The sequence below is a fragment of the Poeciliopsis prolifica genome, unplaced genomic scaffold (genome assembly GCF_027474105.1).
Source record: "Poeciliopsis prolifica strain line A6 unplaced genomic scaffold, Auburn_PproV2 SCAFFOLD015, whole genome shotgun sequence".
Taxonomy (NCBI): Eukaryota; Metazoa; Chordata; class Actinopteri; order Cyprinodontiformes; family Poeciliidae; genus Poeciliopsis; species Poeciliopsis prolifica.
This window is the reverse complement of record NW_026562390.1, coordinates 6,256,350-6,398,490: the sequence shown is the minus strand read 5'-3', so window position 1 is coordinate 6,398,490 and position 142,141 is coordinate 6,256,350. Positions and strand designations below refer to the sequence as shown.

Sequence of the window (142,141 nt, the reverse complement as noted above, 5' to 3'; positions counted from 1 at the left end):
TCTGCAAACATTTTTCCAAACTGGGGAACTATTACATAAGAAAGTTTCCAGATTTGTTGCTCTTGATGTGATAGTACTGTCAAATATATAAAATAAAGTTTCTCTGCATCCCAAAACCAAAGTCTAAAAATGCATGAAAGTTCTGGATCCTGTTTATTTAATAGGATGCCCAATCAGTTAAATGAACATAATTTCCTTGTGTCCCTTTTTGCTCATATTATAGCATCTACTGATCTGTCGGTACTGCAGCATCTCTGAAGTCCAATGTTTGAGTGGTTCACTGCCCCTTGTGATAAATCAAACTACAGCAGAGATAAACAGAGTGACAGAACTTTGCTCCTTTACTTGTTTGCGTTTTTTTTTTTGGAAGCTGGGCTGTGGGAGTGATTATAACCCGAGTCCTTTACAGTTCATTGTCCAGTCCCGTTCTCAGCAGTAGAGCAGGGGTGTCATTGTGCTGCACACCTACAGGACAAGGTTCGACAAAAGTGGACACGAAGTTTGGACAAGATGCAAAAAGTTGTGGCTTTGGTTTCTTTGCTGTTGTTGGGATGGCTGGGGATCCTCCAAGGACTCCCTGTTCTCCCAGATCCTCTTTACAGCACACAAGAGAACTTTGATCTCAGCAAGGTGAGAGGAGAACGTTTTAAGTTTCGCAAGATTATTTGAATCATCGAGCATAACTGCAAGAAATAAAATTGTTTAATACCGCAGCTAAAAGCAGGGCAGTACATGTAGAGCTCACTTCTTGTTTTCGTGTTTCTTGCCTTGCAAGTCCTTCATAACACTTAAGGAGTATTTCATATATGTATATGAAAGCATTAAAATAAAAAATGTCATAACTTTTTTAAGAACAAAATATGCATATGGGAAGAGGCTGAATGGCTGAAACAATGTTTTATAGTTTGGTTGCATTTTAAAAATCTTTCAAAAATATCTTAAGTATGTGATTTTATACTTTCTGTATGCAATGTTTTTTTTATTGTTTTTTTTTTTAATGACAATCCTGTGAACTCTTCATGACAGTTTTTGGGAACATGGCACGATATTGCAAAGGCAAGTACATCTCCCTACATGCAGCGCTACAGCGGAGAACGGGCCATTGGCAAACTGGTCCTGCTGAAAGGCAGTACGGATGAAAAGCTCAAAATGACCCGAACTGCTCTCAGGTTGGATTATAAAAACTGTCATATTTCACACTTAAAAGACAGAAGAGTCCTAAAATATCCCCTATTTTATCCATCAGCAAATGCTTATCATTTGTTCACTTTTCAATGTTTTCTATGAATTACCTACTGATTTGTATTTAAAGTCACAGGAAGTCAGAAAAACAGACATTGCAAAACATTAGAATTTTATCTGCTTGTTGATCAAGGCCAAAATCAATGTTTGCCAAGGCTTTCAAAAGTTCAAACTGGGTCAGTCAAGTACAATCGATGTATAAAAAAAAACAAAAACAAAAGAAACAATCTTGGCTCAAGTCGAATATTTCTACATCCAACTTTTTGGATGTCGATATATACCAAAATATATTCTGGTTTCTCCAGAAATATTCTTGGAAATTTCTGGTGAAACACAAATTAAAGTTATGATGGAAGTGACAGCAGAATGTATGAATTTACCACCGCTTTACATTTTAAATGAGCCGCTCAGTCAGGGGTGTCAAACTCATTTCATTTTGGGCCAAATCAAAATCATGAATGTCCTAAAAATGTTGTGGAAGAAGCTATTGATTAAATATATGAACAAATTGCAAAAATATTCATTAATGGCCGACCCTGCATTTGATGAGCACTTCTTGAAATAAAATAATTTCTCATTGACGCTATTTAGTTGTACACAGATACAAACTCCTTTGATTTAGTGATTAAAAAAAGGGAAACTTTTTTTCCCTGGACAAACCATCATGTCAATCCTCTCTTAACTTTCAAGAATAAAGTCGCAATAAAAACGGTAAAAGCAATGATTAAAAAAAAAACAGACATTTTGATAATCACAGATTAGTCTTAAAATCTCGCAAGTTAATAAAACAAAATATTTAAAGCAAAATTTACCAATTGGGCTCACTCAGATGTTTCTGTGTTGGGACATTAGCAAGCATTACAAATGATACTATACTGGAATTTGATTATTAATAGTGGATTTGATTTGATTTGATCACTTGAATTAAAGTGTATTTTGTGCAGACGGGGAACATGTCTAGAGAGAACTGGGGATTATGAGTTGACCTCCACACCAGGACGATTTTTCTACCATGTTGCAAGTATGTTGTCTCACTTTTACTCTCTGTTAATTTGGTGATTGTCCTCTGATGATCACCTGTGGAAATAACTCTTCTTGGACATTTTCTCTGTCTCTGCAGAGTGGGGAGCAGATGTGGATGCTTATGTTGTTCACACCAACTACAACGAGTACGCCATTATGATTATGAGCAAGCAGAAATCAACAGGAGACAAGAGCATCTCACTCAAGCTTTACAGTGAGTTTTCACCTCCTGTTGAGTCATCTTTGGAAAACAGATGACAGAAATTATGGACACATCCTTAAAAAACAGGAGTTCATACAACTTTTGACGGGAAGCTTTTCTGTGCCTGTTCGGTGAACTCCACCCACACTGAGTGGACACTCAGCAGAAGTGGTGGGAAATCATAAATACTCTTTGCATGACTCATTTGTCTTGATTTTAATCAGCGTCTGGGCTACAGCAGTGCATGTGGTGATTTTGGTTAAAAAAAAAATAATAATAAAATAAAATAAAAAACACTTGTCATGTGTTCTCTGTAGGTCGGACAAAGTCTGTGAGACCAACGATCCTGGAGGACTTTAAAACTCTGGCCAGAGAGCAAGGAATGGGTGACGACGCCATTTACATTGGAAAGGACAAAGGTAGACAAACGCATTTGCATGCAAACATATGCTAAATCAAAAAAACAATATTTTATGCGTCATACAGAACTTGTCCTAACAGAGACTGTTTTAAAGTCTGTACACATTGTCTATTAGTGATTCAGTCATATGTGAAAAAGGTTTCAATTTTCTCTGTGTGCAGGCGACTGTGTTCCTGGAGAGAAGGTGGCCGAGCCGACAAGTCAGCCTGAGCCTCAGCCTGAGCCTAAGGTAGAACCAATCATCCACAACCATTGGGCAACATGGAGTTAAAGTTTTACCACAATATTTTGTGGCACTATTGTAAGAATGATAAAAGTGACAATAAGAACTATTAATTTCATTTTTTAGGTGACTGCGTAACAGAAACAACAGCCCAACATGCACACATGCTCCTCTTGAAAAATTTGTAATAAGCTTCTTTAGGATATTCTGGGATATAAATCCCTTCAATGTGTGCATTTAATTATATTATCAAACTTGTTAAACAGTGGTGAAAAATTGTAAAGATAATCTCTACAATACAGGCAGTTTTTTGATTTTTTTAACATTACTTGAATTAGTCAGGATGACGTCAAATCAAAATCTTTGTATGATAAGAAATGTATCACTATAAATTATAGGATAAATGCCCACCCCTAAAAATGATATGGCTGAAACCAGAAGTTTACATCCACTGTGTTAAAAAAAAAAACACTCCATCACTTTAAACTGAACAGCATTAATTTTTTATGCAAACTAGGAAAACCAAAATATTTTCTATTCGCTAAATATAGAAATAATGTGCTTTTTTATTATTTGTTTGTATTCAGTAGCTTTAAGATACTAGTAAAGTGCATGTAATACAAAATTTTAACCACCAGGCTAGGGAAAAATATGACTGAAAAGGTCTTCACAATACCTGACACATTGTTTTCTAGGGGGAAAAAATATATATATTCTCTGTGCTCTTAGCAATTGCTTACTTTTTGAAATCTAAAAACATGCAGTTGCATGGTAAACAGATAACATGATGATTTTGACATAGAAACATACATAATCAGTTTGCTTTGCAACGTTTCTGTTTTTGCTGACTGAGTTTTGTCTCTGCGTGTCGCAGCGGGTGAGGAGAAATATCGTCTCTTCTTTGACTTTTGACAACACAGAGGGCTCTGGTATCGAAGAACCACTGTTCAACGGAACCGGTGAGAGATGAGCTACATTAAAACATCACTTTAGTACCTTTATAATATCTAAAGAAGTCACATGCCCTCTATATGTCTTTACAGTGGCATGCAGCGCCGCTCCAGACACCGGACCGTGTTTTGGGTTGTTGAATCGCTACTTCTACAACTCTTCCTCAATGAGTTGCGAGCTCTTCCAGTACGGCGGCTGTGTAGGCAATCAGAACAACTTTGTGACAGAGAGAGAGTGTCTGCAGAGATGCCGCACAGAGGGTGAGAAGACATAACATTCTGCTTGGAACATATTGGTTTTTGACAAATAAGGAGGATTTAATTGAGGTTCAACTTACTTGATTCTCCAGCTGTGTGCCGTCTCCCCATGGCTCCTCAGCCCTGCAAGGGTCAACCACCTATCTGGGTCTTTGACCTGTCCACTGGACTGTGCGTGCACTACAAACAGGACTTCTGTCAGCCCAATGCTAACAAGTTCTACACTAAGGCAGAGTGTGAAGAGTACTGCGGAGTGATGAAAGACGGTGAGGCAGTTTGGAGATCATCCCAGATTCATTCATGAACAATAGAACAGAAACCCTATGAAAGTGTAAAAGCCTTAATCGGAACATTTAATGTATTTCTCTGTTTGCAGACGACCTGCTGATGTCAAACTGAGCAAACTAAGGAAGCGCTGCTGCTCTCCAGATCTCTTCACAGAGACGAATCATGAATCAGAATCAAACAAGGTGCACAACAAAAGTGCATCTCAGCAAATCAGCTCTAATGTCAAATCATGTCAAGCTGTCAATAAAGAGTCAATACTTTGCATTTGTTTCTCCGTGCAGCATTCAAAGTATCAGAAGGTTCAAGTTTACATTAGATCAGTGCTGTACAGATACAAATGGAACAGGACTTATATAGCAGGAATTTCAAGAATAAAAATCTGATGCCTTCCAAAAGAAAGATCATGGTTAAAATTGGTCAATATCTGCAAATATTCTTAGTTTTCTTATTTTAGTTTGTTAAGTGAGGTGGGAAAACTGGGACACATGACGCTGCCAGTGATCTCTCATTTTTGGCTAACAACTGGTCTCTAAATTCTCCTTAGGTGTGAATGTGTGCTTTCATGGTTGGTTGTCTTTCTGTTGTCCTGTGTTGGGACTGGTGACCTGTCCAGTGTGTACTGCTTCTACCCCAATGGCTGCTGGAGAAACTCACCAACTCCCCATTAATCTTACACTGACATGAGGATTGTAGGCTAATAGATGAATGAATGTAATTACACAAAATTTTGGCAGGACATCAAACTAACTGCATTTTGTCAAATCCTCTCAGTTTATCTATATTTATAAATCAACATGTTTAAACTATCTGCAAAAATGGCTCGTCTTGCATGTTCAAGCTTCCTCCTCCTTTCGACGTCTGTTTTAATGTACAAAGCAGTCAAAATGTGTGCTTTGCACTGTAGTTTATAATACAATGAGTTTCGGTTCTGTTCTGTAAAAATGCAGAAGTATATTATCGCTGTTTAAAATGGGAAAGTGCAAAAATATACGTGTGAAAAATTAATTTTCAGTTTTAAAAAAGTGAAATTTGAATGTTTGTGTTTATCTATTCTGCCAATCAACACTGAGAAAATAAGATGCTCTCAATCAAAATCAAGGGGCTTTTAAAGCCAACTTCCTATTCAAGGTCAAAACCAGGAGGTGGCGATATTCTTCACACTAAACACGAACTCTCCCGAGTTTCTCAGTAGCTCTCTCTGATTCCTGTTCCCATGCAGCGACTTTAGTCAGCAAATGATGAGTCATTCAAGAGCTGAAAAAGTCACCACTGCAAGCTTTCTCTCCGGTGAAGGAGCCAGGCTTCCTGTTCTCGGTTCCCAGAGTTCCCGGCTGCTGGCAGTAGAATGCTGGGAATATCCGGAAAGGAAGGGGAAGTGACATCACAGAGCTGACCTTCCGTACCAGGCCAGTTCACCTGGTGCACGCTGCACGAGAGGTGCCAAACAACCAAACACACAGAGATAGCAAGAGGAATTTACTTTGTCTTGCTCTCAAAGACTCACACGGTGCATATTCAACAGTGTTCCTGTCACATTTTGACACTTTGAGTTTGTTTTCCAAGAGAGCGGTGAAAGAGAGACTCTGCGGTTCCCATGAAGAGAGAGGAAGCGATAACCTCGATTAGTTCTGCAGAAAACTTTCCGACAGTCTCAACTCACCACAAATCTCACAATAAAATTCCCACCATAGCTTCAGCTGCTTCTCACTACAGCAAATACTTCAACTTTTCATCTGTTCAGCAATTATTTTTAATTTTACTGCTGTACAGACAGCAGAAATAACTTTTTATTGCTCTGAATTTCTTCAGCTCACTGTGGATTTACTGCCTCACTTATACTTTAGAACATGACCTTCTGCTGAAGATAACATCCAAACTCCCAAAATAATAATAATAAAAAAAAATTCAAAAAAGATTAAGTAGGAGGATTTTGTCTATACACACATTACTGTCTGGTCTTTATGTTTCATCAGCTGCCTGTAAGAGGCTGAGGAATGTATCGACCCTCCATCCTGATTGGATATTATATTTCTTTAACTACTTTTTCAAGATGTTCAAAGAAAATGTATCTTAATGTTTTGATTATTTTAGATTTAGCCACTTCATTGTGGTCAAATTATCATAATCTTTTATATTTTGTTTTCCAATGTTTTAAGATTCCTTGTTACTTTTTGATTTTAATATGTAATTGTTTTTCAGCTCTGAGTGGGAGCCTCTATACTGGTGCTCCAGGAGCCTCTATACTGGTGCTCCAGTCCGGTCCTCGGGAGCCACCGTCCTACAACTTTTAGAGGCATCCTTCCTCCGACAGACCAGGATCTGCTCTGAACAAACCTGCTAACGAGCCAATCATTTGATTCGGGAGTGTTGGAGCACTGAAGCGTCTGAAAGTTGCAGGACGGTATAGCTCTCGAGAAGCTTCCACATAGAGCAGGGGACTTGAGCACTCCTGTTTGATAGCTTAGTTATTTTATTTTGAAAGTCTGTCTTTTCTGCTTTATTGTTTCCCTGTTATTTTTTCATCTTTTCGGTCTGAGTCTTGATCATTTCTCATTTTAAGCTGTGCCTCCGGTTTGTTCACATTTCAAATTGTTGCTTCCTTGTTCCCTGTGTATTCTTCAAGCATTTCTCTGATTTCCTCAGTTTGACTTTAGTTCTTTGCCTTTCTTCTCACAGCTGCACTCTGTTTCTTCTTGTTCAGTGATCAACACTCAGTAAGTTAACTGTCAGAAACTACTGTTAACTGCATCATTCCTTCTGGGGCTCCTGTAGTGCTTTTTGTTGGTTAATTTCCCCCCCATCTCTACCTCCTCACTTCATTTGGGTCCTGTGCTACACCATTCTGTGAAACAAGTCGCATAAAAGGCACTTTTTTTACTGTGGTTCTCACAAACTATGCTGTTTTCTGTTTCTCTATTAGTACATTTTATTTTCACTGCATAGGAATAATAATTCTTGTTCAGCACTGGCTTTACTCATCTTATTTTATTTTTAATCAAAACACATTTTGTCCACATGCAAACATCTTTCTTAAAATTTTGACCAAACAAAGTGAAACATAAATAATTAGGTAAATATTTCACATAAGGCTGACATGTTCCCTGCAGATATTATCAGCATTTGAAGAAAGCCTCGGCTGTTACACGAACTACAGCAGAAACTCAAACCACACATGCGAGACGAATAGGTCAGTTTTCCGCTCCAAACTACAATCTGCTGTGCAAAGCTATTTAAAGACTGTTTCATTTGTATACTTTGGCTTCTAAGACTCTCTTTTTCAATTACATTTTTAATTCAGTGCATTTACATAGCACGAGCAAATTTTGTTTGTAGTTTAGTTGGTTTTTAATATGTTTGGGACCATTTAGGGCAACATGCTGAATAAAATTAGAAATGTAGACGTGGAGGACAAGTAGCCTGTGAAAGACGAATAGTATTTCAAAACACTGACTGAGTAATGGGGTGAAAAAGCATTAGTGAATCCCTCAGAGAGGGCCTGATGCTTTGGGAACAAAATGCAAAAACCATACTAAAGAGAGTGCAATGTCAATCATGACAGAAAGAATAAGCCACAAATGTCCAAAATGTGCTTTGTATGTCATTGTATTTATAATGAGATTACAAAGGTGAGCTTTGTTTACTTATTAGAGGACTTCTAAACGTTTCACTTGATTTTATCCAGGAGTATCAATTTAAAGGACGTCCAGGTTCATGTAAATGCGTTCGAAATGCTCACCAAATTTTGGAAAATGTTGAAGTACTTCCTTTCATTTCACAATTATGCCTGACTTCATGTTGAATGGGGTTTTCAGGAGTCTGTTTCACTGATTTCTTGTAGACTTTACCATTCAAACAGCTGTGAAAAGATGCTGAACTCTTATTTGGATGACTCATACGTGGTTCTAGTAACGCAGCGCTCACCTCTGTATTCAGTGACCCTTGACCAACTGACCTGAAGAATATTCTGCCCTCCACCGTCTGTCTCTCTGCACAGTGTGACACTCCAGCCCACTCTGCTCTGAATGACCTCTCCATGACATACACACACAGAGTGTAGCTGACCACTCAGCGCACTCCCAGGCGAGATACACGCACACAATCGTAGGAGCCGGGACATTCCTTTCCCCAGGTGGCAGAAAAGAAGCAGCCAGATCAATGTCCTAATGAGCTGCAAACCACCAGCAGACAATTATTAACCCCTGATGGTGTGTGAGGTCCACCTCTGCCAGGACAGACTATTGAATGACCTGTGTGTGTGTGTGTGTGTGTGCGTGTGTGTGTGTGTGTGTGTGTGTGTGTGTGTGTGGGTGTGTGTGGGGGTGTGCGGGTGTGTGTGTGTGTGTGTGTGTGTGTGTGTGTGGGTGTGTGTGGGTGTGTGCGTGGGTGTGTGTGTGTGTGTGGTGTGTGTGTGTGTGTGTGTGTGTGTGTGTGTGTGTGTGTGTGTGTGTGTGTGGGTGTGTGTGTGTGTGTGTGTGTGTGTGTGTGTGTGTGTGTGTGTGTGTGTGTGTGTGTGTGTGGTGAGAGACGTCTTTCTGTCATGTGGACCTGGTCAGCCACCATACAAGAGGCGTCCTGTAGTGAGAAAATGGGACGTTAATTTTCAGCAAAAATATGCTCTAAATAACTATTTATAGATTTTTAAGCAGCAAAATGTATTTTGATGCATATTTTGTACATTTACAGATCAATGTGGTAATATGGAAAGATTGAAACAATGACGTTTGGATGATGTCATATCTACGCCCCCCGTTTTCTGCACTTCACCATTATGACAGCTCTCTTAAGTTTAGTTCCCTTATCCTCCAACTCCACATCTCTCTTTCGCCCCTAGGCCTCCACTTTGAATCCAGCACGTCCATACGCGCGTTTGTGTATGTGTGCGTGTGTTTGTGTGTGTGTGTGGGGGGGGGGTGCGCGCGCGTGTTGGGGTGTGTGTGTGCGAGTGTTTGTGTGTATGTGTGTGTGGCTGACTGGTGGTGGGAGGACAATAGGCAGTAAGGGGACTAGCTGAATGGGACTATTGAGCCTGCTCAGCCAAACAGAAAATCATCTCCCATCTCACTTCAAACCCCACAGTTTCACTCTGTACAAGCGGGCCTTTATTCTCCATAATTACTCACTGATACACATGTACACTCACACACCGGCACACACACACACACACACACACACACACACACACACACACACACACACACACACACACACACACACACACACACACACACACACACACACACACACACACATTTACAGATATACAAATGCATGTTGTTTGTTTGCTCATGTACCTTGATGCATGTTGTATGATAAACACCAATGTGTGTTAACTTAGACAGTTTGGAGTTCTGTCCAAATGTATTCTTTCTGGATGGAAATCAAATAAAACAAAACAAAATGATTATATTTAAGAAGGATAGCTATGAATTTGAATAAATTAATCATTTTAATCATGTGTTTAATAAGGCTTCATTAATACATGTAGACAAATATGTCTGACAGTTTGACAATGTTTTAGCCTGCATGTTAAGACCTCGCCTTAGCTACAATTGCATGGAGCCTAAAAGTAGGATGGGAAAAGATTCAGTCTAATCGCTATAATCTCCAACCCCATATAAGCCTTATTTTCTCTGCTGTAATAAATAAATATTGCTGCAACATCTGTGTCACACTGTGTGTTAACAACCTAATTCACTGTAAGCCCCTTAACTAGAGGAATTATCAGAAACCACCTGTCAGACAGAGGCAGCAGGCCTCGACAGAGAAAGTGCTGCTGAATGCTGAACGGTGCAGATAAAGAGGGGGCATTTAAACCCACATGAGATTCTCACCATAAGCATAAATATCACTGCTTCACTGTACTTACACTTAAACAGTAGTGCTGCAAAAACACATTTGATGGAAAGTAAATATTATTCCTATTGTTGTTCAATAAAGTGATTATTTCAGATACATGAATGTCATCTATACACATGACGATTTTGACACTATGATGTCAACATAGATAGTGAACAGCACACGTCTGATTTCCTCTTCGAATTAGTATTACTTCACAGACAGACTCTCCTGTAAGCAAGAAAATGTGTCGGAGAGTCTGGCAGTCTAAAGAAACAGGTGTGGGAGGGGGAGAGCAGAACGAATCTACTAGTCACAGCTGGAAAAAACACCGGTTCTTCTGGGACTTTTTCTGGCTAATGAAAGGGGTTTTTTTTATGTCTGGTTAAACCACTCACTGTCTGTCTGTCTGTCTGTCTGTCTGTGTCTGTCTGTCTGTCTGTCTGTCTGTCTGTCTGTCTAGCTATGTAGCTAGCTAACCAGTCTACTGGCAAGGCTGGCTAAGAGCTACCTGAAAGCTCTTGATTTTAGTTCTTGTTACTGTTCATCTGTGCGATGATCAACAGTATTAGATTTATTTAATAGATTAGGAACCAAGAACGCAAATTGTTTTTGTTCAGCAAGAGTAATTGGAAAAGTATGCAAATTTTTCCTGGATACAAGATTCTAGCTGCTAGAATCAAATTATGTTAACTGCTGTACTGTTTTCCTCTAATGCACCAATTTCACGACTTCAGATATATTTTAGACTGTTGTTTTTTTCAACAAATTTGAGTCGTCATGTCTATAGAATACACCTCTAATTAACATAAGTTCTAACTATAAAAACCACATCAAAGGAAAGGTGATTCTTGGCATAGATAAAATCCATTTCTGTGATGTAAGTTGTACACAATATAAACATCTAAATTCTCTTAAAAATGATGTCAATGTTTTTAAAAGTGGATGAGTTAGAAACCCAGGCTTTTTTTTTCCAAGTTCATGTTTATATGCACAGACTTTATCAAATTTTTAGGGCATGATATGTTCATACCTGATTGTTAGGAATGACCAAATTGAACAGATGTTGCTGTTATGCCAAATTTTCTACTGCCTCTGTCTGTCAAATACATTTTTATCAAGAGATGATGTCATATAAACCATCCAGCATTCACTTGGCTCAGGGATCGACACACATTTTGCACCAAAAGACATTCATCTCTGGGAAACAAAACCCATTTTTTTCCAAACTAAAAGAATGCTAATGTTATGACAGAAAATTAATATTGTGTTTGTACTTATATGTAATTGGATGTAATTTGATGTTACTCAGGGAAATAATGCGTCTTGAGGTGGGTGTAAACTCCATCCATTTTTATCTCAAATGTTGGATCAACATATCACAAGTTTGCAAAACTCCATCATCATCAGGACAAAAGCAGAAACAAAAAACTCACATAACTGATTTCTTGTTATTCTGGAATTGAGCAAATGGCAACAATTTTGCTCATTAAAACTCGCCTAACCAGGAAGATAGTAGGGTTTAAAGTGAAATTGTGATAAAAACAAATGATGTATTTTGCAACAACAGCCACGTTTCCATTAACCATAAATAACAAATCATGTTGATCATCTACTCCAAAACTAGGATAGATGAACAGAGTGAAAGATCTCAGCTTATGCATCTGCACAGGCAGCTGGTTTCAAAAATTATGGTCAAACTAAGAATTCATACAAATATATGACTTCTTATATTTAACGTTCTCAACATTTCAAGTAAATACTAATTGCAAGGCATCGTGAGATGTGCTGAAGCCGCATGCATGCGTGTGATGGACAGGGAAATGCTCGGTTTAGAGGGGGTGGGTGGGATGAGGCTCCATATGGGCACCGCCCTCCCCCAACCCTCCCCAACCCCGAAAACAGGCAGATGTCAAATGGGACGTGCCTGCCTGATGGGGCACAGGGTCACACTGCACAGGGGCAAATAACAGAACAGGAGGGGCAGACAGAAAGAGGAGAAAATGCCTTCCTGCCAACAAATCCGCTCGACCCCCCCCAAATACTCCCTCCCCCTGAATGCATCAAAAAAGATATACACACATGCTGCCAGAGACAAAGCTGGTGGTGCAAAACATGCCAACACACAGGCTCTCTGCATAGCATTACATTTATTATTCCTGCAAATAATAATAATAAAAAAAGAACACATTGATCTACTCTACTGCTGAGATAAACATGCAAAATGATTAAACAAAAAGAAAACAAACATATAAATTCAAGAAGCTAAAATAGGAATACATTTTAAATACAAAATATATTTCAGCTCTTCTGTTGATAATGGAGGAACTGAAAAAAATATTGTCAAAGAGTATAAACATAACTTCTCTCAAGCGATACATTGAAAAATAAAGAATAAAAAACATTTAAGCGATATTTAATTGTCACTTTTTATCATTTTATAAGTAAGTAACCACATGTTTGTTTCTAACGCTGTCATTCTTACTGATGTAAACGTGAGGGATGCAAAACAGGCTATGCTCATATTATAGCTGGTTTTTCAAGCTATAATATAATATATTTAATAGACAGTTGATGTAGCTCTAAATAATTAATCAGAATCAGTCAATATTCTTCAACATTCTGATATCAAGAAATGCTTACATATTTATCAATTACTGTCACGTTTTAATTTTTTCATATTTCATATTTAATACTTAAATATGCATTGCATTCACAGGAGGTTGTGAAAAAGCTAAAACAACGAATTGTACACAATTGTAACAGGACAGAAAAATGATGGTTACATAACAGCTTAAACTGCAAAATAAATACACTTAGGTTAATAATATTAATGTGCTAATGTGAAAAAATAAAATTTGAATCAAAATAGATAAAATTTGTCTTTGTAGGCAACATCTCTCACTCTTAAATTATCTTTGGAGAATTTCTAATTGTGAGTCATCTTAGAGAATAATTTACTATATTTTTGTTTAGTAAATTGTACAAATTTACAATATTATATCACGTTTGTCTGTTTGCTCGTCTAATTGATGTAATCAACATAAATGTCCTCGTTTAGAGCTGCATCGGTCAAGTTTGATCATTTTGATAAGTATAAACATTAGTTTTTCTATTATTCATTTCGGATTTAAGATTGTTTCAGATTTTTCATATATTACTTCCTGCATTTATTACACTTTTTTCAACTGAGTTAAAAAATATATTTTCCAGTCACACCTGAAAAAGTCCAACTGTGGCTGGAAACGCCAAACTGCAGCCCACCCGAAATGAGCACCGAGCCCAATTAACACCTCCATAAAACAGTTTCACTGAGGGAGGACGAAGTTCATCACAGAGCTGTTGTGCTTGTTTTAGTTAACTGTGGTGAATGAAAGGGAAAGTGGTCGTACTTGATTATAAATTGCACAGTGATTGCTGAGTGTGCAAGGCGGCAAACATGCCTCCAACGCGTCTGGGTCTCTTTGAAGGGAGATGCAGCAGAGACAGGTGTCTGTTCTGTTGTGTGTTGGGTGTGGAGGTATGGGCTTCAGTCATAAACAAAGCATGCAAATGGACACACACACACACACACACGCACACACACGCACACAAACACAGAGGCAGATCTCTGAGCTCTGAATGGTTATGCCCGCAGGGCAGGAGTAAGGTTACTTTACATACTGCACTTACAGCTCCCTTTACCACTGGGGTATAAAATGGATTTGAATGAGAAAGAGGAGAACAGAGAGGGAGGAGGGTGAGAAGAACAGAGGGGAGGAATAGGGTGGGGTGAGGACTCCCTTTTGTGTAACAGGAGGTCTGTTGCTGCCCTGGCATGGCTATGGAGATGGAGGAGCGGCGGTCACTCTCCCTGCTCTTCCCTCCCTCTGTCCTTTGACTATAGGCTGGCTGCTCCATCTCTCCTCCTCATCCTTTCCTCCCTATTAGCATAGCAGCTGCCTGATACGGGGCGTAGGGTGGAGAATGGCCAGGTTGCTGTGTGCATATGTGTGTGAGAGTGTTTTTCCGCAGAGGGGAGGGATGTTCAGGGAGGGAAGGGACAGGGGAGGGGGCTGGGGGGGTGAAAAAGAGGGGCGGGGGTGGTCCAGTCAATGGCGGTCCGTCTGGCTGGTGAATAGCAGCTAAAGCAGGCCCCTGGAAGATAGACAAAAGAGCCAGGAGGGGAGGGGACGGGGTCGGGGTGTGTGTGAGGGAGATGGAGGGGTGGAAGAATAAGGCAGTGAATGGAGCGCCTTGTCACTGGAGCAATGGAAAGAAGCACAGAATGAACTGGAAGAATGAAAGAAGAGTTCAAAAGGGAGCGGAGGGCAAGGAAAAGACCAGCCCGACCACCTGTCTCTCTGCCTCTCTCTCTCTATCCATCCCTTTTACTCCCCTTCTTACTCACAGGCAAACTTCAGGGAGGGGGTGGGACGGTGGCACGCTGGTTGTGGTTAGCGACAGACATGTTTTTGTTTTCAGGGAGAAAGTGCGGTATCAGCAGAATTTAAAGCTCACTGTCAATCTGCCTGCATCAGTCTGTGCAGGTTTAAATGCGTTTGGACTGGAGGCCTTTAACTTCACCGTCTGAGTCATGAACAAATAAACTCAAATGAGTAAAAGACTGGGTAGCGTAAGCCTGCTTCTGACAATGCATGCATAAAAAGTGAAAATAGCACCATGGAATATGAGGTTGCATAAAACGCACCCCTAAAACTAAGCAAAATCACTTCGCTCTGTAAACTTTATGAGAGAATAAATAAACTTAAGTCCATAGTGAATCACTCTGCTTGCTGGCAGTTTCCGTGAATGCAACAATTCTCACAAGCTAATCCTTTAATTTTGGACTTTATAAGGGTTAGTGAGTGCTTTGGTTAGCCAATGTGACTGTGACTGGTTGCACCCTGACTAAAACAAACAAGAAACAAAAATCACTGGGCAAAACGTGGAGATAATTCTGTTTGGTGTAATGTCAAATAAATTAAATGTCATAAGATCAGATATGGTTTTGTGCTTCCTAGAACTTTGTAAAATTACCGCTATTTCAAATGACAAACCGTCTCTAAAAAGAAAGAACAAAAAGAAGGAATCTGTGGCTTTTATCATTGGCTAAACTGAAACAAAAAAGAAAAATAAACTCTGCCATCAAATAAATACGTCTTTTATGATCACCTGGGTGAGTATATGTGCTTCACACTATGAGTGGATCTCCTCCAAGTAACAAGTTTGTTATTGTTGGTGCCCTTTGGTCAGCAATGCGTCTCTTTTAGCCCGTGTTCACTCTCCATGGTAGCCAACTGTTGCGCTCCCAGGGTTGGTTCAGAGGCACGTTACAGCGTCAGAATGATGGGGGTCGGGATTGTTTTATTTTTGCAGCAGAGCCACCTGTTAATTACGTGGCAAGATGTAAGTTGCCAACACAATTGAGCACGTCCGGCCGGATTTAGAATAATCCTTAGACATTGCCGAGTTGAGACGAGAAGCTTAGCTGTAAACTTGACAGGATGCTATAAAACTGATTAATACGTCATAATTTCAAAGGAGTTAAAAATATCCATTGTTTTTCCTTTGTTTTTACTAATTAAAATCTGCTCAAGTGGTGTTCTTTTTTTTTTCAGATCCCTTTACGCTGATATCCACTTAATAAAATCTAGTCCAGCCATTTGCTTTTAGAAGTCAGTCATGTCTCTTTGTCTGGGAGCTGGCGTAGAGTTACTTAAGGCCAGTTTTTGTCTGGAACAGAGACACTCTGCCTGAGGCTAATGCAAATCACCCAAATCTTAGCTGAACTCATTCAGAATTATCTAAATTATCTGTTTAACTTGTCACCAGATGTTTTAGATTTACTGGACAGGTGGCCTAGTTGAGGGTCTGCAAGTTTCATTCTAAACTAAGCCAGCCTTTCTCATCCAACATCAGTGTTTGACCTCACGAATACTGAAAAAGTCTACAGAGCTGTTGGAGAAAATTTAGCTGCAAAGCCTGGGCCATTTAAAACCCTGGGATGGGATGTCATTAAAATTCACATTTGTGTGAAGGATTCAGTATTTATAGAAATATAGTGTGGCTAAAACAAGGACAACATGGATTCAAAAGTCCGTATTTTAACTTTTAATCTCTCTCCTGCAGCTGCACGGATGATGAATGATCAACACATTTATGGTCCTGCAGGCCCCTCAATCTGTGGGACAGGTTTTCTGGTCGGTTAGAAGGCAGGTGGATAACGGGAACAGGAAACTCAAACTTTATTTAAAATCATGTCAACAGTGTGAGCAGTCTCACCCTTGGATGTGCATGAAAACTAACAGAGAGTGACGGAGGGAACTCAACCAAGAAGGTGACTCAGGAAATGAAAGTGATGTCACCTGTGCAGGTGAGTCATCAGTGTGCAGGAGACTTAATCCTTTAAGTTGCAAAATTTTAGCTAGCAGCGGGTTTGGAGCCTTTTAAAGTTGTTAAAATATATATTTTGAAATATAAAATTGTAGCAATAACCACACGAGTTAATACAGCACTGCCTTAATGTAAACACATTCATGCTTAAATTGAGTCTGTGTTCCTCTTTTTGTGGTTTTCATTGCTCCACATTCTTCCTCTTCTGTGTGCCTATCACACGTCCCTCAAAGAAGTCGTCCGTTGCGCACCGTGGCTCAATCAGACTGCAATCAAGTGAAAACCAGTGGACTTAGGAGGAAGTTATAAACTTGATCGCACAATCAAGGCTCACACCGCTGGTCACATGTCGAGCAGGGTGCCGTTATGAAATGGGGAATTTGTTGCAAAACCAGTTTAACTTGCATTTTACACGTATCACACAATATGTTCAGTTAATCTCATGTGTTGCAGGCCTTTCAAATAAGGGGGTGTGAGCAAGGTTATGAATATTTTATGAGCCTCTGAACAATGGCCTTTTTGAATGGAGCTGGAAGATAATCGGACAGATGCACTTGATTGCAGCTGCCGCAACACAAATCCACTGCAAACATTTCACTGTGCTGCTACTGTTGAAGACACCAAGCATCTGCATTTGCCAGATTGGATCGGTTACTCTTGTGAAATTGATTTTGTCGCTGCTCTCTTATTTATTTTATTTTATTTATTTTTTTCTGGAACAGATGCATTTCCCTGAACAAATTACAAGCTTTTTTTTTTTTTTTCTCTTCCCCCATCCACCTTCCTCTCCAAAAAAACATGCTCTGTGTTGCCTGGCTCAGTGACACAGGCCTCGCCACGCAAAGCCAAGACTAAGATGTGTGAGGAAAGCCAAGGCACATGAAGAACCTATTAGGGGGCCTAGCAGCCAGCAGCAACTCTGGGAGGCCAGCCAACTGAGTGTGTGAACAATGGGAACCCAGCTCAACAAAAACATCCTGCAGAAGTGAGGGAGGGAGGGAGAGACAGGCCAGATAACCCGACTTGGCTGCAACGGTATCAAAACACAGAAGGGCTGGTTTTTGAAGGAGCTAACTTGCCCTTCTGTTTGCATCTGACAGAGAAAATGCATCAGGTCAGTGCAGTTCATGAGCTGGAAACCTTTGAGTTGAGGTTAAGAGCAGTTCAGCTGCAGCTCAGACGAGAGGGTTCAACAGCTGCTTCAACCGATACCACACGGTTTTTACGTGTCAGAGAAACCAGAAGAAAGAAAAACTGTACTCCTTTCTTGATTGAAAACTCCCTAAAAACCACAACCATCCTTTCCATCTCAGTTGCAACGTGTTTTTTCTTCTTTCTTTTTTTTTTTTTTTTATACCAACGCGGCCAACACCCAGAAAGTGTCGCAAGAGAAACACCTCAATCATGTGAAATCTTTTGCTGCTTTTCCCACGACCTATTTATGTAGCAACACAATATCGCATGCAGCACAGGATGTCAAACCTGACTCAAATAAACGTTTAATTTCAAAATATGCAACTGACGAGGCTCGTGAACAAAAATAGCTTTGGTAATTACCTAACAGAAACCTAAAATTCCCAGCACGTACATTAGAAACTAAGACCGAAATCTTAACAAAACATGACGGCTGATGTTTCCTAATCCTTACACTCACAAACTGTACAACCGTGTCGTCACTTTATCTTAGCCAGAATCCAGCTGTTCTGCGAAGGGTTCAGAGAATTAATGGAGAATATTGCAGAATAAACAATGTCATGAAAGCCAACGGACACGCCACAGATCCGAGACAAAGCTGTGCAGACGTTTAAAGCAGGGTTAGGTGCAAAACAACAAGCTGTGAACATCTCACTAAGTTCAATTTATTATGCAATGATAGAAAAAAAAAATATGTCACATGTCTAAACTAAACATGAATGTCCACTTAACTGACAGACAGGAGAGCGTTCATGAGAGTACCAGCCAAGAGGCCTGCGTTGACTCTAAAGAAGGGGGGAAAAGATTCATAGTTCAGGTGGGGAAAATCAGTTGAAAGGACAACCATCAGTCACCCATGTCACGTTTTCAAAAACAAAGCAACAAGAAGTTCACTCTGCAAGGTCAGGGCAAACATGTGGAGAAATGTGCTCTATTCAGATGAGACCAAAAATAAACTCTCTACTCAACATGTGAAACACTCCACATCACTCTGAACATTGAAGATGGGGATGCTTTTTTTTTTTTTACCAGAGAACAGTGTAAGAAAAAAACCTGCTAGAGACTACAAAAAATAAAAAATAAAAAAAGGTCAGGGGTGTAGAATCACCTTCCTGCAGGACAGTGGCATCATCCATACAGCCAGAGATACAACGGACATGAAAGTTGCTATCCAGTCAAACTGAGTTTGAGTTATTTACTATTTCAAGTCATGTTTACTTTTTCTTCTGCTTTCTAAATTATGCATTAATCTCTGTAAGACTAAAGCATAAATTGTCAATGAAACACGTTGACATTTGTGGCTAACAATTGCAGCCAACAAATGAGTCTTTTCTTTTTTATGTTTGAACTGAAAGTTATTGCAAGATTTTAACAAGACTACATGTTGCAAGCAGAACCAAAACAAAATGGGTTGAAAACAGTGATCTGTTTTACGCTCACTAAAGTGAGTTTTGTGTTATTTTACCACAAAAGTTTAGACTTTTGTGAACACAAAAATAATCTGAAAGCATTGAAGACCAAAATAAAGGTCAGAACAGCTGAATAAGTGCAAAAGTTGTACGAGGGAAGAGTTTTTTGGAAAGTGTGTGTACGCATCGTGCGCAAATGTGTGCGTGTGTGTGTGTGGGTCTTCATGGGTAACATAAAACCATCTCTCCCACAACACACACAGGGGAGGGGACCCTACTTTAAAACTGAGCCTACCCACAATGCACCAGGCTCCTTTATCCCGGCAGTGAAAGGATGAGGCCATGATGAATGACAAAAGGGGAAAACTGGGATCTGAGCTGTGCCCGACTTGGAAGTCTGGGAGGTGGTGGGAGGGGAGGTGCATCTTCCAAAACCAAATCCTTCCATGAACAAAATCCAGCAGGACGAAAAGGAAGAAACTCATCCATACACAAGATCCTTTTTTTTTTCTTTTTTTTTTTCTTTTTTTAGTTTAATGATTTCTTTACTGGCTTGTACACAAACGTACAAAAATAATACAGCACTCATCTCAATGTGACGTCACGTCACCATCATCACAGTGTTACAAATGTTCAAAAAGAAAAGTATACAAAAAAATAATAAAACAGACAAGATGGAACATCTGCATCACTCATTAAAGATTCATCTGTTTCCTTTTGCTTGAAATGAAGCAAGACCAGAAACACATGCTGACTGACCCAAAAAAAAAAAAATATCTGCACTTACTCACTTTCTTTCTTTTTTTTTCTTCTCCATTTTTTCTAGAAAAAAAATATCATCTCACTCATGTACACCATTCCGACAGCTGGCTCTGCGCGTCATAAATGTTATGACTCGGTGAGCCGTATAACCACACAAGCGTGCAATTTTTAACCACGTTACAATGATCTTACCATCAAATGTATTATTCCCCCTTTTAAAACGACACAACAGGAAGACAGCACTTCAGAAAAGAAAGTGCCCCAAGATATCATCATCATCATCAGCATTGATATATATATCCATATGTATATATACATACACCCAATCACAGAAATACACACATCTTTGTTGAAAAACATGTTTTTTTTTTCCACAAAGTAAAACATACATTAGAACATTATCACCTGGAGCGTATACAATAGTATTTTGTTGTGTTTGTTTGTTGTTTTTTTTCTATTCAGAAAAAAATTAAATGTTGACACATAAAAGCCAACTTTTCAACAACAGTCATCAGTGCAATATTTTTTTTTCTTAACAAAAAAAAAAAAAAAAAAGAAAGATCAAGTTTAAACACAAGCGATGCATATTTTATTTGTTGCCTGATGTGAATCTATACCTTGTCGTAGTGGAGCTTTATGAAAGGATTCCGGATGATTATTCCAGGGAAGCTTCTGAGTCTGGCTGATGGCTGTTTGAAAGCCAGTCACACGGGCCCCCATGAGAAGCAAACACAAACACATGTCAGGCTCACGTGGAAATAAAAGACACTTAAAAAAAAAAAAGCTTCTCATGAGTTAGACCAATGTTGCTGTGAAGCTGTAGGCTTTAAAAAATAATCATCAATTAGAAAATACACAAAACAAGCAGCATTGTTAAAAAAAACAGTTAGGGTGACATGACTTTCAAAATATAGCAGGCAAGCTTACAAAATCCAATTTTTCTTTTTCATTTATTGTGTGACATCCTGCAATAGTCATGTGTATTTATTTATTTTTTTCATAAAGTCTTCATCATCCATCAGTAAGAAGAATCCTGCTCAGTAGTAGAAAATATTCCAAAGCCTTCTGAAGTTACCCCGTTTGAACACTAGGGGTGCGCAAGGCTCTGTATTTTTGTGCAATAAAACTCCCTGCATTTATAAGTCATGCTATACAATGAAAAAAAATAAAAAATAAAACAGGCTGATGAGGAAACAGAGAGAGGAAGAAAGAGTAAAGTGGAGTTCAGAGGCAGAGGGGGGAGGGGGCCTCATGCTTTAGTCAGCACTGGTTTGGTTGTAGTGTAACATAAACTGTCCTGACTGAGGAATGCTTTGCATCTTCTGCACCAAAGTCCATCGTCTCTGTTAAGGTTACATAGCAGACAGATACTGGCATGACTGGCACGGCAAGCTGGGAGGAGGCGGGACAGCTTGAGAATACTTTATAGACGAGGTAGCTGGGAAAAGGGCAACCAAACAAAAAAAAGAAAAGTCAGTTTAATTGAAAAGTCCTCTTGAGGGTCAACAGGCTAAAGCTGTGTGGGTCATCTAAGGAGGAGGAGGGGGGAAGTGAAGGGAGGTTGCAGGTTTGCACTCAAAAAAAAAAATATTTAAAGAAGAGTCTGAAGCAGCTTGAGTCACCCACTGAACTCTGACTCTACAGGTGTTTTTCTTTTAAAAAGTAGAACCACAACATATTCAAAAATGCATCTTTTCAATGTACCTTCATAAATATAAAAGAAAAAAAACAATAAAATCAGCCTGCTTTCACAGTGATGACTAGGATGTTAACAGAATACTGAAAGGAGATTATAAAGTGAAATCCAAATTTTCCTTTTTTTTTTTTTTTTTTTTCTTTAATGACATACAAAGCAAAAGCAGCGGTTCTTAATACGATGACCACCAGGGCAGAGTGGTCGCACTGGCCTGAAAGTTTGGGACACCAGCAATGGCAAAATGTGTGTTTGCAGAGCCCATTCAGCTTCTGTCAAAAAGGTAAAGCTATTGTGTACAGTACTTCACAACAACGATGGAGTCACTCACAGGGTTCCGACGCTGTATGGAAAAATGAAATAAACTCTGGAAAAACGTGTCTGTCTCCAGACTTTATTCACTGTCCCGTTGTCGAAATGCTGCATCCAGGCGTGCTTGGAATCTGTGATTTTTGCAGGTTTCCTTTTCCAAAGCTTGACCTCAATCAAATAAAACGTCTAAAGTAAGTAGAGAGTGAACTTTGCAAAATGAGAACTCTGTTGATGCGAGTCCAGAAAACATGTGGAGTCGTGACAAGAAAAATGAGCAGGAACCCTGAATACATAAGAAAAAAAATATATTGAGCTGTGTGATCCTCATTTTGAGTTTATAATATGAATTAATTTAGGAAAAAAGAGAGACCAACAGAGGGCTTCTCCTCCTGTTCATGTGTCTTCCCTTTCAGATATTCCAGCATGCAGCCGAGCAGCATCAAGTGCCGTGTTTCACATAAAAATAACTTACAAAAAAAAGTGGGTATTTTTACAGGACAATGAGGAGCAACAGGTCAAATCTGCACTCCCACAAAGAAACGATTCACTTTGAATGAAAAAACTGGGCCATCTGCACTCCACTATCCACACACACGCACACACACGCACACACACACACACACACACACACACACACACACACACACACAGCAACACAGATAAGGTGTGACAGTTTCTTCTACAATGACACGATGTTGTATGAACATTCAAGACAAAAGCTTTAAGTACCAACAAGCTCACCGGAGTGAGGTGCTTTTTTGTGAGAGATTCATAATGAAGCGCTGCGTGATTGTGTGTGAGACAGAACCGGCCCAAGGAATAAGTGAAAAAGAGCACTGCTTAGGGCCCCAAAACAATCAGAAGGGGGCCCATGTTTTGGAAAGAATATAAAGGTAAAAAATTACGGGTTTATATAGTGAAATTAGTTTAGTTTTATAATTGATTAGATTGTTTCAGGAAAGATCATTAAAAAGATAAGAAATTCTTTAAAAAAAAAAAAAAGAACAGCAAATGTACTAACAGTAAATAACTACAGTGCAGTTAAATGTTTTGTGCTTAAATTATCATTTTTGCACACTGTAACTGGATTTGAATAAGTCTAATTTATTTATTTAATTTATTGGTCTGGGAAAAAGTTGCAAATATTAAACCATAAAGTGCTGAAAAACACAGCTAGCTTAAATATCACAAGAAGGTCGAACTTCTGGGATGCTTGGGTTTAGATGGTCTGCATCGGTTTTGCTTTAGGTCTAGAAACAGTCAAATTTTTCCCATCTTCAAAGAAACCTGTGATTTAACTCTTCCAATGGTCGCTGGTGATTAATTGAAAAAGTATGCCCCCCCCCCCCCCCCCCCCAAAAAAAAGATCTAATTCTGCTAAAGGCCCCTTACAACCTCGGGACGGCTCTGGTCTGAGTGAACCATGCGGTGCGCACAGATGGCCCTGTTTGGTTTACAGAAAGGGGAGATTTTTGCGCAATTTGATTTCCTTTCCATATATTTTGGCACAAATATGTAAATAATGGTAGCTATGTTTTGAAAAGAGCATGCTTTCTCCTTGCCTTGCAGTTCTAAGAGTGAATTTGTTGCTGATGTGTTTTGCTCTTTTCCTTCTTCTTCTTCTCCTGTCTCTCTTTAATGTTCTACTTTTACCTGACAGCAGAGACAGATCACCGGGCCCCAGAGGAATACTTGGCCTTGGTGATGAGGTATAGCACAATGTCCTGGTGGCCCCCGAAGGCGGCAATGTGTAAAGCGCTCCACCCTTCCCTGTTCGCCAGTCGGATGTCTGCGCCGAACTTCACCAGCAGCTTCACCAGCTCCAGGTTGCCGTCGATGACGGACTGGTGGAGCGCTGTCTGTCCCTCCGGCCCGAAGGAGTTGACGTTGAACTCGCAGTTTGTCATGTTCTGCAGCAGCGAGTGCAGCTCCTTTGTGTTCCCCTTCTTCACTGCCTCCTGGAAGACCCTCTGCGGCGCGGAGCAAGTCGACACATCCGCCTGGCTCATGGTGGCAACTCGCTGAAGTCTGAGGAGGGGGGGGGGGGGGGATGAGAAATAATCCTGCCTCGGCTTCTAAAACTCTGTCGAGCGTCTCTGGTCTGGTAACAGTGCCACAGTTATGCTGGATTACACCCAGTTTTAAGGCACTTTAAACGGTGGAAGGTCACTGGATATATCCCAAAAAGGACAAGAGGGAAAACGGCACACCTGGTGTGCAAAAACGTTAATATTCGAGAAATCCTAAATCCCCTAAAACATAAAAGTGTCAAGGAGCGCTCCAGGGGTCTCTGGATGTAATTTTCATTCTCTAGTAGCAGCAGCAGCAGCAGCAGCAGCAGCAGCAGGGAGCCTGGACAGGGAGATGAAGAAGAGACACCTCCGATTTCACTGGGGAGACTGGAAGTATGACCACAATCACCAAAGGGCAGCCTCCTCGTTGTTGGGTCCCGCCGGCTTTCCTCCAGCAGTCCAACCAGCTTCCTGGCTATATGTGGCTGCTCATGTGGCCATGCAGACGTCTGGGAGAGACAAAAATCATTTTCAAAAAAAAAAGAAAAAAAAAAAAAAAAAAAAAGAAAAATCAGAAAAGATGTCCGCATGTATCCAAATTCCTTACACACATTCCGCCACATCCAAGAACGAGACAGCGCGACAGAGGAGAGGAGAGCTCTGTGCGCACACGTTTACGCACGGATTTCCCCAGGCTTGCGTCCCGCAGCCAAACTGCAATCCGCTGACTTACCTGCGTCAGATGGACGGGTCCGTGTTGTGGCGACAGACAAACCACGTTTGCGGGGCCCCGGGATGCGTGTGTTCCTCCTCCTCGCGGTCCTTATGAGTCTCTGCCCTGCGCCGTGCTCCGGGGGAATAGTTTTACGCGTCCTTTATTTGCATGACAATGCCTTCCCGAAGAATCAACTGTGGAGGAATGGGCGGAGAAGCGCGGAGGTTATAGGCTGCCGGCTGGGTTAGAGGGAGGGATCTGAGCCTTGCCTGTGTGTCTGTGGGGTGGGCGGCTTGGTTTTCAGAGAGAGAGAGAGAGAGAGAGAGAGAGAGAGAGAGAGAGAGAGAGAGAGAGGGCTGCTTGTGGTGGGGGGGTTTGCAGGTCCAAATAATGTTGCCACAGAATGTTTCTGTTTTGAGCTTTATATCTGATATCCTGCTTGCCACGCAGTGCTGCCAATTGAAAGGAGTGTCGCAATAAGAACCGATGAGGTATTATGGTCAACGTGCAGGGCCGGATAAAAATTATTTGGGGCCCTGAGACTGGACACCACAGTTCAACTTATTTCTCATTTTAATCATCCGTACTTGAATGTCTCATGGTATAATAAACTTAAGTAAAAGTACTATGGTTTCTTGGTGTTATACAAACATTTACTGGAAAAATATAGAACATGATGTGTTCTTAAAAACAAACAGAAAAGCAATGATTTTTCGCTATCACTAAAGCAATTGATTATGATTGTAAATCAGTCCAACACGTGACAACTATTTATTGTTTGATAATAATACACATGTATGAACCAAGAAATGTAGGACACCTGCTAAATTTAGAAGTTCAGCGGATCCCAACCTTTTTGTGGTTTAGTATTTTGCGAATTCCCCTAGTCCTATTTTTTTCTTTCTTTCTTTCTTTTATGAAACAAAACTCAAAAATTAGCTGGAGAAAAATTGCCCACTTGCAGGTCCAAATAATTATTTTCTCAATTACTTGAAAGAAAATGCAGTGCAATGTGCATTTTAAAATCGACAGGTGGCGTTCTTTTAGTTCTCAGATCATAGCTATCTGCATCTTATGTTATCAAAAACATTTCGACAGCCACCAAATTGTTAGCGAGGGGAAAAGCGCTGCTGCAGACAGAAACCTAAAAGCCAGTGTCACTGAGCCGGGCGATTGAAAAACCCCAACACAACCACGTCTCATCCCATTTAATGGATCACTTTGGGTCACATTTTATTAAAGCAGTTTTCAAAGTGAAACTTGGTTCCTGTGTCTATCCTGATTATTTCCTGTCCCTGATAATGCCATCACCCTGTTGAGAATGGTGCGCTCAAATTCAACACAATAAGGCTTGAGACAAAGTATAAGCTAGAGTTCTTGTGAACTTTGCTTTATTCCTGCAGTTTCATCAATATGACCAGATTTGTAGTGTACAGCACCTGTACGCACCCAAACTGTGGCTCTCTTGACGACTGTATTATATCATTTCCATTTTCAGATGGTTTATAGTGCTCAGGAAGGTGTCAGTCATTTTATTTCATAACCAAAACCTGCATTAGACTTCTGTACTGTTTGCTGTATTCATTGATCATCATGACTCTGGTTCAATGTTACAAGCCTCTATTATTCAGCAGTAGACATGTGAACGAACGTTTTATTTAGGGACATGAGAGTTAAGAACAAAACTGGCAAAAAAAATAATAAAAAATGTATCATTTTCTTTTTCCTTCAAAATAAAGCATCAGTTGTTGTTTTTTTGAAAGTGTAATGCGAGGAATAAGGGGATGACCGGTGCACATTTCGGCACATGCTTGGTTCCAGGGGGTCCAAACGGCAAAGACGTTTGGATTTATCAGCCTGTCTGGGCAGGAACCAAAAGGTATAAATAGCAGTCAAATGAGCCACAAACGGGCCCGGGCTCCCCGCGTAAAAACACCTCCGATGAGGAGATTATAGGTGGCTGTTTAAATCATAAACGGCGGATATAGTCCAGTTGTTTTTAAAGCGACTAGACTGTGGGACTTCAAATAACAAAAGCCCTGCGCTACTTCCTTTTTGCAAGTGAAAAGAGGTGACGCTGTGCGCAGATTGACACGCCGCTCAGCTGCCCCCGCCACCGTGGGAACCGGGCGCCTGTGTGTGTCTGCGTGTGTGTGTGTGAGAAAAGACAGAGAGAGAGAGAGAGAGAGAGAGAGAGAGAGAGAGAGAGAGAGAGAGAGAGAGAGAGAGAGAGAGAGAGAGAGAGAGAGAGAGAGAGGTGAGGGGGGAAGAGAGGAAAGGATGGGGGGGGAGTGCAGTGGTGACAGACGCAAACACGGTGAGAAGGAGAGAATACGTGCTATAGTCGCCGAGAAGCAAGCAGTGAGAGAAACCGCCGAGAAGGAACATCTCTGCCTCGATCAGAAAAGCTCCGTTTGGCGGCTCCGGAATTTATCTCATCTGTGTAACACTTTCTGAGCGAGCAGCTCGCTGCTCTAATGGTTTCACACTGTCCTAACCTTCCCACACCCCGAACGGCTCATTTCGGCGCACATTTTGACCTGTGATGCGCGCGTTTGAGTCGTGCGGCTGCAGCGGCGGAGATCCCACGGACGAAGAAGCCGCGCGTGCAGATTTCCAATGCGGGGCGGCGGCATTGACTGACTGCAAACATGAGCTAAATGACAGGCGCCTGTTGAAATCAGAGGAAGCCGAAAACTCTGCGCCTTCAACAATTCAAACTTTACCACACTTTAGATAACAAGTCAACTTGCACCGCGGTCATTTATTTGTGCATCATCTGATAACCCAATGTTTTTGTGAACATGCTGCCTGTGAAGGCAGTGAACAGGAGCCATTGTTAACCTGTGGCCACGGTCCTGTGGATCCATTTCTCAGCCACCTTCTCCACGCAGATTTTGCTGAAGCCGGATGTGTCCCAAGTGAATCTCTGCCGATGTGCTTCATGTTTGCAGCTGACTTGGTTGACCAAGGATCGGCAACATTAACAACACCCTATGAATGTTTTTGCTATGTCTCACAAACTAAAATAAGCTTCAATTCAGCAACACATCTGGGACCCATATGTTTCCTACTTTTAATCCAAAGGGTTTGCTTTCTTTGTTTTTTCCACATCAACCAAGTAAATATAACACGGGAGTTTATGTAACCTGTGGAAAATCCCATATGGACCCCATAAGTATCATGCTTGCTGATGAAGATAAGTTCACACTCAGCATCGCCTCTACAGTCTCTAAGGGCCCCTCTCTTTGTCTTGAGTTTTCTTGAATCAAATCTATAATTAACAAAAGGAGAATACGCTGCAGTTTCTGATTTTGGAAAACATAATCATAACAATTTCTGCGATGCATTTTTTTTAAAAGTTAGGGCAGTCTTGTGATTGGTCCCCAAACTGACTCAGCAGCAGCATGACCATCACAAACATAGAACAGATGGCTCTCAACACCTCCCACCCCCACTTTTTGGATCACATGAATGGACAGAAACGCCAGAGAAAGAAGTGTGGCGAGCTCTCCAGGGTTCCTGGATGAAAATATCAAATGAATCCCTTTAAAATGACATGTGTGCAAAGGGACTTTGAAAAGTTTGTGCCAGTTCCAACATAAAAACACAGTTCACAGATTGGGAACTCATTAAAACCTTTGAATTTCTCAGCGCAAAGAAAAAAAAAAAGTGTAAGACCTTTGTGCAGTTTGTGTTTTGTGTCCTTTATTCCCTCGGTCTTTGCAGAACACTTTCTAGAAAACCAGGAAAATCTGTCGGCCATCACAGCTTTAGTTGGAGTCAGTTTAAATACTTGGAAAGCATGCGCACAAACTGAAGGAGCCAAAAGTTTCTCTTTTGGTTGAATTTATCCCCCAAATACAGCTTCACTGTTTTTCCAAACTTCACACCTTCTGTTAATATCACACATACTTTGACGGAAAATAAAACTTTTTTTTAATATCAAATGCGCGCGTTACGCGTGCGTAAATGCGCACAGTAATAATAAGAGTGACCAAAACTCACGGAGGATATACTGAATATACCGCTGTCTCTATAGCTGAGTATGGCTATAGATATAGATGCATTTTTTTTGTTGGCAAAATGCATGTTTGTTTATAGTCATAAGTTCAATATTGTGAATGGGGCGTCGGATAAATCGAGGCAACTCGGTGCTCTGATTCGAGATCTGACGCTTGGGGCCGAAGGGACCGGGGCCAGACAAGACAGGGGGAGACTCCCCGTCCCCTGTTCTCCCGGAATGTTAAAAAAAAAAAAAAAAAAAAAAAAGAAAGAAAGAAAAAAAGAAGAAAAAGAAAAACCCACAGAAATGTTGGCTTCTCATTCACAGAGAAGAATTAAACCATGAAGGAAATGATCCTTTATTTCTTTATTATAACCAGTTTCTTTCACATACACAGAAAAAAAAGAATGCAAGTGTGTGTGTGTGTGTGTGTGTGTGTGTGTGTGTGTGTGTGTGTGTGTGTGTGTGTGTGTGTGTGTGTGTGTGTGAATGTGAGGAAGAGAGAGTGAGAAGGAGGTGACGTTTAACCAGGAGGGAGGGTCCTCTGAATCCAATTCATTCCGGACACCACGTGTCCTCAGAGCGTGGGAAAGAGGCGAGCTTTTCTTCCCAGCGAAGAAAAAGCGTGGATCAAATAACACGGCGCTGCAGCGCAGAGCTCTGTGCAGACAGGAGCTGTGACCACCCGGACAAGGACAGTCCGGGAGCCGCATCATGTCTGCTTTATCCATACCAATAAAATATTTCAGGGGAGCTTAATGCAACTGCAGCAATTACAAAGTCTTATTTATGAAAGCTTATGGCTGTAAGCCGAGATGCGAATGTGTGTGTGCATGTGTGTGTGTGTATGGTTCAGGCTGTGCGACAGAGCAGAATGAGTTTGCATGAGCTATATCTTTATTGTAAAGCAATGATTTGCAGATTTCGGATCTTTTTACACAGCGCTGCGCGCATTGGTTTCTCATCAACCTTTTCCCAGACCATTAAAGATAATTTCTAATGACTTAATTGGGAGCAATAATCTAAATTCCAAAGTGGATATGCTATTAAAAAGTTTTTATGTTTGCTTGAAAGTTTGTTAGGAAACTCATTACTAAACTATAAAGTTGAGAATTTGTCAACACCGTCAGTGGACTTTTTCTTTATTTGAACTTTGACTACGTTTCTATAATTTGGACTAATTTTTAATGTTTCCAACTACATTTTTCACATCAGAGTCTCCCGGATTTTTCTGTGACATCTTCAGATACAGTTACATTTTTAAATCACTGTAGCTGAAGTCTCTTCAGCAGGTGAACATAATGTACATTAACAAATAAAAATAAATGGCAAGTTTAATGTAGCTGAAATTTTCTTTAAAAAAAAAACTAATTTGACTAAATAAGATGGGAAAATTGTTATGCTGAACATAATAACAATCGCATTTATAACTTATGCAGAGAATTTCTTGCAGTGTAGCACAAAAGGAAGTGACCACACAGCAATGGTATACATTTATAATAAAAATGTTTAAATGATTCGTTAATTAGTTTATGGCAAGATTGGCTAAATGTTTTAGTTTAATCACACTTATTAAAAGACATATCAATATGATTGACAAACACCTGAACATACAGGTGATGCTAACTTAAGTATCAATATAAGCATCTCAAACCCCAGATGTTGTTCTGCAGCTGTTGCCGCTTAAATTGAGAAACCGAACACTAATTTTCCTCAGTGACTATGAGCCGTCTGAAAACCACTGCGGCCGTTTTGATGCCTGTGATCAATAGAAGAAAGCCCACATCTGGCTATCGTTAGAGATTCCTACATTTTATGGGTGTATGCCTTTTGTTGTCGCTTTAACAGAACGCACACCACATACATTTACGGAAAATACCAGAAAATCTATAGTAGCACGAACCTCACACTCCTTGGGCCGTTTTGGATAAAGGCTCATGACAAATTTAAAGTGAGATTAAGAAAGAGAGCAGAAAATATGAGTGGATTCGTCTGGTATGGGGAGGTTTCTTCCAGGAGATCTGAACCACCTATTGCCAGAAACTCCCCCATGTTGGTGTTACGTCTGAAACACACAATCAAACTTTAAAAGATCTCATCAGACTGTCCATTCTCAGTCCAACAGTCCATGCGACTTGTTTTTAAGAACACGGAAAATGTGAAAAAAAAAAAAAAACATCCAGTTACAAGACTTACTGAACGTGTTGCATTCCAACAGCAGTATTTATCACGCACAATTTGTAAAAAAAAAAACATTTAATCTAAGCAGCATTCTTCAGTGAGGAAGAAAAAATTATCTAATACCAATAAATCACTGGTACAGCTAGACTTCGGTTTGTCTCGATGTGCCAATATTTAGCTTCTATTCGCCGCAGCTTAAGAACTAACTCCTTAAAAACCTGATATGAACGGAAACAAGACATTTTTAAAATGATAAGTTTCTGGGAACTTTGGTTTAGTAATCCACCACTCCCTCTTCACCTGGTATAAGCATGACATAACACAAATGCCATTCAAATTGGAAAAAGCAAGACAATTTACAAATTAATTAAATTGAAAAAACAAAAATCATTTGACACAAAATAAACTTTGAGTCTGGACAAGAACTAATTTCTCTTCTGTCTTTTTTATGTTTTTTTTTAACCACCACACACAGTGAGCAGTATGGTCATGTAACGGCCACAAACCTCAATGTACATGTTAATCAGGTTTTGTTGGTTTTTCTACCAACAAAACCTGAAGGTGGAGTTTTAAAAACTCTTGTGGGACTTCAACAAGAACTGTTTTGGTCACCCAAGACTAAGATTTGAATCTTCAGCAACAAATACTTGGGTTGCATCTTGTGTGAAACAAAAGTTATTTATTAATAACTTGCAGAGCACTTTGAAGTATGGAGGAGGATCTGTGATACTGTGTCCTAGCTTTTTAACATGTCATAAAGGACTCCTTAAAAACATCTTCAAATAAAAATTCAGCCTCTGCCAGTGTTGGAAACATAAAATTAGCTTTCTTTCATTGTCATGTCAGTTTCCTAACCTGACATGACACCTATAGAAAATCCCATAGGTGAGCGAAAGAGAAGCGTTTATAAGGATTGTGCATAATCTTGTCCAAAAGAGGAAACATCAAGCAATATTCATCCTCGTATTTTCTAACCTTCTCCAACAGGAGGGAGTCCAGTACTTGTGACACACACATGATTCATGTAGTTATATACGTAGTTCTGAACTTGGGATGATTACCTGAATAAAAACCATTACAGCCTTGATTTTTCAACATTTTAATTTAATTTAAATCTTTAGGTCCCAATAGACAAGGATGCTTTCTATACCTTTTCTTGTCAAAAATCAACAACGTGACTTAAATCTATCAGCTAAAACTCCTGGGCTTGGAACTGCTGGCATTCCTTCATCAGACACAGACTGCATGAAAGATAAATACACAGACCTGAGCAGACAACTGAATTATCGACAAATAGTATAAATAAAAACTTAGTAGAAAATATAAAAATGAGAATCAATTGAATGGCCCAGCAATGGAGATGTGATCCTTTTCTGTTACGTGTAAGACTTCCTGGAACAAAGAGAGGACACGGCCGTAGTGAGAGCCTTCCCAGAACACCTTGCCACATCTGGTGCAGACATAGAACAGGGGTATCCTCTGCAGCAAGGCGGGGGGCACAGTGTGGAGCTGAATGGGCGACCCCCCGGGAAAGGTCATGGTGTCGCGGTCCAGTCCTGAAAGGGAGGCCCAGCGACACTGAGCGGCGTACCTGGGGGGCTCAGGGGTCACGCTGGGGGTCAGGATGTCATCGGGCCTCCACTCTTCCTGTTGACAGGATTTCTCAAGCATGTGGTCAGTGGTGTTGTGATCCTGCAGAAATCCTGAAAAAGAAAGGCAGAATTAACAATTACATTTTTAATTCCATACAGATAATCCTAATATAAACACTGATAAATTTCCATTTGCATATCGTATACCTTTTTCTTTGAGCATCGTTTCCATGTCGGCTCTGGGAATGGACACATATTCATCGCTGTTACAAGCCTAGATAAAAAGCAGAGCAACAGATATGAAATATGAGCAAAAGAATCTGCTTCAAAACCACAAGGACACATATATGTTTATTTGTTTGTATAATATTCATAAAAATAAAAACTGGGGCCTAATTCTAATCTTTAAGCTAAAAAAGATAAATGAATAAATAAATAAATAAATAAAAAGCAAAAATTTTGTCTCAAATTAAAAATTAATTTGTACTTGAGTTTTTCCCATGAAAAATTCAGTATTAGGGTAAGACCTACCATAACACTGTTAATTGGTCAAGTTTATTTACATTAAATAAGCTTTATTTTTTCAATTAAATAAAATATCCAAACTGCTTTTGAGATCAAATCAAGCACATGAAATGACAATATTTTTAAATAACATAAGAAATTGAGAATACATCAGCACAATAGACAAAATATTTTAGAGGTTTTCCTTAGTTTGTTCTTCCAGCACCAGGGATAACTTGGTGTAAAAGAATACAGTATTTCACATATGCCTGTTGTTTATCTTTCCAAATTAGATGTATTTTGATTGTTTCGTGGGATACAAAGAGGTCTTAAAATAGTTAATTCCTGTAGCTGTTCAACATTTTATGAAGCTCTCAACAAACCCAGTCCATCTTCTTTATCAGAAGTGTTATTAATTAAACTGTCCTGAATCTGAAGATCATACGGTAGCAGACTTTTAATCTGCTCACCTGATGAGTTTTGAGTGTGTTGTAGGTTTTAGAAATAAACTGAAAACAGATTTTTCTTTTCACATTTAGAATAGTACTTTAGATAAATTCACTTTCTACTTGAGCTTTAATTTGGCTCATATTTCACTTTTAACAATCCATGATTTTGTTTTAGAAATATTGTTATATTTGTGCTTAGTTTATTTAATTTTTATCCCCCTTTATGAGTTTATCAGCCAAGTTTTAAGACTACAACTACATTTCCCTCACACACATTTTATCACAAACTATATAAATTTGCTTTTATTTTTTTCTTAAATTACATTCATCTTTATTTTTAGTTGAATTATTTTATTCACTATTTTCTATGTCATATCAAACAATGCATAACATTATACAATAATGGCCATTACTGCAATCTGAAATGTATTTATTTAGGATTTCCTCAGATGATACAGAAAGTGTATTTAGTATTTGATCAGGACATTTAAATGTTCATTGGTAACAAGTAGATAAAAATGATTATGTAAATCTAACATTTGAATTAATATTTTGTCATTTTTTATTTTATTTGATGGGCCGCTTTATGGTGATAGTTAGTTTTCAATGACTGCAAAACAATTGTTGACATTGCGTTTCAAATAAAGTTTGATTGATCAATAATGTAAAAAAAATAAATATGAAGAAATACAATTACATCCATAATTATTGAATTCTCAATAATACTACATTCAAAAACCAAATCATCATCACAGCTTTATCAATTTCAACCATATTTTGGTAAAATAAAATAAATTAAAAAAAAAAAGCCTGTCAATCAATTGGAGACAGTAAAATGATATGTGAGCCAACAACTAGAAAAAGTATCACCAGCCAGTGATCCATCTTCATTGGATGGAACCTGAAAGCATTGATGTAAACACAGCCTGATGTAAAAGATAAATTTTCTGCAGATTCAGCAGTAGCAGGAAGGCTATGCTCAGCGATGTTTCTTAGCTTCAAAGCAAAGTGTCAGGCATGTTTAACTATGTGGAAGCGAGGCTGCATGGCCTGCTCACTAGTGTTGACCCTTTCACGTCGATAGCAATCAGATGTTTTCCCAGGCTGTTTGTCTGGTGTGAAAGGGTATAAGTGTTACTCAAAGATCCAGTCGGAGTGTTAGTGTGTCAGTAAAGACACCATTTATGCCGGAGTGATTTTCACACGTTCCTGCTGGTCTGTCCTTCTCAAGGTAAAGGTCTCACTTGGTGGGACATTAGTGATCTCCTGCTTGCCAGCCCCTAACATGAACACACACTTGTCTGTGAGCCGTTCTGACAGCACGTCGCTAAAGGCCTTGTCAAAAAACCTGAACTCCACCCTGGAAACAGCATTCCTGTCAGGAGTGGGCAGTAAATCAAATCTGGCTCATACGAGAGATCCTTAACAGGCTCGCTTAATCCTTGTCACTCTTTACCTGGAAAAAAATAAATAAAAATCAGGAGCGAACCCGGAGACTACGCCCACTCCGCACAAAAGCAGGTCGTCTCCTCTGTGTGCACATGCGGAGCGGTGTTTGCCTCTGTGGTGACTGAGGTCAGGACATGAGAAAGCTGTAAGAGACAGTGGAGGTGTGGGAACAGCAGAGGTGTCTGCTTTGTGTTTACTTCTCTCTTGGTGCATCCTATTTACTCTGCCTCACATCACACACAAACCAGTAAAAATGCAACCAGAAGAGCTGAGAAGGGGCTCAAAAGTTGCATCACATGCGCAAACATATGGGCATGCATGATGGCGGCGACCAGCACGACAGAGCGAGCTATTTGTTCAGCTCAAAGTTTCCCAGCTTGGAGCATGCCAGAACCTGCTCTGAACTCTGTAGGCTGAACCACAGACTGGCAGACAAACACATCATCTCACACACGCAACCTCCATATTCTGTAACTTCTAAACCAAGAAAATTGCTATCCTGGAGTGATTTAATACACAATTAAGTTCAGTATGAAGAGAAATCACTTTAATTTGAACTAATCATGTTATGTTAGTCATTTTAAAAGACCTTGCAAATAAAGGTACATGCTGGAGCTTTAACAGGAAAGAATAAGTTATCATTAACATTACATAAAATAAATTAAGAATAAACTAAGCTGAAATGTATTGACTCTTTAACTTGCTTTTCCAGCCCACTCACCTAACTTCAAAGTTGTTTTATAAAATCCAGGTCAATCCTTTTCAAATATAGATTCTCTCATGATGAAGAAGCTTGTAGCCGATAACATGAAGAAGATTTTACATGCAATAAGACAGTTTTATCAGTAGAAACGGACAGAAGTAATAAATAAGCAAATGCACACATTTAAGCCATAATAGAATATAATTTAGGAGTCTGGAAAATCTGCCCATATGTGAGGCTTTTAAAGGCCCACACTTGGGAACATTAAACATGAGACCCAATACAAAACCCTGTTGCACTACTTGCACAGTTTTGGTCTGGTCCAAACATGCAGCTGCCATGAGATGGCAGATTAAAACACAAATTGTTTTCTTCTATGTAGCTTCAGTAAAACCTGAGCTGACAGATTTGTCAAATCTATTTACAAAAAAAGTCAAACTTAGAATGTTTTCACATACTTCAGATTATGTCTGAAACCAACATATGGCTTTAGTTTGTCCGTCCTGACACAATTAATAGAAGTGATGGCTCCATGTTCTCCAAGTGCATGTGTCCTCTGAATCGCTCTTTATTTCATAGAAACTGTGAAACTAAGTTATTCTACTTATAGCTTTAATTTAGTATTATTAGTAACATAAGGAGTATTCAATGTCTTCCCATTTCTGCTTTAAAATATATTACACCTTTTTTTGCTTCTTCAGCAAGTCACAGTATAGTCATACTGTGACTAATGTGTGATGCTGATTTTAAATAGAAGTTGATAGAAAAAAAGAGGGAAAAAAGGGGACTGATGAAAGGAGACAGAAAAAGTATGGGGTGGGTGATTATTTTCCCCCTGACGTGCTCAAACAGACAGACACACACGCTCTCTGCACTGTAGGCAGCTCCCATGGGAAAATCCTCCACCAATCTCCAAAGGCGGTGCTCCATTAGTCACATGGTTTAACCAACCAATCAGGAGCCGGAAAACCAATTCAAACTGTGGTTAGTCAGGTAAGGGGCAGCGTGGGAACCGGTGGGAAGAAGAGGGGAGCGAAAAAAAATGCACCTCTATTTCCTTTGAAATCTCCCTCAATTTCTGTTTGTATGCAAATTTTAAATACAAAGAGGTTTAAAAAATGCATACGCCACACAACATAAAAGTTCATGTTGCAGTATAAAACATAACCTTTTTTTCTAGAAACTACAACTGTGCTGCCAGGAAAGCAAAGGACAAAAACCTAAAAAAAAAAATAAAAGGTTGTTCCCATGATCTCATGTCTGGGAAACTGTGCCATCACTGATTTATTCTGCTGAGGAGACAGAAAATTCTGCTGATGAAGTAAAATCATTGAGATTTACAAGCCCTACTGAGACAGGCACCACTTCATTGTCCAGCAAGGAGCAAAGCCTCTGGATGTCTTTGTTGCTTCTTCATATTGGGCAGAATAGCACTTCAAATTTAAAATAGCATACTAGTGTTGCAGAGTCAGCAGCGACAAAAGCTTTTGGTCTTTCTATTGAGGTGCCTGCTTTTGGTTACAGAAGGGATGGGCTACTTCTGGTACCAAGCTATACAGACTGGAATCATTTCATTGAAGTTGAAACATGGAGATGCAAATTAGAAACACATGATGTATAGGATTAATTTTTTTGGTGTTGTCTGCATCACTGGGAAATAAAGAACAGATTGATCTGCCACCAGCTGATACAGAAATTGAGGAATTCAGTGTATGAATTCATGACAGAATAACTTATCATTGCTAGTGACAATTCAGTTTTTATGTATATTTTGTTTCTACTTGCATTTTTTTATAATAACATATTTAAAAACATAGATTGTCAGTTTTTAAAAGGATGATATCAGGAAAAATGTTGTGTTGTGTTTACTGTTCTGCAAAGTGCAACTGATACAGTTTTTGAATGTTAAACTGAAATAAATACTGCGCAAAAAATTACATGTTATGAGCAGCCATAAAAATGGTTTGCATAAGAATGTCTACTAATGAGATGGTGTTTGTATTGTTTTTACAAACAATACAAGACAAATGCCCATAGTTACCTGGTATTTATAGTGTTCTGGTTGATGACCCGTTTTAGTTTTTACAGCTCCTATTGGATGTTCTCAAAGGTTTTTTTTTAGGATCTAGAAGTAACTCAGAGATGGAAGCTCTGCAAACTTGCAAGCCTTTTTGATGAATTCAGAAACCCGAACCCAGATCAGGTTTCTGATCCCGTAAAGAAATGTTTGTAGAATTATAACTATCCATAATTCATACAAATGGCAATAGAAGAAATAAAACCTTAAAAAGTAAAATAAGAAAAGTATTTCTCTTTGGTGAGAGATTAGATCATGAAATATACCCCATAAAGATCTTTTCTAAATAAATTCCTCCTGAAGGTATAGTTTTCTTACAGCCACAAGTCAATTTTAATTAGAACAGGAAACAGAGAGAGCTAGAGAAATGACCCCTTGAACGCACTTTCTCACAGCATCCTAGTGGAATATGGTCTGTATCTCTGACAATCTGAGGTAATTACTAACTCTGTTAACTAATCACTACAAACTGACAGCAACCTAAACTGGACCACAGTGGAGCCTGTCTGGGCTTGACATCACACACACCTTCATCTGACACACCTCACTCACACACTTACAAACACTCAGATACCTATCAGAAACTCGGAATATGCAAAAAAAAAAAAAAAAAAAAAATCTGCATGCAGCTCTCACAGGAAAGCTGCACACCCTTCCCTGTCTGACTCATGAACACAGTCATCTCACCTGTGTGAAGCAGTCATTTCTTTCCGGCTTCTCCCAGGGAAACAAGTCACCAAAAAGAGCTTAAGGGACTATCCATGCAGTTTATTACAACAATTATCTAGCTATTCTCAAGCGTAAAAAAGACACTTCAAATTTAACAACCATAATTTTATTTCAGCGAAGACATAGTTCTTAAATGAAGTTGCTTTCTTTTTTTAAATTATTGATTAAACTACACGTATGTCCTTTATGTGTGTATGCGCAGTACACCATTTTCTCAAAAACTATATATTTTATAAATCAATACACAAAAATACTCCAACATTTATCTTTATTAAAAATAAAATTCCGTATTTCTCAGCAATGGCAACAAGAAGCTTACATGTAAAACATGGCAGTCTACTATATAATACCATGAACAGACATCAACTGCATTTCTAAAACTAAAATAAAAGTGTATTTTCTTCCATCTTTTTAAAACTGAAGCCTATGAAATATTGTAACCTCAAATAGCAAATCATGACTTATTTTAAAAGTTCTTCCTGTGTTATATTCATTGAACAAAGATCTGTTTTTTTCAGTATTTGGGATACTTTATAAAGCTATTTTGGAAAAGTTTTTCTGTTAACACAGTAAAACTTTGGACATTTCTTTTTTCTTTTTGGTGATATACACACAGCAACAACAAAAAACAGTTATGAGAGGGAAGTGTACTTGGCAAGCATGAACACTATTGTTATTTCTTCAAATGTTTTTTTTTTTTTTTTTAGCTGGGGTATGTGTGAGAATTTTCATATTACTGTAAACAAAATAAATTGCATCTTTAATCTGGAAGAAATTTTGTTTTGAAAATCAGGCCAGATTTTCTGGTGACCCATAAGTAGGATATTTTACAGACAAATAAGGTGTATGACAAAATATCATAGGTTGTGTAGCACAAAGCAACGAGACAGGTGGAACAAGCTAACTGTTAAAAGTATGAGATATTTTTTACCAACAATCATTTTAAATAGTTTCATTACAAAAGATAAACCATCTCGTTATGTACATATTAAATGTGTGCTACTAATTGAACCAAAACCCATAAATATCAGTTGGACAGTCTGAAGTGAAAAAAAAAATATTGAATAACAATAAATTTAAAATGATTCAGAAAAAATAAAGAAATGAGAAAAAATGCTGTACTTCTAAACGCACAAAAACCTTGACATACACACTCATTTTGCTGCCAAAAAAGACAGCAAAACAAAAAGTACATCTCTAATGGCCTTCTTTAACGACAGGTAAAGAAATGTTCAACATTTTTCACATTTCTTACATGTTTTTTCACTTCTTAAACTATCTTCTCATCTCACCTCCTCTTTCTCTTTGCTTTATTACTCAACCATACTTCCTGCTCTCTTTTGGCCTCAACTTTTTTGTTTGTTCTTTTCTCCCGGTACATAATTCCCGTGCTTACCGATTCAGTAATGAAGAGGATCAGAGTCAAACCTTGGCAAATAGCAGTCTAGCTGTGACACAAATAGAAGCAATGCTCTCCCCTGGCTGGACGTGTTTGGTTTATTCTATTTTTTACATACTCAACCTTCAACCTTAACTTCTATTGCTCCCTGAATTTCCAGTTCAACCTTCGTCTCCTCTCTTCTGTCTTTCTTTCTCTCTTTCCATAAGCTCCGTCGACCCACTCTGTTTTTTTCTGTCTTTTATCTGGCTGTCCCCTCACCTCTAACCTCTTTTTTCCCTTACAAAAGTGCTAATTTTTTTCAGTCCTCATGAGACACCAGCTAGAAGAGGCTCTTCTAAGACAAACACCTCACAAAACCAGAGATGAAGTGACACTGCTGAAAATTAAACTCACTCAAAACTTATTCTAAAAACACAAAAACAACTAATTAAAAAAAAAACAACAACAAAAAATGTGATTAAATTATTAAGCAGACCTTATTTAGATATTGCTTGTTATTCCTTTAATACAAAATAAATATGTGAATGTGTAAAATACTAAAAAAAAGGCAGTTTGGGAACATAAAATATCTAGGCGCAATATGTCTTGCCACAGTATTGGCTGGTGTTTGTACGGCTACTGCTGTACAAACGCCGTTATTTATTACAAATAAAGGCAGTTATGATTGGTGGCATCTCAAGAATTTGCAATTTCAGCTGTTTTTGTGATCGCTATCTTCTGTGAATCCTGGCTATATTAGACGTGCAATATATAGAATTATGAATGCAATATCAGTGTCTACAATATCACAACTGCAACAGACTACTTGGATGCAATTTTCCTGGGGATATCATATCTTAAGTGCCATGCCTGACTTTCAATGCCCTGCATGTTCACACCTGATGTTTTTGGAATCAAGATCAACAGCTCGAAACGAGTGGCGACATTGTGATAAAGAAAAAGTAAAGAAAAAAAAAAGAACTGTAGTCATCATCGCAGTACTATCAGCAATATCACAATGACATGTACAATAATACTACACAGCACAGCTAAGAAAATAGGAACCAGGTGTTTACATATACTGCATGGAATGACAGAATTATTTTCTCACTCATTGATGTCAAATCAGAGGGTTAAGATATAAAATAAAATATATTTTCTGGTACATCTGTGTACCAGACCAAAAGGGTGGACCGAGAATTTGTTAGTATTTATTGGCATCTGTTCAGCAAGTTGACATCATGTAAATTACAACAATTTTTGTAGTCATGCTGTGGCTCCTTTTCTGATTAGGTGTTTTCTCAGTGGTAGTAAAAAGCACAATTAAAATAGACTATCCATTCAACCTTCAGTTAACATTAGCTTTATCAAAATGGCTTTCCTGCTTGCCTGAACAACATAAGTCTTACTCATGTACCTACACAACCAACAGCCTAAATAAACTATTTTTTCCCAAGCTTTCACTGCAGCCAATCAACCAACCATTACAACATCCACGACTTTCTTGGACAAGCGCTAACACTTCTCAAACTGTCACAACACCCACACACTCAAACTGAAATTCCACCCATCGAACGAATCAGCTCAAGCCAACTCTGCGGGCGCATGCCTCGTCATGGGAGAGCCACCGGCAGATTCTGTCGCTCAACGTTTATCACTGCTGCATACTTCACCCTTCCAGGTCTCCTCCTTCCCCCTCCTTTCACTTCTTTTTTTCAAATCTCTTGCTGATGTGAAGGCATGCAGGGAATGTTATTGTAATTCAGAGTGATTCATTCAGGACTGTAAATATTGACAGGGGTGGCTGCTGCTGCTGGTCTGTTCTCTCCGGAAGAGCGACGAGAGAACAGAGATGAAGCAACTCTCCCACATGGCTTTCTGACAGGAAAAGTGTCAATGTTAGAGAGCGATACCACCAAGTCAGTTTGTAAAGTCGCTCCACCGGTCCGCTGATTAAGTAGTTAGTATCAGCATAAGTTTGTACTTTCAAATAAGAGTTTGAGAAGTGCCAAGTAAAGGAGCCGAAAGTGCAGTATTACTGAAACTAACCATAATGGAGATCAACATACAATGTAAAATAATTTGAATTTTAATGAAATCATAGGGAATAAATAATTATAACCAGAATGATTTCTGAAGTGATTTCACAGAGTTATACACAGTGTCTAATGACCTGTTTTTTTTTTTTTTTTACTGTGTTGCAATCCAAAGCAAAGATGCATAGTCAAATGGGAATGGCTTTCCATGATAAAATGGCAGGCTTTGCATCTACAAAAGCAGCATCCTGCTTAAGAGAAATCATCATAAAAAGACCTCAAGATATCTATTATTAGCCAATTAGTCATGGTAATAGTAGTAGTTGCAGAAGCAGTTTAAGCTGCAAGAAACAAGAGGCAATTGTTAACATGACTGGTTGCTATACTGAACAGCCAGTTCAGCCAATAGTGTGAAATACAACTTTCAGTTTCTGAATTGATGCTCTCATTTATCTGGATGCAACGGTAAAATAGGGACCATAAATGGGATTTGGAATCATCAGATCACTTGGGATGCATGTTAATGCAAAACACTAAGTATGTTCATGATGGCCAACTTTTAATGAGACTGTCAAACACAAATGTTGATGCCGCATGACAACATAGTTGGACAAATGGAGAGCTATAATTTCTTCACAGTCACATCCAACAGCCTTATTAGGACATGTACAACTCAGAAGACCGGCTATTGTAAAGTTAGACAACAGCATCAAAAGAGGAAAAAGGGCATGGGGTTAAGTGGTAATAATGATACTGGATAAGTCACCAGCATGTGTGTGGCTGTATGAATTCAAACTCACATCAAAGTGTCTCTGGGAGCCTTGTTCATGTCAACAGGAGATGCAGGAGAGGCTCATGGCATTAGAAAAGCAGGGAGGTGGGGGGTTCAAAAGGAAGTGGTACAAAATAGAGAACAAAGGCGCAAGAGAGACTAGACTGAGGGGTTAAGGAGGAGTAGGCTGGGGATGAGAGGTTGGGGTGTATGGGTACAGGGACAGGGGTGGAGGGGACTCACGCTGAAGGGGTTCATCTGTGGTGTGAGTGCAGTGAAGTATAACCAAGAGAGAGGACGAAGGAGAGAATGTCGCTCAACCCTTCTTTCACTTCCTCTCCTCCGTCCTCGGCTCTTCTTCCATCTCTGCACCCTTTCTGCGACTTGCCCCGGCAAATTCCCTAGGGCCAGGGGCAGTCCCCTTTCAGTCTCCAGTGACACAGTAATTAGAAGTGTGGGAACTGAATCCGTCCCTCGTTCGTAGCCCCGGACTCCCTCCCACCCTCTCACCCTCACTCGTTTTCACTCTCCTTTTGCTGGCCCTCGCCCACCCCTTAACCAGCTTGCGGTTTCTCTCCCTCCCCTCCACTTCCTCTGCCACCTCAATTTTTGCACCACACCTAAGTTTTGTATCTCAGGAAGTGGCATCAAACATTACAACGTTTCACATGGGCATTTTCACATCAATCATGTCTGCATGTTGTCAATCTAAAATAAAGAATTGGATCGTGACTGAATTCAATTAAAAATCAAACTAAACCCCATATTGGCTAAATCCTCATGGGCCACCTGTGACGTTGATGGGAGCTGAACATCACACACTCTCACACACACTCCATCCCTTGCCCCCCTCAACTCCCATTCAGCGTCTCTCCCACCACCCCTACAGTCACATAGGCCCCCTATCTCTACGAACAGAGCAACGCTGTCTCTCCCGCTCTGTCAAGCCCCACCACCATCACCCCGACCCCCTCCCCAACCCCAATCGCTATCTCTGTGGCGATAACCATGGGAACAGCAGCACTGTGGGAACAGGCCACCAGTTGACCAAAATAGACAGCAGGAAAATGGAGGGAAAGAAATAAAGAAAGAAAAGGGCTTCCTGCGTCCAAGGAGGCCTGTGAGAGAGACCGCTTGTGTGGGAGGGGATCTATGGGATCACTGGGACAGGCAGGTACTCAGGCGCTTTGCTCACCTCTACTTTCCATCGGCAACAAAGAGGGATGCCGGGTGGCTTGAACTGTGACATTGAGTAATTAATAGTGATGCAGTCCTGATTCTTGCTGGTGGGACATGCTTGCAGCTTGTCTTCTCACTCACATACAAACACTTAAAAAAAGTCCCACAGTTACTAGATAGCACTGTCCCATGCGAAAAAGGGCTACACCCTTACCACAGACACCCACACCCAAACACCGTAGTAATATTACACCATCACACACCCACAGCCATAAACCTCGAAAAGATGTGCACATGAAAGGATCCGGTCTCGTGAAATCTATGATGACTGGATTGGTCAACAAACAAAGATGCTGTGCAGATCATCCTGAACACAACAAACTGCTTTCTAATATTGAGTAAACATCTAAAAACTTGGATTCCAACCAGCGCTATGTCATCTACCACAAGATCTCCTTCATTATGTTTTTCTTGTTGCTGGTTGGTCAGGACTGAGCATATAAACTATTAATAGAAGCAATCACAAAATACTTTATTTGGTTGTGTTTTTAGGAATAGGATTTTCCTTTTAAATGAGAATGTCCCATTTGTATTCAGGAATCTTTATTCTGATATTTAATAATCAGTGAGTGTCTTTTTGATTTACTCTCAGAATAAATCCTCTTTTTTCTGAAGGTATTAGAGATTTTCTAGTGAACAAATTGAGGATTTTGTCCAACATACACAATGCAAGTCGAGTTTAGATTTATGGCCCAAAATCATGCAAAATTAAAAAATGGGAGAAGATACACTGTTTTCTCAAATTATGCTAAAAAAAAAAAAAAAATGTAGAATATTAGTTAAAGTGATATTTCGGGCTCACTTTGGCCTCGAGTCTATGATCAAAGTGAATTTATTCGAGTCAGAAGGGGCCAGTCTATGGGCTCGGGTAGGGACTGGTCGGACTTTTTAGCCCTGACTGAAACTCTATAGTGAACCTCACCTTACCTTAAACACTGGTGGTGGCAGTATCATGCACTAGGAAAGCCTTTCTTCAACTACAAGACTGAGGATCTAACTGTAGCTAAACTTAAGAAAATCCTCACAGAACACAGCAAAGTAATCCTTAACATTCAGCCAGAGCTAGAATGGAATGGAATTTCTCTTTCTGTTCATAGATCTTCTCCATCTAATCTGACTGAACATGGAACATTTCACCAAAACAATGGGAAAATATGTAATTCTTTGGATGAGTAAAGCATGTAGAGACTTCAAGAGGCTTGCAGCCATTATTTGAAATGTGCTTATAAAAAGTGCTCATATTTTTTCCACTTGGCCTGTCTCATAAATGTCAATAAAATACCCTTAAGTTTTTGGTTGTCATATGACAACATGCAAAATAATTTTACGGGTGTAGGAATACTTTCAAAAGATTCTGTGCATTTTATTGTTACAAATACTTTTCTTTATCAAATACATGCCACCAAGAATATCCAGGAGGCCAGTGAAGTCTCACTGAAGGAACATGTGAAGATGTAACGGATCAATCAAGTGACCTTCCGCTTGACTCCTCTACCTCCTGGGCCACAGCAGCCCAATTCATCAAGATTGCTTGTACAGCGCTTGGTATTTACTTTTATTTGGTCCACAGATAATCCCTGCAGTCTCCAGAGAGTACGCACACACAAATGGATGCATGCAAACCCCCTCAGACTGCAGGGCTTCAGTTAAAACACTGGGATGAAGTTCCGATGAGAAAGATTAGAATATTGCTTCCAAGAGATGGAGGAGGAAATAGAGAAAAGACGCAAGCAGTGCATCATCTGCCTCTTTTTTTCCAGAAACCTGGTCAGTCAAATTTTCCACTCCATTTATATTCTAGATTTCAGTTGGCTTGACATGCAAATGAAGTCATGGACATATCCCTGTAGTGTTTTTTATGTTTCCACTTGAATCTCTGAGTTCAGCTGTGCTCACTGTGAATCAGTTTTCTCAGTTTTTTTCTGGTTGCATATATTCTGTCTTGATTTCTATCAAGACATCTAATCAGTGATCCGCCACCCTACACGGTTTCCTTTTTTTTTTTTAAAGGTCTTTCCCAGGGCCAAGCACCATGACCTCTTCAACCTTGTACCCCTTTGCTCCCAGGGGTAAGGGAAGGAGGGGTTGTGCCTCTGACCATTCCCATCCCACAAGGACTTTCACTTTAATCTGACTTGAGAGCAAGAAAGGAGAAACGGAGTACAAAAAAAGATAATGTGTGCTGTGTTGCAGAAGCATGCAAAACAAACCTTACTACTGGACTGCATCACACCTCACAAAGTGAGCTTGAAAGGGAACCAAAGCAAGACATAGCCTAACATGTTAGGTATAAACTAGGTGCACATTCCAAAAACCTCAGCTCTACACACAGAAACACATCACACTTGCAAAACTGTACACAATGTGCACGGATCTACATTCAGTACTGTAAGCACACCCAGACATGCAGATAACCATCACAGTTCTGCTCATGAGAAACAAGTAAGAGCAAAACATTGCAGAAGCATCAGCTCTGAACAACACCCAGTCACACAGAATGCTGTGGTTCAGCTCACAGACCACAAACTCTGAGGGGGGTTACCATATATTATCTCTATCTACATGAAGTTAATATTTGTTAACTCATTCTCACAAACATCAAGCTCGCACTTTAATACAGCCTGCATGTACTGTATGTTGAGTACACTTATGTTTACTGTGTCAAAGATATGTAGGTCAGTAATTTGTGTTCATGTGGGAGCAGGTTTAACATGACAGCCTATAATTCAGAAGGTGTGAATCAGGTCCTGATTTAATTAAATGCATTATCATAGATGTGTTTGCTGTCATAACTTTCACTGGTACCCTCTTACCAGTCCAAAACTGGAAACACAACACAGATGCAACCACAGGCCTTAAACATCCTAACTCCTTCGTGACAATAAGCACAGACAATAGACCACACACATTCATCATGCAGGGAGACAGCAATCATGAGCCCAACTGTAACTGAAATTATGAAGTTTGTAACCTAACATTAGGAAAACACAGCAGGAGTAGGGGAGGATGGGATAATTTACCCCCAACAGTTTCTTAACACCAAGGGGGGATGTTTTTACTATAAGCAAAGTCAAGGACATAGTGTCTCTCCTTGTGTTGTGTCAATTATAAACCACAACTCTTTCATTTTGCAGACTGAAAATTATTGCAAGACATGGTTATGCATCTCAAATTCTTTAACGTTCGGTAAATTTGGGGCAAATAAATGTCAAGGCAAGGCTTTAAAATTGTACAAATCAGAACACATCCTCCAAAGTACTCTATCAAGTCATGTGTCTTTCAGAAACATTAAAATGTCAAACTTTCAAATTAAACGTGAATGCTTCTCTATAAGTTGTTACTTTACATTGAGCATGCATATTTTACTACTCTGACTATACAGAAAGCAACTTCATTCTTGAGATTTACAACTCTACTGGCTACTGAGAAGCTCAAAAGTTTCTGAACAGTGAACGCACTATATCAGTTACATTTAGCATGGTTCAGGAAAATACAATAAGAACATTTGGGGAGGATTTGCAGAAAGGCTGAATTTCCATTTTCGACTGGGCTGAAAAATAATACAAGCAGACTAATTGAAATAATTAGTCGTCTGCCTGATCTACAACATATAGAATGAATGAACTGTGCAACAATATTTCTATGAATATGAAAAAGCAAAGATAAAATTGAAGGTAATTTAAGAAGCATTGCAGCAAATTTGGGTGTATTTAAGACTGTTTAAGGCTTAAAATTAAGAGGGACAAATTTAAGATTGTAAGATCCTGCAGAACATCTCCAGTTAGTCATTTTAATGTGAGCTGCTTAAGTGAATCTAGAAGAAGCACAAAAGGTGTAACATGGAAGGAATATTTTCTATGGAAGTATAGTCAGTGTTTATCGACAAAAGATGAGCAGTCATCTCCTTCGCTGCTTGTACTTTTTCAGGTTTGTTTTTTTTTTTATCCAGACTTTCAGTAGTCAGTTGTCAAAACTAGTATTTGTTGCTCTAAGCTTTATAAATAAGAGAGTACAGAAATCAGATATCTGATTTGTGCAGCTCTACTTCTTTTATTCTATTTCCTGTCTCCTATTCACATTCTCTTTTCCCATAGAATTATGCTTTTATACATGTAAATCGTGCTTAGGTTTGGGTATAATAAACAACATAGGATCAGCTCAACAGTGCTCAATCGCACTGTTGAAAAAATGAAAAAGTAAAAATTTTCTTAAAGGTAAATGCAAAAGTGCGACTTTGTCAAGCAATCATTTAATTACCTACCTCCCCCAAATCCCACATCTGTAGAACATTTCAATAAAAATATCTGAGTAAAAAACTTTATTACATTTGAGCAAGAACAGCTGCCTAAAGCACATGAATGCATGCTAAGGAGTTACTTTATCAACTAAAGTGGGCTCGTGTACCAGAGTTGTGATAATAACAGCCCTAAACCTCCCAGCTATTTCTCTCTGGCAGGTATTAGCCCAGCTGACATGAATTCTTCATCATCCTCAGGCGAGTGCAGCATGGAGCAGAATGAGCTTGGAAGTCTCGCTTATGGTGTGGTGGGTGCAGAGTGTGGGAGAATGATCTATGATTCATGAAGCTGAAAAGACCAAAGATCACATTTCACTATCGCAAGGGAAACCATTAAACCATGACCACAGACACAATAAGAACCATACCAGCAGTTTCTGGGAGAGAAAAGCATGATGGTGTGGATTTGTTCTCACAGCATTTCTAAAGAGTTACCTTTTTTTCATTTCAATTTAAATCAACAGAGAAGCACAAAACACATGCGTTCAATCTGAAGTCACTGACCTACTTTTTTCACCTTCAGAAAAAGCGACACGAGTAGTTTTTATGATGCAAAAATAATACTATAGGATTGTGTCTCTGTGTGGTATTGTAGTCATTAGCTGACCCAAGGTTTGTTATTATACTGCAAAGAATTCAACCTCCCTTTGGGGATTGTTTGGAAGCATAGGGCAATCACTCACAGCAGAACAGTCTGGCTGCGCAGCTACCGTGCTCGGCAAAACATGAGAAACTTCCTCTTTCTCTGGTATGTTTGAGAGGAAGGCATCAGTAAGTGGTTCCCTCTCCCTGAGCGGCAGGGGAAAGTAGACCCTCTCGAGTGCCTCTTGGCTTCCCCACCTCCCCCATGAGCCAATATCCCAGTCAGACAGAGGGAGACACACACACACACGCACGCACGCACGCGCACACACACACACACACACACACACCACACACTCACACACACACATACATACATGCGCGCGCACACTTGCTCTCAGACACACAGTGTGGTTTCTCCTCTGGAGGGGAACATAAACAGGGCTCTCTGTCTGCAAGTGGAGATCTAGTTCTCATGACATCACCACCCAGCAGGAATGCTGCGCTCTGCCACGTCAAAGCCCTTGCCGCACACACACACTCAAACACATGTTAAGTGATTTATACACGTCCACATTTTTCCACATAACGGAGTGTACAATGCAGGCTCAAATAAATTTATTTTTACCACTTTAAAAAATTTCTTGCCATTTTAATTTCTCTCTGCCCAGATTTTGTTCCGCTGCATCTCCCTTTGCAAACATTATAACTCTGTCTTGCTCATTCTCTTCTCACCCTTTTATATCAGTGCAGCCTCTGCAGTTCACAGTGTCAGACCACACACACAAACCTCCCAAACACTGATAATGTATGACAGAGAACTAGAATAAGAATAAGAGCTCAAACTGAGAGAATAAAGCTTTATCTGCTATGAGAAACTTTTTGTATACTGTACTTCTATGTTTGGGTGGTGGCGGTGGTGTTGGTGGAGGCGGCGGTAGTGGTGCTGTGTATGGGAAATTACGCACTACTTCATTGTATTGGTGTTTGGAGGAAAAGCCCTATTGAAGCTCTCTACTTCCTTTTCACCTCTCTTCCTCTGCCAAACTCTCATCCCTTCGACATCCCTCCATCACTTCCTGCTTTATGCCCCACTTTCCTTGCAGCTTTGCCCCTTTGCATCCCACCTTTTTCTTCCCCACTTCACCATCTTTTTCCCGGTTTCTCCCCCTATCGTTTTGTTTGTCCTCTCTTGATTCTCTGAGGCGATTGGGGAAAGCAGGGACAGGAAGCAGCTTGGTTCTCAGACAATGGAACACATCAAAATCAAAAAGCAGCACCAACCTCACCAACTTTTCACACACACACATACACACAAAACACAGCAAGACAAACAGGACATTCCAGCTGCCGGCTGCACCGGATTCCTGGCTTTGGCTAATCTGAAACGGAGAGTGAGACAGGGAGTGGAGCGGAGCAGAACAGTGAGGCTGGGTGAGAACCGGGAGCAAGGGAGAGCAGCAAAGATGGAAAGTGAGAAGGCCAAATAAAGGAAGAGGAGAAGAAATTGATACAGTTGGGTGAAAAAAGCGTTGAATTTACACTGAGATCTTAAAAAGGAAAGGCGCTTCAAGAAAGTTCACCTTAAAATCTGTCTTTTTTCATCATTCAATTCAAATGATTTCAAAATAATTAATCCCAAAGGGAGTCTAAATGCTGTAGTAACTCATATCATTCAAGTATTTTCAAAAAGTCTTTGTGGATGGAGATGCCTACTGTGGCCATGCTATTCCACTTGTTTCTATCTCCCTTCAGTCCTCCATCTGGGATTTGTCCTATTGAGATCAATTAACTAGGTATTAATTGTGCCAATCAGTGAACAAGAGGAGTTGTGAACACTCGTCAACTTTCTGTGCTGTTTTAAGAATTGCAGTCTGCCAATATAATGGGTAGTTTGGCAATGGCAGCAGAGGAAGCCAATGGGTCAATGTTGGGCACACTTCCAAATAGCTAACAGGCAAGTGATGCAGTGGGCAGAAATCATTTCTGATAAGAGTTCAGTCTTGCAAGGAATCTGAAGAAGCCTCTGTTGCAATAGTGACATGACAGTCGTACATGTTATGACTTGCTGACAGCTCTATACTGTGACAACATTTCACAGAAATGTGTCCTGGATGTCACCATCAGTTGTAGAAAAGCACTAGTAATGCTCATCCTTTGCTTTAGCAGCTTCTTTTAAAATCTTTGTCTGGTCGTGTGGACATAAAGCCAGGCAGAAAGAGGCTGGAGTCATAGATATGATCCTTACTTATTGTGATTGTTTGATGACTACTCTGACAATCATGCAATGCCAATATTAGTATTATATGACTATCACTGAAAGTTGTGGGTTCAAATGTAGCCCCCCCATGAGCCACTGGAAAAGACAAAGTCTTTATTCACACATAAATATATAAAACTTGAGGTTAAGTTATATCTTAACTTTCTACTTTCTTTAAATATAATTTATGCAGTTCAATATGTCTAACATGTCTAAAGTTCAGAGAAATTCTAATGTATGTAACATAAATAGCTTGTAATACAGCTTGTTCCTAAACATTTGTTTCAAACAAAACACAGTTCTCCCAGTTGCTCATTTTGTGAAATAAAAAGAACAGAACCTCACAACCAATGTGAAAACAAGACAAGATAAAGTTAACTTACTAGTTAACAGTTCCAAACTGTTAACTACATTTATATATGGCTGTGCATATTTCTAGAAACATTCTTGGCCAAAGCTCTCATTTCTTATTCCAGCACCTATTTACATACATTTAATATTCTAGAAAGCAGGCATCCACCTGTTTCCCATAGTGAAAAAAGTGATGCTCGAGCACCTATAGTCTCAGACAGGCACGGAGACAGACATAGATTTCTATCATTCGCGCACTCATGCACACACAGGTGTCATTGCATAGCTATGCTAACCTGGGGCCAACTTGACTGTGGGAAAAAGAGGCAGATCTGCTTTGTTAAATGCTTGCTGAGTGATTGCTCATCTTCTATCCAAGAGCTTGCACTAATGTCTGTTATTTTCAAACGCCTGCAGACTTTCTTTTGAGAGATTTTTAGTTGAACTAAGAGAGTGAAATTCTTCTAAAGTTTAAGGCAATTATAAAGATTACAATTAATGTATGCTCATCTAATAAATGAATAAATGATAAATCAGTTAATGGACAGGTTATAAGATAAATCTGTATAAATACTTGATAACAAAAACAGCAAATGATTCAATCACATCAACACGTGCCAAAAGATAAAGATAAAACCGAGTGACTGAAAGCATAAGCAAGAAGATAAAAGTGACTTCGAATGTTCGTTGGTGACACACAGACAGCTTTGAGTATTTCAGAAACTGTAAATCTACTAGGATTTTCACATACAGTCATATCACTGATTTAAAGGATGACCCAAAAAGGAGAAAATATATACTAGGCAGCAGCTGCATTTACATGAGGGCTTAGTTGTCAGAGAAGGATGGGCAGAATGGTTTGACCTGATAAAAAGTTAACAGGAGCTAACAGGAGGTGCAATTCTAGATTCTTTTAGAACTTTTAATGAGGTTTCAATCTACATCACTGATAAGTATGCTGGGCTAGCTTCTGAAATTTCAGGTTTCAAATATTACTGCACAGGTAAAATTATTATTTCTACTTTTGACTTCAGAAAGACCAAAATAAATTACAAACAAATGCTGAACTGAACAGTTTACAAATCATCTGAGGCTAAAAGCACTATTCATGTAGATGTCTATAAGAAAGGGCACTTTCAGTGGAAAATGGAAAAACATTACTCCTTACCAGCATCCTCACATCATTGCTGTTGAGACTATTAACATAGTGCTGCTGTGCTTGGTGCTCCAACAGCAGTGTTGCAGACAAGAGAGGTCAGCAAAGTTTAGTGAGGGAAGCTAGAAATGTCACTGAATTGTCTCAACATTCTCTATACATTTGTGTGGGACTCAGGAGTGGTATTTCCACCAAGACATGAAAAAAACTAAATAAGAACACTGAAGTTGGACTTCTGACTTATAGATGGAGTCAGTCGACTTACCCTAAGTTCAGTCTTCAAAATGACTACATTTAACACCACCGTGAATACTTTTAAGTTCTCACAGTAGTTCTCACAAAACAAATAGCAAATCCCACCACATTTCACTTTCAACCCGAACACTCACAGCTCAAGTGTGACTTAATTTAATAACTCTGACTTTCAAGAAAACTCGAACGCAGCATGTGTCCACGATCTGGTTCAGATTAAGAAAAAAAAAAGCTCTGGACATTATCAAAAAATTCTCACACCTTCTCCTCAGGCTGTTCGCACTGTGTTCAGGCAAACATTACAGGAACATCAAAAGAAGAACCAGCAGACTGCTACACAGCTTAGTGCCTCAAGCTGTGAAAATCCTACACTGTACTTTATGACCCTTTTCCACTAGCACCTCATCTCCTGGATGGCTTTTCATTATATCTGAGTAACAGCTGTAGTGGAGTCATCGTTTAGTTAGTCGGTCACAGAGTTTGAAAGTAGCACTAAGTGATCAATAATAACACAACGATGGAGGACAAGCAAGCAATACCAAATGCACTTAGTTGCTGTTGTGCTTTATCATAAGTTGCTATGATAAAGTAACTTATGAATCGCTGGTTGCTCTTGTGATACAACCAGCGACTCTCCTGACAAATCACTGATATCTCGTTTTCACCCAGACTCTTTAAGCTTTGAACCCCAGCAAGGTAGGTCGAAAAATTTGTTCTGGTTGAAAGCTTAGAATTACTTTGCTAGTTTTCCACTAGTAATCTTTACTACTGCAAATGCATTTTTATAGCAATCTTGCCTCATTTTGTTAAATGTGCCTAGAAAATACATAATATTGCCCCTTTAAGAAGAATATTCAGATGAATTATTGATGCCAATCCATCATGGAAATATGCCAGATTTAGGCTTACAAGCTAAAGAAAAAAATAATACCCCAGACACATAAATTAAAAAAAATGTTGGCAAAAGCTTCCCCTTTCAGTGAAGTTCTTTTGTGATGTGTGATGAATAATCTGTCTCCATGAGTCAACTTCTCATTAAACTGTAGAGGTCATATCCACAACAAACATGATTCCCAGCAAAACCACAGCAAAGTTGTATTAAATTTGTGGTAATGCCTCTTTCAATTCTGAAACGCGTCCATCAAAAGTGACAAAACAGTCACAATGGCTTTTGCTGACTTGCCACCCACAAAAAGCAAAGCATGCTTTAGACAAAGCTCTTTCAATTAATTACTGTATGCGTGCATGTGCGTGCATGTGTTGTGTGTGTGTGTGCGTGCGTGTGTGTGTGTGTGTGTGTGTGTGTGTGTACCGAACACAATGAGTGAAAGATTGACGTGCTTCCTCGAGGAGCAAAGTCAGTGTGTGGGTTCACTCTGAACACTTTGTGAAACTATGTGTGTGTAACAGGAGATGTGAAACCCTCACTACACACAGTGGGAAATATTTGGGATGGTTTCCCTCGGAATGTCTTGGCCTGCGTATGGAATGCCTCCCGTCCCCCCATCAACTCTCCACCGCGACCCCCTTTCTCACTGTCTCTTCCTCTCATCTATGAAGGAAAGGAGGGGGTGGAGGATACACAGATACGATCCTCAGTTTTGTCACTGCAGTGCACATGTATAGAACAAAACAAGAAACTTGTTCAGATTTGAGAAAAGTCTTTAAAGTTTATATAGGCAAAATCAAGAGTGCTGATGTGAACCAGAGCCATGTCAATCTAATAACAGTAATTCTGATTTAAAGGTGTGAGGTTGTTTATGACAGTCTTTGACATATCCAGCAGTCCTGACACTGATTAACAGCTTGTGAAGGTTAACATTAACTGTGTCTCAGCCTCTCACATTCCTCCGGTTTCTCAGCTTGCGGCTCTCCAAGAAGATCAAAGGATGGACGAGTCCTTTCTACTGCCCTGCTCTATTCCACCCCTCCTTATCCTTCACTCTCTCTTCCTCCTGCTATCCTTCATTCAATGAACTCTCATCTCCTTTCCCCACAAAGTAATCCATTCCAGCCTTTCTTCCCTTTACATCTTTTTCCTCCAAACTTTCTCAAGTGGTTAAATTTGTTCCCATCTTTTTTACCTCCCTGCCATCTCCTCTCTATTCTCACCCCCAAACTCCCCACTCTCTCTCTCGCCCCTCCCTCTCACAGTTTGGCGGTTCCTGTTGCTCTTGTTTTCACTTCCCCAGTAGTGCAGTGTGTGGGAACCAGCGCTTTCACTGCAACAGCGTCTTCAGCTGAGCCTGAACAGAAGTGCGACCAAGCCTTTTGAAGGTTCTGAGGTGCCTGTGTGTACAGCATGATGTTATCTGTGCATGTTTGTCAGATCTGAGTTGCGCAGATGCATCACTGTGCTGTGTGTCTGTTGGATTTAACTCACAGAAGATCTCAACGTGTCTATAAAAGGCTTGTGGTCACATTTCATAGAGCTGCACAACCCAACAGAAGTGTGTGTGCGTGTGAACATGCAGGGAACGTTTAGGTGCAGCAGGCATTAGTGGTGGGAAAACAAAGTAACTGCAACAATAGGCTGTGCAATGTTAAAATTGTCTCAATAATTTGCACATGACCATGATCGGCAAATATTAAACATTCGCAGCCCTTAATATGAGACATATCTTGTTCAAGTCAACAGGAAAACAAGAAAATGTGATGAGGACCAGATCTAAAAAACAAATAACTTAGTTGCATACTTATGTAAACACTTAATTTTTGTAGAATGACGCTTTTATTTATATTCAGCATTCAGTATTTTTAGGAATCTCTAACAATCCCAACTTGTTGATTCTAACACGTTTCACACCCTGTAGAGTTGAGAAGCACACCCTATATTTTATCTTCAGCTTTCAAGCAGATACCTAAATGTTTTGTCCATAAATCCATCCACCTTTTCAATCCACCACCATGTTTCACTGTATGCTATTCATTTGGGGGCATACACCGTGGTTTTTGCACCAAACAAACCTTTTAAAATTGTGGCTCAAAAGTTCAAATTTAGTTTTATCAAGGATTTTCTGATAAAACCAAATTGAAAATATTACACATACCTGCATATTTAGCTACTTTGTCAACTCCACTACAGACAACAAAGGTTAAAATTAGATTTATTTCAGTATTGGCTTGGCTTTCTGTTTGCTTTCAAATCCCTCAGGGAAAAATAGTTGTGTGTTTAGCTATTTTTAAGTGATAGCTTTCTGTTGCAGGTTGAGAATGCAATTACTGAAGGAAAAAATAGTGATTTTCCTACACTAATTGATTGTAATCGATCATAAAAAGTCATAACTAAGTACTATTTAACTAAAAGGTACTTTGGATGCCTAAAGTGATACCTGATCTGCTCTCATCAGGGCTGTAAATTCTTTTCAGAAGCCAAGGTATCTCTTCTATTGTTGGCTAGCGTCCAAGAACAAAGTTTTTCTTTCCTCCACTTTACAAGTGAAAATACACACTTGCATGGATATTGCCAGTTATTTTAAACTAAGATTCTTAATCTTCATTTAAGACATGTTGGTTACCAACAGAAAAAAAAAATCTACTGATCACAGGAATAATTTTGTTTTGGTTTAAGTTCATATAAACACACACCAGTAGCTGATGAAAGGTACAGAAAAACAGAAAAACAAGCAGGAATGGTGAGGCTTGTCCAGGCTTCAAAAGGACCTGTCAGTGTGTGACTGCAATAAAGTGGATAAAATTAAAGTAGACCCCAAACCAGTTACTTCAAAATACATCTTGCTACAAACCAAAACAAACTGCACGACTGTAGCTGCAACTTTAATAAAGTTTCATCATTGCGTTGAGATACTTTTTTAGAAATTAGAAATAAGTGTCTCTAAATAAATAAATGCCATATGTTTCAGGTAATAACTAAAATTACTTTCCAAATGTAAATGTTTCAAAAGACCTCTTATTTTAGATTATATCCAAAGTGAGATTGTTCATAGTAAATGTAACACAAAACATTCCAACACAAGTAGGTGTTTTACTAGAAAAATAAATTAAATGCAATATTTTTATTGTTGAAGTAAGAAGACAAACAGCATTACTTTAATACTTTTGGAGTCCAGGGAGTTCTAAAACAGCCATCAAAAACACATTTCTTAATGCCTCTAAAATTATAAAGTCATTAAGTCATTGGTTAATCCTGTATCTCTTCTCTTTTACTTTCATTTTTCACGTGACATTCTTCACTGGTGTATATGAATGAAAAGAAGACAAATGGTGACAAAGGAGGGAAACTGACCTGTCCAACGCTAATCAGAAAGCTTTACAATCAGACAACAAAGGGGTTAAGTTTGCCTGGGTGGGCCACAGCACAGCCTAAGGGTGAGCCTCTCTAGATCTGTGTAACACATAAGGACAAATAGCAGGATACTAAATTGTGTTAGCATTGTCACATTAAGGAGAAAAAGTAAAATCAAAATTGAACTTTACGGTAGGAGAATAGTATAAGACAAACTATGAAAGAATAAATTCCTTAACAGAGATTCCAGACATGCTAATGAAGAAAGTTATGTCAGAGGTAAGGATGAAATGTTTTCTTTCTCTGGCTTTGTTTGTATCTTTACTAGAGTAATAAAGCATTTAATTAATTTAGAGACACAATTTCCCTCTCTTTATGTCATTTCAGCAGTGAACCATGTTCTTCCTTATTATAAATAGTTGTTTAGCTGAGTTTGGACAGCAGGAAGCATCAAGGTGGTCCACATTTGTAACATTTCAAGCCTGACAGAGACACAGTTTGTGGCGTATCTTGATACATTTGTCTCCTCCTCCAGGAGCAGGCCAGAACACCCAGGTTTAGGAACCCTCTCGCAAAGATTCCCATTGAAACCACAAGAACAAACACACACACAAACACAGTCACCGGCAGACACATGGCTTCCCTAAACAGCCACCCACAAAGACATCTGCAGGTCAGGTAGCATAAATCACTAATTCACTGATAACAATATCTGAATTATTCTCCAGTCTCAACAAACATGGCAAACATGTAGGTAGTTACAAAGAATTAGTATTCAATGATGTGCATCAACAGCAACATTATAAATTACATTTCTTTATTTAATAGGAACTTAACTGTAAAAAAAATCTGTGCGAAAAAATAAACTATTAAAAACACTGCCTCTGTGTTAATAGTTTAAAATCACTGACTGCGACAGGTTGAGGATTCTGTAGAGTACTCTGGGTTTGAACTGTTAATGTCTGTAGAATTAAACAACAAAAAGCAGATTTTGTTTTGTTTTTTTTACAAGAAATTACTTGTGAAAAAGTTATTTGTGTTTCTCAAAAATCTTCTGAATTATACATGCTTATCTTTGCTTACTTTTTTTTCCATTTTTCTCAAATGCTGTCCTTTAAACTATATTGAGCAAATAATTGACTACTGCTTAGAATATTTTTTTTCCACTGTTAAGCACCAGTACAATTCAAAGCTCTGGTGACCACAAGCCGACCGATGTAATCCAGACGTCTGTCCTCCCTACCACATCCTCCAGTCACCGCTGTGGGTCTCAAAGCATTCCCAGACCAGATGGGAAATGCAATCCCTTTCTGTGTCTCCTGAGTCTGCTTCAGGGGCCTCCCTCCATCTGGACATGCCTGGAATACCTCCACAAGGAGGTTACCAGGAGGTATACTAATTAGATATACCAAGATGTTAATTTATAGCTTTCCACACGAAAGTTGTTCCTATAGTTGATCATTTAAAATAAGCTAACTTTGGCCTCTAAATCTCACTGTACTGCCCAATTTACTGCCAACAACACACTAATCACTTTCTTATTCCATCTTTTCCGCATCTTACTCAACCTTTCGTCAACTTAACAGCTTTGCAGCAGCTTGTTTCAGGCCCAGTAGTGTATGCAAAGTAAAACATTGCATAGCAATGCGTTTCTGCATAGTTTTAGGTTTTTATCTCCAGAAGAGTCCGACATGTTCCCCATTCACAAATGACAGTTTCTCCTCTGATAGCGTTCCCATCATTGCAAGTTAATGTGTTCTGCTTTTGTCTTGCATTTGAAACAAGAATGATCTCCACAAGTTTTATTTTCAATTGCGAACTCAGTGATTGCTGAACAAGTTTTAAAACCACAGAAGTACTTCCTTATTATTAATTTTAGAAATGTTTTTCCTTTTTCTCATAGTGTTTTGATTCAACAACAACAAAAATTTTATAAACACAATTACAACTTAATGTAGAATTAAATAAATGTATTGTATATATGTAGTAGTGTAGTATCTTTATACTACGACAAAGAAATTTAGTTTTTCCCTGTGTCATCCTTATGACCTGTAGAACCGCATAAAGCATCAAAAATATCTTGACCCAGCAAAATCAATATGTGGAATATCAAAAACAAAAAGGACTGTTTACATTCACGCTCCTGGATGGAGTCTCAATGCAGTACCTGCCCACATTGACAAAAGTCATTATGCAGATTATGCAAAACCTTACATTGGGAAGCCAGTGGTTGGCAGGGATATAAAAGACAGATATGAAGAAAATGTGTATATTATCACAACTAATATGATTGTCATCATGCTTACCATTTGGTTCATTTTCTAATGATTGAAGCCCTAATGACATGCTACTTACTGTTCATTGCAGAGGTATTCTGCTATGTTCAGATGAGACCAAATGTCAACGTTTATGTATAAGTAAGGTTTTGTGTCTGGGTAGAGGTAAACTAAACATTGTTTAATTTAACCATTAAACAATGTTTGCACTACACTAGACAATAGGAGAACAAAATTACAAGGAAACATACCTGACAGCGGCTGAATATGTCACTTGGAGTAGGCTGGACATTGAAGTGTCTTAGGACTCGAATAGCCTGGTCTCTGGCCTTCTCTGAACAGTCTAAGGACAGACAACGACCTTCACCCACCTGGGAACGTAACTGGAAGACAGTTGAAGCATGTTAACAAAACAATAGGGATAATAATCACGAATACATCCATGTAAACCCATTTGGCTTTTACATTGCACTCGATTTTGCATGTACTTACAGTTTGGAACGGCTGACCACATGTGAGGATGACACGGCCTTCATCTTGTGCCAACTGAAAGCGCACAAAAAACCTCCCCGTTAATTTACTGCACAATTAACGGGTTTTTATTAGTCTGAAGTAACTGTAAGTGCTGAATGCTGGACATTTACCGGGGTTCAGACACAATTTCATGTTAAAATTCCGCAATTTTTAATGCTCCTTTAAAAATATTTCAAATTTATAAATAGATGAACACACAACCAAGTGAAAGAATGGATGGATGGATGGATAATTTTATGGGAAAGAGTACAAGCCGTACATGAGCTGTCGCTACATTTAGCCGCTGAATCACACAACCGTGGAGACCTCTAAAATCATAATAAAATGGAGTAGCTGATGATGTCACCAACATTTTATTAACAATAGGTGGAAACATTCCAACTCCTCAAGTACCCAAAAATGACATTCAGACTTTATGTGGTTAAGTATGACATCACACATTCAAACAACTTGTATTTGCAGCACAAAAGATTTATAAATGTTTCACTGAAGAATCTGGATTTTGGCTAAAAAGTAAGTTTCAGTGGCTGTTTATGTAAACTGGATGTTGATCATATTACAACATTTGGACAAGGTCATAGATTTTGGTCTGTCCAAAACCTGGATTATATTTAAGAAAAAAAATATTTTTGTGGTAAAGGCTTTACTTCACAACTTTATTGTTTAAATTTTTTGTGGTACTTTGGTAATTTTTTAAATATTTTTGTAAGAAAAGAAAACAGACTTCCTCTTAATAGCTTTCTAACCAACCTTTGCTGCCACTCTGTGATCATCAGTGTTTTCCAGCATGACCACGTCAACTCCCAAACACCGCAGATATCTTCCCAGTCCTTGCAGCATGTTGTCACACACCACCCGCAACTGCTGGGGGGTTAGGGGCGGAGTGTCTTCTGAGGGCTGCTCGCCACACAGGAGGCCTTTCAGTGTGTCAGAATAAGGGGGACTGACCCTCTGAGCCCCCTGACATTCCTAAATGGACACAGAGAATAATGTGATATTTAACCGATCCCTGTAGGGGGATTTTCTTTTCACTTGCACCTCAGTTCAGAGAGGTCAAAGCACAGGGTGAGTTATACAACTGCACCCCTGGAGCTGATAGGAACTCGTGAAGGGCCTTTGTCAAACACTCATTGTCTCTCCCTGCAGGCTGAATGCTCAAACCCAGGGCCTTCAGCTGGAGGTTGCCTTTATTCATTCACACAAGTCACACAAAAGGTCACAGGTTATCACAGAATTAAGAATTGTCAAATTAGCACAGTTGCTCTTCTTTAAATAGATCTGGTTATGGTTTCTGATTATAGTCTGAATGTGAGATAACTGCACTATACCAACTCTAAGGAGGATATAAATGGCCTAAAGCCATTTCCACAACTCAAAATACAAAAAACAGTAATAAAATTTCTCACTTTGTCACACTGGCAGCATTTAGAGCAGCACAACATCAGGATAACATGAAATTCTGACACTATTCTTAAAATGTTGCCATGATGAAAACATCTATTATTAACCTATTTTCATCGATATTACTTGATTTATTAATCTATCATATTGTTAATCTGTAAGAAATTTTTATTGGATTGTGTTTTGTCATCTTTTTAAAACTACTGTTAGTTTTAAATTAGCAGGGAGTCTCATATTGATTTTAAAGTGCTTAAGTAGCCCTTTAGTATGCATTTAAAAATACTACTTTAATTTTACATAAAAATCTATGCCTTCCCTTCCCTCCAATGACATTCAAGTATGAATCTGAACATCTTTATAAAGATTTTAAACAGTTCCTATTAGGCACATTGCCGTATTTTGATTTGGGGGTTGCATTTTAGGCATCACTTGTGCACTGTAGGACTACAAATGAATTGCACAATGGACAAAATAAAGCTAACTTAATCTGTTATTTATCCTGGAGATGCCTTACATGTTCTATTCTCAAAACGTGTTTCACATAAGAAGATCATTGGTGGTGCACCGCCTCCTACATTCACTTTTTATGTAAATAATCACTGGTTTCTGTGTAAGTAATCATCATATGCAAACATGAAGATGGGCTAAAGGCTCATAAGAAAGCACTAAATGAGATCCCAAGAGAGTATCTACTGCAGAAAAGATGTGCTAACTGCACTTAACCTTTTTGCACTGAGACCATCAAAAATTCTTAATTATTCCTGGAATTTATCCCAATGATGGAACGTCTCAGACAGGTTTAGAGCCTTAATTCAGTCTTTTTGGGCTGAATTAATCAGGGTTCTGATTTCAGAACAATGATCAACTTAAAAATTAAATATGGCATGTAAGACTCAGCAGAAAGTGTCACTAAGTAGACATCCTAAAGACAGCCTAAAGATAATCATAGGGTTTAAGTCTGCTCTTCGTTCTTTACTCTCTGCTTCCCTATAGGGAGATGGGATAGCAAGAATAATGTCTGGAATGTTTGCCACATCCAGTCTTTGCAGAGTTTATATGCATACTTTGCTGTTGCTTAGGGCCCCCTGCTGGCCTGGGGGCTTCAGAAAAACCTGAATTCACCTACAACTGGTTTATAAATCCACTATTTGTGCACCTACTACAGAAAACCTTCAAAGTTTGAAATTCATGTCATAAGTGAAAGCTAAATTTATAATTGATGATGCTTGTGTTTGAGTTATCAAACATTTCATGCAAATTATTGCATGAAATTTTTCATGCAATAAAATATGATTAAGGAAGATATTATCTGCATGGAGAATATGTAGCTTTGCTAAAAAAAATTTAACTCCTGTCCACCATGTGAGACTGTTTTATTTCAATTAAATCTTAAACTTATAACAACACAACATTGTGCATTTCTTCAGAGTTTTTTAAAAAAAATAATTCATTAAGCTTCACATTCTGGCAATTCCTTTTGCAAACTGACATACCCATAAAACACTTTAATTCGATATCCACCTAAATAATAAAATAGGAATGAAGGCCTTTATGGCATGAATCAAAGAGTATCCTGACTCTGAGTTTAGGTTGGGTCCAACGAACTAATCTGGAAACTAAATATAGAGAAAAAAAATCTGACCATCTGTGATAATCCAAGCAGAAGGAATGTTTACATTTGTACCTGTTTTAAAGTAATGTCAATTAAAGTGCCATCATAAAATGCGGCCCTATACATTTAGAAATAGAACTGTATTGATGAATTGCTCTTATACCTATTCAGTAAGATGCTCTTGTGAAAATCATTCACATTATAGACTAGAAAGAAACATATTTTCCCAATAATGTGTAGCAGTTCCAGAATTCCTCGCCGAGGCATTACCTCTTTCCTAGAATCCTGTGCTGCCTTCTTGCCCCTTTTCTCCTTCTGCTTGTCTTTATTCGTCTCTGATTGGCCTGAAGTGATACTGCGCAGGTCAGCAGGCAGCCCAAAGCTCGCTGGGTTCCTGGACAGAGCCGAGTACACATCCAGCAAGCAGTAGGCATCTGCCACTAGAGAAGAGTTTGGAAAAAAAGAGAGAAGGACCAAGGGGGGGTGAATTATCACTTTGCATTTTGTCAGAGGATAACAAAATAATCTCTGATGTTCTATGGAGAGGAGAGCAGCGACCATCTGGCTCTCTGTTATTGTCTGTGTGTGCATGCATAATGCCATACCTGCATATCTAATTTGGCTGATGCGCAGTGGACGCTTCTCCCAGTTAGACATCTGCTCTGTCTTGTCCAGAGGCTTTCCCAGGACCTGCTGCACCAGCAAACTGAGGCCTTTCTCTGAACTGTCCTCACCAACCAGGACCTCTCTCGGGGCATTTTGAAATCGATTCACCTTTCCACGCTGAATCTGAAGAGGTAAAACACAAAACATACCAGTCTTCAGTCAGAAGACTGAATATTACCTACAGATGAAGAAGTTTTGCTTAATCTTTTCAGGTATTGGATCTAGAGATCCAAAAAGAAATTTAACCGTAATGTTCATCAGTGTAGATGATGTTACTGAGCTAAGAAAAATCTAAATGAACTACTAACTGTTTATTTGTTTTGAATTATAAAGCTCTGAAGCCAATTTAACTTCTGTTATAAAAGCTAAAATTTAAATCTCTGAAAAGTCCTGCGTCAGCCCGAGACATGAAGCATGAAATTTAAGCACCTCAACTGGTTCCTTTTCACTGTCAACTTGACTTTCTTGACTTTTTGGCAAAAAGAACAAGCTGGATTTGAAATGACTGCAGCTTTTTGGAAATCTCAGTATTAAGGTAGTAATATTACTTGCAAATATTATTAAAATACCTAATATAAGGTGCTAAACAGATTGAAATTTCAATTCTGTCACTGTTTTGTTGTCTAAAAATAGCGCATATTCTCTTGTGCACCCAGTGTAAAGTCGTCTCTACTCCTAATGAAAACAAATGACGACAACTCAAAAAAGAAACGCGAGAAGAAGAAAAAAGAAACAGTCAATTCTAGTTTTAGAAGAGAAATGAAAGGGCACAATTTTTAAAAACAGGCAATAGGATATTAACCATAAATCACAGACTGTTTTATCTCTAATATTCAACGCAATAGATTTTTGGAAACCTACTAGAAATTATTTTGAAGTTAAAATGTAGAATCTGTTTAAAAGAAGAGCTTCTACTTTAAAGGTTTGATATAACTGGACATTAGCAGCCTTAGTGCTAGAAATGCTAATGCCATTAGATTACATCAGTCCAATAGAAAATTTAAACTTGTAATAACAAAGACATATACTGTTTGGTCAACTGATTGATTTAGTTGAGTTTGTAGAAATGATGTGACTGATGGGTTAAAGGCACCTCTTGGTGTACTTTAAGAAGATCGAGCATTCCCTCCATCTTCAGGGGCTCCTCTGATAACTCAGGCCAGGTGGCAGAGAGACACTTGAGATCCCCAGTCATACCATAACCTGTACAGTGATTCAGAGATGTTCTTTGTATTTAAACTCAGTCCCTGAATAAAACTGATTACCATTTTATTTGGCTGTTACTTACCCAGCTTGAGAATATTTCGTTCATGAAACAAGGCCCTGATGAAACCAACTAGATCGGGGTGGCGACAGAATCCTTTTGCACAAAGGTCTAATAAGAAAACTTGGTCAAGAACAGCGAGTTGTATCAGAGCAACTTTCTGAGCAGTGACACAGCCGAACGTAGGCTGCCACTCCATGTCAACTCCTACTACACCAGTCTCCTGGAATGGACACACAAAAAGAATGTGTCAATATAAAAAAACATATAGAATTAAAAAAAAAAAACTGCTAGATCTCTGTACCTTGAGAACAATGCTTTGACATCTTTGTAGAGTTTCCAGCGTATCTACAAAGTAGACTTTGTCTCTGGTGAGAGGCACCTGGTAAAACTTCTGACAGTGAGACTGAGGTGGGATCCACTCCTCTTGTGAGAGATCGTTCAAACATATCTGTCTGAGCACAAAGAGAAAACATGTGCAACAAAAATATAGCAAAGGAATATGAAAAATAGGAAAAAGAAAGAAAACACAATATCCATAGAAAGTATGAAATAAAAAAAACTGGAAGTTCTATTTAATATTTTATAAAACTAAAAACTAATTTATTGCTAGTGACCTACAATAAAACTAAGATAGGTCACTTAGTTTTATTGTAGGACGTATCTTTACATATTTCTGGTTAACTCACTGTCGATCAGGTGGCAGACTCTGCTGCATTTCCCATACCCCCTGAGAAAGTCGATTTTTAGGGATATTGTATCTCAGAGACCACTGTGAGGCTTTCTGAAGACTGCTGTACTTCACCAAGAGCTCCACCAAATGGACTTGAAGCTCAAGGTCATCTGCCACCACATACTGTACACATATGAAACAAACTTAAGCACTGAACCGCTTTAAAAACGTAGTGGTGCAAGATAAAAGAATCTAATAAGCATAATCAGATTAAAACTTACTTGCACATGATCTGTCCAATTCTCCTCTGTCATGGATTTCTACCCAAAAAAACCCACAAAAGAAACCTAAGGTTTACTATTGTCATTGTATTTCATAATCTGTGCAGAAATTGACAGTGAACCTCAATGTTAAGAGTGACTTTAAAGCCTTTAAAAGTCTGCTGGCTGCAAGACTCTGCTGCATCACTTACGTCCCCAAATGTCTTATACACAAGATAACGCAGAGAATCCAGTCTCCTCTTGTGAAAAGCATTTGGACAGAGGCCTATGTTGACAAGAAGACGTAGGAGTGTGAATATGTGGAAAAGGAACAAAACACATTAAAACATAGTGACACGTTAGTCACCCACTTTGGTCAATTTTGAATTTTTCCATGAGCCGTACAACATGTCTGGTGAGCATTTTGGGTTGAATCTGTGCCATGTAGTGTGTGGACAGAGAGAGCCAAGGAAACTTCCTGTGGAAGGACAAATACATAAACTTATATGGTGAATGTAATTTTATTACAATTGTGCGCAAAACTTTTTTATATTCTGCTAAGATCGAAAAACACAATTTTACAGCTATGGAGTTTCCATTAAATAAGAAATTTAATTAACATTAAATGTAGGTAATTTTGTTCATGTGACATCATTTAAAGTCAGATCTTAAAACTTACATGAGCTATATTAATATTTCAGCCATGGCACTAATACTCATCAACAGTTGGAGTGACAAGCCCCTTATACTAGGGATTGGTTATGAATGTGTTTATGAAAAATTGTACTCAGCAATTTTAAAATTTATTGCATTCAATGCTTTGAAGATCAACTTTTAATGAACCGTGGATACACCACAGTTACAAGTTGCTTTTATACATATTCACCTGTTGTGTTATGCCTAGCCAATCACCAGTATTTGTTTCTGAAAGACCTATTATCTTATGCCACTTTCAAATGATTCTTTCATCTTATGATCTACAAAGGTTCCTTTCAACTTGGATTCAACTGAACTGTCCAGGCACGCAATGGGAGGGTCAAAGTTGATCCATCAATATCACACACCTGATCTATGGTGTGGGATAGATCACACACCACAAATTCTCAACAAGTACAAAGTAAGGGGATATGCTCAAGTTTTTGTTCTGCCTTGAATTTTCTTGAAACTTTGATAAAAATAAAAGCATAAATAGTTTTTCAGTTACATTCATTTTGAAGGGATTGTCAGGAGTGTGGCTAGTGATTTTATTCGAAACAATTTTTAACTTAGCATGTTTACCCACACCGAATAAATGTACTAAAATTAAAAGTTGTATTTTCTAAAACATTCATAGTGAGATTATGTTTATATGAAGACATTTTAGACATGTTTACCAAAGGTACCAGTAAATATGAAAAGCACAGTTCATTGTCAGTTCCTACAAATTCACATAGCATACTTTCTTATGTCCTCCACATTGAAGTCCGGGTGACACCAAGAGTCTAGTAACATAACAAGCTGCTTTTCAAGCTGTCTGTGTCCTTTGACAAAGGCCTCTGCCAAAGGCAGCTTGTCTTGTAAAATCAGAGGGATAAGCATCTGCAAAATAATAATGGATAGAGAACAGATAGAAATGAACAATTACAAAAAAGTTCATCTGAGAATCTAACTTTGAACTTGTTTTCTTTATCTTTTATTGTGCAGGGATAGACAAAACATTAATTATACATTTAAAAAAAATCTTAGTCTTACCTCCTCTGTATTTAGTTCAGTCTGCAATCCAAGCTTTATGCTGAGAGCTACTGCCTGTCAGAAGAAAACAGACAAAACTAAACAAGTGCCAAAATTAAGTTGCCTCTTTAAATTGTATGGACTAAGAGAATTTTTGTTATATCAAAAGTCAAATCACTCACTCACCTCTTTATAACAGTTCAAATCTTGGAGCTTGTAAATTTGCATACATTGTATGGAAGGAGCCAAAGTCTTAAGCTGGTAGATGCTGATTAAAGTCTCTACAAAGTTGGGCTGGGTGTCTGTTAGCAGAGCAAGAGCCCGTCGCTGGAGCTCCACTGCTTTGTCCTCAGCCAGAGAGCTCAGGCTCACCTGGAAAGGTAAACATGAATGAAAGATGGAAAGAACTGATACAACTTACATTGACACGGAGGGATTTTTTTTGGAGGTTGTAACACTATCTAAACTGTGGTTTCCCAAAGTGCAACCCGCAGGCCATTCATGGCCCTTTGAATGTTATTGTCCAGACCCAGACTGTAATTATACAAATTGTAATTATATAAAACAGAACTATACAAATTTGGTTTTGCTACTTTATACCTTCTTCAATCTTGAAACAAAACAGAATGCAAAACACATGTATTTGTCTTTTAATAACCACTCCTTTTGGTTTCATTTGCATTTTGTAGTAAATAGCATTTACTCGTGCAGATTTGGGTGCAACCATTTCCTGAAGATGGCAAAATGATACATTTCTGGAAAAAAACAGTGATCATTACCTTATTCTTATTGCTGAGAACTAAAATAACTGAACTGAAAAAAATTAGAAAATTGCATGCTTTTCTTATGTGATATCAGATATCTTTTGTACAAAAATCTGACTAGTGTGTTTCATTTGAATGTAACATGTCTAGTCTTTTGTTAAGCGGTTAAATAAAAAAAAAAACAACAATAAAATTATATATATTGTTTTTTAATTCAAAATAAAATAAATTTCAGCTTGACAATTTTGGAACATGTAGGAAAAGGTTTTGATGCAACTGGTCTACATTGTCACGGCAAAAGTTAACAGACTGTGGAAATACAAACAGTATTTGAACAGCTCAAAACCATATTTGCTTACACATATTAAGTGTAAGTCACATTGGAGCAACAATCTTATCTAGAGCCAAGGGGCTGAACACCTGGCTCAACTACCTGAGGATGTTCCTTCATCCACGTCTGGAATTCCATGAGAATGTGATAGCCCAGGGTGTGGCTCCGACCCTTCTGTTTCCCCGGACAGCTCTCCAGGATTGTTAGTAAGGCCTCCAGAGGCTCAGACAGCTTTGAAAATCCTTGGGTAGCCGCCAAATGTAGCTGTGGGTGGAAAGAAGAGGACGGAAAGTTAAAACTATGTTTATGATAGGAATGCCACAGCTTGTAGATTCAACAACTTAAGTCTTTCACATCACTCTTACTGTTTGCTACTTATATATATATATATATATATATATATATATATATATATATATATATATATATATATATATATATATATAACGAATATATATATATATATATAACTGAATATATATATATATATATAAAATTTAGGGCAAAGTATGCTCAGTGCTTCGATAAGAGCACAAACAGATGGATAAATAGAAGGACGTCTAAAACAGTCTTTCAATAAAATTATTTTCCTTGCTCGTTTTTCAGGTTTCAGACCTGAAAAATACCTAGGTGAAGTTCCGGGCCTTTATCCTCTATAGATTTTGATTCTAATAAGACAATGTTTTGCAACACAGATTCATGAATTTTATTTCAGAATATGAGAAACACACAGAAATATTGCTCTTTGTGCCAAGCAGACGCAGACATTTGGGACATATAAGGGATCCTGGCGTAAGAATCCAAAGCTTGGCATTAGGAAATTCCAACAAGAGAAAACGATATCTGTGTGAGAATACCTTGAACTGTGTCTTAATTTCCAAAACAGATGTCATCCACTCAATAACCTCCTCTCAAGTTCATTCAGAGCAACACAAATTCCTTCCTTCTGCTTTCCTCATTAAAACCCACACGCACACACACACACATACACTTCAGTTAATGATACTGGGGACTCTCAGTAGTTTGCTCCTTCCCGTGCTTCATGCAAACACACATGACCTGTTAAACCCACATACATTCATTCATGCATGAAAGTGACAATGTGAAGGTGACTCTTACCATCTGCAGATTATTTTGGTTCCATAGCTCAAAGAACTGGTCACTGAGCACTGAAGGGATAAAACACACAAAGGTGAGGGGTTCTGTTTTCATTAAAGCTTTATTTCAACACTAATGTTTGTCTAATTTACAAAAAAGTGCACATTTGCAAATAAAATCTGCAATAGCTAAACTTATTTACAGCACCAAACACTTTACCTTGCAAATAAAGGTCAATAATTATGCAATAAGTTTCTTCCTCATTTATTATTATAACACGATTATTGGCCAATTAATAATTTTTATAATTTTGAATAACATGTTTTTCCATGTTTTCTTTTGGTCAGGGATAATCATTTTAGTTTGACATTTTTGAAGCCTGCAATGACCTGGCTGATACAGATGTTTTTTAGGCTCTTTGACAATTTGAAGTTATTCCTCCTTCCATCTCAGATAGATAACATACGAAACAAACCCCAATATGTCATATTTAAGTATAGAAGAGAAGAAAAATAATCTAGCACTAAAGTAAAAAACGTAATTATCATTTTCATTATTCATCACTAAATACAGCCACTGTTGATTGTCCTGGACTATAGAAGTTGTATTAATTTCTCACAAATAAAATGAACTAATACAGGCTATAAATTGAAGAAATTAAATGCAACATTTGTTCAATTATCTGTGGACATAACTTTTAATCAATGCACAATTTTAGCAGTTGCTCTACAACATTAATACCTCAAGTAACTGTTCAATTAAGGCTTGGAAAAGCTTATAAACAAGGATTTGTTTGACCTTTACTGTTATTTCCAAGTCATGTAGATTTATGTTCTAATTTCTTGGTGGTTTTCTTCAAATATTTCCCTTTTTCCACCAAGATGTTAATCAAACTTTATCGGTAGTGCGAGATGAAAAGAAAATGTTTCTTCATTGCTGCTAAAGAAGATATAGCTAAGTACAAATGATGTCAGATATAATTTCTTGAACAAGCATAGCAGAGCAGCTATAATTGTGGATTAACAGCTGAGGCTGGCTGCTTGGGCAGCAGAGGAACCCACCATTAGCTCTGCATTCCAGTTGAATCTGCTGCTTGAATGGCTGGCAGAAGACACTGAGCACATTTTAGGCCAAATTACTTCCAATGGAGGAGTTTGGGATCAGAATTAGAAGTGTGGATGCCTGTATATTTCACTGATCCTTCCCAGAAGCTTCGTTCTTGGTTGTTCTGTGTGTTCTCGTTCTGTGTGGCCTCCAGCCTACCTGCTCCCCTTTACGATCTCCCCCCTTCCTTCCCAGGGCTAGTTTTCCTGTTCTTCTCTCCCTCCCTGCACCAGCCTTTCTTGATTTTGTCTCGGATTTCCCCAGGAAAAAGGCTATGCGCTGGTCATGCTGTAAAAAATACTGCCTTCCTGAAACACAGCCTGGGAAAGCAAGCCCATAGTCTTCTCTATGTTGGCCTCTAATCCATCGTAGCCAGACAAACTCTGTGCTTAAGGAGAAATATTGTATAAAATAAAACACACACTCTTGTTGAACATTCTGCAAGTAAATTATTTTTTTGTCCAATAACTAAATATTTTTTTACCAGCACAAATTAATCCTTTGGTATGGATACACTACCACTACACTTTCCAAAGACAAACTAGCAGAGCTCAGGGCTCTCAGTCAATATAAAAAATACTGAAATTCACTTTGGATTTATTGCAGATATTTCTAGACAAGTTACATAATGTTCAGTCGACAAGGATGGATAAGATGGGCAGATGGACAAACAGGAGGACAAATGGACTGACAGACGGACGGAGGGATGGATGGACGGACGGACGGATGGACGGACAAAGGGCTGAAACTATTAATCAGATTAATCATAATAATTGACTGTTAAAATATTTGTCAAATAATTTAGTAATTGATTAATTGCTAACTAGCATATACAAACTCAAAGAAAAGGTAATTTGCACAAACAATATATTCAGAGCAGTAATTAAGCCAAAACTGAACAAGAAATGTGTACATTTTGCATTTAATGCATATAAATGGAAAATCTGATTCCCAGTTACTAGGTATTTGTATAAGAAACAGATTTTTAGAGTAGCATGACTTGACACACCACATAATTTCACACAATGGAAAGCTTCAAAGCAAAGTAGTTATGCATCAAGTTCACAAAGATGGGCATCTTGAAACATCACAATCACAGTTCCATCAAATGTCGTTCAATTTATAGCGGCTGAATGGCTGCAAGGCTCCCTTTGCCCTGCTGTGTGGTTCCCTGCTGTTCTACACCCCACTCCAGCCCATTCATCCCTCTGACAAACATGCATAGACTATAATGTGCACAGGGACTCACACAAACACAAACAGCACAACCCACTTCAGCCTCACTGTTTGCATGAGAAGAGGAATGTTGAGCACGTAGCTTCTTTACGGTCTTGGCTGAAGTGCGAATGACAGAGCTGGAGGCACCCTCATTCATTACAACATAATAACCCTATCACCACATTGAATTACACCGACAACCATCGAGTGCATGAACTCATTCACCTCTGGGAAGATGAAGTCTTTTTTTTTGTTGTTTAGTTCACTGTAATCAGACTCAGCATTAATTTATTCCAACTATTGTGAAACATCTGCAGAAATATCTACCAAGGTAAAATCAACAGGCAGCTCTGGCTGAATGTTGTCAACCAGCTGCCAAAGTTTTAGAAACACCAAGATCAAGTATCTAATTGAGGCATTTGATGTTACTACAGCCACTAGAAGGGCTTCAGTGTGACTTGGAAGTCTTGCAAATGGCTCAAATCCACTGGACAAATGCCACAACATTCTTCAACAAGTACTTCTCTTCTTTTGTGTATTGTCAAAGGTGCTAGAACACAAGCTAGCAAATGAATAGAATGGCAGCATTTGGAAATTAGCATGCCCATTAAAGTACTGTTGATATGTCAGTTGTCCACTTAAAGCTGACCTACTAGAAGCTCAAGTGGATTTAAATCTCTTATAAATCTACAATGACATGTCCATTTTGAAAGAGGGTTGTCATTTGATTGAATTGTATCAATTAGGGCTAAGCTAGATTTGTATGGAACAGTTAAGATTTTTTTGTACTGCATTGAGCAACCATTATTATTTTTTTATACATCAGGATTATCGCATGTTAGCATTACTAACACTGCTGAGTCATTCCAATGTTATATGGTATATTTTTTGTAAGAGGGGGTATACTCCCCCATACTCTCTGAAATAAATAGTACTCTATAGCCCATATATCAAACATAAAATTCATTTATCTAAAACTGAAATGTACATGAAAGTACTAATTTCCCTTGATTTGGATTTCAGAACCTGGTGGGGTTTATTTAGTATCTGGCGGTTCCTGGTGGTGTAATTTTAAATGAAATTATGTTGGATTTTAAAGGTACAGAAGAAATGCACAATCAACTAACCATCAACTAACCAAAATGCTACAATATTCCCTTAGAGAATACTTTTCACAGTCCACTGTTGTCCGGTAACCCGAAACGATGTTCCTGCTCAAAAACTAGAATGTGGGACTTGAACCTTTTAAGTGTCATTACTAACCAATGCTGGTTTTATTTAGTGTGAATTGTTTTAGGCAGTAACCTTGTGAAACTTTAAAAGGCACAGAGAAATAACTACTGTACTGTTTCAGTGAAAGATATTAGTGCCACTCCTCCACAACTTATCGCAGTTTAAAAACTATTTAATCTCAATCAACTTTTCTTAAAAAAAATAATAATAATCCATTGTTCATTTCAAGTATCGCCTTTGCTTTTGTTTCTGGTTGTAGCCACTCTAAAAAATGTGTAAAACACGTATGGACTTACAAAACTACCATGTGCAATGAAACTGAGTTACTAACCCTTTTCTTCTAGAGAAGTAAGACTCATTTCTGTATCCAGGTTGATGTTCTGCTGTTACTCTGTAGAATGAAAGCACAGAGATCAGATTGTGAGGTATCCACCATAACTATTTCAAATTGTCACAGTATATACATATTACATCAAAATATGTTTACTGGTGAGTATTCACGTAAAATTCAAAGATACCAAGTTAAAGAGGGACAATGTGGGTTAGTAAACACAGATATGTATCATCGCAATATTCAACAATAACATTAAAACTGCATGTTTTCCTAATATGGCACAAACGCAAATACATTAGTGATTTTTGTAGGGCTAAATGCCTGGAAAGGACCCAGAATTGACCAGTACAAGTGTCAGTTATTACATCAACAGACTTCAAGACTACTACACTTATATTAGTTATAAAACTATTAAGAAATTTCAAACAGTGACAAAAACTTCTTTTATTTAGTACAATACTTTTCCTTGGACAACACACTTTAGGGAAACTAAGTTTGAATATTTCTGTGGCAGCCCTTCTCGTTTTCTCCCATTAATATATCCTTATAACTGTTTCTTTTATATAATCTCAGGCTACACGCAAGAGTGAGTCTGAACCTGGAGTGTTTATCCATCAATGCCAAAATATCTTGAGGGACTTGTCATATGCTCAGCATTTTTCTGTGTGCTCGTGTGTATGTGAGTGTGTATAAATCAAGCCCCAACAAAGGCATCAAAATGCGTGTTGCAATTTTAAGCAGCTGCATGGAAAAATAAAACTGTGGGAACAGAAGCCTGAGAAAGGGCAATATGCCAGCTGGCTCTAAAGCTTGATTTCAGGTTGGGGATGTTTTTAAAGCCTGAAGTCTGGTTGTTTCTCTCTGACTGTCTGCAGGCTTTGGATGGCCTTTGGCAGCGCAGTCTTTGCTGCACAGTGCGGGGAATTGCAGATGGGGAATGAAGACGAGGCGTTTTTTTGCCTGTAGCGCCACCTCGTGGTGGGGAAATCATCCTACTATTTTCTGTAAGCAAGGATTAACTTGTCTGTCATAGGTATGTCAGACACTGTGATTCTTCGTATTGGTTTCTAGCCTCTCCGGAAATAAAGGCATAAACCTTTCCGAAGTCCGTTGTTTTTCGATTCGTTAACACGCCTGTGTCACTATAAGCTAGCTCAAAAGCCCGATAGCTGGGTTGACATGTTTTCAGTTCAACATTCAGTTGTTTTAAACGTGTCAACCGGCTCAAAATTGTTTCATTCCTACTGTTAAGTAATTTCAATATTAAGCTAAATAGACTCACCTCTAGCTAGTTTGCTCAGTTAGTTAGAAATCGTCACGCAGACTGACAAAGTGTGAGCTTTTCTGTTTCTCTCGCTCACTCGCGTCTCTAAGGTTCTAAGTTCACCCTGAGTTTGGTTTCGCAGGCAGCTTTTTCTCTTACACAATTATTCACATTTTGGAGATTTTTCAAGTCCAACAGACCTTGAATATTATTAACTTTAAATACAATTTCAAATAATAGTATGATCCAAATCCATGCATGTTTTGATAATTCAAAACGAGAGTTTTACCGAAACATTTTCACACACATGCCTGTGAGTCTAAATAAGGGTCGAAATTCTTTGCTACCCAGGTTTATACTGACTCTACCTCCCACTTCTGGTGGAACATTGTAAATGCAGCCAAGCGGAAATCAATTCTTGGTAACATTGTATTCATCCTTAACAAAAATAAACTTGTTCTCTGACAAAAATAATTGTAATACGAATGAATAAGTAAAATCTAATTGTTTTTAGTTATTTTGTAAAATAGAAAATTGGTAGATTTGGACAATAGATTCTGGACAAGTGGTCCAAGTTGTGTCCCTTATTCTCATTTCTGATTCATTTAATCTTACGATTGACAGTCATAATGCTTTAATTTCAACATTAATTTACAACTTTGCTTCACTCACTAGGACGTATTTTTTATGTGGTAGCAGTTTACCTCTAATGTTTTAATTAAAGCGAACACTTCTGGGCCACTAGATGAATATGCTTCTTTTGTTCCAAGATATATTTATAGTAAATTATTTGTTTTCCTTTATACTCACCATTGTTTGTCCCATGTAAATTCTGCAGCGTGGGCAGATACATGGGAAGGACCAGCCAAGTATCTCCTGCTTCAATGGCTGGATGATAACGCTGATTGCATCAAGTTTTCGATTGCATAGCAGTATTAGGGTATTCTTTATGTAACATATGGTTTGTTTCATCATTTTGTAAAGGTATGAAAAAAAGGACCAAGCACAAAGTGTGAATACTAACCTGAAACAATGTAGAGGTTTTTTCTTTTTTCACAATTTTGCTTATTGCACATAATGAAAGAGAGAACCACTAAATTTCACAAAGCGACATTTTAAATTGCTCTTGACCTAAAGGAAAGTTTGCTAGAACTAAATAGAATCCTGGAGAAACGTCTGCCTATGTCACGTGGTACACAGTCACGTGACATAGTCTTACGTACCCAATACGTCATGTCCCAAAACAGCTGCAGTCTGCCTTATTTAGAGCAACGGTTGTTGTTATTGTTTGTAGCGCCGACATACTCCTGTCCTGAATCACATTTCTACTTTTACTCCCTTGGCTTTTCAGATCACTAGTTATATCTCATATAGCCGTGGCTGACAGCTGAGTATAAAGAGGCAGAACTACTGTGGGATTCCTCAAACATAGCTAGCATAGACTAGCACTTCCAACGGGCACGGTACTCTTGAGAGTTGCTTTTGCGGTTATGGCGTGGATGGGACACGGAGCTCCGTTTCATGCAAACGATAAGCAGAATGGCGACCCAAATTCGCCACCGAGGACTTTAACTGGTGTCCATCCCAGCCAACAGGTAATGAACTTTCAATTCTAATTATTAGCTTATATGTTAGCATTAAACTTTATTTCCCATACGCTGACAAGCTAACATTCTTTCAGAATAATTAGTAATTTAACACTGATTTTACATTAAGAAGTAGATTTTGGGGTAATACCTGCTTTTGTGACGTTTAGTAGTCTGAATTATTTCAGAAAGAGTTTACAGCACTTAACAGAGCTTATTTGCTGTGTTATAGGAGTAGCTAACCCAAATCAAAGACAGTTATCTGAAAAACGTGTGCTGTACTTCACTTTGATATTTCTCTAAAGTTTCACATGACAATAGAAAATGTGACAAGCAGACCAAATACATAATTAGTGAAATCAAATTCCCCAAACTTCTTCATCTCCGATCCATCCATATCCCAAATTATGACCTCTGTGTGCTATAATAAAAAAAAAGAAAAATCCTTTCTCACCCACCGTGGGTGGTTCTTATCCTCTGAGCTGTACACTATGCCTGCCACTTGGTTATGTCGTTCCATGTACGCTTTCCCTGCCAGTATCTTGCACCCTGCTGTGATGTGCTGGACTGTCTCAGGGGCCTCCTTGCACAACCTACACCTTGGGTCTTGTCTGGTGTGGTAGATCTGGGCCTCTATTGCTCTGGTGTTTAGGGCCTGTTCCTGGGCGGCCAGGATGAGGGCCTCTGTGCTGTCCTTGAGTCCAGCTTTTTCCAGCCATTGGTAGGATTTACTGATTTAAGTGATTGAAACAATCCAAAGGCTTACTTCAGTGCTAAATATTAATGAGACAGCAGAGCTCTTATTTATTTACTCTATATTTGTATCCATCTTCTGTTCTGCATATAGATGGCCCGTTATTAAAGATGCGTGACCAAATGGCCCAAAGGTTGGAATTAGATCTGGATCAGCGATCGGCTGGTTAAACATGGCAAAAATTAGATTTTTCTCCCAAAATATTTGTTAAAGGCATCAAAGCTGAAAAAGAAAAAAATCACCAATTTGGATCTTCTGAAACATTAACTGAGAGCTCAAATGTTGATGTACTTATTTAATGTCAGTTAAAGTTTGGAAAGTTATACTTTGATTCATAAATGGAGATAACTATAATAATCTTTATTTTGGATTGATAATTACTACCACTCATGCCACTTTTTTTTTTATTCTGTTATTGTTGGTAGCACTGTTGCCTTGCAGCAAGAACGTCCTGGGTTCAATTCCCGGTCTTTCTGCACAGGGTTTGCATGTTCTCTCTGCGTGGGTTCTCTCTGGATACTCCGGCTTCCTCCCACAGTCCAAAAACATAACTCTTAGGTTAATTGTGAGTGTGTGTGCATGGTTGTCCTGTCTGTTTCTGTGTTGCCCTGCGACAGGCTGGTGACCTGTCCAGGGTGTACCCCGCCTCTCGCCTGGAACATAGCGGGGCACCAGACACTCCCGATTCCACTAGGGACGAGGGTGAACAGAAGATGGATGGATGGATGGATATTTGTAATAGTTGTTACTAAAAACACAGAACTATAGTAAAATTCAGCCAGAAAAAGCCTGATAATTTCAAAGAAAGGTGTAGCTTTCTTTATTTAGCCTTTCAATCGGCAGTGAAATAAAGCAAGATAGAATATTACAAGTTAGGGTTTAAGAAGCACGATGAACTTCATGAAAGATTAGTTGCTGCATCTGCTTAGGAACTAAGTAGAATAAAATGTAAGTTCTCCCATGTTGACATCTCTCTAGTCACCGTCGTCCCACCTTTGTGATTGCCCCATGGCGTCACTCTGCCAGAGCCAGCAGCGCTGTGTGAAAGCCTCCATCGTTTCCAGCTGGCGGCTGGCTGAAGCGCAGGATCAGATGTGCTCTTTGGGGGTCCACAGCTCCGAGTCCCTGGAACAGGAGCGAGCGCGGACCCTTGTCTGCCCGACTGAACTCACAAACACAGAGGAGGAGTGGCGTCGCAAGGAGAGCATGCTGGCAGGCCCAGAACCCAGTCGAAGTCCCGTCCTCGGTGCCACTGGAAGTTGGGATGTTTTTGATAAGGTGTATCATAAAGAAAAAAAAATGTCATAATGTTGGAAAAATAATTAATTTCTCCTGTCTGCTTTTTTTTGTGTGTGTTGGTATAATTGTTGATTTTTATTGCTTTTAGAGTATTATTAATTTGCACCATCAGCCTGTGGAAATGAATCAGGACACCTGCAAAACATTTCTCCAAAAATATGAACAAGAGCTTAGGCATTTTGGTAAGTGAGACTCTCACTGCTAATCTTTTGGTTTTCAAGCAAACGACACATCCCTTTCTTTTTACTTGTTCAGGCTAATTAAAGTTCAAGACAAAGCCATTTGTTCCTAAATCTGCTATTATCCTTTGTTGTTTACATATTGTTTACTTTGTTGTTTACATATTGTTTACATATTAAAAATGCAGAAAAGGATTTTTAATATTCAGAAACATTTTTTTTTCCAAATTTGCATTTTTAGCCTTCAAGTTTTGATAAGACATGACTTTCCTGTTTCAGGTATGTTACGGAGATGGGACGACAGCCAGCGATTCCTCTCAGACATGCCTCAGCTCATCTGTGAGGAATCAGCTAATTTCTTAGTCCTGTGGTGCATTCGACTACAGCAAGAAGGGGTAATATGATAAAGATGTTATTTTGACATCACAGAAAAAACTCAGAAAAACTTCAAAAGTCGTGCAGAACTCATTTAGGCTGATGTTTATGATTCAACAGTTATAAAGAGACTAAGCAAAAAGATGCTAAGGTGATTCTTTGCTTTACACAACAGGATCGTAAGCTCCTCTCTTATAGCCATCTGAAACTTCCCTGAGATTTTCATCATTGTCGTTTCCAAACAGAAGGCAGTGCATACTGAAATACAAACATTTCTTGACGTTGTTTACAGTTTAGGAAGTCAAACGTGTATTAAACATAACCTTGCTAATGCTAATTCTGTGTTTTGTCTTGCAGAAAGAAGCACTGATGGAGCAGGTGGCGCACCAAGCCGTGGTTATGCAGTTTATCTTAGAAATGGCCTCAAATTCTCAACAGGACCCTCGAGGCTGCTTCAGGCAATTTTTCCACAAAGCGAAAGTAAGCCATAGACTGTTTATATATTAAATAATGTATCTATATCTGCTATCTTTATACTGCAACCAAGGCTTTATAAACAAATATTTTCCATGTTGCTTTGCAGGAGGGGCAGGACGTCTACCTTGAAGTTTTCCGAGCAGAACTCGACACCTTCAAACAGAGAGTTGAAGAATATGCAGCGAAATGTAGAAACGACGCTTTGAACGTTGATCATCAGAGTTTGGACACAAACTGTAGACCTAACACCAAAGTAACAACAGACTTTATAACACAGGTGAGTATTGCTGTGTTCTCAGGCGTCACTAAATCTTGTAGTTACCCTGTTCAAATGATAGATGGCACTAAAAAGCAGTTGTTTTAAAGTCAGTGAAAGTGTTGCCAAAAATTGCCAATTTAAAAAAAAATATTTTTAGAATATTTGTTATAACATTGTCAAAAAATGCTCAACACACTGCACATGTTCAGTTTAGTGCATTTGGCTGCAGATCTTTGCAGAAAGTCAGTCTGTCTTTTAACAATTTCTTACTGAAAAAAACTTCTCGTAGTAAAGTTTCTCCTATCTGTCTAATAAAACACATTTTTGTATAATGAGGTTATTTAAAATTAGACTTGCAACTATAAATGGAAGGAATATGTTTTGAGGTACAAATACGGCACATATAAGCAAAATAAAAATATATTAATGCACATTTTAGTTAAACCCGAAAGATAAAATAACAGTACAGACAATATGCAATACTTCATGTTTCATATTTTATATCAATCAAAAAAATGGGGGAATATTTTCTGTTTGTAGTGTATTGACCAATATTTTTATGAATGCTGTTATTACTTCTGCAGATGTTAGGCAATGTACACATAACACATTGTCATGGGGAAAAAAAGTACACCCTCTTTAATGTTTAGAGTTTAGTATTTCGGCTCATAGTAAGGATGATCTGGTCTGTATTAGATTTAAAAGGACTGGAATCAAACCTCAGTGGAGTCACACTGTCATTATTTACTGAGCTTAAATGCTCTTGGTAGACGGAGCTTTGAGATTCATGACAATCTTTAAAATTTTGACTTCTCAAAATTGATGGAAGGTTACAAAGACGCTGCCAAAGCTTCATATTCATTGGTGGGAGTCATTCAAATATTCTTCACCTTGTTTGTTTTTTATTAAATGTGGAAATAAAAGAACTTACTTTGTGGTGAAATTTTTTACATTTAGACAGTTTCTGTGGTACATCTCCATATAGCCAATAATAAGCTAGTTCTCCACATTCTATTCAGCGAACCTTTTCATTGCTTTGAAAAGGTTTTGGTTAGCGAGGTAGTGCAAGGGGGCCACATCCCCCTCTCCCGGCCCCACAGCTTGATTAGCAGCCAAACATTTACTCCATAATAGAAAATCCTGTTTCTCAAGATGGTTGAGCTTATTGAAGTTGAAGCTGGTCCTGCTTTTGGATTTCAATGTTTTTATTTCTTGATCGTGTCTCGCATGGCACTATTTAGCCTTTTCTGGTTGTGCAAAATCTATTTCAGAACTATATTTGATGGTTTCAGCCTATGCAATACTTACATAATTTATTGTTTCAGCAGTTTATTTCTTTTTCTTGCCTTTGCCTTCAAGGAGGATCCTGAATTCAAGATGAAGCACTGTTTAGAGGCTGGACTGTGGACAAATACAGGGAAATGGACAAAGGACGACACTACAGAAACAGAAGACATCCGGATGATGGAGATATCATAAGGACTCCTGCTTTCCTCCCGTCTCACTCGTCCGTCCACATAGGAACAATCTTGAGTTTGTCACCTCTCTTCCAGAGCAGCAGGCTGAAACAGCATCACAGAGCAGGAATAAATGGAGACATGATCATTCTTTGTGTTGCATCTCTCAGCAGAACCAAGAGGATGTTTTGCTCATGGTAGACATTTTTCAACATTTTATTTGCATTTGGCTACTGCTGCAGTGTCCTGCTAGCCAATAAATGCTTATGCTACGCTGTAGTGTAACCTCCTCTTTTTTCTTAAGATGAAACTGATCTTTTGCTGTTCTTAAAACACAAAGAATTAAAAAAGTACAGAGAACAATTCATGTGAAAATCTAAGAGAACAATATCTGAAAAATCAGGAGCTTTGTGATTTGCTAAGCTGGATCAGAAATGTGATTGGCTGTTGATAATGTGAAGGGGGAAATGCTTTGAATTAAGTTTATTATCATCCTGTTTGTAGACAAATCTGTATGTGTAAGAGTCTCCCAGCTACATGTACCTTATTGGTAAACACAGCATCATGTTATGTATTACAAAATCATGTGCAGTGCAGGCCTTACTTCTCCAACTGACTCCTCTGAACAACATGTTTTTTTGTTTTTTTCTTTTTGCCTTAACCTCACCTACAAGGAGCAGTTAAAGTGAACATGTTAAATGAAGCAGTTGTTTATTGTAACGAGCAGAGGAAAAATAAATAATGTGGTTGCTGTTTTTGCTATTTATTTTCTGTGATCACCACATCTGTTTTGATCAGGTTTTCTCTCACTCACTGCTGATCTCTCGGGCAAACCTGCTGCAGTCAGTCTGGACTGGAGCACTCATGTACCAAAACCAGTAAAGAAACATTTCAAGACAGTAACTTTTCTATGCTTTTGCCACCAAGAGTCACCTGTTTTATAGCTTGTGTGGTTTTATGATGTTTGAGATTTATGGTTGAGACAGCAAGAATGATGTTAGCCATCAGTGGCTTTAAATTGTTGTTTTGAACGCTTGTGCCATGCGAACAAGTGAACAGCTGATGCACTTTAAGGATGACTGCAAGTAACTCCCTCTCAAAACATCACATGTCCAGAAAGGGTTAAGAGTCTGAACCCTATTAATAAACTGTAAACATTTTGCGATTAAAAAATAAAATATACAGCATGTTTTTAATTTGCAGCATTCTTTACATATGACCTCATATTGAGTCAAAAGGGGTAAATGTTTAACAACACTTTAAAACAAGATCAGATATATATACTCAATTAAATTAGTGTGAACTTCAATTGGACCTTCTTAATGCACAAATCTGTCCTGATGACCCCTCAGCACCACTCAATTCTTTGCAGCCTTTAACAGGTTTCAAGATTTTTCTGCGTTTGGCTCCATCAATCTTCAATTATTTTTCAATTTTTTTTCTGTACTTTTAGGTAGTTTTCCATTTAACTCGATTTCGTTTTTGGAGTGATGAATTAAGCCTGATTTTGTGAGATGTTTAAAGTTTGGGATGTTGCTTAACTTCTTTCATCAGGTTACAGGTTCCCTTCAGTTTATAATAAAGCTCAGCAGTTAAAAAAAAAAGTCAGCTGACATGTAATAAACAAAAAATAACCATGTTCACTTTGAAAGGTGTAAACAGCAGACAGTATCCAGATACTGGAGTTTAAGGAGATGAAAGCAAATTATTTTTCTGGAGAAATGGTTGTCCTGAAATTGCCAACCCTTCAGCTATTGTACTTCTGATAGAAACCGATTACAGGTAGCTGACATTGGCCAGATGTACCTGAAACCAAAACTCAAGAAACATTTTAGTGTGGGTTCAGCTTTAAACAGGACATCTGTAAAAAAATAATAACAATAAAGCATCAGCAGTAGGTGGAAAAGGGCTGATCTAAAAGATTGTGTGTGTGTGTGTGTGTAACTATAACTATTTCATTAAACATATTTTTAGATGAAAAGCTTTTAGCCAATTCATATAATTGTGCATCATTATATGATTTATTTTTTAATTTCTATTTCCCCAGTCAAGTTGAACAGATGCAGACATCAGCATTGATTGTTACAATCTTCCATTTTAAACATGTCACCAATTGTCTACATTTTCTCACCGCTGTGGAGCTTTTATCTCAAAAATGGGCTCCTGTTTTTTCTGTTCCCATGGTAACAATTTTTATGATCTTAACAAGAGTGTATAAAACAATGTAAAAATCTGCTGAGCAACACCATCAGTGACATGGGTTTTGCAGTTAGGGGAATGTCATTTGGGACTAAAGGCAGATTCGTGTTGCACTGATTTTGCAGCACCGCACTTCATAGAGAATGACTTAAATGCATCAAAACTCAATTATGTGCTGTGGTCAACTGTTATTGCTTTCTGTTGCCTCTTTAAAAATAAAGACAAAAATAATTTACATCAATTCCATGAGTCATGCTTTGATGCATTTTGACTCAGATTCTGTTACTCAGGCCTCCGTGGAGCAAGGCAAAGCTTCTGCCTGTGAGTGCTGCGTTGGTACAGATGCTAAATGAAAAGAAAGATGATATTCTCAGCATTACATTTATTACTGAAATTTTTGTCAAATTTTTTGTGTCAAATTATGGTGCTGGAATAAAGAGGACATTTGTTCAAAAGCTTTTTAGACATTTACCAATCAGCCAAAACAGAAATGGAGTTGTGCATGATGTCTGGTTTTGGTCAATAAATGTGCATGTGGACCGTTAACATTAAAATTGCCCAATGACACAGAATGACAGCATATTAAACTACTGACACAGATAGAGGACACAGTCCTGCTGTCAAAGTCGGTAAACAACAAAAGAAAATACACATTGTCATTCGAGTGTACAGTACAAGACATTTATTATGATTCATAAATATCTGAGTTGTATATGAAAAGATGGTTGTTGCATTTCAACAATGCATGGAAGTGTTTAAAAAACCAGAATGACCACATACAGTAGACTGCACAGAAGCATTTTTAAGGCTTTTTCACAGGGTAAACATTCAGAACAATGTGCAAAAACTGCAAGCTCATTCCTTTCAACGACATTTGACCCTGGATAACATGTGTTCATGTATGTGTTCATCTATTTTTCTTCTGTCAGGTCAGACTAAATAAATATGAGCCAAATATCGCTCACAGGGAATATAGTCATAACTGGGAACGGACGATGAAATTTATAAGAATGGAGTGTTTCAGAAGCATCACTTATAAGACCTGAGGTGGTTGAAAAAAGCTGTTAAGCAATACATTTCTTGTAAGAATTAAAAAAATCCATTATTATAAATGTCCATTTATCAATGATTTAAATTGGTCCATGATTAGAGGAAAACAAAGTGTTTAAAACCCTCCCTTTGTCAAGCTGAACAGCAGCAAAAGGCACGTGCATATATGAAAATCAAACCCAACAGCATGTTCTGCTTAAAGGAAAGCCACTGCAGAAGAAACGGGCCACACTAGGCTGATATGCACACTTGTTACACTACAAAAATAGCCTCCTTTCCAGGATTTATGATTTTCAAAAAGGCTGCTGCTGATGTTTAGCTCATGCCAACAGGTTGCGTGTGTTGGGATTATCGGTACATGTAGAAGAACCACACCAAAACAGCTGCTGCGTTCCTCCTGCAGCGTCTTGTGCAATGTAACCCTTCATGTTGTGCTCCTGCAAAAACTCCAAGTTTGAGTCAACTGTTAACTTCTGACTTCATAAAGGCACAAAGTGGACACACTAACAGCAAATGGTTAAAAAGGTTTTGCACACACTCATCTGAGTTCCCCCAAATTATTTCAACAACACAGAGGTTTTAAGAACATATTAAAAAAAGACTTTTTTCTAACATAGGTAGTAGTCTTATTTAGTTTTTAGTAAAAGAGCTAAATGTTCATTTGAAAATGTAAGTGCTTACCTTCAATAAAACATAATTCCTCTATGCTCAACTACTATTTACATGATGCATTTTTGATTGGACGGTGCACAGTGTGGTTTTCCATCAGTAAACTTCAGCCGTGCTTTGATTTCGCTGAGGCTAAGCAGCTCTCTGACTGAGGGAGGAGAGTTTTCTGTGGAGAAAAGCTTCAACGTGCGGCCATATCTTATTGGTTTCTGTTCCCGTAAAGGACTCCAGCACACCTTTACTCCTGGGAAGAGAAAAATAAACACAAACTCAGAAAAGAGTATTTATAAAGGCTGTCGAAAGTAAATGCAGATATAACGCAAGCTTTATACTGATAACACAAACAAATCTCCTTGCACAAGCCTGGAACTAATATTGTTGAAGGATCTTTTAAAGACATTTTAGTATTTAGCCTTCTTAAGTTTACACCTGGCATCAATTCAGGTCAACCTCAAATGAACTCGAGCTGTCACAAGAGGATTTCCTGGGACTAACTCATTTGAATCCTTGAGCTGAAGCACTGCTTTGCAGACAGGTTACACTGAAGCAAAAGCTATCATTCAGGAGCGAGCATAACTGGAGAGAATATAGATCATCAGTAACATTGCAAAAGCTGAATGTTGTCTTTTTTTCCAAGGACAACATTGTTTAGATGGAATTGAGGATTTTGTCAAGTTGGTAAATAAAATTGACCGGGAGAAGTCTGGCATTATATGAAGAAAGAATGATCGGTTTGTTCCTCCATCATTAGATTGTAGAGAATTTTTTTATATTAAACTTGTATTTCTCAAGGCAAACTGTTTGCAAACTACCAATAAACAAAAAGAAGAAGAAGGCGATGTGCTTGGATGACCTGAATTTTAGGAGCACTTCATGATAATTGAAGTTTATAAATGACCTAGTTCAAGACCAGAACTAAATCTGTCAGAATATCTGTGAGGTCAGATGAAGAGGGTTGTGGAGAAAAAATATTCTCACAGTCAGTTTGATAGACCTGGAGAATCTTTGCAAGGTAAAACAGATAAACATTAACAACCCAAATAAAAATGTTAAAAGTCTGGTTTCTATTCATAATTGTTGTAAAAAAAAACCCCAAAAAAAACAAGAAAAAAAAAGTATTTATTCAAGGAGTCTTGACTGACTACAGATGCATGCCACACTTTTCAGATTTCATGTGCAAAATAAACAAAGGAACTGCTCCTTCCGCATTATGTTGGTTAGCCACATATTACATCTCAATAAAATACATTGAAATTTATGGTTGCCACATTTTAACTTAAGCTGAACTGTACACTCCACATATTTCTGCCTACATGATGTGAGGAGAAACACAATCTGAGCTGAGCCCCCTTTCCCCCTAGTTCCCTTGGAATGTAATTCTTAGGCACTGACTTGGTCACTGGGAGTGAAGAGGTCAGGGTTCATTAGCTGTGACCTTTCTCCTACACTTATGCTTTTTTTTTTCCTCGACTACTTGAAGTTCTAATCCTTCTACCCAGCCAGAGATAAAGCTAAAGGATTTCAATTATTCAGATAAAGCAAGTGAAGCATAAATAAACTGTATCCCGGGTGCAATTCTTGAGAGAAATAATTTAAATTAGTTCACTCCACCATTAATAAAGACTCACTTGATCTTCATTTTCAGTGCTCACATGGGTGATCAGTGTGTGATCATTTTTCAGGGTAAGAGGAGCTGATTGTCTCTGGTTCTTCCTTGCTGAACTAAATGCAAATAAACTGTCTGGGAGCGTAAAAGACTAAAAACCTCATGGAAAAATCACAAAATCCAAAAGGCAAATTAATACGTTGTGTGGAAATTGTTCAAGCGGTCTGGTGGGTTTTGTGTGAACATTAGAAAAGCGCCTTCAATGTATCTTAACAAGGTAGTTGAAGAAATTAATTGTTAGCAAAAATTTGAGATATTCTTTGGACACATTTTTTTATTTTAAAAACAAGAAATAAAACTACTGATAAAAAATAAAATAAAATTGATACATCATCAATTCTAAACTGAACTATATTTGATTTACGCTGTCTGTACCTGTAGAACTCCAGGACGGGTTCTGTCTGGGTTTCGTAGGACTTCAGTCTCCGCGTTACCGTCTCTGGTCTGTCGTCGTCTCTCTGAACCAGAGGCTCTCCTGTCACATCATCCAAACCCTGGAGAGAGATCGAGAAACATGCTGGCACTTTATGTATTTATTAATAACAATCAGAGTGAGTTGGACATATTTGAACAAAAGTGAAATTTTGGGTGTTGCTGTAATTCCTACCTATAATTTCTTATTTCTTAGTAGCCATGTGTAGCTAATAACAATAACTTAATAATGAAATGTAACTTATTTATTTTAAATCGCATCATTTATTTAATTAAGTATTTTCTTGTAGTTGGGCTACAAGAAAATAGCCACACATCTACAGTCAGAGCAATAATTAACCAGCTTGAGAAAAACATGAACTGGCTTAACAAAGACACACTTATATTTGACAAGGTGAGGGAGGGAAATGCTCACCAAGTCTCCAATTGTTTCCCAGGGGTGATTTTTTGCAAGCTTACCATCCCTCCATGTCTCATTGGATCGATGGAAAGTAGAGGTATGTGGGGTTTTTCCCTCTCAGTATTTTACAGCAAAGCTTTGAACAAGGTCAGATTAAGTGGCCATGACGAGCTGTAACCTGCTGAACCACTTGTCACTCTCCTCTGTCTGTTCCCGTCTATATTCCACCTTTCTGTTGTTTTTGGGTCAACACTGCTCCAGGTCAGAAATCGATGTTTGTTCAGTCTGCCTCGGGGAATAATTTCCCACAGATCCAAAATGAGCTTTTTTTTCCAGAAATTAATCTACTTTTCTCATATTTGGACATGATTTTTTTTTCCCCCCCTTGGTCATTTGTATTAATTATGGAGTGAAAATCATATGACAGAGAGGGGATACTTACAGGAACTTTTGGTGGGTTGAAATCTGTGTTATAGACTCTGCCGCTGGGGATGTGAGTCCAACGAGAGGTCAGCCTTTCCTTGATGGTCTGGAAAGGGACATCCAGGTTGATGACTGTATCTAAAGAGAAGGCTTGATCGAGAGCCTCTGCTTGGGACACAGTCCGAGGAAATCCTGGGAATAAACGACAGACGAACAGACGTGAAGGCAAACAAACCGAGGGGAAAAAACCAAAATCTCCATACGGATAAGTCACAATAAGGCAGCGGCGTTTTTGAATGGTTTATCAATAACTAGAAACAACTGTTGGTGGCTTGCTTCACACAGGTTGTGTGATCTCAAACAAGCCATGCCGATAACGTGTTCCCCCCGCTATCATTTCAAAGAAAAGAAGCAAATGAAACAGACAAGCGAGGCCTCGTACCGTCAAGCAGCCAGCCGCTGTTGTCTATCTTCCTCAGGTCATTCAGGATGAGACGGGAAATGATGTCATCAGGTACCAGCTGTCCCTGATCGATGCAGGACTTCATCAACAGGCCGAGCTCTGACGATGAAGATGGAGAATCATGTGTCAGAAAATGCTCTCTTTTCTTTTCATGTCATTTTTTTCTTTCTTTTTTTAATCAATCTCAAAACTCATTGAAGTTCTTTGCAAGAATCTGGCAAAGGTATTTTATCATTTGATAACACTTTTTTCACCTTTTGTAAAAATGTTACATCTGTAATTAGTTTTATAGTTCAGACTGCTTTCTTCTGATAATTAACATCAAGAATGACTTTTTGAGTAGAGCCCATCTGGATCTAACTTAACCTCATGAGAAATGTTTTCACTTGTAGTTTAGTTATGGCGACTTCACTTTAAATGGGCAGTTTTAAATCGTTTTACAATTCACAGATTTTTAATGTCATAATTTTACTGTGTACCACTATTAAATCTAAACGGATATTTTTCACAGTACAAAGTATAGGTGCACTGTGAAGTCCTCAGAGAGAATATAAGTGAACAAAAAGCATCATGCAGACCAAGGAACACAGAAGACAAGTACATGTTTAAAGCAAGTTTAGTTTATTAAATGATATATCCAGCTTTGAACATCTGAGAAGCACAGCAACAGAAAATGACGTGGGCAACGTCATGCTGAGGGATAGATTTCTTCCCAATGGTTAGTGATGCTATTCACAGCTTATAGGAGGATGAATAGAGCTAAATACAGATCAGCCCTGGAAGAAAACCAGAGGCTACGAAAGTAAGATGGTTCACTGTCCAGCAGGGTGATGCCTCTAAAATACCACAAAGGTTCAAGGTCATGATTTGTATCAAGACATATTTATGTGACTGAATGATCCAGTCAAACAAGCATCTGTGAAAAGCCTCAAACAAGATGTCAGATTCCCAACCAGACTAAGCCAGCTGTTCTGCAAAGTAGAACTTCTAGAGATTTATCCCAAAATACCTGCTACACTGCCACAAAACGTGGCTCTATGATTAAGGAAAGACTGAATCTTCCTGTGTTTGGATTTGTGCCACAGTCTTCCCATTTTAGGGTGATGGATTGAATGGTCCCCTAGGAAATGTTCAAAACGTATGACATTGTTTTATAACTTAATCCTACCTTGAATCTCTCTGCAGCTTTATCGCCGAGCTGTCTGATGCGTTCTCTGGTCTGCATGGAGCTGCTTGCTCCATGTACTGATCTCCTCTTACAAACCTCTTCACACAAAAGCAGCATTTCTACTGAGATGACTCTGTTTACTATGAGTCTTTTGATTGCACAGGGTTTTATTTAGAGATTTTCAGAAGAATATACTAAAACAATATTTTTAGATTTTAGTTTGGAAAAACCAAATAGTTTTGCAAGGTGCGAAGGAAAAAACAAAGCAATGAGAATGAAGGACACCGAGAAGGTGAAACCGTTTTTCTTTGTTTTTTTGTTTTTGTTTTTTTTTTGTCATTTTCACTCGAGGAGGTCAGAATCCAACTGAAGGAAGTCACTTTCTCAGAAGTCTTGCCTAAACTTCCTGACTCTGCTTCCGATGTGAGCATGAAACAGTGCAAAAGGTCAGACTTGATGATCGACACAACAGGAACTCCTGGAGGTTATTTTCTCCTGGTTTTAAGGAAACAGGTCAACAACCTGCACGATATATGTCTTTTTAATATGGGGCACTGATACAGAATTTTCTCTACTGCAATGCGAAGAGTTAGTACGAGGAAGAGTCTCAAACCAAATTTGCATTTCTCTGAGAATGATTAATGAGAAGCTGTAGAACAATCAGGCAGGCAAAAGGTCAGTAGTTACAGTCACAAGACTGAAGAGCAAGATTCAACCAGTCATTATTAATACTCATTTAATGAAACTAAATATCAAGCCACATGTTTGATCGACTCAACAGAAACAATCCTGCAATACATAAATGAGACCTGACTAAATTTAACCCTTGAAGTTAATGTATTTTTGCGGAGCATACATTCGGGCTGCATCAGCAGTTTTTAAACATTGCTTCAGTTTTAAAGGGTTAAAGCTGCAAAACGTAAGGCAGACTGGAAAACTGCAAACTTCAAATGCAGCATTTGAAGTTTGCAGAAAACTCCTGATTCAGTATAGATATGACATCTTCTCTGCTCCAATAATGACTTCTCTGTCATGCAGCTGTTATAGAAAGCTTCTTTATCACCAGTACCCATTCACAGGGAACAAAAGTTCACAGTTAACACTTATCTTTACAGCTCTTTTTTTTTATGTTCCTCCAAGGTGAATTTAAGAAGAAGCATACCGCCTTTCAAAGTTCAGGTATTGGGTGTAAATGTTTGCAGTACAAACACAAAAAGGACACCTTCATTACACTTGCAAACCTGTTTGACTTTAGCTTAACAGAAAGAAGAAAAAAAAAAAACAGTTTTATGCCCCTGATCTGTGGTGTGTAGCAGCAAGATAAGAAATATATAAGGGTGGTGCTCTTATCACAGCGTGCAGAACACAAGTGTCTGATTTCCACAAAATGAAAATACAATAGAAAGTACATAGAGTTTGAAAATCTTATTCCATCTGAGAGATGAATTGCTTGTGGTTTTAACTGACCTGTTTTATCCTGGATGTTGGCTCTTAAAATGTCTCCACTGGACATGTGTTGCAGTCCAAAACTTTTGATAATGCGCGCAGACATCGTCCCCTTCCCGGATCCCGGAGGTCCCATGATGACAGCGCGGATCACTCTCTGCAGAACCATAGTTCCCAGCAGAACTGCAGCAGGATTCTGAGGAGAGAAAAAACAACTCCCGTCTGGATTGCTCCAACCAGACTAGATCGAAGCACGTAGGGAGAGTAGACAGTTTTTTTTTTTTTTTTTTTTTTTTTTTTTTGCAAACTACGCAACAATGGGGCGAGTCTTAAAGCAGACAGCGTCAACCCTCTCTTTTCCTTGAGCTCTGCTGAAGCTCGGAGGAAGAGGAGGAGGGAGGGAAAGAGGAGGAGAAAGAAGACAAGCCAGCTCAGCCTGCAGAGGCAGATGGAGATCTGCTCAGAAGGACGACGCGCATCGTGCAGGAAGTCGATTTTCTTTCCCACTCAGCGTGTGCAGAAACAGCACCGCATTTGCTTTAAATTGCGATCCATTTATTTTATAATGCGGTTATATAATCGGTCTGCGGGTTGAAAACGCTTTTTGGGACGATGGCGTTGATTAATCCCTTCAAATCCTCGATGCCTTGGATCGGACAGACCTGCTGCACTGAAAAGTCCACTGGCTGAAATCCCACTCACAAGAATAATTGTTGAATAAAATCTAAAAGTGTTGTGCAAGCGTTTGTTTTGTATTGAACGCCTTAAAAAATATGTTGTTCTAGCCACGCCTATTACAATTTAATGAATGGTTAAACGAGACAGCCTTGTAACTCGGTGGAGGGTGCGCTCCTTCACAGTCCCCCGGTGGATGGCCCGGTCAGAAGTCACGATTGAGTGGAGTGTGAAGAGTCTTCTTCTTCTTAAAGGGATAGTTCAGAGTTGTTTAAAATCGGGTCGCAGTAAAAGGTTAATATCTTATAAATATGCAACTGTGTAACTCTACTGACGTCACATCAAGCCGAAGCTTGAAAAAAAAAAAACTTTGCCTAACAACAACCCCAAACATCAACAACATCACAGCAGTTGATGTGAGAAAGGTCAGATTTAAAATGATATGGACCACTAGGCTGCAGCAAGTTTTGGTGAAATATCCACAAAAGAAAACAAAAGTTATGAATGCAATTTACAGTATGTAGTCCAACAAATTGGTGTTTAATAATTGATGCATGCAGATTACATCCCTGGTCACCAGCTCTATGTTGTCTCCATTGGATTTGACAAAAACTTGATAATTTTCAAATTGTTGAGTAGTGTTAATACAAATCCCAAAATATTAATACAACTTATTATAAAAGTAACAGGTAACTTATTGTTAAAGAGTTTGCTCTTTAACAAACTCACCTGATTTGTTAAAGTGCAACGTTAACAAAACACACATTTTGCACTTTAACAAAGCCATTTTTGAGGTGTGGCCTATGATGTAAGCACTATTTTTGTTTTACCTTTAAAATATTGTCTCTTTTGCTTTGTTTTTACACATCACCAATAATACACATACAAAGATCAGAATGTCATACATTTCTGGTCAGATCTATTATGAAAGTAATGCACAAAGCAAAGGCAATATGTGTAGTTTGATTAAAAACAATTTCTTGAATTTTCTTGTGCTTTTTTATTTTTATTTTTACTGTTCTACCCTGACCTCAAAACCTTTCAAGACAGTCTAAATGTTCATAAAATAGTGTTTGCATTAAGTACTTTTGACAATCTGTTGTCAATAGCACTTGACAACAGATTGTAGAAATCTGCACCCACTTCATGGTGACAATGGCTCTTTAAGAGAACTGTTTTCTTTAATAAGAAACCGAAGTTGTATTGCGAATTGTCAGTGGGGTTGAGCGCAATTTCACAGCTATTTGGGCCAAGAACTAAATCGATGCTCCTCTCTTTCATTATCTATTTGATCTATTTACTCTGCAGTAAATAAATAAAGTAGACAAGTTAATCATAGGTTATGAAACCTTTAAAAACATTTGAATTAATTTAAGTGAAAAATTAAGTAAACAAAAAATAATACTGGCGTTGTAACGGGATTTCAAAACGATATTGGTGCTAACACTATAACTAAAACCCTTTCTTCAGATTAAAGTGAAAACAATTTTTTATGTATGTATTTTAAAGTTGATCTATATCTTTTCAGAATTCTCCTGGTCATTCCCAACCCAAATTAAACTTTCTTATACAATAAGCTGAAAAAAATACAAACTGACATTGAATAATGAGTATATATTTTTTAAAGTAGCCCTTTACAATCCATGAATCATACGCCAACTTCAGCAACGTGTTGTCCTACTCAGTTTTACCCTCGTCTCTTGCCGTACTCCCCCTCCTCCTAATGTCTCTCTTGCACAAACACACGTGGATTTTTACCTACGCCAGTAACCAACAACAATAACATGGCAAGCGACGGACTGACCTACGACGGCTGCAATTTCTTCAGACAGCGTCTCGTTCTGTCGACTCTCAGCGGGAAACGTGTTAAAATAAAAAATATCCGCTCCAGAGACGACGAGCCGGGGCTTCGCGGTGAGTTACAGCCCCGCTGTTAGCTCGCAGGCTAACGGGCTAGCTGCTACGCAGTTGGGAGTGTGTGTTTATAACAGGCAGCCAGAGAGGGGAAATGATGGTATTCTTATGTGAATCACATACAACTGTGGTCAATATTATTACAACCTTTCAAACAGTACTTTCAGACATATTTTTCGTCACATTTTTAACGTTATTGTATCTAAATATTAGTAAAATTTTGCATTGCTTAAATTAAAATAGCATTGCATTAAGAAATCACAAATTTGTTAGGAAAAGAAAAAAAAACTTTTTATGATGGTTACTCTGTTAAACATAACGTTGTCATATTAACCCCCCAATTGGTCGTTTACTTGGTTCTTGTTGTGCCTTTTTATGTTCATTTGTTCTAGATTTTGAAGCCAGTTTCATCAGACTTCTCGACAAAGTGACCAATGGCTCCAGAATTGAGATTAATCAAACTGGTAAGTATTAAAATACGTGCTGGTACTGATACATTTGAGACCCAATAAGATCCAGACTCTGCAAGAGTAATTCATAAATGGTGTGCAACAGACAAATAATCAGCTTTGTTCTGTTTTTGCATTCATACATCTTTATATGTCAAACATTTGCTTTTATTCTGCTCTTATTAACAAATAAAGAAATTCATGAAAGTACTATTTATGTTTTTCTGTGCAGTTTTTTGCTTGTTAAATAAATTACAAATATAATGTAAAAGTCCTCCTTCGCTGGTACTTTGTCTTCTGCAAAGTTTGCGTTTTTGCTAATAATATCTTAACTGGTTGCCGATACATTCAGTAATTTTTTTTTTTACTTTCTCTAACAGGTACTATGTTATTCTACCAGCCTGGCTTGCTGTATGGAGGCCCTGTGGAACATGACTGTAACCCCCAGCGTTCAGTAGGATACTATCTGGAGGCTTTGCTCATGCTGGCGCCTTTTATGAAAACTCCTCTTAAGGCAACATTTAAGGGCGTCACAAATGATCCCACTGACCCAACGGTATGCTTAAACATGATTGAAGGTGTTCGTACATGATATTATTAGAGCTCCTGTGCAGTATGAAAAGTAAAGTAACATGGCAGGAGTTGGTTTCTTTGTTATTCTGGTCTGGATATGTATGGAAAGCAAAGATAAACAATTAAAAATATTGGAATTTACCAATTTTATTTCTTTTACCATCATGTTTAAATGTGTATCTTTCATCTTTATGTCTTGTAGACATGTCAGCTTCTTGAAGATAAAGGAGTCCTATACCGCATCATCATATCGGATGTTATGACCTAATTGCTCTGTATCTTGTAGGTCGACTTGTTGAAGACCACAGCTCTCCCTCTAATGAAGAAGTTTGGAATTGATGGAGAGGCCTTTGAAATAAAGGTAAGGACTTTAGATATGCGTCAGCAGGAACAGGGTGGCATCTTTTGCAGGAAATGCATTTGGATGTGAACGAGTAACCTGTGCTCAGACTTTTTCTCACTCTCTTCCTGCTGCAACTCCCTCAGGTGGTGAAGAGGGGTATGGCGCCTGGCGGAGGAGGGGAAGTAGTTTTTACATGTCCTGTCCGCAAAACCATCAAGCCAGTCCAGCTGACTGAGCCGGGAAAGATCAAGAGAATCAGAGGAGTGGCGTATCCTTCTCAAGCTTATTTTACTTATTGACTTTGTATTAGTTACGGCTAAAACATGTTTACCACTACAAATTAAATACATTTGCAAAAGTTATAATGTGAGTAGTTGCCAGAAAAAATATTATTCAGGTGGTGAATTAGTTCCATTGTGTTGTATCTAAACGCAATGGTCATGATGCACGAGAGTGTTTTTCACTGCTACATTAATGTAAAACTAAGATCATTAAGGCAACAGAAATTATTTGTCTGGTGTTTGATCTTTTAATTATAATTAAAATGTCAGTTTTGGATTTGAACGATTAAAGTATAAATTTACTAAAACTTCTCCTTGTAGCTCTTTGACCTTCTACTCGCAGATATTCAGTCCGAGTTTCTCCTCAGATGGGAAACCGGATTGTGGAGTCGGCCAGGAGCGTCCTGAACCAGTTCCTCCCTGACATTTACATCTACACAGACCACATGAAAGGAACCAACTCTGGCAAGTAAGTCTCTGTTAATGCAGCTTAGCAAAATGTAATTTCTCCTTCCCTCAACCTTCAGTTATGGAGAGGTTGTAATTTGTTTTCATAACTGCAGGTCTCCAGGATTTGGTCTGACGTTGGTGGCAGAAACGCTGAACGGCTGCTTTCTCAGTGCGGAGATGTCATCCACACCACAGGGACAAGGAGACCCTGTCCTGCCTGAAGACCTTGGGAGAAATTGTGCCAAATTGCTCTTGGAAGAGGTGTACCGGGTATGATTTTTTGAATACTCTTGTATTTTCACATTGAACATGAGCCCTCAGTTATTTTAAAGTGGTTTGTCTTCAAGAAGGGAAAAGGTAAGATTCCCCGCCCCCCCAAAATTAAACATTTTACAAAGTAAACAAATTCTTTAATCTAAAAACTACATAGCTGCATGGTAGACATTCAACAATATGGATAACTTCACCAAATTTATTAGTACTTAGTTTTATAAAATATTTTTTCCAAAATAATAACTCTTCACATGGGAAGTTAAAATTCACAGTACATGTTAACCATGCTACATAGTCTACAATAGTATATTGATGTTATGATTATGCTGAATCACCAACAGTCATGTTCTGGTTCATAGTCTCAGCGCACACGGTTACAAAAAAACCTTCAGTGGACAAGCATCTCATTCCGTTGAGCATCTTTACACCCACATTCTAGGGTTGTTTACTGATTTGACTCAAAACAGGTTTCTTTGTGCTTCCTCCTATTTGTATGTAGGCACAACCTACAGGAAGAGCAGCTCTGACACATAACTTAGGGATTTTAAAAAGGAGAGAAAGCACATTCTCATAATATATGACATAATTAAAATGCAAAAATTTTGTGAAAGATTGGTCCATGCATTTACAATTTTAAGTTCTTACTTTTGCTTTTCTGTCCTGGAATTTTGAAGCTGAAAACTCTGTTTTCTAACAGAGAGTTAGCAATCTCACATATATAACAAATAAATAACAATATAATATAAACTAAACAATTATAAATAATTTTCCTCCTTTCTTACTTTGAGACAAGGAAAATACAAATTTTATTGGAAATACCAGACATACATGAGCTGAACACATTATACTCTCTTCGTGCAACATTTGCTGCCTTTGTTTACCCACATTCTCTGGTAATGACTCTGCAGATCAGCTGAGAAACTGCTTTGCAGCATCTGTGCCTCTTTTCCTAAATTTTATTATGATGGTAGCTCACAAAATGTTCTTGTATTTAGAGGAAGATTCAGTCTTGATTAACATCCATTGGCTGAACATAAGGTTTCCCAGCAGAATATTCTCCAAAGCTTTGCACTTTCTACACAATGCTGCCTATACTGTGCCTTGGTTTGATGTGAGGGGTGATGTCTGAATAGACACTCTGCAATATCCTCATGTTTAGCTTCTCTTGTGGCTGCAGTTGGAAAGGTTTAATCCTTGGTCCATGCCCGTTAGTATTAATCACCATTTAAGTTAACACACCAGTCAGAAATTGAGATATGAAGAGGAAAGAAAATACATCGTGGGTCCAGCCAGAATTTGAAAAAAACTGCCACTTGTCTGGAAAATATATGTTTTGAATGCCTTAGTTTCAAGTGCAGTATGGCATTTAGAAGATTCATGTTTTCATTGAATTTTTACACCATCATTCAAACTCTGTCAGAGTTTAACCATTTCACTTATAGGAGGCTTGCCTGAGTTTGATGATTGAAGCTGATTAGTGTTTGCTCAAAGATGCTTGAAAAACCTGGAATTCTCAACTCGAGATAAAAGAAAGAAATGTGAGGTGGAATGTCTTTCCACCTGCATGTTTGTACTGCGCTGACCACTGATGGAGATAACTTGCTTGTTAGCTGTACATGCACAAAGATCACCTCGCTTGGCGACGGGGGTGAAATAGGCAGCTTCCACCATGTGCTTACAATGAGATTCTGTGTCTTCGGCGTTCCTCCACATGGCTGCAAGACTCGGGCCTCTCTCATCGGAGCCATGTGAGTCTAGTTAGCTGGTCAGGGTAGCGCTGATTAACTCTGAAAGAGGAATATTGTTGAGGTCGCCTCTTAACTCCAAGCGACAGAAAGCAGAGCAAACCAGTTTCTCTTTGCTGCCTTCTAGAGTGGTAAGTTTGCAAATGTTTCCGTTTTGAAAAGTCTAAAGCTGTTGTAAGAAATTTACATTTTACAGTTGAATATTTTGTTTTGTGTTATTTCCACAAAAGATTAGCAAGGAAAATGAGCAACAGAGAGAATATCGGTGAAAGCTGGTGAAATTCTTATTGGAAAAGTTTGTTTTGAAATTTAAAGGAAAATTTTAAGGTTTGTATTTTAGGGGCATGCATGGGCGCCCTGCATGTTTCTGTTTGTTTTATGGTTAATGAGTACAGTCAGGTAGTAGTGGACTGTCCAAACACTGTGGACAACTTGTTTTCTAAGGCAATGTCAACACTCAACAGGAGCTGATGTAAGTGTTGCACTCTATTAGATCTCGACCTGGAAAGGTATTATTGTTTTAGATCTGATTCTTTATTACTCGGCACAATCTTTGTATGCTTTACATTTATGTTTTATTTAATCATAAAGCCAAAAACTGTGGCAGCAAGTTGCAAAGTTCGCGTTAGCAAACAAGCTTTTGGCTTTAACCTATTGCAGTCATTTCTGCTCAGCGATTAAACATTTAAAGCTGTCCTGTTGGTACCAGATTTACACATTTTAATAATGTCTCTGCCTATTTGGATGTTAGCGATATTGTTTTTGTCTCTGCATTTAAATGTTAGGGTTTTTATTTCCTGTGTCTGCTGAGGAAACGAGTCACATGTCGCTCTGAGGATTTAAGGGACTTTTCCATAAGTCACTTTCTGGAGGCTGTTGGGCTCCTGGGACATTTGACCACATCCGAAAGGCAGGCAGGGTGTGAAAGTGGCAGTTATCCATTCAAGTGTTGCATCTTGTTTCTTAGTTTGCTCTGCAGTTAGGTGCAGATGCATAACTTTCCCAGGAATTATGTATTTTTGTTCCAGTGAAAAAGGTAAGAATTTTAGCCACTATTACCTTTTTAAGCCAACAGTTAATCTTTAGCAAAAGGCTAAACATTTATTTTTGCAGTTAAACCCATCTTTCTGTCAAAATGATGGAAGTGGTGATGCATGGGTTTCAAGTTTGCTAATGAATTCAGTTAAAATTTTGGCCCTGTCGACATTGCAAATTGTGTAGTCATCCTTCCACAATGTTTTCAGTGTTGCGATTACATAATTGAATCATAATTCTGCTGACAAGCTGTCACAATGCCATTGGACTGCATGACTGGGCCAAAAATAAAAAAAGTCCTCAGGAAAAAAAAAATTGGAGTTATACTAAAAGCTGCATGGCGGCAGGACAAACGCGGTTTAGAAAATACACCAGGGTGTGTCCAGCTGTGTATGACCCTTTACTTGTGGATTGAAAATGGAAAACTTTCGCAAAGCTCTTGTTCACGCACTGTGGCATGTATTGACTTGAATGCACAGAGTGGATCATCTGTCTGATAAATGTCTCATGTGTTCCAAGATGTGGAGCAAAGGTGGGAAGACTCAGGGAAGAATTACACGTCTACCAGTAACAGGATGTTAGAAAATGAATTGCGAAAGATTTTTCTTTTTTTGTCGGAAAGCTCAGACTCTTTACAGGATACACTTTTTTCTAAATATCCCCACCTCTATGACGTACTTTGCTGTTTTTCAGTGTTAAAAAATAGCTTCTTTTTTTTTCATCCTTTTAGGGCGGCTGCGTGGATTCATCCAATCAGAGCCTGGCGCTGCTCTTGATGACCCTTGGCCAACAGGATGTGTCAAAGGTTCTGCTGGGACCCCTCTCACCATACACGTAAGCAGCTGTCATCCAGCACTTTGAAAACTTGTGTACATGAGAAGCCTCAATTTTCTGACCCTTTTACCGTGACGAAAGAATCTTCGTTCTGCAGGTAGTTACGTTTTTACTTTATCTGGTTTGGTAGCTAAACTGTAAAAATAAAAAATGTGTGTTTTTCACTGCAGTTATTGCTGTAAGTCTTTTGGGGTACGTCTCTACCAGCTTTACAAATCTAGAAGCTAACAGTTGATTTATTGTATTTTGCAGATTCAAGGGAGTGTTTCTCTTATCAGTTTTTAAGTCTTGCCACAGATTCTCAGTTGGATTTAGGTCTGGACTTTGACTGGGCCATTCTGACATAAAAAAACATGCATGTATTTACCATTTTGTCATAGCTCTGGCTCTTAATTTTATTGTTGTCTTGCTGGAAAGTAAAAGCTCTGCCCTTTAATTCTGTAGCAGCTTCTAACAGTTTTCTTGGAGAATTGCTCTGCATTTATTTCTGTCCATCTTCCCATCAACACTGAGCAGTTTGGCTGAACCTGCTGAAGAGCAGCACAGCATGATGTTGCCATCATATATAATTGTCTCCCACTTTATAGTTGTGAAGCACTGCAATATTGGTGTTTCACATAAATTTGTAGTAAAATATATTAGTTTGTGGTCATAGTGTGACAACATGGGGAACGTGTTCAAGGGGTATTAATACTTTTCCAACATCTTTTTAATCTTAACATATATGACTGACTTAATATTTAAAGAGTGATCTGTAAAGTCTTATGTTTCAAAATTAAGTTTAAATTTATATATAAGTCAATAAAAATTAGTTTACATGAGAGGATTGAATTAAAGCAGAGTTCAAAGTGAATTCCTCTTCCAGTCTTCATAAAGAGCGAATTATGAACTGTCCATTTTCAGCTATCATGGTACCGGTGCTGTGTTCCTCTCAAGTACAGTACTATGATAACTGAAGATTGGCAGTGCCATCACAAAACACTCTGCTTTTTACTCAGGTAAGGTTGAAAACTGATTGTAAAGGTATCATTTTTATTTTCTGAGAATGCTTTTGCTTGTTTCAATGTTTAGTTCTAAAACGTTGGATGTAATACACAAGAAGTAATGATGCAATTGTTTAGGGCTCCGCTGAAAAACAAAACTATCTTCTGTTTTTCCTCCAGGATCGAGTTCCTGAGGCACATCAGAGATTTCTTCCAGATTATGTTCAAGATCGAAGTCCAGAAGCCTTTAGACGATGAACGGAAAGGTGGAGATAAAGTTCTGATGACCTGTGTTGGGGTCGGCTATAGTAATATCAACAAAACTGTTAAATAAAATCTATTTTATATACATGTTGACTTGTGAGTTTGTTTTATTTTTCCTCAGCCTAAAACCTTATTGGATTATTTTTATTTCTATAAACAAAGGAATGGAGTGTTTTTCTGATGAGGAAATAAGGCACTCATATGAAAATGTTACCGCAGTACAGTAACAGTACATTATCAACAAAAGTGTCACTTACAGGTATACAACTCGGAAAACCATATTTTTGAAAGCATTACTTGATTATTTCTATTCATGTGGGTTTTGAACAATCGGATTGATCAGTTATTAGGCCTTCAATTGGTTATTGATCATCCCTGCTCCTCCAGGTTGTGTTTGAGGACATGGGAGAAGTCAGCCGTCTTGGCCACACAGCTTCTTGAGAGTTTCTCCATAACTACCGGACACTTCCGACTGGAAAAAAGACATAAAATGAGGACTGAATTTAATCATCATTGGAAATGCAATAATAAAATAGATCTAAGCTGTAGCACTGATAAGAGGGATCCAGCCGATATACTGACCTCTAAACGGCTGTAGAGGGTATATCCAAACAGCTTCTTGTATTCTTCTTTAATATCCATTAAATCGGTCTCAGAGCGGCTGACCAGGATCCTTGTCAGCGTGGACTCTGTGGTTCCTGCTCCCTAAACAGAGCATGACATTGATCATTGTTTTTTGAGAAATCTGATCAAATTGATTTGGTCTCATTTGCTCTTCAGTGATAGCTTTGCTTTACATGTGCAGATTCACTATTCTTTTGTTCTCTGCTTTAGAAACCAGTCACTCTGCTGATGCAGCAACAGTAAAACGTTCCTTTTTACTGGCTTAACATTCCTTTCCACACCAGCAACGAGAGCAGGCTGATACGGCACAAAAGCAAAAATAATCAAAAAGTATCAGGTAGCCGTTTGTTTCTAGATTAAGCACCGATTTTACCTTCATGGCTTTGAAAAGCCTCTCGGCGAAGTACGCAGGGGCATTCTTCACACACTTCACTGTTTAGAAAATAGGTTGGGGTTAATATTAAAAGTTCCCAGTAGATGAAGACGGCTTGTATTTCTGCTGTAAAAACTGTTCCTCACCAACAGCAACCAGGAGTTCCTCCAGATCTCCAGACATTTCGCTCTCAATGCTTTCCTGCAGCGTCTTCTTGCTAATATTCTTATACTCAATCAGAACTGTCAGAAAAGAAAAAAAAGACTTATTTTTTGTTCTTTTTCATGGCAGGAATTGGTTTTAAAAAGATTTAAATTCAGAAGATCAACTTGCTGTTGCTAGTACAGTCAGTTTTTACCAATTCCAGTTTAATAAATCAGCATGAGATTGCTTTTCGACATCAAACAATACATCCAATAATATACATTCCTCCGCACGATGAGTATAAAAACATTTCAAGTGGACAGTCACAGTTTGCAAATGTTTGCACGTACTGAGAAGGAATAACAGGCAAACCCACTTTGTCGAAGGTGAGGAACACTCCTGTGACACAGGATGTCGATAAACTTGCCCTCATCAGTTCCCCACTTCTTTTCTCCCGCCTCATACAGAACCTGTTGGAAACAAATATGGCCATGTAATGTTAAGGCTCCTCGTGTTTTTGTGGTTGCATAATTGTCAGCGAATTACAAATTTGTTCAAACTGAAAGTGTTACCTTTGCATCTGCTTTGGCTTTAGCTGTGTCCACATTGGTGCTCTCATCTCTCTTTCCCTGTGAAAGTGAACAGATAAGCATTACATTTTATTTAAAAAAAAAAATAATGTAAAAAAAAAAAAATCTAAATATGATTTAATATACTTAAAAATTAAACAGTTCAGATAAACATAACTTAAAGCTTGACAAGTTTTCTACTACATCTGCAAATATAAATGGGAATATTTTTCTCTGAATTTAACCTTAAGACAAGTCAAATTTTCAACAGTTGCTTCAGATTATTAAAACGCTTTCCAAGAATTCAGCATCTGGACAGTTTGGATAAATGTAAATTCTTGGAATATCTTTGGAATGATGATGACGTCCCGCCTAGTAGATGAATGTGCAGCTGCAGGGAGTGGTGCATTGTTGCATGCTGTCAGTTCACCTCAGCCAAGATGAGCAGCGCTTTGCCGTAATCCCCAGATACCTCCGACTTTAGATCGTGACTCATCACTCTTCCGGTTTCTGGAATAAAACGGCACAATCTGCTAAAGATTGTGAACTTTTTTACAATCATTTTGCAATATAAACAAACTGAACTACTTTCAGATTTTTGTTTTGAAGTGACCTACCTTTGAGGTACACATCAGTCATGGCTTTAATCTGCTTGTTGGATCTGGAAGCAAAGATTTCTGTCAGGGTGCTCTCAGTGGTCCCTGAACCCTAAATGTAAAAACACAAAATAAAACCACAAGTAATAAAGTTCTGTTTTGAACAAAATGTACAATAAATCATCAGTAATGTCAAGATTTACATGCTTTTTGTTGGGGTTTTTTTGCAATTCAAAGACTGAAAATTGTTTTTATAATGGCTTATTTTTAAAAACTTGTAACTAAACACTTGTTCTGGACACTGACTAGAAAAAAGTTGAAAATCCACACTCAGGCACCTGTTATTCTGCATATTAATAATAAGTCTCACCTTTATTGCTTTCATGACTTCATGACAGTCATAGACAGCAGGAGGCGTAACCAAAGCCACCAACAAGTCCTCGAAGTCTCCGTGGGTGTCGCCCTCGATGTCAGCCACTAATGTCTAGTGCAAGGACATAAGAAACTTAGCGTGTTTATCTATTAAAAGACAATATTTGTGTACATTTTGATGTCAGAGCTACAATCTTAGAGCCTTTTTTTATGATTTTAAGTGATAAAGCCACAGAAAACAGTTGCATACGAGTGAAGTGTTTGGACCTTCTTTTTTTTTTTTTTTTTTGCAGAATACAAAGACATGCCGTACTTTTCAGATTCATTAGAAAACATGACAATAGGTACTTGTCATTTTCTGTTCACTTCAGAGTTGTGTGCCAATTTGTGATTCTCCCATAAAATAAACAAATTACAAGGGGTAAAAATGCTTTTTCAAGGCTCTCTTCATTCACCCTTCCAGTGGCTTTCTGATAAGCTGTGTCGATAAGCTGACGCTGGGCATTGCTTCTTTGGGTCAGCACATCAATCAAGGTCTTTTCTGTTGTACCTGTAATGATTAAAAGAACAACAACACCTAAATAGCTCACTTTCTGCAGACATGTGCAGCATTTTCTTTCACCTTTGTTTTAGGTTTAATTTGGACAGATCACGTGTCTAATCTTTGAATTATTACAGGGGTGTTTAAAATATTTTGTTGCTCTATGGAGCTTGTAATATTCAGAAAATAAGCTGATCATTTATCAGCTCACCAAGGCCTTCTATTGCTTTTCTCAGGGCAGCAACATCATCTTCTGGCTTAAAATTAGCCTTGTCCTTCACAGTTCCTCTTGCAGTAGACTAGAAAACACCAAATTACAAGTAATTATACATAATACAAAATTCATTTGACAATAAAGCAAAAAGTTGCCTGTTTAGGTATAAAGAGAGACCGCTTAAAATAAATGTATAAAGGTTGCATCGATGGTTATTCATACAAAACATTGTGTGAACATAACAGATTTATCTCTTATATTTTCTCGGAGAAGTACATCTTATGTAGGTCTTTAATTCATTACAACAATATATCATTTTCTCCATAAATACAATCTGCAGGATCAAATAAATAGAAAAGCTGGTTTAACTTACAGCTACAGTCAATGAGGAGGGAGAGTCTAAAAGCAGCTCCAGATCACCCTGCACCACACATGAGCAAATGTAGATTTTCTTTTTTGAAAATATGCCAAATTAAACTATTACAGGCATTGTTGAAAAACTCACCCAAGCAGACATTTTTTTTTTCTGGTTGTAGCTTGAAATGCTTAAATCTAATTAAAAAAAAAGAGCAAACATATCAGCACCAACATCCCCTCATCCTTTCTTCTGCTATAACTCCTTTATACGCTCATTTCCCTCATTTTCTTTATGCATGTTTAATCCATCGTGTATCATCATTACTCCCAATTTCTGTTTCGTGGACCGGGCGTTCGCGTGTCCACGAAGAGAATCGCAGGAAATAAAGTCTGGAACGTCGATGGCTCCATAGTAGGAAACGAGCTCTTAGCGCAACAAAACAGAGCATGCAGCACTGGGAAACAAATAACAACATTTGAGTAAGTTACAAAAAGATCAAAGGCTTGGAGGCTTTCTTACCTGATGGAAAAGATGAGCTAAAAGAAAGGGGGGTTTTACAGAGAAGACAGGCTGCCACCACACCTTTTTGAGAAGTTGTGAAAGGGGAACGCCTGTAACTGGCTGAATCACGAAACTCCTCCTCCATTGTGCAAATCAACTAAACAAATTCGGTTTAGTTGATTTGCACAACTATCTTCGTGGCCCTTTTCTGCAGAAGAGGATTAGGGCCACTGAGAAAAATAATAAAACAGTTCTGATTTTTTTCTTCTTCTCCGAATTCTGAGATTAAAGTCAGAACTGTTTTATTTTTAGTTTTTTTCCCCCCAGTGGCCATAATCCTCGTCCGTATAGAGCTGTGTAATTTTCACCATCTACTTTTGAAACCGAGATGTTTTTTTTTATACTGATGTTGTATGGAACTCAAACACAGCCAAAATGTGTACAACTTATGGGTACAGTTGATCAACAGCGACATCTGACGGCAGACTATTGACACAGCTGACTGGACAGTAAAATAAGCAACGGGACTTGACCATCATAATGTTCATTGGACACAAACGCTGAGATTTTTTCAGTCCAGTTTATCGGTGTGTTATCATTAGAGCTACTCCAGCACTGGTAAAACGTCAGCTATCATCCCTGGCCATGTCAGCCACCGAGTCACCCGAGGAGTGACGACGAGGCGGCGTGTGAGGATATCACGTTTTACCACGGGCAAAGACTTTGGGGGGCGGCGGAAAGGGGTCGGGGAGATTTAACTTCTCAGTCGTTATGTCACCAACCACTGTACAAAGTAAACTTTTGTACAAATAAAACACTGACTTTTCATCATTACGGAAACCGTTCCATTAATATTTTTTCTGGGTCCAAAAATGCTGTTTATATTGGTCACACAGTTGAGCACTATTAGCCGGTGTTGGCTCCACCGCCAGATTAGAAATGAGGCGAACCCCACTTGCTGTACTTGTAGGCGTGCGTAGTGTTAAGATATTCCCAAAGTGTGGTCTTACAGGGAATTTTTGCATGTTTTTTTTTAATGAAGACTATATTTTTATGGAAATCTTTAGTCACATAATAAAAATAAGTACGATATTTTGAATAATCATGGACGTAAAGAAGGGGGGAACAATCAAAGCGACGGACTTGCCTCACTCTGACGTGGTACTCTCGTTTACCTGACAGACGAATTCAGGGCTGAAATGTTCACTTCCACAGCCGGGTAGTTTGTCGTTTGACAGATCCAACAGACTTCTTAGCTTCGCTTTCCTGACTGTTGGCCTGCTTCGGGTTAGTTTTACTCGACGAAACTGGGTTAAATCTGTCTTGGGATGAAATCTGGTCCAAATATAAGTTTAATTGTTTTATTATCAAGAAGCTTGTTTGCTAACTAACTGCCATTGCTAACGAGATCAGGCTAGCAACGGAGAGCCTCCCAACAGCTGATAGAACCACATCGTCACCTTCTCCTTTCAGTTTTGTAGTTTATGAACACTATTCCTCTATTTCTACGTCTGGATAGAGGTGTTTTTTTGTTTTTGTTTTTTTACACAAGCAGCTATTTTTACTTGTTTTTGTTTTTTTATTTTTTCAATAGGAGACTACGAGTCTTTTATAGCTATCTTTCAACCCTTTGTTTACATGGAGACACTTCGTCGTGGAGACTTTGTATCAATGAAGTGGTCCTATTAAGATTGGACAAACAACAGGGCAACAAAGCTGGGGAAATGGCCTTTAGGAGGTAGCTAAAATTGTGCTGTTTCTCTACCAAAACAAAGAGGATGAGCTGGGGTCTGACAGGGGACAGTTGTGCCAGCTGGACTGTTTGATCTGCGTGGGTGTTGCACAGAGAGGAGTTTGTTTGTTCCCATCAAAGTTGAACGTTTTGTTAGAACACATGAGGAGGCTTGGTGCTAAATCTCAGAGGAAACCGGGTCTCTGTTTTGGAACCGATATGTTGCTGAAGACGCTTCTGATCACCAGTCTTCTTAGCTGGGTGAATTGTTTGGAGAATCAGAGCATGACACCAGAGGAGAAGACCAACATCAGGTGAAAAATGGAGTAAACACAGTTCTTCTTTATGTAATACACAGAAATTACCCAGAGAGAGCGTTTTGCTTAAAATGTTCTCATTGTTTATTTACAGAAACCAAATTCTGGAGATGTTTGACCATGCCTATGGAAGTTACATGGTAAGGACAATTAAAGCTTTGTGATTGGCAACATTTTTTTGTCTATTAGAAAAGGTGTTTGGATGTTTACAGATAAAAACAATAACACATTTTCTGCTATTTTTATTCATAAGTAATCAATGGAGCGTTGACGTCCCAACTTGTTTCTGAGCACAGGGATAATTCAGATGATTTCTCTTATTTTTATTGTGGAGTTGTGGCTAAACAGTACTGGCTCAAACAGGAAGTAGTGCATGAAGATGTAGGGAAATTACAAAAATATCCTCTCTTTTCAAGGTGTTTCCATCATGTATGGCATGGAGATGATTAAATGAGTTGCATACCATGAATCAAATGATTACGAAGTGATGAGCCTAATTATAGCTGTTACTGTTGCAGAAATATGCCTATCCAGCAGATGAGCTGATGCCACTAAGCTGCAAAGGGAGAGTGCGCGGAGAAGAGCCTAACAGAGGGGACATCGACGACTCCTTGGGGAAGTAAGAACACTTTATTTTGTCCTCTAACGCCTTGAAACATCAAATAATGTTTCACAGCTCCCTGAATCAAACCAGCAGGTGGAAATTAGTTTAGTTTATTCATAGTCTGTACGACCTGTCTGGTTGCTTTAGCATTCCTTTGCAGAATCTCACTACTAGTTTTTTTCCCCCAAAACTCCTTATAAATTCTACCGTTTTGACTAATGCCAATGGGAAAGTAATCTAATGAAGATAGAAATTGTTAGCAAAGGTTTTGGGAATATAAATGAAACAATGAATATGCAGCTTAGGTGATGATATACCTGGAAATTTGAGTTGAAAGAGCTCAAAGTAGATATTTATTGCTCTGTTTTTGCAAATATTAGATCATGCATAATGCAACAAAAACTAAAATTTAAATCAGTTTATGCATACAAAAACAGTTTCATGTTATTTTATGCAAATTTAAACCAGAATTTGCATTTTAAAAAAACGTAGAGTTCTAAAAAGTAAATGTGCAGCAAAGTGTGACATGACCTCCTCTTACCATCTTGTAACATTTCTGCCACCTGTTCTTTAGGTTTTCTCTCACTCTGATCGACACCCTAGATACCTTAGTGGTATGTACTTCCTGTTCATCTGTTTACCAACACAAGAATGAATTTATTGTGCCTTCTTCCTCTTTGGAAATGAAGTTGTTTTCTCTTGGCTGCATGCGCACAGGTGCTGAACAAGCTGGACGAGTTTGACGACGCAGTGAAGAAGGCTGTGAGGGACGTGCGCTTGGACAACGATGTGGTGGTGTCCGTGTTTGAGACCAACATCAGGATTTTAGGGTATAAAAAAAAGCCTGTAGTGTTGATGCTGAACATGTCCTGTTACGCTGTTTATCATTTTGTAAATGTGTGTCCAGAGGGCTTTTGGGGGGACATGTGATGGCTGACCTGCTCAGGCAGCGTGGGGAGAGGATGCAGTGGTATCGTGATGAACTCCTGCACATGGCCGTCGAGCTGGGCCACCGACTGATTCCTGCTTTCAACACCACCAGTGGCCTTCCCTACCCTAAGGTACACCAATAGTCATTGTTTATTTCTCTAAAATATTCCAATACATGATCCTACCACAGCCATTCTTAACACTGAATCTTCCACACATTCATAAATACCTTTTCATATAAATATTAGATTTTTCTATTTGTACATTTAGTTAAAAAAAGTATTAGAAAACAGTAGATATCTAACCATTCCACTTAGCTTTAAAACTAGTTCTGCACAGTTCAGTGAACTCAAACGAAACTGATTGAAAGTAAACAAAAATAGCTTGTTTAGCCATATTTTTCGTCCAGTTAAGTGACTTTCTTTTTGTTGTTTTCCAGGTGAATCTGCGGTATGGCATCTTGAACCCACTCTCACGTACAGGCACTGAATCGGACACATGCACAGCGTGTGCAGGGACCATGATCCTGGAGTTTGCCGCTCTCAGCAGGCTGTCGGGAGAGTCTGTGTTTGAGGTACTGCCAGCCTGTAATTACAGAGTTCTCTTAATGTTTGCTTTTGTGCTTTAGTGTGCTGTAAATATGTAATTACTGAAGAGTGAGATTAGTTCACCTTATCTGGAAAATTAAAGCCAGCTGCTTATTGATGTTTAACAGGAACATGCAAGGAGGGCCCTGGATGTCCTCTGGGAGAGGAGACAGAGAGGAAGTGACTTAGTTGGAACTGTGATCAATATCCATAATGGAGAATGGATCAGGAAAGGTAACAACACTCCAGCACAAGTACACACAAGTACTCTGAGATTCATTAGGCTAATGCCTAATGAATCTCAGAGTCCCTCTTGTTGTTGCGCAGTCTTGATAAGAATCCCACATCACTGTGAATGAGCAGCCTTTTTGCTTCTGTTTGTGCAGATAGCGGTGTTGGCGCAGGAATCGACTCGTACTACGAATATCTAATGAAGGCCTACATTCTTTTAGGAGACAATACATTTTTGCAGAGGTTCAACATTGTGAGTCTCCCTTCAACAAACAAGTCATCCCATTTTGTAACATCATTGGTGTACATCCTGTCATTTGAAGCTCAAAACAACTGTTATTTTATCTAGTTTCTATTATGTTTTTTTTTTACTGTAACAGCACTACAGTGCCATTATGAAGTACATCAGCCAGCCTCCTCTCCTGCTCAACGTGCACATGCACAATCCCACTGTGAGCGTTCGCAGCTGGATGGATTCGCTGCTCGCTTTCTTCCCTGGATTACAGGTCAGATGAACTGCTTAAATAGATGCTCCATTTATTACATTTGCTCCAATCGGTAAATAGCAGTTGACAGATAAAAGGTTGCTGAGTCTGAAAAGAAATGTATGTATATATATATATATATTATTGTCTGCATAGGTTTTAACAGGAGATCTGAAACCAGCCATAGAGACTCATGAGATGCTATACCAAGTCACAAAGCAGCACAAGTTTCTCCCAGAGGTAAAGAAGGTCTCATTCATGTTCACTCTGTTGTCATCTTGCATTAGAGAAATATTTAAAACTTGCAAGAATAATGATGTAATAAAAGTGACAAAGTTAGTTTTTTCAATAAGTGATGTTCGTTCTGCAGTTACATTGTTTTGATGTTGTATCTGGTCATGAGTGTCAACAGCCACAGCTTTATGTTTGCTTCTTTTGGTCAATCTTCATGCAGGCTTTTACCACAGAGTTCAGAGTTCATTGGGGTCAACACCTGCTGAGACCAGAGTTTGCGGAAAGCACCTACTACCTCTATAAGGTAGAAACATTGAAATAAAAAAACACAACATGCTTGGTTCTAGTTTGAATTATCTGCTTAGCAAGGAAGAACATAGAACCCAAAAAGATCCCAATAAGTCATTAATAAGAAAAAAAGAGCTGCGGGATAAATAATGCGTAAAAACACAAGTTAATTATCACAGAAAAACCCTCTTTAAAATATTTGAGAGACCCTCTATTCATTCATCATTCATGTGGCTCATGATGTTCATTCATTAAGCCCTAGAAATTGGTGTAAGTTTTATAATTATAAGTATTATTGCAGTCTTGAAAATCCAGGTGAAATACCCTAACAAAGAAAAGTCTTCCTGTCTTGCATAGTTTTAATGACCTGTCTTTTCTGTCCGACCTGTGCAGGCCACTGGTGACCCTTACTACCTCAGAGTGGGACAATCCATAGTGGAAAAACTCAATGCCTTTGCCAGAGTGCCTTGCGGTTTTGCTGCTGTGCACGACGTCCGCACTGGGACACATGAAGACAGGTGCTGTTTGGGACAGACGAAGCCAAGCTTTGAGGGAAACCATAAATAATATTTCGGTGTTATTGCTCTTGTGTAGGATGGACTCGTTCTTTCTGGCAGAGATGTTCAAATACCTCTACCTGCTGTTTTCGGAGAAGAGCCAGCTGCCGATTAACATAGACGACTACATTTTCACCACCGAGGCCCACCTACTGCCCGTCTCTCTGTCCACGACTCAAGTCACCGTCCAGACCAACTTTACGGTAAAAGTTCTCAACAATCTGAATTACTTTCTCTTCTCGAATTTGTACAGGAAGATGTGCTCTCACAGGTATAAAGCAAGAATATGTAAATTTTTGTAATTATATTTACAACATTTTATTGCGTACAAATACAAATTGACAGTTTATTTTGTTGAAGTGCTTATGAAAGGTTTGTGGTGCTTTATCTCTTTGTGCTGCACTTTAGGAGGCTCCTGTTGCTCATGATGAGGATCTATTTACACACTCCTGCCCCAGCACAGAGACATTGTTCCCCAACAACCCATCGTTCGCCAAAACCATTAGGGACGGCTACAAGTACCTGACTGGCGTGGGACGAGCCTTCACTCCTCTACCCATCAGGTGGGACTTGGTGCAAGAGACTCTCTGTATCTCTGCTTCTGATCTGCTTTTTGTGAAACTGAGTGAGTTCATGACTACTCACAGGGAAATTGAGCTGCCGCTCCACGATAGTGGCATGGAACCGGTGGAGTTCTTGAAGAGTATGGGCATCTCTCTCACCCCTCTGAATGACTTTACCCTGGGAAACTCTATTGGTTCAAAGGTGGGCCTCGTTCACCTCTAAAGCTCATATGTGTTCAGTTACAGTTATTATCACCTCTACAGCGTCTGTCACAATTTCTAGTTTAAACCTTGCTTATGTTCATTTATTGAATATTTCAAATATGAACATTTAAAATCTGCTGATTCCAATGTGGTGGAACAAATTGTTGTATGTGAAGCATAAAAAAGTCCTTTCAGATACTAGTGTGATTTAACATGAGCCCAGTCAGTGTCTAAATTAACGGTGCTGTATGGAGAGATGTTTTTAAACGTTTCACTTAAGACTTAAATTTATTACACTGGTCGCATTTACACACGAGGGAGTTATGAATTTGACGACTCATTGTTGTTATTGTTGCATAATTAAAAAAGGTTAATTAAATTCCCCGCTGGCACAGAAAAGCTTTCAGGTTTCTTAATTAAAATTTACTTTGAACTTTATGGATTTGGAAAAGTGAATTTGAAGGATGGCTCTGTCCTGTACAACATGTCCTCCAAGCCTGATCCCTTCACTGAACTTCTTCTCTTTCTGCTACTCTTGTTGTATAACTCTCAAGTAAAGGCCAGTGTTACTCCATAACCTGTATCTTTTTCCTTTCAACTTTTGAATTGATTTTTATCTGTGTCTGTGCTGAAAATGTTATTCTATTACTATAATAACTATACTGTACTATAATAGTATTTTAACATCGAATATGTTGAATTCAACTAGATTATTTGTCTTTTTTAAAATATTTGAATACCTGCAGCAGCATAAAGGAGTGTTCCGCGTAAAGCTTGTCGCAGAAGTGAGCCAGGCGATAGAGGAGGAGTTGGTGGTGCCACATGTCGTTCAGCTCATATCTCCTCCATTTCTGGGCAGAACGGTCCTCACTGCAGGACCGGCCAAGTTTGGGATGGACCTGACCAAGCATGAGCACGGGGTGAGATAAAGAGCCTACTATTGAGACAAAACCTGAAAAAGATTTGGTGTTTCAAAAAATGTCATCATATTGGGAATGGAAACATTTTAGGTGTTTTCACACCTGATAATCTGGTAGACTTGGTTCAGTGCGTTTCGCTTTCACACTGCACTGTGTCAAACAAACCAAACGAAAAACTTGTTTCCCTCCTTGCTTATGGTTCCACTGTACCAAGAACCACTGAAGAAAATGACACAAAAACCTCTGAAGGAGATAAGAGCGCAATATCCTTCATCATGTAAACAAACATGTAGTGGAGTCAGATTTTAGCAGCTGAAGGATTACTGTTCTGGCAAAAAATCAATACGCAATTTCTGTAGCTAGCACTAAATGCACATTTGTTTTGGTTGTATTTACCCAGAATGCCTTGCGCTAGAGTTCACTTTAACAAAATAAAAAAAAACCAAGGTTTTTAGGCAGTTCTATTTTTCTGGTTTAGCATCAGAGTTTGATAGTGCATTCACACCTCCCAATATGAACCAGATTATAAACAAATTGGAGTTTAAAGCGGACTAAAGAAGGTTGGTGTGAATGTACCTTCAGTTCTGCAAAAGGAGTATTGTCAAATTAGATACAAAAATGTACTTTTTAAGTTATTTGTATTTATTTGCTTTTCTCACTATCGTAAAAAAAATTAAACTAAAATGAATTCCCTTACCACAGGTGAAAGGAACCATAGTGAAAGCTTACCCCTACACTGCCTGTGGGACCGTAGAAAATGCAGCAGAGGTTAAAGGCCGTATTGCACTTGCATTACGCGGTGACTGCATGTTTGCAGCCAAGGCTCGTTGGCTGCAACAAGCTGGAGCCAGTGGTGTCATCTTTATAGGTGAAAAAAAGTTTGTATTTTAACAACACCTCTCATAGTTTTTAATGTTCCAGGAAGTGAATCATTGATAAACTTCCCTGTCGCACAGATCATCGCGAAGGAAGTAACAGCGAGGAGACTCCCCTCTTCCAGATGGTGGGAGACGGTGACTCCACCGAAGACATCACCTTACCTTTGGTGTTTCTGTTCAGCCGGGAAGGCGCCGTGCTCACCACCGCCCTGGAGGAACATCACAATGTGGATGTGTTGCTGCTGCCAAAGGAGAGGCAGCTGGGACAGGGTGAGGACCAGGAGGAAGTCCATTAAAAGATAAACACTCCATATTGTGCATTTCTGTTGCCGTTTAATGCAGTGGTTAGGAACAAGTTTTGCTATACGGGAAGCTAATTGTGGAATTCAGCCACAGGCCAGAGTCTGATCGAAGAGATATTTTTTTTCTTGCATATTTATTTTTTTGTCGATAAAATAGTGTTACAGCTCCAAACAAATGTATTAGCACGCCTTGGCAAAGACGTGTAAAACGTCTTTCACTAATTAAATCTTTCATGGCGGGAGCAAAACCTCACAATGAAAAATTTAGGAAAAAATAAATTTTATTTCAAACAGATTTATTAAGTGGGAGAAAAAACATGTTAGGAAGTCTTATTTGTCTACAAGATTTAAAAGTGGCAAAATGAGTGGCATGACTAACAATTTTGTCTACAGAAAGCATTTTTTTTCATTCCAACATTTAACTTTGATAACTTTTTCCAGAAACTTCTGATGAGAATCGAATAACCTTTCTTTTAATCTCACACATTCATTTCGCCACCAAGTGCAAGATAAATATAAGTGAAAATAGAGAGTCGATCAGACTCTCTGGCTTGTGACTGAATTCCACAAAAAAAGCAATTTCTATCACAAGCATAGAAATGTAGAGTTTTATGTACTCTTCTGGGACTTTTTCAAAGGGTGAGTTCTTTAGTTTGATAAGACTAAGAATAAACTTAAATGAGTGAAATGTGGACTAAAACTCACAATAAATCTGTGCAAAGTATCTTCTGCCCCCTGTTGGGTACGGCGAAGGATCTGTGGTGATGTGGGCCTGATTATCTTCGAAAGGCCCTGGGAACTTTTTATTTGTAGCATCATGCACTTTTTAAAATGGGACATTTGAAAAAAAAAAATCAGATGGATTCTATCAGTACATTTATTTTAAACAAACAAAAACACTTCCTCTATGGCTTCTCAGTCCCCAGGCTTAAATCCTATAAAAACATCTCTTTTAAATGTCTGATTTTTATAGGATTTAAGATATTGAGTTTATATAATTTGAGTTTTCATTTTTTGCTAGGATCTAGAGGGGTTATAAAAAGACCACCAGCCTCTGGACGCCTCATGCTTCTTGTGAAATGTTACATGAGAACACCAAGTGCTTCCATATTAGCAAAAGATTAACGGAATCAATAATTTAACAACTTCTTTTACCCATTAAATGACTTCAGTCAAATGTACGTTTTTAGGAATATTAAATGTGTCGATCTGTGTGCCTGTTTTATTTGAGTTTCTGTAAAATGCTTGTATTTGTCAAATTTTATTTGCTGGACTTTACTTATAACTCCATTCTTAAACAAATATAATTCTTAAATTAGCAACATCAGATCTTAACTATGTGTGGTATGTGTATCCCTTCTGAGTTTATGCATTTTATTTGATTTATTTTTTTTGTTTTTGCAGATAATTCAGAAAAACCTGTCAGCATGAACATAAAACTCCGCCTGAGAGAGGAGGGCGGGTCGGAGGACAGAGCAGCTCCAGGAACCACGCTGGAGCTGCTTTTGGAGGACGAAGAGGTCCCTCTTAAAGAGGCGGGCGAAGAAGAACTTAGTGGAAAACAACAGTCACAGCACCAACAGGTCTGCACTCAAGGCAGAACTGGACCCTGTTCTACAGACCCTCTGAAAGCCCTGAACTCCAAACCCAGACCAGGCACAAAGCCTTGACTGCTGTGGTTCCCTAATGCTGGTGGCCAGTTGGTTTGTGAGCAGCATGTGGCCCCTGTCTCTGTTCTGCAGCACAGCCTGCGTGTTTACAATTAACAGGGAGGATATGACTTTACGGCTCCATGTTTATGACGCAGTGGGATCAGAGGGATTCTGCTCTCAGCCAGAACATGAGCTGGTCTCCTGTTGCGATCTTGTGTCCAGTAGAGCAGAATTTAAAGTCATCCTAACCTTGGGGGAAGCTTAGAAGGTGGAACAAAATGTATGCAATTTGCTTTTAATCTAGATTGCACCTTTTTAACTTCTTCAAATACTGTTTTAGCAGTTTGTAAAGATTAGTGGAGTCTTACTTGGCCAGTAGGTGGCGTCAGCTTCCATAACCTCTCAGTTGCACCATGTGTAAGGTAGATGAAGGAGACAAGCTCGGGTTCTTTTGGAACATAAATTTTGTACTAGGTAGAAACTTCAGGGACTTGATGAGTGAATGCAGAATGCAAGATTGACCAATTTTTTTGTATTTTATTATTTCAATGTGCACATTTGAGAGGGATATTTTGCACTGCTTTTGGCTAATTAAAGAGTTAGCATTAGACTGTGTGAGTGTAGTTGATTAATTAGGCTATATTTATATAAAAAGGCATCTCGGTTGAAACCTCTAAACCTAACCATACACATAATAAATAAGAAGAGAAAATTGTGAGTAATTGTTGAGATTCATTTGGTTCTAGACTTCTAGTTTGTAGACTTTGGTTCTTAATATTGTATTTGTGCAAATTTTAGGAAAACTAATTTCAAGTTTGTGAAAAAAGTGAAAAACACATTCAGTCACCGTCTTGCGGTCTGGTGTGATCATATCCGATCAGTAGCTCTGAACCTATTGTATATTCCAACTATGTTTAGATCACATGGTGATGCCTAATATAAAACCAAAGTTAAACATCTCCACACAGAGAAAAAGCTTTTCAACATTTCGTTGTGAATGTTTTCTTTTCAGGTGTGCAGCAAGCTTTCGCTTCATGTTTGTCGCTGTTGCATAAGAAATGGAAAGCTTTTCTCCCCAAGAAATTTGAATGCTGTCCAGGATGAGTTTTTGATTTATTTGCACAGATTAGCAGTCCAGTTCATATTGTGAAGTATTTCACGGGCATTAATATGTGCAATGACTTTTTCTTTTTTTAATCTTCAGTCACTTTCTGTTGATGGTTTTTGTTCTCATTACTTATAAGTTGCACATTTTCCATCTAATGTTTTTTGACCAGTGGACTATTTTTCACACTCAAAACTGATTTTAGATCAGAAATTCGAAAGGGTTTTATAGGGCAAAGAGACTTCTCTAAGATTTATTGCTAAGTTTTTTTGTTGTTTTGTTTTGGGGGGTTTTACCACTGATAATGTGCACATTATTTTTCATGCAAAATAAAACGGCAATAGAGGGCAAACCAAGGACACCTTTTTGTTATATTTAGATATTTTATATTATTTATTATTATTTCTCTGATTAACAACTGCAGCCTAAAATGTGCCAAAAAAGCTGTAATAATCTCTACACATATTTTCTTTCAGGTGCAAGCAGAGGGAGTCCTAGTAGGTTTTGCTCTTTAACTAATCTTTCTGTAATTGAGCCTCTGCCATCATTTTTTAGCCTTGGTGAAATATGTTAGGAGCTTTTGAATGTTTTTGGACTTGACGATTTGCTTCTAATTGTTGATTTATCCATAGATTGACATTTTACGTTGACCAATCAAGAAGATATGAGACGTTCATCCAGGTGAATTTGAGAATAAAGATACTTGTAACGTCCTTTTGGCATTTTATTTTTATTTTGTGCTTGTTAACTTCTTTTTTTTTATTTCCATGTTTTTTCCTTCTTTGCTGAAACTGAAACACAATTCATACATTTGCATAGACACAGAAGGAAGTGATCAACTTTAACTTTGCTGACAAACCAACAACTTTTTGGAATAATTCATAAAACATTAGTTCACTGCTTTGGAAGAAATCTGTGATATTTGCACATTTTGTTCTGCAATCGTCTGCCATTAGTCACAGCTTCATCATGCTCTGTTAGGAGTCTGCATGGAAACTAAGATGATCAGGGATTGCACTTTGCCCATTGAGAAGGGGCTTTACCTTTAATCATTCTGATGAAGCAGATTCTGATCATACCTTTTTATATTAGTATCGTTATTTTTTTTTGAAGTAATGTTGTATCCAGTTAAGCCCAGAATAGTTCATAGTCCTTGCAAGTTTTGATTTGACATAATCAACCAGATCAGATTTATGACTTCAATATGAGAATCTGATGAGGAAGATGAAGATTAGGGGGGAGCAGTGAGGGCTTTTCAACTTTACAGGTTTGGAGCTCACTGCAAAAGATGAAAATGTCAGCAGTTACATGTTTGCTGTAAAACCAATACACTGGTTATTGCTGAGGATATAAATCATTTTTTATACAAATAAAATCAGGCAGCTTGCTACCTTAATTTTGATGTGGCTGTATGTGATGAATCTGTACATATGATTTTTGACCCTTGGTGGATAAAGAAAAAAAAAATCATATTTGTGCTCCCTATTTTCTGTTTTTGAAATCAAAGTTTTTTATTCTTCTCTGAACAAATCATAATGCAAATCATTAGATGTTCTGAATTGATATGGATTTAATTCAAAATGTAAATAAACCTCTTGCAGTCTTTTTTTTTTTTTTTTTGGTTAGTTTTGTTTTTGTTATACTTGCAAATAAAAATTTGAAATTGCACAATTTAGACAAAAGAAAGTCAGCAAATACGCTCAATTCCTGTGAACTGAACTTTTCTTTCACAGTCGCTTTCAAGTCAGTCAAAGACAGTGTTAAAAAATGTATTCTGCTTTGTCGTCTTTTTGCAAACTTAGAAAAGGTTGCACAAAAACAATAGCGTAAAAACTTTAGGCTGTGATTTGAAAGCAATGATCTACATTTAATTCCTCTTTCCTAACGACACTGCTCAAAAAAATAAAGGAAACATTCAAATAACACATCCAAATCTGAATGAATGAATGAAATAAATATAAAAATAATTTCCACCTATTGTCTATTCCATTTGCACAACAGCAGGTGATATTGATTGTCAATCAGTGTTGCTTTCTAAGTGGACAGTTTGATTTCACAGAAGTTTGATTTACTTGGAGATATATTGTTGTTTGAGTGTTCCCTTTAATTTTTTGAGCAGTATATTTCATCTCTGACTGAGCTTTGGACTTCCCCTTCTAGAAAAGCAATAAGCAGTCAGGCCAAAGAGGACACTGGCCCTTCAGGGGCCACAAATCTCCCACGTTGTTTTGTCACTGAGATATTTCAAACATCCGCTGCTCGGTGAAGAGTTTTCTCATAAGAATAAATTAATTCAACCTCAACAGTGAAAAAAAAAAGCTAAATTGGGTGATTTATTTCACTGCGTCACGAGATAAACTAATTAGGACGTCATGTATAGCAGACGGGTTCCTCCACGTCATGGCGCTGCTACGTCTCATCTCCAGTAAACTGGTGCCTTCAGGTGCTGTGGGAAAGTGTTGGTCATACTTGATGTGCGTTGAGTGAAATTCAAATGAAACGTCGACTTTCTGTCACGTTTTTTGGGTAATAAAGTAATCGGTCCTCCAGCACAAGTTTTTTTTTTTTTTTTGTTCTTTTCATTTGAATGATTTAAAAGACTGTTTAAGAAATCCCAGAGATTTTTGTAAAAGGTTTTACTTTTTGTAGATGAGCTCCACCTGTGCTAATTGAATAAGTACAAAGGGTAAGATCCTAAAATATTCACTTTTCTTTCTTTTATTTACTTAGAATAAGGACACTAGTTTAACAATATTGTGTTCAAAACAACAAACATGATTTTCTCACACAGATAAACTTCACAATCAAAAGTCAACTGATTGTGAATACTAATTTTTATTACTATTATTATTATTATTATTATTATTATTATTATTATTATTATTATTATTATTATTGTCAGAAAATGTTGCCCTCTCTCTGTTGATTTTTTTTCTTTCTTTGGTCACATTTATGTTCAGATCAATCCAAAAATTCCTAGAGTAAATACAAAATGCATTAAAGTGAAGATTTAAAGTGGAAGGAAAGACCATTCGCAAAAAGTCTGTATTTCCCCTTTATTACTCATTCGCATTGCGTAATAGTAGAGATTTCCATGTGCTTATTCAAAGAAATATTTGGCCATTTTAGGAATCCGGTCTGCACTTGACCAGCACCAGCTGTCGTTCAAATCAAAATCCCTAGAGTGGTGTCCAAAGTCAGGCTTCAAGGGTCAGTGTCCTCTCTGGTTTGGATGCTTCCCTGATTAATCACACCTACGTCAAATGACAGTTCATTATCAGGCCGCCGCAGAACTTGATTGCATATTGAGGAGGATTTAAGCGTTTAAATCAGCTGTGTTGGAGCAGGAACTCATCTAAAACATGCAGGGCATTTATGCTTGAGGACTGGAGTTGTTGTTGAAGCATTGTGTGAACAGCCAGCATTGATCTGTGGAAGCTGTTTCCTAACAATGACTGCCTGTTGGAAACTGTCAATTGTTCTTAATTGACTTCACATAAATAATTTGAGCTGAAAACTGAATTGAACTGTTTGTGAAGGGAATAGAATATTTATGTTAAGCATCATTTCCCCGATAATTTAAATTGTCTGATAAAAAGAGGATTTTACTGTTTATCCTTTGTTTTGTTTTTTAAAAGAACTATGCTATGCACAGTTTAGCAATAAACATAACTGAATGCAGACAATAATTCATATCTTCTGACTCTTTGCAGGCCAAAAAAGAGGGAAGATCAAAGAATGAAGAAAAAGAACAATAAAAAAATAGACAAAGAAACCTAAACCAAAAACAACATAAAAATGATAACAATAGCTGGTCTAATACTCATCCTTGTGGAACACTCTTTGTGAGACTGGATGATACAGTCCATATTTTTTATATATTCCTGACAATTTGAGCTTCAACATGATCTTTAAATTTCACAAACATGTTTCTTCTGATTTGAAGGAATGTTAATGTTAAGCAAGAGTCTTAATCTGAGTCTGATACAGAAACTGGAAAGGAAGCTAAAGATTAGGGTCATGGTAAAGAGTCCTTCTGACCTCAAGAAGGAAACATGAATACAGATGGAAATATGTAAAAGCACTGATTCCTTTTTCATTGATTACTGAAAATGATTCATATAATTTCCAACAGACTGTCTCATTTTCATTTAAAGACAAGCCTCTTATTCAAGAAAAAATTGTTCATAAAGTAAATCTGCCATAATAATTTTGGGCCAAACTCTCCCACTTCAACACATAGCAACTTGTCTGAAAAATAGTTGTTAAAAGCTCATTTTTAAAACATGATCACTAGGTCTCTCAAATTCTTTATACAGATCTATAAACACACATTAATTCATCTAAATGAACAGAAATCAACTCTTTTGAACTCAAGCAGACTTCCTTTCTAATTTGCTGAGTCGGAAAGAGTCGTGTTGGACTTTTACGAGGGAACCCTGAAGGCACCACATCAAACACTTGGCCACCCTTTCCTCCTGCGCCTCCTCCCCCGCCTGAAGCTCCACTATCTTTAGCCCTGCCGCGGATTACGCTGCGCAGTCAGTGTGGGATCAGTCGGACGGCGTCCCCTCCGCTCGGTTTACCGCTGCTTGTCCGTAACGTCGCGCTTTGCTCTCTTTCTGCGCCACTGAAACCATAAAGCAGAAACGGAAAGAAAGTGATGGGGGAATGACAACATTCGTCGGTCCTCCGTCAAGAAGAAGACCCCGAGGATGCTGCTGTTCTTCAGTCCGCGGTGCGGCCACCAGCGCCGGGCCTCGCCGCCGCTCGCCGCCGCGCTGCCGCTGCTTATGCTGCTATGTTACGTCCCCGCGAGCGCCAGCCTCCCAGGTAAAATGCTCACATTTATTAAACCTCAAGCTGAGCAAGAATTACCCAGTAGAAACAAAGGGTTACCTGGTCACCTGTTTCCAGTACTGATGTTTCTAGTTTAAAAGAACTGGGCCTTTCTGTGATAATTGACACTTGCTGGTTGTCATGTAATGTTTGTGAGCAGGTTAAAATTGATGGATCTGGAGAAAAGCATGAGGGAAATGAAAATTTCCTTCCTTATCGGGCATTTTAATCTGTTTCCTTGTAAGCAGTTGTTAATAATAGACTCTTAAAAAAACAAACAAACGCAAGGAGGTGAATTTATTAGGTCGGGCTAAGGTATATGCGAACTTTGCGACTTTTTCACCTGGTAGCTGAATCCATATAGGTCATGTTTACAAATGCACCCGTTGTATGTATGCTGAGGCAGACCCTAAAGGATGGGAGTTAGTGATCATTTTCCAGTGGGATACTTGGTTTGAAAGTTATTGCTTTTCACCCTTTGTACAGCTTTTTCTCTAAATTAGTTCTGGAGGCTAAGACAAATCCGACAATTTTTTTTTTCTAACAAAGCATACAAATATAATGTGAATTCTCTAGTTACTTTAAAATCCATTCAGCTTAGCTGTGCTTTCACTCTGAGTTCTGGAACATTAGGTCAATTTAGTTCATTGTTTTCTCTCTAGTTAATGATGAAACTGGACGTGTTGAATGCCAAATACAAAATTGCTAAAAGAATGGAAAATATAATGGGAGGTAGCGGAGCTGGTGTGAGTTCTGCTACCGTCTAGAGTTGGTTCTGTTATTTTTATAGTTATTTCTATGAACCATGGGAAACATTAACTAAAATCCAGCAGTAGGATTTTAAAAGCTTACTTAATTAAATCGTTAAGTTCGAGCAATAAGGAAATCTTGAAAAATCCAACAGTTTATTTATGATTTTGCCCTCTGAGCTGTATGTGGACAGATTTGTGAGCCACTTTGAGATTTATGAACCCAATTTACTTCTGAGTACATACATATTTATATATAATGTGACAGCCTGATGTTTGTACAGGCAGGGAAGTTAAGCCGCTTCTCAGCTTTTAGAAAACAGAAAAAAAAAAAACGATGGGAAAAGCAACAGCTGAACCGTCACATTTAATCTTTAGCCTTTATCAGACACACAAACCCCCAGACGGTGTCCGCATTAGCACTGAGCATTTGGTGACGTGGCATTGACACAGGCTGCGGTGAATTTATCTCAGGTTTAAGCAGCGGTAATTGTTCACTTCAAACCACTGAAGTCTGAAGACCATTAATTAGAAATGACGTAAAGGATGAATGGAGAAACTCTGACTCTGAGACCGCAGTGTTTTGTTTTTTTTTTACTTTGTTGTGCAAGTTTTAATCTTTACATCTGACTTTTCTAAACTAAAATCCGAATATTTGGCCACTTTCTTCTTAGATGTTGTGATTTAAATCAATTTATTTGTGAGAATTGTGGAGCTGACGAGCAAAATGTGGATTCTTGAACTCTGTACTGGAAATACGGTTTATATTGTCGGTGCTGCAAAATCCTGCTCTGGTTAAGGAAATCGATGAAAAAAAAAAGACTAGAAAAAGATGTATAGTTTACAAAATTGCAAATAAAAATCAAAGTCAAAATCTTTTTGCTCCACCTTCTACTGCAATAACAGCTGCTACTCCTATTGGGCATGTCTCCACCAAAAGGAAACATGGTGAAATTTTTAAATCATGCCACATGTATTCTCAACAAAGTTAGTCTGGACTTTGACTAGACCCTTCCATTGTAGCTCTGACCTGTTTTGGATCCCTGGTGTCAACGTCTGGCAGTGTTTCAATTCCTTTGCTCTGCTGGAAGAGTTTTATATGAATACTCTTCAAATCGTCTATTGAAGAAATGCACTCCCACAGCATGATGCTGCCACCACCATGTTTTACATTGAATAGTGGATTAAGCAGTGCTCTTTGAGTTTCTGTTTATCTACCACATTGCATTCCCTTAAATACATCGCAGTTTTTGATTTGAAGTGACAAAATGTAAAGAGGTTAAAGGGGTAGGAATACTTTCGCAGTATTCTGCAGTGTAATGCAAAATATTGTAATTATCTCTGAAACATGCTCAGAGATTAAAAGCTGGAGGATTGTGGGTCTTGTTGTCTTTTTCTTCCTGCAGAGAATAGAATATGTTCGGTCTCATCTGCCGTCAGAGGCTTTGATTTGTTTTCAACATGACAACTGTTGCAGTTGAGCGCAGCTTGCTCATAATGGCGAGTGGCAGTGCTGCAGTATGTGGGCTATTGTTCGCATATGTCGTGTGGGAATCACAGCAGTGCTGGAGACGGTGCATTCTCCCACCATTCCACTGTGAAATAGCTGCAAAGGAAAGCTGTGTCAGTCTTGTGGGATCTACAGCTCCGCATAAAGCACAGGCTTAAATTCAAAGTGTTTTCTTCGAAAAGAGAACACGTTTAGGGTTCAGGAATATCGACTGCAGATGGATTCATGACTCTGCAGCTGATTTGGTAAAACACTGACATATTATCAAGTATAAATATGCCATCAAGCTGGTTCTGAACACTGAGATCTGTAGATGGAAGTTATCCAAAATCCCCATTTAAGCAATTGCTTGGGCAAACTATGTTTAGTAAGCTCTGAAAGTTCCAGATTTATTGAACATGCAGGATTTCTTGTATTCTGCACAATCATTCTGTAGCTTTTTATTCAAATGTATTTAGCTTTGCATGTTCTTTGTGACTGAAGTGTTGGAGAAGACCTTCTTTCCTCCACATTCTGACTGAGAACGATCATTGTTGTGCTGCTGAATTAGTTATTCCACAGCCCACTTAGAATCAGTAGGCTTATTACTCAGTGAGCCTTGGCCTGCGGCCTTTTTCCCTCATCAGGATTAAGCTTTAACCAGTCACATCCTTAAGTGTCACACTTGGCCTCCTCTTTACATGCACAGTGGCTTTTTCCTCTGAGATTTTTTCATTCACCTTTTCTGCCCTGCAGCCACAGCAGTAATTTACTGTGGGAATTAAGAGCTGGGAAAGGCCGGACGAGAACACAAGGAGACATTAAAACGCCTGAGATTATGTAAAAACATTTACGTACTTACACATTTTATGTCCTCTTATATCTGACAATCTTATTTATTTGTTCTGGTACAGGAATAAAAACAGAAATGCTGGTGATTTTGCTACTTTGGTATTTTGTGTTTTTGTAGTTTTAGTCATTTCAAACCCAACATTTTTGGGGAGAGCAGTGTTTCATAGAGACCATGCGTCAATTCGCACAGAATTAAAGTATTAAATTTAAGAACCAATATGAAGTGGGCTGGATTAACTGTTGTATGCAAAGCAGCCAATCCCAGAACTACATTCATTTTACTTGATACTGAAAAGCTAGCCTCCGCGCTAGCACTGCGATGGTTTCCACTGTGCGCATGAATAAATATTGAGGTGTATTCAGTGACTGCTGTGGTCCCTAAACTGCACTAACACAGCGGGCCACTTTGAATAACAGTGGGGGTCACAGTGTGATTTTATATGTGTCGACTGACCCAAATACAGTGACCTCAATCAGTGAAGCTTATGTGTCATATTTCCCAAAAGTTAATGCCATTTTTATGAAAGCAGTACTGTGACTTATCACTACTCCGATTTGGATATAGAAAACGTTGTAATGTCATTGACGTGTTGGGTGTTTGCAAAATTTTTCCACAGTGCGTGGTTGGTAGATTATATTCTGTGACTGACTACTCTGTTTTTACACTCAAGAAGTCAAGTTTGGGGGGTAAAAAAAAAGCATTAGAGGAAGAACACTGTCTTAGACATTCACCCCAAACAGTCCAGGTATGCTGGATTGTTCTTGTCCACATCTCAATAAACTGAAAGACAGATTTCATCCCTTACTCCTAGGATACAAAAGTTAAAGAGGATAAAAATAGCAAGTTGGAAAGGGTCAAAATGTTAAAAACGGAGGGACAAATTGACAATGGAATATCGTGAAATGTTAAATGCTGGTGTATTGTTGTGTTTGTAGCACAACTGCTTGTGAAAAGTTTCTCTTATTCTTCTTGAAGTATAAGAAGGAACATTTCTGTGGAATGAGGAACAGATGAGTTTATCGAGTAAAGGACTTTTAATTTAATTATGCAATAATCCAGTCTGAGTAAAGTTTCAGGTTAAGTGCACAGTTTGGTTTTGGTTATACCTACTATTGACACAGCAATATTAGACCACATCAGGATGTAGTTTCTCGTAAATATCTTTTTTATGATTAATGTATTTTACGTTGAATCTGTCGTTTAAGGAAGTGAGTGAAAAAGTCCAGGCTAAAGATAAAAAAGCACCGCATCTGGTTTTAAAGCACCTTCGTTATACAGCTTTCTATGCTCTTGAGTTTGACATTGACAGCTTTTCACAAAGAGCTTCAACACAGTGGTTTCCTTCTACAGTAATTAAATTATGCAGCAGCTAGAAGATGCTTGTCAGCAACGCTGAATTGCCTCATTGTCTCTTGTGTTGTTTCAAAGGGAATGTCTTAAACAATACAGCTGACGACCAAGGTTGAAAGGTGGATCTCAGGACATCACTGTCTCTGGCTGCATCTTATTCTTTACCAGATATTTGGCCTATTTTTTTCCTCATTTATCTTTGTCAGCAAACCGACTCTTTCGTATCCATCTGAAAACTCAGAACCGGGGGAAACATTCTGGTTTCTGTGTCAGCAGGTTTCAGCGTGTCGGTTTTTGCATGTAGGGCTACGTGTAGCCACATCCTTACCAAGAAAACTGGCGTCCCATTTACCCAATTCAAAACAAAACAAAAAAAATTGAGGAAGACCTGAACTTAAACAGCCGTGTTCCTGTTCTCTGTCTAGATATCATGAGGTTAAAAAGTCAATTCTTTATATATTCAATTAATGATCCAGCAAGATGGTAATTAACCTGTCATGATAAAGAACAAAAGATTGTCTAAGATTTAATTTTTACACTATTTGTTTGAACCCCTTCAATCTTTATTGTTGTGGTGTAAGCTGCTCTGCTTCATTCTCATTAATTCCTCAAGGTGCAATTATTTATTCTCCTAATTGTCTGACTTGACCGAGGTTACTGTAAAAGAAATGACGCAGTGACAGACAAAGAGAAAAAGCAGACGCAGACTGAAGGCATCTAGTTTCTCGTCATTCTTCCGCGAACTTGCATTCCTTCTCGGTAGCAGATATCTTGTAACTCATTTTTTTTTTCATTTCTCACTTCCTTCTCACCTGTACCTCTGTCTGCTTGCAGAACTATTGTTGTACTTCCTGCGTCTGAGTGTGTTCATCTGTGCTTTTAACAGGTGCAAAGTCATGCCCCACTTTCCGCCGGAACGACACGGAGGCGTCCATTGCATCACATGGTTTCTACACACATTTATTACAAAAAAACCAAACAAAACAAAAAAACACTGACATAAACAGTTTCCATTCAAATGGATGTTTAAATTAAGTTTGGGACTTTCCACAATTCTAAAAGGGGGGAAAAACCATTTTCATTTGACTCTGCAGTGTTCTTGTACTTTTATTACAAATCTTTATTGTTGTATGGATATATTCAGCGCTGTGGAATCTGAAAGTTGTTAGATAATTTCCTAGCAGTTATTTAACTAGTTACCAGAAGCAGCCAGTTTGGCTGCACATACCAATCTGTCCACATGTGTAAATATGTTGCACGCTGTCATTCCTTGCTGACGTGTCTCAGTTTATTATGCTAAGTGAGCCTGATGGCTTTCTTTAATATGGTAGATGTCAACTTGAACTTAGATTAAATAATAATCATAACAAAACTTCTATTAATAACAATGAAAATAAAAGATAAAGAAGAAAGTTTTTTTTTTTTTTTTCCTAAAGTAGAAACTTAGTGAAGGTTTGTAAATGCACCAAGAGGCTTAAGGTGCCTGTTTGTTGAGATTCTTTCAGAAAATGTTTAATCCCATTTTCTTACCTCATTTTCTGTCTGGAGGTGTAATGGTGGAAAAAATGGTTCGAGTTTTATGGTTTTTGGATTATTATTACAGATTTCTTCAGATTTGCTTTTTGTCATTTTCAGAAAATGTTGGAAAAGAATAAAAATGCAGCATTTAAAATTATAATTTTATTCATAGGCCCTGACCCTATGAATAAAATTCATGGCTTTGGCTTCAAGGTGCCATCCTTGAAGCCAAAAGCTGCTGCTGGTTGTTTGCGGTAGCTGGCAATGAATCTTTGTTGAGATATTGGTTCTCTATCCCTTTACAGAATTGTTCCAATACACCCATATCGGAATGGTCTAGTTGTATATCATCCTGGTTCAAATGAAACCACAGCATTTCAATCTGTTTTAAGTCTTTACTTTGATTAGACCACTTCAAAGCCTGTCTTTTTTGTTAATCTATTCAGATGTGGACTTGTGTGTGTGCTTGGAATTATTGTCCTGCCTCTTTAATTTAGCATACTTCATGTTTAAGATCAAAAACTGATTGGACATTCATAGTTCCCTTAGCTATCACAAACCACTCTCAGACCATCAAACTACCTGAGATTACATAAAAGCTTAAATATTTTTTGATAAATTAGGAATTAAATCAAATGTACAGATTAATCTTTGTTGGCATTAAATGTAAACTCTTGGTTCATTTTAGCTGGTATAATATTTTACAGTTTTCAAGTTTAGCAAAACTAATATTTGGGTGACCTGACAGAATGATCGCTGTCACCCATTCTTGTCTACTTTACGGAAAAGGTGCTGTTTTGACACTAAGTCTCAAACTGCTGGATTGGCAAAGCTGTTGAATTCAGCACACTTAGTTGAGGTATACAAAACAAAATAATCAACATAGAAATATATTTATATTTTGAAAAGATAAGCAAGAAGTAACATGTAAAGGAAAAAAACAACAACAACAAAAACACAAGAGGACTGAACACAGCCCTGTGGGGAACACCACAATGCTGTGTTGGTGATTGATGTGGTAAAGCTATTCATACTGACAAAACAAAACATTTGTGAGCTTTGATCCCAGTTAATCTAAAAAAGATGAAGCCTGAGCAGAGTTATTGAAAAGTGGTAATTACTCACATCCACCTTTTTTAATGAATAATTTTTCTCTATGATCTAGTTCTCCAAAAGCAAACTAAATTAAAAAAAATATGAATTTGCCCTGCATAGTGTATTTGTGTTGACTCTCCTTTTACGTATGACATGAGGCATGCAGTGGCTGGGTTTGCCCCAGCTGAGGCGATTGAAAGCAAACATTTAGAAACAGGCTGGCCAAACATTTGTTTGGTTTTTGTAATTTGAGATTGAAGTAGAAACTCCACAAGCCAAACACAATAATGTCCTTTAGAACTCTTTATCATTCTGCCCGAGTGGAGATACACTTAGTGGTTCTATTAAGTGTAGAGAAACCAAACTGAGCTCTTTGATGTTTCCACTTGATTTTGAGTGCTTGGCTTACATCCTGTCTGCTGTCTGAGTCAGGAAATGCAAACAATGGGAGTTGAAGAATCTCTGCCCACCAATTTCCTACTTTTCCAGTAAAAAAAGAGAGAAAAGTTCTGACCAAAATCACAAACACACATGACTGCATGTTGTGACACTTGTTCCACTGTAGTTGCAGAACAGCTTGAAGGAGCACCGAGCTGCACATGCTTTCATATATGTATTGGTCTGAGAGCGTAGGCGTTTATAAGGCTTTGTGAGAATGTATGCCACTGTTTTGCTCTGTTTTTTTTCTTTTTCTGGCCGAGTTTCTGCTGCGCTCAAAGCCTGGTAACAGCAGCGGCAGATGGTTAGTAAAGTCTTTTTTTTTTTTTTTTTTTTTCCACTTAATTCCAAGGACTAATTTCTGAGTTTCTCTGTTGCATAATGTGCCCTCACTCCTCTTGACTAAACTGAGAGCGAATGTTCTGATATGCTTTTGGGATTTATTTTATGTTGTATGTTTTTGTGTCTCGTATTGAGCTGTCTGGGACTTTGTAATTTCCTGTGCTGAAAAATAAAGATCTGTGCCTGTTTGTTGGAAGTAAAGAGCTCCCCACTTGCTTTTATGCTGCTTCTATATCTCAGATATTGATTGTACTGCACCCAAGCATCGTCCTTATTTTTTTTTTTCTTTCTGTCGCCAAATCTCACAGTTGGAGTGTGTTTCTGATTAAATGCGTGTTGGGAGAATAATTATCTGCTTCCCACATGAATAACACACAAAGTGCTGACCAAAGGTGTTGAGATTTTCACTGCATCATAATCTTCAGGAGAGCAGATATTTAAACATTTAGGATCACTGCTTCCATAACAAATAATGAGAAGCGTTAGCGTGTTCATGAGTCTGTTGAAGCGACAACACAGGCAAAGACAAAGTGAGGCACAGGGCCGGAGCAATGTTTGCAGTTTCCATGAGGTTGAGGTAAATCATTAAATTCGTCATAGAAACTGTTTCTCACATGCCGTATTGACATGAAATTCATAAACATGCCACCAAAATAGCATAGCGTAATCTTTGGAGATCATCCAGAGACCCATGTCCTCATACTTTTATGCTTTCAGCTCATCTCAAAGGTTTACAGGGTTTAGATCTTAACAGAGGTGGGTTCAGTATCTAGTGAGCAATTTCTGCATTTATTTGGCTATATTTCTTGGATAGTTTTACTGCAGCTCCAACAGAAAGATTTAAATTTAAGACGCCCTGATATTTCAGAAAAAGCGTGAAGCCTTTCAGTCTGAGAGAATTGTAAGGGGCTCTGGAACAGAAACAGGCCCTCAGTGTCATAGATCCTCTACTGTACTTAACAATAGTCGCATGGTGCATTTAGTCACGTTTTCTATTACATGTTATACTTGCATGGAGTGGAATGAAAATAGATTAAATCTCAAAGCTTTTTATTTGGAAGCTCAGGGATTTCTTATTGTCAGGAGTTAATAGTATTATTATTTTTTAATCTGCCCTAAAGCAGATTTCTCAAATTGCACAGCTGCCTCTCTCCCCAGAGGGAGGTCAACCAAAGACATGGAAACCCAATCTGCTTTTGTGTTGCTTCTATTTTTAAGTTCCCTCTATCTCTCTTGCCGTTCTCTCTATCTCTCTTGCCTAAATAGGCAAGAGAGATAGAGAGAAAATTGCACTGAAATCGTATTTTTTAAAAAAAAGAGTTTATTTCCTAATCTTGGTACAGTAAATGATAGATGTTTATTAGACATCTTCAAACTTCAAACGTTTAGCCCAATTTTATCTTTTATTAATTCATGCGGTACTTTCTTAATCTTATGAGTATTGTTTTCAGTGAGGAAATCAATGACTTTCTGCATCTCATGTGACAATCAGGTCCAGGGCAGGAAATGGTTGCTATAATCTAATGTCCTAAATTTCCCCACAGCCACATCAATGACTAATTATAATTATAAAACAAGGAGGTTTATCCTGTCACCGTGTGCAGTGATGAGGGAGGAAGGGAGGAAAATGAAAATCTTCAAAGCTCTCTTTAAAAATGCAAGCAAAGTTTTCACTTTTGAGAAAGGAAGGAAGCGACTGCAGAGGGAAGCTGCAGCCAAACGTCAGATCTAACACGAGGTTGGAGAACACTGACCTCATCTTCTGTCTCTCCTCCTCAAATCACTCCATGCTGCATCTGTTATGACAACATCGACGCCTGCTGTGCTTTCACCTTTCGCTGGGCCCACCACACAGCACCGCAGTGCTCATTAGCAGCCTCTCTCTGCACTCTCCTGTCATACACACCTTGGATTCTCACCAGCTGTGTGTGTTTGTGCATGCATCTAAATTAAATTCATTCAGATAGACGGTAATGAGGCCAGGTGATTATCTGAGCCGATAGCGGGAGAACATCAGTCTTTATTTGGGTTTGACCTGATTAAACCGGCTGAAGAGTTGATCACAACACTGCAGTGTTTTATTTTCATGTTCTTTCTGGTGAATGTGTTTGGCTGAAACCAAATCTGAGCGGTTTAGAATGAAACACGTTGACACTGCTTGTTAGGAACCGTGACGTCAGCATGTGAACTCTTCAAGGTGTTTTTGATATTAAGATAAAAGACGCCCACAAACGAGAAAAGTGACTTGCAGAGTTGAGTCACTTCTCATTCACAGGATTTTTGGTGCCACGTCATCTCTTGAGTAGTTCCTGATTTTGTTTTTTTTGTATGTCTCTCTCCCTTAGCTCACAGAAAGTGCCCTCCGCCGATAGACTGTGCCCAGCTGAGACGCCACCACTGCCACCCACCGTCGTTTGACTGCGGCTCCTGTCTCTCCCCGTTTCGGGAGGACAACGAAGGACGCTGTGTGCTGAAGACGCACCATAAAAATGGTATGAACAGAAAACATCAGACACTTGCACGTACTTCATTCAAGTATCTTGCAATAATAACAATATAATAATAAAAACAATGATAAATATTATTTTCATTGCTAATTTTATTATTATTATGTTATTATAACACTAATGTTCTTTTTTGACTTTAAAAAAAACTTTATTGATTTTTGTTATATATAGTAATTAATAAGATTATTAATTATTCATCCCTTTAAGTGCAGACCAGTGTCTGTTAAGCTGAAAATAACAGTCACAATGGTTTTTAACATACTTATAATCAGATATGTGGAAACAATTTGGAGACATAGCACATTTTTTGCCATTGTAACAAAATATGAATACAATACATATGAAAATTTATGCCCTAACCTGCTGAGAGGATTCAGTAGAACTAGGAGCTGTCCCCTTTATAAAGGAAGTGTTATACAATGCATTTCTCCGTTAAATGAATTCCCACAATTTCCTGTGTGAGGTTACACTGCTGCAATAAAAGCTGAATTCATTTGAAGACTATGTGCACACCTTTATCAGTAGAGCAACAGATGTGGCCAATGAATCATTTCTACGAAACGAGTGAGGATGTTTTAGTCTCTGAGCCTCAGTGTCTCAGTCAAAGATGCGTGAGGATGTAACGAGCAGTTTATTATCCAAATGAAAACCAGTTCTCTACAAAGCTAAGCCATGGCCGCTCTGTGTCTTTTTAAGCATCTATCAATTCAATTCAGCTGCACTTGTTTCTTGGTTCAGCTGCCATTTCATCTGTGCTTTTGTTTTTTTTGCTTTTCCTTCATTTCTTCCATCTATGCCTCTCCCAGCTACAGAGCATTTTCAGCTTTAATCTTGCTATGCCCCTGCTGTGTTTGCACCACACACACACACACGTATGTGCACCACCCCCGCACTGGCAGCCTTAATCACTGCAATAACATGTTTCTCTCTCTCTTTTGCCCTTCATCTTCATTCCTGAATTTAATATCACTCAATAAAACAGCAAGGCAGTGGAAAGAAGTCTCATTTTTCTGATTTCTATAATAGTTTGTGCTGCGTTCAAAGCAAAAACTTAGATACAGGAGACATTTCAAAATATTCAAGCAAAGTTTTTTGCCTCAATATGAAGAATATAAATGTATGTCATTGGGGGTGTTGAACTTCTGCAGGGTTAATGAATTGGACGGGAATTAGCAGTAGGAGATGATCCAGGAGAAACTTGACTCAGCTAATTGCGAAGCATCAGATAAGAAAAGAAAATAACAAATGTTTGAGCAGGAGAAAAGTTCCTGTCATGCAGAGGGTGAGGGGATTTTTTGAGCAGCACTCTGAATTTGTGTGTGTGGTATGAATCTGGTACATCATGCAGACGTTTAAGCTGCATAGTGGTTACATAAAGCCTTTGGAGACTACCGAACACTTTGATCCGCTCGGGAGAGTGACTCTTATTTTCACACTCGCCACTCAGACTCACGAAGTGGAGTTCTGAACAGACGAAATCCTCGCCGTTTCCTTTAATTACTCAGATTCGCACAAAATGTGTATTTGGTTCGTCAGAGGCATCGTACGCCTTTCGACCGGTCAGAAAACAATAGAGCAGCAGCAGCTGCTGGCGTGGTACAGCTTTACTCACTGCCTGGAAAATATCACATCGGTGCTACCGTTCATGCCAGATGATTGAAAAAATAAATCACATTGAAACTTTGTTGCTGAGTTTGTGGAGCAGTGGGTGGTGGCAATTAAAGAGCTGCGTTTCTGATCCAGGATGCTTCTGCCATCATTTTAGTTGAATTCCACCCAGATTTACTGTTTACTTCTGATTCACGGATTGTTTCATTTAACATTAAACACTTAATTCAGTTTATATATATATATATATATATATATATATATATATATATATATATATATATATATATATATATATATATATATATCCAGCACCAATTAACAAAAACACCTGTTTTACATGCAGGCTCCAATTCAATGAGCTCAGGAATTGACCTTGAGCGCATTTATTCATACAGATATAAACACTTCTTTTTTCTGAATTAATCTGTATAAAAGGCCTTTTTCCTGACACTAAACTGAAGTAAATAATTTTCTGTTCCACAGCCTGTGCTCTAGTGAATGTCTTAAATGTAATATTTGTGTGTGATAATCAGATTCTACGAGTTTAGATCAGTTCTATCTTTCCTGAGAAGCCAAATGAACATGCATAAAACAAGTTGTGTTTTACTCATGTTCTGGGTTTGTGTCCTTTGACAAGATAAACAAATGGGGTGAAAAGAATACAATTCATTTTTTGGTCAGTCAGTTTCAGGGTGAGAGGCATGGATAACCAGTATAGATACACTCACGTTGTACAGCAATAAATGCACCAAATACTCAGAGTTCAGAAAAAATATGTCATTGTATCAGCTGATGGGTGTAGAGCAGGGAACAGGTCGGCAAATCTGCCATTTTAAGCAGGAGCTGCCTGTGTTTGTCATGGAGGCGTTCACTGCCATTAGTAAACAGATAATATGCCTCAAAGCCATGTCTTCTGGTGAAAAGCACAAACGGAGCGACAAAAGAGCTATTCTTTAAAAGCATCTGAATTGCATCTGAGGGCATGAACATAGTGGGTTTCTAGTTTTTTACAAAGTAGCTTTTGTGTCCTTTCTAGCTTTTATCTCCATCATCCAGTTTGTTTCCCATTTCATCTGTCTGGCAACTGTTGGACTAACATTCAATTGCCATAAACATCCAGCTGCAGTTTGGTAACAGAAGATCTGAAAAATGCCAAAATGAAAAGTCCTTGTACAATTTCATGATACCAGACATTAAAGCCGTTGTTTTATCCTCTCAATGATTTGATTACATTGATTTCATCTGGCAAATTTGCATATTGGTCTGATATTTTATTATCTTCACTGATCTACTAATTAACTCTGAGCTCTTTATTCTAAATTCAACAGTGATGATCACGTGTGATCAGTTTGAACTTTTTAATTTACACTTTGGCACAGTTGGGAATTACAGCTGCTAGCATTTTTAGCAGGTGTTATATAAAAAGGAAGGTGCCAAGTGTATTTCATTAGCAACTGCGAAAGACAATCATCTCCTTGCTTAAAGTAACAAAGTGAATGAAAGTTATGGAACTTTAATGGTTATTAGCATTTGACAATATTTATACAATATTTGATTGTTTTGGGGTTTTTAATGTTATTAAAGTGATGGATTTTTGTATTTTATTTAGTTTGTCTAGCATTCCTTAGTCTTTTTGTAGACACGACTGACATTAAGATTTGGAATCGGATCAAGATTAGTACAGTGTGGAAAAATTTGAAGTGTGAAAAAATTTAAATCTATTCAAGTTCTGAATATGAATATGAATCGGGTTGAATATGTAATTTTGACATTAATCCTCCGCATTATTGCTTACTCTAAATCAATTGTACACATCAATCGGTAGAATATATCTTTAGTTGGATCATCAAATAGTCCTAATTGAAAGTAAAAAAATAAAATAAATAAATTAAAAAAAATCATGTTGGTGGTTGTTCTCTGATTGCCCACCAGGTGGCAGCAGAACATTATTGCAGTGATTAGCTGGTGACTTTTTTTCCCCAACTAAACATTATGCTTTCTAATGACTTACTCTAAATCAAGATCAACATTTTAAACCTTTATTTATTTATTCAACTTTAGCTCAATATTTGTTGGACTTTCATATGTTTTACATGTTTGGAAAAACTATACATGTATAAAGAAATTAGGCTTAAATGATGACACGGTAACTGAACGTTTCAACATTACTGAAGCGGTGATAAACCAGATATATTCCTGTGTTTTGCTTTTTATTTGAATCAGTATATGTATATATTCAGCTTTGGGGTGAAATATTGCCAAAAACAAATTTTAAAGCAGTCATTATGGTTGGATGATTTTGTTTGAAATATTGTTAATGTTAGAATTACAGATGCACCAATCTAATCTGCCATAAATCAGAATATTTCAGTTTTTACTTTTTTTAAGCTTATGAACATATCACCCAATAACATCTGGATAGTTTTGCAGCTCTTTAGTTTTCTCCACTCACTATCAAATAACCTTTAGCAAATTTCTTCTTCTTTTTTTTTTTTTTTTTTGTCTTATTGTCCTCTGGAAAAATACAGTTTGGTCCAAATCAGAAATCAGTTAATGCATGCGTGTAAGGTTTTTGGTGGAGCAGGAACTGTGAATGGTTTCTAAGTGGGAAAAGACAACAGCGTGCATGAGTGTGACACACAATCCCTGTTGAGATGTTTAGTGTTTGTTTGTTGTACAAACCTGCCCCCCTGTGTGCTTCCCAAGAGGGTACGGGTCATTATCAGGCCGGTGACAAAACTCTCCTTCTATAAGGAGAGCTGTGTATGCTTACACACAGCCTGTACTTTTATCGGTGGCTTCCCTGCAAAGCTCTCCTTTTTTCCGCAACATTCAAAACGTCAACAACAAATGCGTCCTCTCTGCGTCACTTCTTTATGTGCGGACCTGTGTGCAGCCGGCACAGAGGGACAGTTGGCGCGCTCAGCCACCTGCAAAGTGCAGATGGCACATCTCGCCTCCACAGACACCTGCCATGCAGCGCACTAAATGGCCATTAGTGGAGGGAGGTGAGGAAAAAAAAACAAAGCAGGCAGTGAAAGTGCTGCTATGTCATATCATACACATTAACTCAGCCAGATGGCCAGCCTTCTGGAGTGAAAGTGACTCTGTAATCACCACCATAATTTAGGTGGACATTATTTTGAAAGAGTTACTGCTCACCGCTCCGTTATTTTTGTTTTATTTGATTATAATCAACAAAAGAGCGAAAAGACAGGATGTTTTTATTTTAAAATCCACTTTAAGTTTACGTGTTTCCTCGCCGTCTTTGTCGGCGCTAATAATAAATGCACGTGACGCTTTATGGAGGGAAATAACTCTTTGATTACCTCCATTACCAGCAGGCTTTGGAGTCTATTGTGACTGCAACAGGACAGGCCCGGTGAGGCTGAGGTTTGGCTGATTGCTCCGGGGACACCCACCACCCCCTGCGGTGCTCCTTCCCCCGGCCACACACACACTGTGAACCCCAGTCGCCCTGGAGCCCCGGGCTGTCCCACTGGAATGCGGTTCCCTGTCTGGTGCAAAGGGCTGTTAACAACAGTTTAGTATTGTCTGGCTTTTTTTAACCAGCTCCTCAAACAAACAACACACATAGGCACACTCCTTGTCTGTCATTAGACACATAAGATGCTGAAAACACCTGTGCATTCATGTACGCATGCTTAAACCCGAATGTCTTTCCTGAGTGTCTCTTTTATCTAAAGTCGCTGTGATAATGTAAAGATGATCTATATTTTCCATGTCTGTTTAGAAAGTCTTTGCTTTATCTTGTTTAGCTAATAAAATGACACTGATGTTGCTTGTAACATTTTGAGAACAGATGCAATATGTGTTGTTTTTTTTTTTTTATGAAGAAACTTATTTGGCAAAACAAATCAAGTAGATTCCTTGTATAAGCAGCTCAAAACAGCCATAAATAAAAGACATAGCTAAATATAATTAGAAATAAATTAATGCATGAACAATATTTAGATATCTTTTTTTGGTTTAGCTGCTTTATAAAGGCTGAATGAAATAATTTTCACTGTGATCTTATTTTTGGAGATTGCTTTCACACAAAATGCACTTGGGTAGTTTTTATCTTCTAGCTAAACCTTAGTTTGTGAGCAAACTGTACTTATTTTTAAACTTAAATTCTGAAAATGGGAGCAGTAAATCTGAGAAAATGGCAAGACATTGTTTTTGTTTTTCTTTCTTTAGTTTAAATTGTATTTCTAAATTTAAATTAAATACATAAAACATTAACAGAACTGTGTTGTTACAGGAAACTAAAGCAAGAGTGAGACAGTTTCCCCACTTACAGTGAATACAGCATAATTCAAAAGTAAATTAGAAAGTAAATAAAGGTTAGAAATGTGGTTTCCTTCACTGCTGGGGGAATACGTGGTATTTTTCCACTCACTGGTATTCGAAACTGCTGGAGGGACCGTGGGCCCCAAATCCAAACATATAAATGAGTTTGAGCCATTTATGAGTCAGTCATGTAATAATTGACCTCAGCAGTCATAAATATGTTTCCAAAGAGAGAAAATGTATACATTTTAATCTCATGAGTTCTATCAAATTTAAAGCTTTCATTTAAAAGCATTTTAAGTTTGAAGAAGCATGAAAGTTATTTATGAACATAACTGAAACTTGAAATGTTTTTTTTTTTGTTTGTTTGTTTTTTTTTTTTGTGGTTAGGCAAAGTGAGGACCTTCACTGATTTGGACGAAGAAATAGATTTCCTTCACTCAATCATAGAAAAACAGGAAGTGTCAAAGATAAAACCAACAAAAAATCAACTGCAAAACACTGGTAAGAAATCAGCCACAAATTCAGCAAGATAACATTTTATATTACAGTTGCTGGAATTTATCTAAAATTTATCTGACTTTCCAGGTTCCATTTCCTCTCCGGCGGCTCTTAAGGACAGCAGGACAGGGGCATCTGAACAAAAATCCCAGAATAAGAACCGACTGTCGGGGGAAATCCCACGTAGCACCACGGCAGCTCCGATACCCACTGGCGCCGCTGTTCCCAACACGCCGACCCCGCATCCTAAGTTCACCGCAGCTGATGGCCGAAACGGCCCTTTAGTTGTGCCCCATCCCAAAAATGACACCATCATCGTCAGTGAGTGTTTAACTATTATTAGCAGAAATCGTCAGGACTTAAATCATACAGATCTCTAATGAAGCAAAAATAACATTCATACAGTAGATATTAAATCTTAACCAAATCTCTGTTATGGCCATAACTGTTAAAGAATTACATTTTTTTAACCAAATGAAAAGCATCTCATCTAACTTTTTATCAGAATTTTAAATTCCATTTTACAAATGCTTAATAAATTATTTTCTTCTTTGTGTTCATTTTTCTGCAGTCATAATCTCGCTGTGTGTTATTGTGGGCACCGTGTGTGTGATCTTGGCTTCTGTCTGTTACGTCAAGTAAGTATAAAGAACAGCAAAAATGATGCAATGTTATTACTCCAGTTGGAAGCAAAGTGTTTGGTTTAATTCCTGGTGAACTATTGAGTCTTTTTAACAGTTTTTATTCCAGAGCCAAATGATGATAGAACATAAAGCTTCACTGATTTCTTTAATTAATTTATTATTTTTTCTCCTCAGAATTCTACATTTTTAATTAGATGAAACATCTGATTAGTTTCTTATCATTTTAATTATTGTTTTATCACGGAAGGCATAAAGCTGAATAACAATAAACATTTGAAAAGCTCTAACTGGACATATATTGTCAGACTGTGTACATGAAAGCAGGCTGACTGATTTCACCTCTTTGTATTTAACAAAGCACAACTATTTATCCACAGTCAGTCAAACACAATTGATTCTTTTGGCCCATTAATTGGCATTGTGGAATTATATTTATGAAACTAACTTTTTGAGTGTATTATGCATAGAAGTCTGCCTTTCAATAGTACCCACATTTATGAGGAAATCTAAAATAACATTTGTTTTCAGCAGATAGATTTGTTGTATGATTTAGGATATTTAGTGACATCTGCAGGCAATTGTGCATACTGCATCCAGAGTTAATAAAATTCCACAAAATGTTATTCTGAGATTTAAATTCTTCCATCTAAATGCAGTGGCATCTTGAATGTATTTATTAATTAGAATGAATTAATTTTTATGAGCGCTGACTCAAGACAGCTTTTTAAGCATGGTTATTCTCTATTTTAGTTGCCACTTTCTCTCTGATTGCATTGAAATAAATGCTGGGAAAAAAATTACGTCTTAACACTTCATGGCTGAAATACAAACCATAAGTCGCTTAAAATGTATCAAAAAGTCAGACTTTAGATATCTTCATAATTTGATGGAAAGTATGAGAACATTGCGCCAAAGTTGAGCCTAAAGTTGATCATGACTCCCCCTGCAGGCTGCGCACAGAATTACATCTTGCTGAGAAGGTGGACTACCCTGCTTTCAGAGGACCGAGTGTTCCTCCAGCTCCAGCCAACGGTTCAGCAGTAAGTCTCCCCTCACCTCTTTTTTTAAAATTTTTTTTTTCCCACTTCACCCTTATTCTGCAAAAACAATGTTACAACATCCCCACCCCACTCTATGCGTCCAGATTTCAGTTGCTAACATCATTCATACCTGTCTCTCTCTCTGTTTTGCCCCTATAAGATGCTTGATAAGACCCTGGCCGAAAACGCTCAGATGTATCACTATCAGCACCAGAAACAACAGATGCTGTCAATGGGAAGGTACGTTTCCTGTCTCTGTCTCCACACAGCCTTTTGTGGTGTTTTTACCATAACTTAAAATTTTCACTTCAGTCACAAGCCTGAGCAGAAAGGGCTCGACGCTGAGGCCACATCCGACGAAGAAGAAGTGGGAGGCGGCTTCATGGTGTACGAGTGTCCTGGACTCGCCCCGGTGAGCACGCAAACACCTGAACACCTTCAAATGATTTCTGATTGGATGTTTTATTGAAATGCTTGTCATCTTTCTTCCCAGACCGGAGAGATGGAAGTTAAAAATCCTCTGTTTGATGATTCGACTCCGGATTATCAGGGGATTCCTAAGTGAACACTGAACACTCACACACAAAAAAAAACTTCTCTGGAAGAAAGCTCCTATTTTCTCTCTGCCTGCATGGAAATCGAGAATGATGTTGTGGAAATGATTGTTTTCTCATCCGCCTTTTAACACATAGGCCCCACTATGGCTTTTTAATGCTACAAATATGTAATGGGTCCCCTGTTAATTTATTCCGATCAATGTTGTAGAGAAACTCTATCTTTTAATTTAATTTTTGTTGATTTAAGTCAGAAGTCAAGCTAGTGTTAGTGTTTTGTTCTGTTTGAGTGTTTTTTTCTGAGTTAATGTCTTTATTCTTTCTTTATTTTTGCAGCTATTTCCAAAGAATACCATAACAGATGATATATATCTATATGTGCATATATATCACACATATACATAGGAATATTCTACTAAAGCAGATACCCTCTCTAATTTTGTTTTAGCAAATTTCATCAGAGTTTTCTGTAAAAATGCATCATAAAATGGTCGTTGAACTGTAACTGCTGGTGTTGCTCGTGTATTTTCCTGTCCTGTAGGCTGCACATGAAGATTTTGAGATGATAAAGTATAGATATTAAAGTCATAAAGGTGAAAATGAAGTACTTAATGCTGTCTTGCATGGTTTGACTGTATTGTTTTAGTCATGGCGAAGCTTCGATGGATCGTTCTGCCTCCTTGTGTGCGTCTTGTTGCTGATGGAGGGGGGGGAAGGTGACTTTCTGAGCACTTGAAGGAAATCTGAGACAAGCTGTACCTCTAGATGTTTTACTGGCAATCATGATCCCGTAGTGTCCCTCTTTCCAATCTTTGGGCTCAAACTATCCATGTGCTGCAAAATGTACATACAAAGAGTGAGATTGTTCACTTTTTATAGATATTTGTACATGCAGATTGAAAATTAAACTTTTTACCACATGTGGAGGAAAAAGTGAGGTTTTCATTTTGTGCTTGCCATAGTTTTCACATGCAGTGTCCCTATGGAGTCTGGAGAAGTTTGGAATTTGGTGTCAAGATCTGGATAAATGTGGAAAATATCTTTTAGCCTTTCCTTCCTAACTTTTGGCATCTCATCCTCTTATTTTGAACTTTTTTTCTCATATATACTTGTTCTTTCCTTGTCCTTCCTTCTTTCATTCTAGTTTTTCTTTTTTATAGTTCCTTACTCTTCCTTCCCTCATTATGTTACTCTATATTTAAAAATGAACACAAATAACTGAAAACTGTTGAGTTTATTCTGAAACATGGAGTGGCCCTCCATTTAAGCGCTTGTTTTTTTTTTTTAAACAAGTTTTTTTTATTTTTTACCCTTGTAGAAAAACATGGGTAAAAGATGCAACAAATAACATGTATATATTTATATTATATATAATATGTATATTCAAACATGGTT

General features: G+C 38.3%; 9 protein-coding genes across 10 annotated transcripts; 5 read left to right on the top strand and 4 right to left on the bottom strand.

Annotated features, from left to right (window-relative positions):
* The first annotated feature begins 405 nt into the window (after nt 1–405).
* Nucleotides 406–4,869, top strand: LOC129366706 (protein AMBP-like). The gene is made up of 10 exons (XM_055040695.1): nt 406–630; nt 1,027–1,169; nt 2,187–2,263; nt 2,363–2,479; nt 2,785–2,886; nt 3,050–3,117; nt 3,986–4,070; nt 4,155–4,322; nt 4,412–4,585; nt 4,696–4,869. The coding sequence occupies exons 1-10, from the start codon at nt 511–513 to the stop codon at nt 4,716–4,718; spliced, it is 1,077 nt and encodes a 358-aa protein (XP_054896670.1). The 5' UTR covers nt 406–510; the 3' UTR covers nt 4,719–4,869.
* Nucleotides 4,870–20,510: 15,641 nt separating this feature from the next.
* nrarpa (NOTCH regulated ankyrin repeat protein a) lies at nt 20,511–25,201 on the bottom strand. The gene is made up of 2 exons (XM_055040228.1): nt 24,933–25,201; nt 20,511–24,708 (listed from the first exon to the last, which is right to left on the bottom strand). The coding sequence occupies exon 2, from the start codon at nt 24,194–24,196 to the stop codon at nt 23,858–23,860; it is 339 nt and encodes a 112-aa protein (XP_054896203.1). The 5' UTR covers nt 24,197–24,708; nt 24,933–25,201; the 3' UTR covers nt 20,511–23,857.
* A 6,983-nt stretch (nt 25,202–32,184) lies between these two features.
* exd3 (exonuclease 3'-5' domain containing 3) lies at nt 32,185–75,021 on the bottom strand. The gene is made up of 21 exons (XM_055040227.1): nt 74,937–75,021; nt 73,652–73,711; nt 69,787–69,836; nt 68,770–68,931; nt 67,759–67,944; nt 67,594–67,647; nt 67,301–67,440; nt 66,234–66,340; nt 66,075–66,148; nt 65,884–65,922; nt 65,619–65,785; nt 65,234–65,384; nt 64,954–65,152; nt 64,759–64,868; nt 63,605–63,788; nt 63,270–63,439; nt 60,737–60,955; nt 59,945–59,998; nt 59,704–59,835; nt 32,901–32,967; nt 32,185–32,804 (listed from the first exon to the last, which is right to left on the bottom strand). The coding sequence occupies exons 2-21, from the start codon at nt 73,677–73,679 to the stop codon at nt 32,437–32,439; spliced, it is 2,661 nt and encodes an 886-aa protein (XP_054896202.1). The 5' UTR covers nt 73,680–73,711; nt 74,937–75,021; the 3' UTR covers nt 32,185–32,436.
* A 1,132-nt stretch (nt 75,022–76,153) lies between these two features.
* Nucleotides 76,154–82,500, top strand: cdc37l1 (cell division cycle 37-like 1). 2 transcript variants are annotated; one of them, XM_055040351.1, is made up of 7 exons: nt 76,154–76,513; nt 78,237–78,536; nt 78,646–78,739; nt 79,016–79,131; nt 79,469–79,591; nt 79,695–79,865; nt 81,210–82,500. In XM_055040351.1, exons 1-7 carry the CDS (start codon nt 76,409–76,411, stop codon nt 81,324–81,326), a joined length of 1,026 nt encoding a protein of 341 aa, XP_054896326.1. In that variant the 5' UTR covers nt 76,154–76,408; the 3' UTR covers nt 81,327–82,500. The 2 variants fall into 2 exon arrangements, with proteins under 2 accessions (XP_054896326.1, XP_054896325.1); XM_055040350.1 differs by having other exon boundaries at nt 81,207–82,500.
* Nucleotides 82,501–84,162: 1,662 nt separating this feature from the next.
* ak3 (adenylate kinase 3) lies at nt 84,163–92,025 on the bottom strand. Its single transcript, XM_055040352.1, has 5 exons — nt 91,242–92,025; nt 88,586–88,705; nt 88,163–88,335; nt 87,264–87,382; nt 84,163–85,466 (listed from the first exon to the last, which is right to left on the bottom strand). The coding sequence occupies exons 1-5, from the start codon at nt 91,387–91,389 to the stop codon at nt 85,355–85,357; spliced, it is 672 nt and encodes a 223-aa protein (XP_054896327.1). The 5' UTR covers nt 91,390–92,025; the 3' UTR covers nt 84,163–85,354.
* Nucleotides 92,026–93,611: 1,586 nt separating this feature from the next.
* Nucleotides 93,612–101,126, top strand: rcl1 (RNA terminal phosphate cyclase-like 1). Its single transcript, XM_055040146.1, has 9 exons — nt 93,612–93,809; nt 94,202–94,273; nt 94,639–94,814; nt 95,118–95,192; nt 95,318–95,442; nt 95,799–95,924; nt 96,019–96,175; nt 99,689–99,792; nt 100,956–101,126. Exons 1-9 carry the CDS (start codon nt 93,680–93,682, stop codon nt 101,107–101,109), a joined length of 1,119 nt encoding a protein of 372 aa, XP_054896121.1. The 5' UTR covers nt 93,612–93,679; the 3' UTR covers nt 101,110–101,126.
* Nucleotides 101,127–101,128: 2 nt separating this feature from the next.
* anxa3b (annexin A3b) lies at nt 101,129–105,646 on the bottom strand. The gene is made up of 14 exons (XM_055040145.1): nt 105,350–105,646; nt 104,978–105,024; nt 104,846–104,893; nt 104,470–104,557; nt 104,173–104,267; nt 103,716–103,829; nt 103,367–103,457; nt 103,180–103,259; nt 102,753–102,809; nt 102,557–102,650; nt 102,183–102,278; nt 102,037–102,095; nt 101,622–101,744; nt 101,129–101,511 (listed from the first exon to the last, which is right to left on the bottom strand). Exons 1-14 carry the CDS (start codon nt 105,474–105,476, stop codon nt 101,452–101,454), a joined length of 1,179 nt encoding a protein of 392 aa, XP_054896120.1. The 5' UTR covers nt 105,477–105,646; the 3' UTR covers nt 101,129–101,451.
* Nucleotides 105,647–106,531: 885 nt separating this feature from the next.
* si:ch211-282j22.3 (ER degradation-enhancing alpha-mannosidase-like protein 3) lies at nt 106,532–118,352 on the top strand. Its single transcript, XM_055040144.1, has 20 exons — nt 106,532–107,377; nt 107,475–107,520; nt 107,899–107,999; nt 108,559–108,598; nt 108,702–108,814; nt 108,892–109,045; nt 109,354–109,488; nt 109,630–109,735; nt 109,888–109,985; nt 110,113–110,238; nt 110,374–110,457; nt 110,672–110,755; nt 111,133–111,257; nt 111,334–111,499; nt 111,705–111,859; nt 111,944–112,061; nt 112,810–112,983; nt 113,686–113,851; nt 113,940–114,131; nt 115,568–118,352. The coding sequence occupies exons 1-20, from the start codon at nt 107,226–107,228 to the stop codon at nt 115,831–115,833; spliced, it is 2,601 nt and encodes an 866-aa protein (XP_054896119.1). The 5' UTR covers nt 106,532–107,225; the 3' UTR covers nt 115,834–118,352.
* Nucleotides 118,353–121,427: 3,075 nt separating this feature from the next.
* npdc1a (neural proliferation, differentiation and control, 1a) lies at nt 121,428–141,666 on the top strand. The gene is made up of 9 exons (XM_055040617.1): nt 121,428–121,753; nt 131,939–132,085; nt 138,398–138,511; nt 138,596–138,829; nt 139,080–139,146; nt 140,102–140,192; nt 140,353–140,432; nt 140,505–140,604; nt 140,686–141,666. Exons 1-9 carry the CDS (start codon nt 121,636–121,638, stop codon nt 140,755–140,757), a joined length of 1,023 nt encoding a protein of 340 aa, XP_054896592.1. The 5' UTR covers nt 121,428–121,635; the 3' UTR covers nt 140,758–141,666.
* The last annotated feature ends 475 nt before the right edge of the window (nt 141,667–142,141 follow it).

Bases quoted from the DNA above. Each gene is read 5' to 3' on its own strand.
- rcl1 (XM_055040146.1), top strand. From the start codon at position 93,680: ATGGCAAGCGACGGACTGACCTACGACGGCTGCAATTTCTTCAGACAG. The intron at 95,193-95,317 runs GTAAGGACTTTA...CAACTCCCTCAG, and splicing joins GAGAGGCCTTTGAAATAAAG to GTGGTGAAGAGGGGTATGGC. The intron at 96,176-99,688 runs GTATGATTTTTT...TCATCCTTTTAG, and splicing joins TCTTGGAAGAGGTGTACCGG to GGCGGCTGCGTGGATTCATC.
- npdc1a (XM_055040617.1), top strand. From the start codon at position 121,636: ATGCTGCTGTTCTTCAGTCCGCGGTGCGGCCACCAGCGCCGGGCCTCG. The intron at 132,086-138,397 runs GTATGAACAGAA...TTTTGTGGTTAG, and splicing joins GAAGACGCACCATAAAAATG to GCAAAGTGAGGACCTTCACT. The intron at 138,512-138,595 runs GTAAGAAATCAG...CTGACTTTCCAG, and splicing joins AAATCAACTGCAAAACACTG to GTTCCATTTCCTCTCCGGCG.
- LOC129366706 (XM_055040695.1), top strand. From the start codon at position 511: ATGCAAAAAGTTGTGGCTTTGGTTTCTTTGCTGTTGTTGGGATGGCTG. The intron at 1,170-2,186 runs GTTGGATTATAA...TATTTTGTGCAG, and splicing joins ATGACCCGAACTGCTCTCAG to ACGGGGAACATGTCTAGAGA. The intron at 2,887-3,049 runs GTAGACAAACGC...CTCTGTGTGCAG, and splicing joins TTACATTGGAAAGGACAAAG to GCGACTGTGTTCCTGGAGAG.
- exd3 (XM_055040227.1), bottom strand. From the start codon at position 73,679: ATGAGTCTTACTTCTCTAGAAGAAAAGG. The intron at 66,341-67,300 runs GTATGCTATGTG...GTCCTTCCACAG, and splicing joins AATGTGGAGGACATAAGAAA to GAAGTTTCCTTGGCTCTCTC. The intron at 60,956-63,269 runs GTAATGCCTCGG...GTGTCCATTTAG, and splicing joins CACAGGATTCTAGGAAAGAG to GAATGTCAGGGGGCTCAGAG.
- anxa3b (XM_055040145.1), bottom strand. From the start codon at position 105,476: ATGGAGGAGGAGTTTCGTGATTCAGCCAGTTACAGGCGTTCCCCTTTC. The intron at 103,458-103,715 runs GTGAGACTTATT...TTTTACATTTAG, and splicing joins AAGTCATGAAAGCAATAAAG to GGTTCAGGGACCACTGAGAG. The intron at 102,810-103,179 runs GTGAACTGACAG...TCACTTTCACAG, and splicing joins CGCTGCTCATCTTGGCTGAG to GGAAAGAGAGATGAGAGCAC.
- nrarpa (XM_055040228.1), bottom strand. From the start codon at position 24,196: ATGAGCCAGGCGGATGTGTCGACTTGCTCCGCGCCGCAGAGGGTCTTC.
- cdc37l1 (XM_055040350.1), top strand. From the start codon at position 76,409: ATGGCGTGGATGGGACACGGAGCTCCGTTTCATGCAAACGATAAGCAG. The intron at 79,132-79,468 runs GTAATATGATAA...TTTGTCTTGCAG, and splicing joins TTCGACTACAGCAAGAAGGG to AAAGAAGCACTGATGGAGCA. The intron at 79,592-79,694 runs GTAAGCCATAGA...GTTGCTTTGCAG, and splicing joins AATTTTTCCACAAAGCGAAA to GAGGGGCAGGACGTCTACCT.
- ak3 (XM_055040352.1), bottom strand. From the start codon at position 91,389: ATGGTTCTGCAGAGAGTGATCCGCGCTGTCATCATGGGACCTCCGGGA. The intron at 88,706-91,241 runs GTCAGTTAAAAC...CTTCATCGTCAG, and splicing joins CAACATCCAGGATAAAACAG to AGCTCGGCCTGTTGATGAAG. The intron at 85,467-87,263 runs GTACAGACAGCG...TTCTCTTCCCAG, and splicing joins CCCGTCCTGGAGTTCTACAG to GAGTAAAGGTGTGCTGGAGT.
- si:ch211-282j22.3 (XM_055040144.1), top strand. From the start codon at position 107,226: ATGAGGAGGCTTGGTGCTAAATCTCAGAGGAAACCGGGTCTCTGTTTT. The intron at 111,500-111,704 runs GTAAAAGTTCTC...GCTGCACTTTAG, and splicing joins CCGTCCAGACCAACTTTACG to GAGGCTCCTGTTGCTCATGA. The intron at 112,062-112,809 runs GTGGGCCTCGTT...GAATACCTGCAG, and splicing joins GAAACTCTATTGGTTCAAAG to CAGCATAAAGGAGTGTTCCG.